Source organism: Protopterus annectens, chromosome 6.part1 (assembly GCF_019279795.1).
Source record: "Protopterus annectens isolate FY-2018-M chromosome 6.part1, PAN1.0, whole genome shotgun sequence".
NCBI classification, from domain to species: Eukaryota; Metazoa; Chordata; order Ceratodontiformes; family Protopteridae; genus Protopterus; species Protopterus annectens.
In genome coordinates, this window is record NC_056738.1 from 420,020,249 (window position 1) to 420,164,427 (window position 144,179).

Sequence of the window (144,179 nt, forward strand, 5' to 3'; positions counted from 1 at the left end):
ACTACCCTGATACTAACCAATGCCAAAAGTGGCCAAATTTTTATGTGTTCTACAGTCATAGCTCACTCTTGTATACCTGAGCCCTCTTCACCTACCATTGGCTGTGTATTATCATAACATTACAAACTGCTGAGGCTGAAACACAGAGTCACAGCTATTTTTCACTGTTCTAGTCTTACAGTGGAGCTCCAAGTCACAGTCCAGAGATAGGATATAGCATAACACATTAAAGACAGTCAGCAAAGCCTGTTCAGCTGAAACTGATAGACCAGCATTTTTTTATGCTGACCATAAAGCCTGACACCCCCTATGCACTGCTCTACACCTCCTGTACCCTCTAACTAACATAACATATACCAAAGTCATCATAATTTGGATTAATTTATAATACATTTTCCAAGTTACCCACTTGTTCTGCCATTCTTCAGTGAACAGGTTACACCAATAAAACACACATGTACTGTAGATGTGCCTTTACCATGCATGCACTGCAAAGGAAATGGGGAAATTATATGATTCACTACATATGAGATTATAGATGGAGAACGGGGTAAATCTGGATGAATGGGTGGCAATTTGAAGGAGTGACAGCTAATGCTGGTATCAGGAAATATTGCTTCCACTGAGAGGGTGGTAGAATCCTGGAATGCTGAAGACATGAAGCTCAAATATGCTGATAAGTTTAGGAGTCATTTGGGTAGGTGGTAAAGTATGGGGAAGAGGCAGAAAAGCTGCACAGAACTTACAGTGTTTTTTTAAACAATATGTATATGTATATGTTTATGTAGTCTATGATAGTCAGATCCTTGTAGACTGCATTGTAACAACATAGCTTGTCTTTATTGTTTGTATTGCACACCATAAGTACTTTAATTTTATACCCACTAGAGTGTTCTCCTTGGCATCCTTTGTAAATGTACTCTCCCCACCTTAGGTTTATAGGTATTGGTCAACAAACTTCATAAATGAACATAAATAAAAACAAATAATGGCAACACGTGGGTGGACTTGATGGATCAGTTTTTTATTTGCTTTCTTTGTCTACATTTTTCCCATGGTACTTCTGTACAGCAAAGTTCAAAGCACATTCTAACACCTTATCAGTAAGCATCCACTGATTGTGCATGGAAGCTTACAGGCAAAGCATTGCATCTATAACGAATAAACTAATAAAGAATTCTGACTATGGATTTCTTGCTGTTCATATGTTGTACTTATGCAACCGCTGTACAGTAAATGTTTACACAAAATTGTATTCAGCTTGTTGTTGTACTTCATTAATACATTTTCATAGTTTGAGTGCAGCTGGTTCTACTGAAATGTTCATACAGGACCATAGCTAACATTTTAAATTACTTCCTCAGCGTTTTTTCTTTGCCTGGCAGTGTCATTCTGTATGCTCTGCCGTTTTATTTTCCATAACATTTAAAAAGATGAACAGTTTGTAAAATAAATCAACCCTCAGTATAATTTTAAGTGTAAGTGAAGCCTTGCTAATGTTTTATGAGTCCTAGAGTTCCCTTTGCATGCTGTTTGAATGAAGATGACGGTTATTTTCATTTTATTTATTCACTGATGTTTGAAAGATTGGACTGGCGTTTATGGAATCTGCTCAGCACTGAAACAGGAAGTTAGTCTAAAACAAGCTTACTCAGTATCTAACAAAGGAAACCAACGGTCAGTTACTAAATAACAAGTTATAGTTATTCCAAAACATTTAAAATAAACTTTCTAGCCAAATAGTTCACAGTAATTGAAGCCAGAGATGTATAAATGGTTGAATATAGGAACTGTCAGCAAGAACCAACCTGATACATTAGAACGGAATTTGCAACTCCTGAGTCACGAAAAAGCTTTCACACTAAAATATACTGAAAGGACATTGTCAATGAAAGTAGCTCGTTCACACTGAGATTACTGCAACAGCCAAATTATTTAACTTTCTGAAAAGTGGTGTGATTATTGGAAGCTGTCATTAAAATAAGTGAGATGGTGGGGAGTGCAGCCCTGTACAGACATTTTGATCCAAGCACGTATTTAATACAGGTTTTAGTAATGATCAAGTATTTTTTCTATACTTTCATAAATGCTAACTGTGGTTGCTAATGTTTCCGTGACTCCGCAGATTTTCATTCTATCTTGCAGACATTGTCACTGATGTTGAAATGTTGAAGCTGTTGTGTTAGAAGCCCTTCCTTTTTCATTATCTCAGTTTGTTTGTGTGTGTCTTGTACTTCAGGATCTTGTCATTTGAATGAACCTTGCTCCAGTCAGCTGATGTTTACTAGGCGGTGTATAAAGAGAGAGACGCTGAAATTCCCCACTGGTTTGAGCTTGCAGCTTGTTAGTCAGCAGAAGAAACTGAAACAACATGCAAAAGCTCACTGTTCTTGCCGTTTGCTGTTCCTTGCTCTTTGTGATTCATGGGCAAAAACCCAGACCATGTGGTAAGAAGTTATACATTTTCAGGTTGCAATGGAAACTCTAGTGTTGAATAATTTGCTGTTATTTGTAGTTACTCCACCAGCAGTAACTGTTTGACTTCACTTGCTTGCCTTTGTATTTTAAGTGATATTATGTGTTTCAATTTTGGAGGTTTCTGTATTACTCATGAAATGGTTTTGTTTGACAATGATATGTCTCTGTGTACCAGCTGTGATGCAATGCAATATGTTATAACATGCTTACAGGACAGCATTGCATGTCAGAGAAGGAGGGTGAGTATTCGGCATCCTTCACCATAATCCCCAGAATCCCACCTTAAAATGGTATGGAGCAGGTGAGGGCTGTTCATAAACAAATTGTAGATTAGTTTAAGGCTTAAATATGGAAGCACTATGAGGACATACTAACTGTTCTCAACACGTATAATCTACGGAGCAGCATTACTATGATCTAACTCCAGGAAATGGCTGTAGCACACTGTGGGATGGGTTGTTCTTCCAAATAATGAAGAGCGTCTGAACTTGGAAACTTACAGTAAACATAAAAATGAATGTCAGAAAGAATATGAGAGAATACTGTATCACAAAAGGAACTGCATGGGTACAGAATGTGGTGTAGGGTCCAGGGCAGTGGCCAGTTTCTATCGTACATAGAAGAGAGGTTGAATTCCTTCCTATGGCAGCAGTGGTAAGGACTTGGGTATGGCTGCATGGCTTACTGAAGGATACATTAGGACCAGAAAGGACTCAACAGCCAATGGCTGCTTTTCTTCCTTGAGAGGACTGGGGAGGCTGATGGAGGCCAATTACTTTCTAACATGCCAACACCACTAATGTCATTGGATGCAGGCTGAACCTCACTGGCCATCCACTGCCATCATTAGAGACACACACATACACTCAGCTCTGGACTGTTGGAAGAGTGGGTGAAAGTAACTATTTGCACCTATTGACTGGGTGAAGGGGGTCTTGGCTGAACATGGCTGTATATCACCATGAAAAAGCAAGTGAAAAATCCACAGAATCATCAGAAAGCATATGGCAATAGTAGAAGGACCCAAGAGATCCATTTTAACTAATTCTGGGACCTTGTTTGTGATTGATTTTGTCCTTATACAAATCATATTTCTTTGGAAACCATCCCGTAGCTGTGAAAAAAATGGTGGAATGCCTAATTTAGATACATTTTGTGGAATGAATGGCGTGTGCTGTGCATTAATGCCCAGATAACGTAGTATCATGTGATATTTATAGGATAACTAACCAGAGAGCAGGGACTAAATCCCTTCATTTTCTTTTTGTTGAAGTCACATCTTACATTTATATCCGAAGTCGAAGCCTAGTTGGACAAAAATCACACGGTCGGAAAAGCATCTATAATGGTACAAGATTTGTCACTAATTATATATCAGGAAAGGGAGGACTAAGTATAACTTTATAGCCGCAGAAAAAGAAAATTAGGTCAACTGATTCTTTGTTCTCCAGTTCAGTTCCCTGCTTGGGTATTTCATGTGTGGAGTCTTCCTTGTGTCTGCATGACATTTCATTTGGTGCTCCCATTTCTTTGCACAATACAAGAAAAAAAATTACACATAGTATGTGAGAGAGTGTATGCATGTACACACACGTGTGTGTGTGTGTGTGGGGGGGGTATGTGTGAGAGTGTGTGCATGTGTATACATCCTGTGATAGAGGGGTGTCTCATCCATGATTATTTCAGTACCTCACTTCTACTGGGTAACAGAATAGGATATGTCTCCCCCTCCCCCAAGACCCTAGACAGTAAATACAGGATATTGGGATATTAATTTATTAAATAAACTAAGGGCAGCATTACATTCTAGATATTAACAACAGGGGGGACCTCAAGGGGGTTTCTGTTAAATAACAGAATGTCAAGGCATGTTGTTTGACTTTCTATGGAGTTTGAGTAAGTATCCTTTGTATTTCTTATTATTTAAAGGTATAACTGTATTTGTACTTAACATTTGTTTATTTATTTGCATTTGTTGATTGGAGTAGAAAACAGATCCCAGTGGACCATTTTATGAAATTTTCAGACTGAAAATAATACATAGCAATCACAATATAATGCTATAATTATCAGACATAATATACATTTATAAACTAGTACAATTACACATACACATTACTCATAATATATGTGTAGAATTGTCAGGCAAAATATATTATTTTTAAGCAGTTACAGTTTAATATACAACTTATGCTGAGAAGAGGATATTTTTGGGTGGATTTATATAACTCCACAGTTCAGAAAGCACTTACATTTTGTTTGAATAAGAAAAACTTAGTTCTGAGTGAAATTTAGGAAAAGGTACAATAGATTTTATATGTGGAGGGATTGCAGCTCAGACTTTAGAGGCAAGAGTGGAGTGAAAGTGTCATGAGTGGAGTGGAGTAGAGCGATGAATGAGGGGCCTGAAGGGTAGAGGTATGTGATGGGAGGATCTAAGGTTGTAGAGGGTGTTTTTGTCATGTAGTTTGTGCTTCTTGAAGGGAATGAACAAAGGTTAATGAGTTTGAAGACCAGACCTATAAGAAGTAGGGTATTTCTGAGCTCTAAAGGTAACCATTTGACTTAACCAAGGATTAGGCCAATGCTCCTCCTTTAAGTGAAAGGACGTAACGTATTTTATTGGATCAGAATAGCAGAGTGTTTACCTCAGCCTTAGTGTTTTGTACATTTTTTTGTAGTTTAACAGCAAAGTCTAGTCAGACACTGAGGTATTTAAAATGAAGAACTGTTTCTATTGCCACATGACTGGAGTGAGAAAAGACCCTGTTGCTGGGTACCTTAGCTAGCTTTTTGGGGGTTCCAAAGAGCATGGCTTTGGCTTTCTTTTTGTCTAGAATTAGTCTGTATGTGCATAGTCAGTCAGATAAGTTCATAGGTTTGTTTCCAGCTGATTTTGATCATTGTGAGTGAGATGGACAGGATCTGTATATCACCATACTATCTGCATATAGTAATACTAGCATATGCAGAATGTCTGTGAAATATTCACTGGCAAAGCGTGAGAAGAACATCGGTAAGAGAACTGATCATTGTGGTATTCCAATGAGGAATGCTGCAAGGGGACAGTGTACTTTAAATAGCTGGCTGGAAAGGAAAGATTCAGACCATTTTATTGCTGAATGGTTATTTCCTGCAGAGAGTTTATTAGCAAGGTGTGGTGCAGTGTGTCAAATGCTTTAAATATGTCTAGAAAGAGGGATCCTATTAGTTTACCTTTGTTCATACTGGAAGCCATACTGGTAATTATGTCATTTATAGAGGTGTACAGACCAGTCATAGTACTTCAACCAGACTAGACTTGAATCCATACTATAGAAAGGAAAGGATTCCACATGTCTGTAGATACTGTGTGAACTGGCAACAGATCAGCTTTTCAAATGTTTTGCCAAAGGTGAAGAGGGTGGAGCTTGGGTAGAAATCATTTGCCTGAGATGTTGTGGCTCATTTTGTAAATGGCTTGATAATGGGTGTTTTTGACTGGTGTAGGGTGATAAAGTTGGTTAAACAGATGATAAAGAAATGGGTGAAAGGGTGGATGAGGTACTCTTCGTAGAGAGATGAACTAGGGATGGAGGCCTTCACCACTAGCTGTGGCATTGGATGGATTCTGTCTAACAGGGTGGTTATGTTTATGGTTTTGTGTCTGATTTATTATTTTTTTTTGCTGTTTATAAAAATTCACTTGAAAAAAAGTATTCTCGCATATGGCTCCAGTACGATTTGGGTGGTTCTGCTGTGTAAATTTCCCCAAGAGAAAGAAACCAACATGTATCCCAGAATGCAATGGCTGCTAAATACACTGCTGGAGAGTCTGCTGGTGGGCAGTATCTCTACCTTTCTGTCACTAAAAGCAGTATGCACAAGTACATTATATGCACTTACCCTAGCAAAGAAAAGTTCACTGTACTGCCTTGAGATTCTTGTAAATTTGTCTTTTTCATTATACTCCAGTCTTGCATAAGTTAAGTTTAAATCCTGTCCGGAGCAATGGAGAATGGTCTAGCTCTCCCAAAGGGGTCAGCCTTGACTGGGATACATACCAGCTTATAGCACAGAATGCAGCCTTTCAAGCTACAAAGGATAATCATCTTCAAATTACACTGACGGTTTCAACAACAATGAACCCAAGAGATGAAAGTAGATGTAAAAAGATGCACTCCTATTTTCTCTGTGAAATGGTTAGGGAGTATTAGTGCTGGCAAAAGACTATTTCCATTGCCAATGGACAATTGGATACATGGGACTTGTAGTCAGCAGTGGACACACCACTTTTTCTGCTACCATTAGTGTTTTCTACCATTACTAGAACTGCTACACTAACATCAGGCTACTCTAACTGTAAAAATAAGAAGGGTGTGGGGCATCAAAAACTACTGTAACAAAAATGTATATATATATATATATATATATATATATATATATATATATATATATATATATATATGTATACAGCTTAAAAATTTAAATAGCAACGACTAATAGGAATCAGAAGCAACATTACCCAGAAAAACAATGACTACATGAAGACACTGGAAAATTACTTTAAGTGGAGATTTACTAGTTGGGTCACCTACTGATATCTTGTTAAACAAATTCTACATTTTTTCTAGTTAGTTGGAGAGTAGTAGCAAGAGGTTCTCCAGTTTGATTCTCAGCTGGGGTGCCTTCTGTGTGGAGTCTGCATGTCCTTCCTGTGTTTGCTCGGGTTTCCTCAGGGTGCTCCTGTTTCCTCCCACATTCGAAAGACATGATGCAGGTGCATTGGACACTCTAAATTGGCCCTAGTGTGTGTGTGTGTGTGTGTGTGTGTGTGTGTGTGTGTGTGTGTGTGTGTGTGTGTGCTTGTTTGCCTTCTGAGGAAGGTTGGGTGCTGGGTTGGCAACTCAACACTGTAAAACTCTACTGCCACTCATTCTGCGGACCAATGATCTGCTGTGGCGACCCCTAACGGAAACAGCCAAAAGAAGAAGAAGAAGTTGGAGATTCTCTAAGAAGGTTGGCTTTGTGTCATCTGGTAGCTGTTTTTGGTGAGCAAAATGCATCCTATATTCTGGGGCTGCATTTCAACATTTCCATGCTTTGTTTACAAGCCTATATAGAGCTTGCAGTTCTTTGGTTAGCCATTGATTTAGCCACGGTTAAAGAAGTCTGGAGATAACTGGAAACTGTTTATTTTGGAGATGTAGTTTGAGATGGTCAAGAAGATGGCAGGAGTGTTGGGTTCTTGTTTGGTCAGGTATGGGGAACAGATGGTTTGTGTGATGTCATTTCTGAGGCTATTAATGCTGTTAGTTTTAAGGTATAACATGTGATTTTATTATATTAAATTTCTGAGAGGGTGTGTTGGCTTGCTTAAAATTATATTTGTGGCCATAATTTTAATTTATGAGGTTTAAGGTATAACATGACTTGTGGCTCTTTGATGGATTTGTTGATAGGAGCCGCATTTTAGTTAGTTTCAAGTCTTCCTCATTAAAACCCACCTTTATCTGTTTTTTCTTTATGTTTTCTTTAAGGAAGCAACACCTAACCCTCATGTGGGGCCCTGATGTACTTTATTTACTTATTCCCCTCAGAAGCAAGTGCATCATCTGGTTTCGGGAAGGTCGGTAGACACCAAAGCACCGCTATACCAACAATGAGACTTGCATTTTTTTATGATACTAAGACAAGATATTTACCTGACAAGCAATTTGTCAAGTCAGACTAGATTCCTGGTACTCATGCTGTATAAAACATACTGTTGTGACCATAAACAGCATGAAAATTTCTGCTTGGCCTGCTCACATTAAGCAATTTCAGCATTAATTCACTGCCTTTTCTTTTCAGTGGACCCAAAGAAAACCCGCAAACAAGACAAAAAATGCTTTTGCAGACAACCCCTGCTACTCATATATATATATATATATATATATATATATATATATATATATATATATATATATATATATATATATATATATAGGTCTACTTCACAAGATCGAAGACCCATATAATCGACTTTCATAAGAACGAGACCATGTCAGTGAAACTCCAGATAACTGAAAACTTACAACCACGAAATCCGGAACATCAAATTCTACAACTGAGCAGAAGTCCAGTCATTACTTACAGGCACAGCTCTGCAATGAAACACTGCCTACAGCAAACAACTATCACCGGTTTGAATTGGAGATCGCTGTACAGTAAGGATTGGGAAATTTACCCTTTTCTCACTGTAGTGCAATCTCGGAGTTGGTATATATAATTTAAGGGGGGTGTGAGGGTGCAGCCCCCCACATGGGGGTTGTAGGGCAATGCTGGTGCTAGTTATTTGCTGTTGGTGGTGTTTCACTGTAGAACTGTGCCTTTACTTGACGACTGGAAGTCTGCTCATTGTAGAGTTCAGTGTTCTGGGATTCTTGGTTGTAAGCTTTCATTTATCTGGAGTTTCAATTATGTGGTCTCGTTCTTATGAAAGTTGATTATATGGGTCTTTGATCTTGTGAAGTAGCCCTATATATATATATATATATATAAAATGTATAATATATAAAATGGGTCTACTTCCAATTAACAAAATGCCACTTACCCAAATTTTAAATTATCGAGACGATAACACCAAACTTGCATTTGAACAAAAACCTGCAACACTGATATTTTCACCAGGGAAAGGAGGAAGTCGGCCAACATTCAGGAGTTTGCCCATTTCCCTACTATAGTGCGATCTCAGAGTTGGTATATTTAGTTGGGGAGTGTGTGGGTCTCCACACTTAGGTGGGTTTGATATGCTTCCATTTGTTTTTTGTCCATTTTGGCCAATTGCCTCCTTTCCCTGGTAAAAATATTGGTATTGTGGGTTTTGTTTTACTGCAGGTTCGGTGTTATTATCTCAACCATTTAAAATTTGGGTAAGTGGCATTTTGTTCATTTGAAGAAGACCCATATAAAATATATATACCAGCTAAGAGATCACACTACAGTGGGGAAAAGGGCAAATTTCCTGATCCTACTGTACTGCGATCTCACTCAGAACAGTTCAATGGACTGAATTATCGACCATATGGGTTCTGACAATTTGGCCTTTCGACATTTCGACATAGATCCAATAAAAATATCCCGTCTACATTCCACAAAATACCAGCTGGTAGCTGAAAAGCAATAGAGAAAAATCACATCACACAATCCATCTGATACATAAGCAAAAATGCAGCTTGTGGTATGTTCAGTATCTTTTTTGCCCCTACAAGTTATCTAAATTTTTCTATAACATAGAGAAATCAATGTACTTAAGTAGATATAGCAGGAGATGAACACTGAGCAAAGAAACATAAATACAGATTAACTGAGTAGTAATGAAGGAATTACAAATGGTTCAGTGTTGTGCATGTAGGTTTATGACTATCTCATTTAAAATTGTCTCACAAAGACTACAATAATGCATTGTATTTTTTTTACTTCCAGTTGCACCACCCCTTTTCGAAGGCAGACTTATAACAGTAAGTGACATTTTAAATTCTGTTCATTGTGTAGGAAATAAACCCCAGCAGTGTGGTCCTATTACTGAGATTAGTTCTGTTGGTTTTAATGGAACAAGGGAGGGATAACTTTCAAATTTTATTTCTCTGAGATTATAGTAAACAAGGAAGAAAAATCGATTGAATATGCTCTGCGTATTAACTGTGGATGTCACTAAGGGGTATAAGGATAATGCTGGCAAACTTTAAACTTGCATTAAGTGATGTAAGATTGACAAGATAACAAATGTTTGCTTTTTCAACTTACAGTATAAAGAAAAATAGCTGTACCCCTTTGCTATTACCAAGAATATACTTTCTGCTGAAACTGCAACAAATTCTTAAGGAAAGCAAAATGAGATGCATTTACAAGGTTTGGCAGAGGAGTTTGATTATAGCTGTATGACACAGCAGAATTATGAGACACTGAGTGGTAGTAATATCATAGCCCCTACAGCAGAGTTATAACACCTGACAAGTAATCGAGATAATTTTACATAATACTTCCAGATTATAGCACCTACTGTAAATATTGCTGAAGATTAGAACTGCCGATTCTGACAAAATTATAGAAATTGCTGCTATCTTAAGTCAGCATGCTGCTTGTCAGTGACTGAGAGGGGTGATGCCAAGTGAGAGACTTCGATATTACATCTTGGTGACATGAGAAACACAACAAATAGCTCTTTCTTAAGCAGATAGGACTAATTACATTGAAATAAACCTTTGCAGTTGGCCAAAGGCCTATAACAGAACTCAACAGAGGGTTTTAAAAAAAGAGCTTATACAGTATAGCCAGCCACATTACACTGATTTGTAAGTAGATGTCATTGTTTCACGTGGAAATAATCCATCCTAAATTACTTCATTTGTCTAGTATCTTGCAGGATATTATTAGTTGAAAGTATCACATTGTATTTCATTATGGGGCTGGACATTATATAATTTGAATAATTCTAATAGACAAGGAAAAAATGGAAGTAGACTGTAGGACATTAGACCCTGTATGTGACTTTGTTATAGTCTAGCCAAAGGTAAAAGTTATGCGAGTTCTCATTTTATGAGTCCTTTGTATGCCTTGATTCCAGTGTCTATATAAATCTTGCAAAATATATATATATATATATATATATATATATATATATATATATATATATATGCTTTAGTCACATTATTGTTTTAACTGGTTGTAGATGAAGGAAGATTGGTCTTGTTACTCACTCTGTTTACCTTACATAAATAAAAGACACAGTAATATGCCATGGCTTTATAGGTTATGGCACAGTGTTTGACACTGCAGGAATGGCGAGTATATCCTGAGCAGCAGAGTGAAAGCTTCATTGTCCAAATTCATACTGGGGCCATTTCTGATTAGGTCATTTTATACATTTTTAGTTAGTACATGAGTTTTATTAATGGAGTCTGTTACCCTGAATCAATCTCAAGCTGCCTACATTTTTTTCTGTTTTAAAGCAATTGCATTAAAAATAACAAAAACTAGTGTGAGAATTTGGGGACATTATAGTAAAGGGGTTAAGTATCCAGGGATGCACAATCAACAGAGTTGATCACTTTCCTGGAAAATGAAAGCATTTACCCTTTTGCATTACTTTGTGCTTGATAATGTAACTCGTTTTAGTATTATTGAACTTATATCTTAAAAAGAATTGTTATGGACACTATAGGTTCATAGGTGTATACTAGGTAAATGACCACCAGGGCCTTTATAAGCCTAGCCATGTAGCCAAACACAGTTTTGTCTCCATGTGTCATTGGTGTTTATTTGGAGTGGGTATGTTAGGACATTTCCAAAGGTTATGGGTGTGTGTTAGTTTGGGCATAGTTACTGTCTGTCTGTGTCTATCAGTGATATGAGGCCAGACCCAGGTTGAATTTCTGATTTCCTATCCATTGCTCAAGGTTATGCTTAAATAGGGTTAGTGATGGACTCTGCTTCACATGGATGGGGAGCCTGTTCCAGAGCATGGGAATCCTCTGAGACACATATTTGTCTAGTGAAGATTTCATATTTATGTCACAAGCAAAATTTAATTCTTTGGATCTAGTGGTTCTGATGCTATTGATTTTGCAGATATGCAAAAGGTTCATCAGAGCTGGATCTCAGGATGTCATGTATGCCAGGCATAGATCACCTGTCAGTAACCTGCAGGAGACCAAGTACAGTGTTAGGGCTTTAAAGCGATCCATATAGGGCAATGTGTTTATACCCTGGATTCTTCTGGTAAGGGACCTTTGTGCTGCTTATGTCTGGTCGGGTGCATACTGAAAGGGGCACTGTACTCATTGATGGGTCTGATAAGACTGACTAAAGTAGCACTAGGGTTTCTTTGGACCTGGATGCCATGCTCCTACTTATATGTTGTGTGACATAGAATGATTTTCTAAGTAAGCCAGGGATGGCTAGCCCCTTGTGCTTTTGTAGCCACGTGTCATATCTGAGAGTAAAGTGAGAGCCACATCGTAATTTGTAAGAGAAGATTGAGACATAATAAATTATAACCTATAACATTCTAATTTTAACATATTTTTATGGAAGTTCTGAAACATTAGCTTTGTTTGCAGATTTATTAAAACATAATACCTGACAGTAACAGCACTCTTCAGTCACTTCCTTTTGACTGCTAACAAATTGAAACGGATTGCTTTTGACACATGACTGAAAGTCCTACTGAAATTCAACTTTTACCGGTTTAAAAACATTTCTGTAAATTCTGCTGTTCTGTTGCAGAAAGGGAAGTAGCTGTGTGATGTCACTGTTCATGTTAAGTGGTGAAAATAAAGAACTATATCAGATGCATAACTTTCCACTGTCCCTGAAGCTGATGAATGTCTCTGATTTTGTCCTATTCTTTATAACATTTTGATTTTCTAGTAAATTATAAGGGTTACAGTAAGCCATGTATAACATTAGATTTTCATACTTGCATGTTGATACAAATTCTGTTTTTCTATTAACTAAGTGAACAAAAGTAATATTTAACAATTGCCCCTGATTTGGGGCCTTTGCCCTCATTATTCTGGCTTTCTTCCCAATTCTTGAGCAAAGAAGTTGAGAGCTAGGGTCAGATGCTTGCTTCATGGTGGCAATATCATTGTAAAGTTTTACTTAACAGCTTGGTTTTATACAATAGTAGCATTTGTATAATGTACAGCAGTTAGCTACAGTAATTACAATAGCAGTTCACAGCAAGGGAAGGGATTATATTTTTCACTACCTGAAAGCCAAGTTCTTAGTAAAAGCCTGTGCTAACATTTAGCATGTAAAAGTGAGATTGTCACTGTTCTGGGTACAAAAGAATAATTGATATCTCAAACCCACTGATCTCTTGACATCAAGCATGTAACAGCTAAAGGTTTCCCTACAGTGCAATAGATAGTATATTTTTCTACATTGCCTTGCCTTGGCAATACAGTGGATGTAGGTTTTCAAAACCACACCTTGGGTTTAGTATACAGAATGCACTAACAATCAGTAGCACGTTTCTAATTACTACTCTTCTGAAAAAACAATGATTCAGTAGGCAAGAAAACATACTGCCAGATTCAATAAAGCCTGCACTAAGTGTACACTGTTCTGAACAACAGACAACACAAACAACTCACACCTTCTTCCTGATAATTTTAGTTTTCCTACTGATATTCCTGCATCTTTAAATATTGACAGGAATTCATAAAGGTTACCACAAAATGAAGATCCCCTTCTTTTATCAGACATCACCAAAACATACCTTGTGATGAACTAGAGGTAATACCTGGGTCTTCAACACATCCTGCAATGTCATGAACAAAGTAATGAACTCTTTCTAGATAAATGTCTTCAGTAAGATAGCCTGCTTATCTTCTTAAGTCTAGCATCTGTTATGCTAAATGCAGACCATATTAGTAAAGCAGAAATATTCACATTTATTTTACATAGAAATTGAGATCTGGTGCTAGGCTCTAGAATGGTCTAGAATGATTAATCTTCCATCCTTAATTTTTCCAAATGCCGTAACTGCACATTCAGCAGACCACAGGCCAGGTCAGCTAATGCATTTGTTTGCATTGCCTGCTTTTCTTCCTTCTGCCTGGATAACTAGGGCCCTTGGGCAAGCCTATCCAACCAGTTGACAAGCAAACAATTAAATAAATAAATTACATTTCACCACTTCTCTAACAATGTACAGCAATGTTTATTACAGTACTCGACTTTCCCTACAGTTTACACCAAGAAACCAATTTTCACTTGCTGTACATTAATGACTGCTCTAGTATTAAATAGTATCATTCAGTGATCTATTGACTTTGTGATTACTTGATTGACCCACTGAAATTTAAACGCTGAAAAAGACTACTTGTTTTATTTCCATGATGCTCTTAGTGACATCCGGACTCGACGACATTTTATTTAAATGTTATGGGTGCTGTTATGATATTGCCATTCATCTGGCCAGGCTGTCAACCACTGCATAATAGCCACTGAAGAGCTGAAAAATACATGTACTTTAGTGTCTTTTGTTCACAGGCTGCAAGAATGAACAAACACCGCTGTGCAGTTATGTTACTGCAACAGCTATATTCCATTACACTACACCAGAGACATTTAGTACAGTAATGAATAAATAGTAAACTGTTGAAAAATGGTGTTTCGCAAGTATAAAGTAGTCATTTGGCACTGTCTTGTACAAAATCATACTGTTTTATTAAACTGACTCACATCTGACTGAATTATTAGTTATTAGGGAAGTTCGCCTATGTCTTATGATCAAACACTGAGTCAAGATCAGTTTCTCATTTTTACGGAAAGACAGATACCACAACAGAAGTGAAAGAGCAGTGATTAGTGTTGAGACACGCCAGAGCAAGCTACCAGTTCCTCAATTATTTTATTATGTATTCTTTTGTCAGCAAGAGTAACTGTTCCAATGGGAAGTAATTATGACTAGCTAGTTATTTTTAAAGTATATTTAATCCACATGTATACCCAGTCTGTCATATTTACCGGAACCTTCTATTTCAATTACAAATTTCCAGTTTCCTTAACTTGCTCAACTTATTCATATTTCACTGCAGAACCACTTCCTCTCTATTTCTCCCAAACCTTTCCAGGTAAGAGTTTGGACATTTATCCCATCATGAATACCTGAGGCCTGCAACTGCTTTCATAATACATTGCACATTCCAAAAAGACTGCTACTCGCATCAGCTAGAATTTTATCAGTCATATGTCTTCTTCACAACTTCATTACATCCCATTATTTTTGAGTGCCATCTCCAATAAAAATACTCCTTTCTGTAACAAATTTAACACAGGAAGTAAGGTGGATAAATGATAAATCACAGAATCTCATGCTGTATGTGGATTAGTATTAAAGGGATTCTAAATTGGTTTGTCAGTTATGTTCCGAGAAGTGACAGTCATTTAAATATGCAAAAGTTGAACACAACCATATTGAGGTGCATCCTCAGTACTTAGAAAACTACTTTATTAAACCTTAAATGTAATTTTTCAGAGCTGCTGTGAATGGTCAATATAAAACTATATTATTATGGGCTGTACACCACTGTGACTCATTCATTATTAAGAAATTTAGATGTGGCACTGACCTCACTCAGAAAGTTGAGATGTGAGTGGAAAGGGCCACAAAGATAAATATGAGTCAATAATATGCAAACTCACTAAGCATTTTGTGTCAAAAGAAATACAGTTTGTGAAAGGACATGTTTCCACACGTGTACAAACAAAGGGTGAATGTGCTGAAGTGGTTGTAAGGCAACAGTATGAACTGGTGGAGAATTGTTGGTTTAATGACACAAAATATGAACAAATAAGAGATATAACTGTGATTGAAATGACAGTTGTAGGAGTGTCTCAAATGTTACAACCTGAAGTTACTCTTTAGAAATAGCAATTCAAATTGCTTGAGAGACAGAACTGATTAAAGGGCAAAATGTTATTTTGAACATAGGAAATAATGCATTTGAAGTAAAAGACAAAGTTAATGGCAAGTTTCGTCAGAGGCATAATTCTGGTGAAACTAAAAGAATGTTTGAGAAGCAGAATATGAATAAGTCTAGCAAATGCATGAGGTATGACTGTTACCATAACGTGGCAGAAGGTTTAAGAGATGAAAATGTCTGTAACATTTTGCTGTTGCTTGTAAAGCAAAGCTAATTAAAGAGATTGCTTCCAAGAATGAAATTAAAAATAATGCGCAGAAAGCATTTTTCTTTGTCTCAGTCACTACTGTGTCTAATGCTGAAGCAGAGTGGCAAGTTATAATTCCTATTTGTGGCCTCTGTAAGAGTTTAAGGACTAATACAAGGGTTGATGTTACTGTGAAGTCACATGCTACACGTGCAAGTTTCTTACAGCATCTGCAGTAGCAGAGGTGTAAACTCATATCCCTGCAGGCAAACTCCATGCATTGATAGATTTCTAGCCACAACTGTGTAGAAGGGGCACAAGTTAGAGTTTTGGGTTTATGTGGTAGATGATAATTAAAAATTCTGTTTTAAAGTTAAACCAAGACAAATGATTTCATATTATAACAGTGCTATAGAACTCTGGGCACCACATAAGTACTCATGGTAGTCAGACTAGATATATGTAAGGTCAGAACAATAGCCAAGTTCCAGGAGCCATCTTGTGTTACTGAGTTAAAACAAGTCCAAGGCATGATTAACTATTTGGGCAGGTTTTTACCAGATCCTTTGACAATGTTTTGGCCATTAACAGACTTGATAAAGAAAGAGACTGCCCATGGTCTGGAATAGACTTCCCATACATGTCAAGCAGAGCACCTCACTGGCCCTCTTCAAGAGAAATCTTGATGAGTGGATGGGAAATAGAAAGTTCACCCCAGGGATCACTCCAGTGGCTCTGCTTGATAGAGACACTGGGAACTAACATTGGGTGGCACGATGCCAGGGCACTTCTATGGGCTAGGCTTGTAAAGGTTCCAGGCCATTAACCTACTACACACCTATGAACCTATGAAAACTGTACCATGGTCATGAGGAAATGCTCAGGCCCGAGCATTCGGCAAAGTAAAAGAAACGCTGACAACAGATGATGTGTTGGCATACTATGACAACTGTGAATGCAAATGCTGGTAGCTATGGTCTAGGTGCAGTGGTACTCCAAATGTATGAACAACGGTATCCAAAAAGAATACTTTGCAAGTATGTGGGCATGTAAGAAGTTCTCCAGATGATCAAGAGTTTCCAACTTCAGACTGACCACATTCCATTAGTACCAGTAATCAATTATTATTACTTAAACACAGTGTAACTGCAAAGGATATTAAAGAAACTAAGAAGTTTCAATTCCAGAGCAAGTCATGTGTCTGGAAATCAACTCTTTGTTGCAGATATGTCATCCAGAGATCCTATATATGATCAGACTTTATACTGAGGAAGATGCTGCAGCTTGTGTGCAGGTCATAATGATGACTAGACCTGTAACTACTAAAAGAATAGAGAAGCATAAACAGAAATGATCTAATGATCCAGAGCAGTAAGCTGTTATCAAAGTTATGCAACATAGGTGGTCAGATTGTGGGAAACAAACCAAACAACTCAGGGATAATTACTATAAAGTCTGAGCCCAATTATCAGAGCATGATGGCATCTTGTTAAAACAAGACAGAATCATAATACTGTTATCTCAATGAACAGAAGTACTACAGCAAATACATGAAGGTCATTAAGGTTGTCTCAAATGCCAAAAAAGAGACAAAATGTCAGTGTGATGGTCAAACAGCGACCAAAACATTATCAGCCAAGTGTCTAAGCAGTAGTTTTGCATTATGCATCAACCATTGCAAAACCATGAGCAGTAAAGGTCAACCATGGCCCCCACAAGGGGGGGGGGCTGACAGGGCCATAGTCTGGGGGACCGGGATAAGGGGGAACTGGTGTGATTGGGCAAAAGATAAAAATATTTAAAACCTCTTTTTTGAAATTTCTTGATCGCTGAAAATGTATACTTTAATTCATACAACAATTGAATCGTGAATTTCAAAAAGGGCCCAGATCCATATTTTTTTATTGTGGAGATGGGCCCTTTTCAAAATTCACGATTCGGTTCATTATTATTATCAATGCAGCAGAGCGGGTGGTGTGAGCCTACCTCTATAACAGCTGTCCTTGTTACAGCACTGATATCACCACCAGGTCTTCTGAACTGTTGGTCTCCTGCATACTCTCATCTCTCTCCCTCAGAAGAGGCAAGGCTAATTCCACCCGGCCATCTCCATTAGGTACTCAAGTCACTAATCAAACTCAGTTTGCCAGAGTCACAGGCAGATCTTTATTCCTCTATGTGAGGAGTGCTGGGCAAATTTTGCAAAACTCAATACACATTAATGGCTTCAGTTTTATTAATAACAGTGTGCTGTTCTGCAGACAGAAACATATACTTGGGTTACAGTGTTTATTAACTGATAAATTAAAATGGTAAACTCATTAAACCAGCTTTAATGTGGTCTGCTGGTGATCTGATAGTGTTACCAGAGGTTACAAAATGTCTTACTATAGTAGTTATCACAGTGCAGCCTTTTTCTCTTTATATTAACTGGTTTCCCCAGGTTTCTGCATTACTGAATGCATTTATACTGTTTCATACATTGATTGTATGTTCTGAAATATGTTATGCTTCACTGAATGATAGATCATAGTGTCTCTGTATGGCTTTTCCCATATGCATTCACCTGTTTTATATTCTCTGATATTGTTAGATGTTTTGTGAAGTAGGTTCACACAGCACATCTACAGATGCCTCATGCCTCAGTACTGGCATCAGAGTACAGGACCTAATGCCACAGTTCCTTTAAATCAGATATGATAAAATAATGCTGTATGCCTCAGTCTTCCTGAAACATTAATTCTGAGAATCATACTAATACAATGACAATAAGTATAGGGAATGATAATGTCCAGATGTAAGACTTTGAATACCCTCCAAGTATCTCTTAAAGCTTAAAAAATGCATTCAAATGCTCTGTGACCTTATAGTATAATGATCATGTTTCTAACAGTTTTCTCATTTCATAACACATAAAATAATATGGCACACAAAACAGACTACAAAGAAAAAATAATTCAAACGAGATTGAGGTCCAAATCATAGGGTGCCACGATTCCCGAGTGGCACCCCTTAATTTCTGAATTCCCCAGATTTTTTTTTAAATTTTTTTCCTGGCTTTTTTTTTTCAAACTGACATCATCATGGAGAGGCATGCACAGTGACGTCAGCTTCGTGAGCAGCCTGCCAACATATCGGAATTTGGCTCAAGACTGCTCTGGGCTGAGTTTACTTTGCAAGCCTGCAGTAGAGTAGAGAATATGATAGGGTCTAAAGAGAGAGGGACAGGACAGACGAGTCAGAAGCATGAGCACTGAGCAGCTGACAGCACTGCGAAGCACATTATTGGATTTAAGAGGTAAGAAAAAAATGTACACACCTCAATGTAGTCAGTACTAGAGAGTATCGTTTATTTCATAGTAGGGATAAATCAGTGAATTGTGCCTCCACTGAAATTAGGCACTTGTTATATTTATGTTGATGAAGCAATATGACTTTTTTATCTTTGTCTGCCTCTGTACTGTTTTATTCTAATGGCCAGTAGGATATATATATATATATATATATATATATATATATATATATATATATATATATGATAAAATATGTTATCTTCGTGCTGGAAGTTTGATTTAACTGAGCTGTATTATCATGTTATTCTTTTTTTGGAAGTTTACCTGTTATTTTTGTATCAAAACAAATAACTTTTTTTTTAACCCGAGTACCCGACTGTTAAGTACATGAATAACAGCTACTTTGAGTAATGGCTATTACTAGCTTAGGGATAATGGATTACTTATTTTGAAGGCATGTGTTGCAAGAACCCATGACTCTTCTTTTGTAACTGTTAGTGTGAAAAAATAAATAGCCATGCCATGCTTTGAATTTCTAGTCTTTGGATGTGTCGATTCTTGTGTAAGATATGGCTGTCTGCGGCTGCGCACTTGTCGGGTTATGGCAGCAGCTATTTTATTTAAGCATTAGTGTGTGTGTGTGTGTGTGTGTGTGTGTGTGTGTGTGTGTGTGTGTGTGTGTGTGTGTGTGTGCGTGCGTGAAGCTGCAGCTTTCTAATTCAAATGTTACACTCGGTAAGCAGAGTGGTTATGACAGCAGCATACCTCTCAACCTCTTAGAGTAAGAAATCTGGACAAAACCATAAATAATGGGGAGGGGGCAAAGGCCCAAAGATAGGGACAATTTTTGAATATTGTACTTACAAACTTAGAAAGTAGATAGAGCAACAGGATGTGCTTTAATATTAATTTTCTGAAGGATATGAAGTCTGAAACTCAAATGTCTGATATTATTTTCTGACTTAAATCTTCAGTGATTTGCCAATGATTTGCTATAAAACCACGATTTTATGAAAAATGGACCAAAAATATTAGGCAGAAATCTGGACATTCTGCAAAAATCTGTACAGTTGAGAGGTATGCGATCAGCTGTATTATTTAAGCATGCAACTCACACGGTTTGTGTAGTTCATTATTGGCAGCAGCTCCGCAGCTTTCTAATTCAAATGTTACACTCAGTAAGCAGAGTGGTTATAGCAGCAGCTATTTTATTTAAGCATTAGTATCTGGGTTTCAATGAATGTGCATTTCAGGGACAGAGACGTTTTAATGCTAAGTCTATTTTCATTCTGAGACTGTATTGCTTTGTTTAGCAGATGTCTATTAGTGTTTATACTATAAAATGTAAAATAAGTTTTAAATGAAATCCAAATAATCATTGTAGAAGTAAAGTAGTATGCACATTCCAGTGTTTATGGTAAATGGAGTGAAATAGCCAAGTAATGGGACATTGGAATGGCTGCAGTGGGACTCTGGGGCCATATTTTGGTTGTCTGTTCTTCAGTTTGCATTTGGAATTTGGTTTCTCACAATTCTATTGGAATGGGTGGGGTTACATAATTAGGTATGCAGATTTTATGTTAATTAGTGTACAGATTTGTACCTATTTTTCGTGGGCATTTGTCCAGATTTTTGATGTTTTCAGGTTGAGAGGTATGTTCATAATCGTAAGTAAATATTTTTGCTTTGCACTCATCCTGTTCTTTATGGATATGTTGATTTTGAAAAAGTTATATAAATATTTTTGGCTTTTATTTTTTTTTTATAGAAATTAGCAAGTAAAAGTAATGCCATGTCTGCTTCAAATTATAAACACAAGTCTGGCGCTTAGAAAGGGAAACTTAAATACGAAAAAGAAGCAAAAGCATCAAGCGGTCGTCAATCGATAACAAAATTCTTTAAATATGGTGACAAAAAGAATTTAGGGCATAGTACTAATCATGAAGATAGCAATTATGGGAATTCAAAAATTCAAAAATCAGTCGAAGAGGAAGCGACTGCCACTGTTTCAACTGTCGTAGAACAAGGAAATGAGAAACCTTAAAAAGAACTAGCTGTGAAAGAACATGATACAGTCGATACTTCAGTTATACATCATTTCGAAAATCCTGATATAAAATACGATGATCCTTGTACACGGCCTTGAGTAATTTCATATAAATTGCGACAAGAAATAGTACAACTGACCACCTTTCAAGAATTCCAAAAGATATATAAGAAATTGCCAAAAGATGTTAATAGTAGAGAATTTCAAAAGTTGCTTTTATATAAAAAAATGAAAGATAATAGAACAAGTGAACATTTTCCATGAGAATGGCTAACATGGAGTGCATCAAAAGAAATTCTTTACTGCCTACCATGTCGACTTTTATGTGATCCACTTAACAAAAATTTAAGCTGTTTAGCTCAAGAAGGATTTTCTCCTAAAAATAAACCTTGGATAAAGTTATATGATATTTTGCCATCTCATGAAAATAGTGCTGAACAATGGAAACAATATGTAGCTTGGAAATGTCTTTTGGATTCATTAAAAGGACATGGAATTGATAAAGCCTTCCAACTAGAAATTCAGTCTGAGACAACCAAGTGGAAAGCTATTCTGCAACGAATTTTAGACGTAACACTTTTTTTGGCATCTAGAGGTTTAGCGTTTCAAGGAGAGAACACAACAATTGGAAATGTCCACAGTGGAAATGTTTTAGGGCTTTTGGAACTAATTGCAAAATATGATGAAGTAACATGACAACACCTTGCTAAAGTTCAACAAAATCAGATAGAAGAAGGAAGAAATATGAAAGGATATGTCCATTATTTGTCGTGGTATTCTCAAAATGAGTTTATAGGCCTTTGTCTAGACATTCTGGATCAAAGAAGGGACTCAATTTTTTATGGTATAATTGTTGATGCAACACAAGATATCTCGCAAAATGTCCTGATTCTCAGATATGTATTTCAAAACAAAGATTTAAATGAATTTGAAGTAAATGAACATTTCATCGAATTCATAAATTTTACTGGGAAAACTGGACAGAAAATAACTGAAGAAATACTTGTTACTCTTGAAAAGCACAATATACCTCTTCAAGACTGACGTTCACAAGGGTACGATAATGGCGCCAATATGCGTGGTAAAGTAATTGGCATTCAAACCCGCATCCTAGAAAAGAACAAATTTGCAGTGTTCTCCCCCTGTGGTGCACATTCATTAAATCATGTAGGAGTGAATGCTGCAAAAATCAATCCAGATGTTATAACATTTTTCGGAAATATAGAGAGCTTGTACACTTTATTTCGCTCATAGTCCTGCACGCAGGGAGGTACTTAGAAAACACATACCATTATCTCTTCAAAGTGTGTCAGAAACAAGATGGAGTGAAAGAATACAAGCTGTGCATCCAATCGTCAAACATTACCCCAGTGTACTTGCTGTGATAGATGACATTCTTAGTGAGATGGCTACATGATTAACTCCTTCAGCACTAAATACACTTAAAGGTTTGAAGAAATATTTCACTTCTTATAAAGGTCTGTTGATGACAATATTCTGGCATAAAATACTAGCCAGTATTGATAATAAGAATATTGTCATACAAAGCAAAGGATTATCTCTTGATATAGAGACCGCCTTGGTAAAATACTTAGTGGAAGAAATTCAGACGTTGCGCAATTTGTGGGAAAATATTGTTCATGAAGCTAAAGCAGTTGCTGCGGCAATAGAAATCCAACACCAATTTCCCGAAAAGCGCACAAATTCTGAAAACTGTGAAGGAGACTTCTGAAATTCTGTCGTGTACCAAGTGTTGGATTTTATTATCAACGATATAAAAACAAGATTTGAAGCAGCGAATAATGTTTGCAAATTCTTCTCTCCAATTTTAAATTTTCAGGATTTGGACAAAGATCAGCTAACCACAAAAGTAGCAATACTTGTAAAAGCTTACGAAAGAGATTTGTCGGATGATTTAATAAATGAAGTACTTCACCTTAAAACAATCCACAAGACCATTTTTGGTTTGGAAAGGTCACCAATTAAACTTCTTAATTTAATATATGAAAAAAATCTACAAGAAATATTTGGCAATATTTGCCTTGCATTGAAATTGCTTTGTACTATTCCAGTAACTGTCTCATCAGCTGAGAGATTGTTCAGTAAATTGGCAAACTCATTAAAAACGTGGCAAAGAAATTCCACTAGCCAAGAACAGCTTAATCATTTGGCAATTTTATGTATAGAAAATGATTTTGCTACAAAAAGTCAATTACTCAAAAATAATTGAAAAATTTGCTGTAATGAAAGCCAGAAAGTACACTTTCCAATAATTTTCTTGTTTTTTTTATAAATATAATTATGGGGTCCACAAAAAAATCTAGCCTTGGGGCCCACTTCAGCATATGGGGGCCATTGAGTCAACACCATTAACATGAGATCCTCGGCATAAGATAATCATCGACTTATTATGTCTTTAAATGAAAAACTACCTTATTATTCTTGTTTACTTCACTTGTGACTTTGTTCTTAAGGTATGGTCTTCCTATAGAATTGGTTTCAAACAATGGCACACAGTTTATGTCCTGTGAATTCTAAGTTAACAGCTATTTTCCATTCAAGTCCTTAGAATGCACAATCAAATGTTGAAGCTGAGAGATCAATACAGACAGCTAAAAAGATACTAAAACAGGCATATCCTCACAAGCATCTCATGGCATATTGGGCTACTCTACACAATGCTACGGGACTATGTCCTTCTCAGCTAATTCTTGGAAGATGAATATGAGCTAAGACTTGAACCATGAGTTATTCTGTACCATGCAGTTAAATGCAATGACCAAAAAAACTAAAGCTTCATACAAAAAATTATATGATTGATAACACTATGTGCAACCATTACCAGTGTCCTAAAACCAAGTCAAGTTAAAGTTTGAGGGGATAAAAAAGTGGACATGGCAAGTATTACAGTAGAGAAAACCACAAAAGTATGTCCTAAATGGTGCAATCTAGAAGTGATACCATAGTTCCTAATAGGCCACATACCCAACTGGTTCCTGATGAGTGTAAACCAGAATGCAGCATTCCAGAGAATCAGACAACCAATCTGAGCTGAGAATTACCAGATCAATGTTTGACAAATCTATTATTGTACCAATCAGAGAGCTACCTTAACTAAATATCTGAGGTAAGGATGAAAGTTCAAGTTTGACCAATCAAGCAGACTGTGTGCTATCCAACCAGCTCAAAAGAGTGTTCCTTTTCCTGATCCAGTTGACTTTGTTTTGAGCAGTGACTGTAAAAGTTCCAAGGAATAGTATAACACTATGATTCAAGGTTTATTTTTTGTGAGTTCTCAGCATAATTCCAGTTTCACTTCAAACAGAACTCAGTTTTCTAGGAGCAGGAGAGTTGCTTGTATTCCTCACAGATATCAATTGTGTGGCAGAGTCACTGAGACAGTTAAGTAAATGTTAAACTATACATTTCATAAAGCTTTGCATTTTTCTGTGTTGTCTGCATTTGGTGCTTTTATGCCTTCATAGGACTGGTCCACTATTTTGAAAGCACAATGCAAATATTGCACATTTTCACACTTTGCAATTGCTTGTGGAAGGGAGGCATGTAATCATAGGTGGTTTAAAGCTACAGAATGCCTTTATATATTGTGCATAACTAAGCTTTCATCAAAGGTGTGAGAACACTTTCTTTGTGTTTTGAATAGCTTTGCATCACTTTATTTATTTACATTTGATTACCAGGAAAGTCTGACTTGGTAAAAGCCCATTTTCAGCAGAGGCCTGGGGAGAAAACTAATTTATTGCAAAACATTTTAAGAACAATAATTTTACATTCTTCAAAAATAAAACAAAAATATTTGCGGTTTAAATAATTATAAAAATAATTATAAGAAATTAGACATAATTTATACAGTGGATATCAAAAGTTTACACACCCCTGTTAAACTGCCAGGTTTCAAAATTGTAAATTCAAGGAATCCCAACAATAGCCAAAACTGAAGCACAAAAATGATTCCAAGAAGCAGGGTGTCACGTTCCAGTTGGTTAAAAACTAGTTTAATGTACAACACTAAAATACAGGTTGAGCACTTTCTTCTACTAGCTGTAGATTTCATCAGAACACTCATCTTTAATCTCAATTTCTTATATACATGTTAAATTCCCTTAACAAAACAATTAAACAATTAAACAATTAAAATATTGCTTAAAAAACCTGCCAGGTTTGTCTGATATAAAAAAAATGAGACCACAATAAATCATTTTAAAACTTTTCCCACCTTTAATGTGACCAATAACCTGTACAATTCATCTGAAAAACAAATAAATTTGTTAGGGGAAAAATATAAATATAAAATATAAAAAATAACAAGCGTACAATATGCTGGTTGCATAAGTGTGCACACCCTTAAACTAATACTTTGTTGTGTGTAAACACCCTTAAACTAATACTTTGTCAAAGCACCTTTTGATTTAATTAAAGCATTAGGTCTTCTTGGTTAGAAGTCTATCAGCATGGCACATCTTGACTTGACAATATTTGCCCAATCTTCCTTGCAAAAGCACTCCAAATCTGTCAGATTGTGAGGACATCTCTTGCGCATAGTCCTGATCAGGTCACCCCACAGATTTTCTATTGGCTTTAGGTCTGGGCTCTGGCTGGACCACTTCAAAACTTTAATTTTATTCTGGTGAAGCCATTCTTTTGTTGATTTGGATGCATGCTTGGGGTCATTGTTGTGTTGAAAGGTGAAATTCCTCTTTGTCTTCAGCTTTCTAGCAGACACCTGAAAGTTTTGGGCCAAAAGTGATTGGTATTTGGAACTGTTTATAATTCCCTCCACCTTGACTAAAGTCCTAGTTCCAGCTGAAGTAAAGCAACCCCAAAGCATGATTCTGCCAACACCATGTTTCACCATGGAGATGGCGTTCTTTTGGTGATGCGAAGTGTTGTTTTTGTACCAAACATACCTTTTGGAATTGTGACCAAAAAGTTCAACCTTGGTCTCATCAGACCATAACACATTTTCCTACATGCTTTTGGGAGACTTGATGTATTGTTTTGCAAATTTTAGCTGGTCCTGGATGTTTTCCTGTGCACAAAAAGGCTTCCGTCTTGCAACCCTACCCCATAGCCCAGACATATGGAGAATACAGGCAATTGTTGTCACATGTAGTACACAACCAGTACTTGCCAGAAATTTGTGCAGCTCCTTCAGTGTTTCTGTAGGTCTCTTGGCAGCCTCGTTGACCAGTTTTTGCCTTGTCTTTTCATCAATTTTGGAGGGACTCCCAGTTCTTTTCATCACTGTTGTCTCATATTTTCTCCACTTTTTGATGGCTGTCTTCACTGTGTTCCACGGTATATCCAATGCTGTGGAAATGTTTTTGTACCCTTCTCCTGACTGATACCTTTCAACAATGAGATCCCTTTGATGTTTTGCAAGCTCTCTGCGAACTATGGCTTTTGCTGTAGCAGGCAACTGAGTAAACATCAGGAAAATCCTACTAGGACAACTGAGCTTTATTTGGGGTTAATCAGGGTCTCTTTAATTGAGGGCAGGTGTGTACCCAAGAAGACCGAATGCAGTAATTAAATGAAAAGGTGCTTCAATAAAGTATTAGTTTAAGGGTGTGCACACACATCAAAGTATTAGTTTAAGGGTGTGCACACTTATGCAACCAGCGTATTGTAGGTTTTTTTATTTTTTATATTTTTCCCCCTAACAGATTTGTTTGTTTTTCAACTGAATTGTACAGGTTATAGGTCACATTAAAGGTGGGAAAACTTTTGAAATTATTTATTGATGTCTCATTTTTTATATCACAAAAACCTGGCATTTTAACTGCGGTATGTAAACTTTTTATATCCACTGTAAACATTAGTTAAGAATCGATACAAGTTATATTGCAATTATTTAATGTTATAGAAATTTTAGACAGCTTGTAGAGAAATTAAACACAGGTTATTCTAATACAAATAGGAACTACAATATGAAGTGAAGGAAAAACAGGCTTATAGTATATTTACAGAGAAAGTCAGGGAAGAGAATTTGATAGAAGTAAGGAAGTAAGTGAAGAAGGGAGAGTAAGGAGGTATAAGGAATGAAAAGGTACTTGTTCACATTTAGGAAAATAGTTTATCCTGGGACTGAACAAGAACAGAGCCAGATTTTAGCTAGGAAGTTTTTCAGTGTGGTTTTGAAAGATGGGAGGGAGGGTATTGTCCTGATGGATTCAGGTAAGGAGTTCCAGCCTTAGCAACCTTGTATGAATACAGACAATGCCCAGCAGATTTGATAAGTTTGTAGTCAGACAGGAGTTTTTGGTCACTGGATCACAATGACTGACTGGGAACAGTTATGTAGAATAATTTTTAGTGCTGAACAGGCAGATGGATGCTGGATAATTTTATAGGTGGTAAGAAGCTATGTATATGTTAGATGATGAGGCAGTTCTAACCAACTTAGGCTTTTTAGTTTTATACAGTGATGGGTTCTGACAGGGGTATTTGCTGCAAATTTATGACTTTGTTATAGCATTGCTCAAGTTTTAATTTTTGTGAAACATGGAGGTTAGTAAGGATGGGTGCACCACAAAAAGTGTGGATAGCAGAAAGGTAATGGCAAGTGTAGTTTGAGGTGAGTTGATGAGAAAGTTTTTGGCTCTGTAAAGCATCCCTAATTTTTGATGAGTTTTTCTTATGCAATTTTGTATATGCAGGTTGAATGTAAGTTATCATCCACTATCACCCCTAATAGTTTACTATGAGAGGTGACTTCAATGGTTGTATTATCAAGAGAAAGGCAGTTACATTTTTGTGTATTCATGAGAGAGGGATTTGGGGGAAAAATAGTAGTTTGATCTTTTTTGGGTTGAGGATGAGTCATAAGTTATGAAGCAATGTTTCAGTGGCTGTTAAAGATTCATGAGTAATTTACTGGAGGTGTACTCTGTTGTCAGATGTGCAAATGACAGTGAAATCATCTGCGTAGTGTATTAGGGTGGCCTGTTGTGTGGATGTGTAGCGGGTGTTGGTGAAAATGTTAAACAAGAGGGGACCAAGGATAGAGCCGTGTGGTATACTGGTGGTGTCTTGGAGGTGAAGAAAGAGCATGGAGTGCCATTTTACTATACCTATTGGACAGGTAACATTTGAACCACATTAGGGTGGGCTGAGAGAGCCTAGTCAGAACATTTGAAGTAGAAGTCTGATGTGACAAATTGTGTCAAAGGGTTTAGACATGTCTACAATAAGGAAGATACTAATTTACCATTGTATCTAGCTTTATTAACAGTATCTGTATAGGTCTGAAGGGCAGCGCTAGTACTATTTGAAGGATGGAAGCCATGTTGTGTAGGGGATAAGAATTCTTCCTGTAAGAGATAGTCTAGCAATTATTTTTGAATACATTTTTCAAGTATTTTGATGAGGGGAGATAAGATTGCTATAGGTTTAAATTATTAATGCCTGTTGAATTTCATCCTCTGGACAGAGGGATAATGCGTGACGTTTTCCAGACAGAGGGAATGTGGGATTCCTGGACTGACCTATTTATAAGGATTGAGGCAGGCTAGGAAATGTTATTGGCTGCTTTTTTAGATACTTACTTAGAAGGTCATCAGCTGAAGAAGAGCATGGTTTAGGTTTGTTCAAGAATAGTTATATATAGGATGTGGACATAGGTTTGGATGTGAAAGTGGATCTGGTAACATGTGACTTTTGGGCAGGGTTGGGATTAGATGTTGAGGAATCCTTGGTTAGAGATGCTATACTACCTATAAAATAAGAGTTGGAACTGTGTTGCAGTTTCGAGTGGTGACTTATTGGGAGAGGGGTTTGGGTTGAATTTTTGGCCAGGATATAAGATTTCTTTAATAGATGTCAACAATTTTTTAGGGTTGTGTTCAGTATTATTCTGAAAGTTATTATAGTATAGTTTTTTGTCGTCATTTATTTGCGTTTTTAGTATGATTGTGTAACATTCTGTAGTTTTAAAGGTATTGAGGTGTTTTATATTTCTGCCATTCTTTCCAATCTTTTTCTCTATTCTGCATTATCATTCTACTCTGTTTAATCGTGGTAGTGTGGTAATGAATATTTCTGGGTTAAACTTGGAAAGATTGTGTATTCTTTTATAAATATCCTGTTTAACTGGATGTGTGAGATTTCTGGTCATATAGATTGGGAGATGATCACTGAAAAAGTCTGACACAGTACCTGTGGTGGTGTATTTGCTAGGGTCTGATACCAGGATCCAGTCTAATAGGGAATTTGATGTGTAACTATAATATGCAGGGCTATTAATTAGTTGTGTCGAACTATATAAGTTCATGATACACATTGGGGAGTTCGAGTTTATGTCCAACCAACTGACATTCACATCACCTAGTAGCATTTTGTCTTGTGGAAATGTTATGAATATCTTCCAGTATAGCTGTATTGTCGCCAGGAGGGATGTAAAGGACAGTAATACATCTTTGTTTATAATTGTTTATTTTAAGGAAAGCAGTAAGAAGCTCTGCTGAACTGAATTCTGGAATCCTTTTGCTGTAAGGGGAAATGTAGTAGGTGTTGGGAAATATTAAAGCAATATCACCACCTTTCCTCTTTATATGGTCATTACAGATGATATTATCGTTAGGTGGTATAACTTTGCAGTTCTTTATGCGGGGTTTAAGCTAAGCTTCAGTTGCAGCAAGAATGTCAAGCTTATGTTGGGTAATGCAGGCATGTAGTTCAGCAGTTTTATTTCTTAAGCTCTAACATTTATTGCAGCAAAAATTAGATCACCAGGGTTGGGGACTGGATGTTGTTGGGTTAGAAATGTGTGTGGGAGAGAATTATCTTTGTGTTCATTGTCATAGGTGGGGTCAGGATTAGGGTATACATCTCCTCCTAGAAGGATTTTAGTATGTATTGGGAAATTACACATACTTTTTTGAAGTGGATTCTTGCACTTAGCCTTGTTTTGGTTTGAGTTGAAGTGCAGTTAATCATTCTATATTTGGACTAAAGGTGAGGAGAAAATTAAATAGGTTCAATGCAATGTGTGGAGAGTGTAAAGAAACTGTGTGTGTCCATTAGAGATATAGGTGCCAAACCAGGGATGAGTTTCTGATTTCCCACCCAATTATCCGTTGCACTTGAATTGGGTTAGGGAGGAACTCTGCTTCACATGGATGGGTAGTCTGTTCCATAGATGAGATAATCTCTAGGATACAAACTTTATCTCTCCAGCAGGTCCTATTTATATCACAGGCAAGATTTAAGTCCTTAGAATGGGTAATTCTGGTGCTGTTTGTTTTGTGGATATGCATCATCACAACCATCTGTATCATGTCCCTACGAACATGCTGCCATCCAATTCCTTGCTTTCAATCCAGTCTCCCACACTTTGCCATTTTCCCCATCAGCTGACTGTGTGAGATTGAGTTAAAATAAAGTCCAATCAGATCATGTTTACTGGTGGTTCTCACCAGCTGAGTCCTCCTGTACCTGCAATCCAGTCATAAAGATAACTCTAGTTTGACTGAGTATTGTCTCACCACAAACTCTTGTTAGCTGTTCTCATGGAGAGTGTTACCCCTGGGAAACTAACCATGCTTTCTATCAAGACTTTCTATGGCACCACTGTTAGTCTAATTGGCTTACATTTCCTGCTCATTGCCTTGTACAAGTATACAACTCTTTCTGTATTTCAGTTCTCAGGTACATCTGTGTTCACCAGTGATCTGAAGATCCCCAAGAGGAAATCTGCCCACTCAGTCTATCTGGTACTTGTTTCTTATCCTCCTCTAGTTTCCCCTGCCTATCTTGTCCTGTTCTGTCTTTCCCACAGCACAATACCATGCTCTTCCCTTCCCTTCCTTTATGATCAGAGAGGTGAAATATTCATTCAGTGCCTGTGTGTGTTCCTTATCTTACATGACTTATCTTCTGTTCTTACTCACTCTGATCAGGACTACTCCCATCCTCCTTTCTGCGTTATGCCTAAAATGCTTTTGTTTTCCTATAGGATCATAGTATCATAGAAAGTTACTAGGCTATTGGCCCTGAGGCCCTTACAAGCCTAGCCAAGAATTTAGCCCATATTCCAACAAGTCAGTGCCCTATGCCACTGTCCATCAGGGACATAGGTGGAATCCCAGGGGTGTATTTTCTGTTTCCCATTCAGTTATCCAGGTTGCAGTTAAAAAGGGTTATGAGGTACATTGTTTGACATGGAAAGGGAATCTATTCCACAAAAGGGGGAGTCTCTGGGATTCCTATTGATGTCACAGACCAAGTTGAAGTCGCGTGTGCAGGTTACTCGAGTGGAGCTTGATTTGTGAATATGCAGCAGTCCCATCAGGGTGGGGTCTGAGATTGCTTTGTATGCCAGACAGAGGTCACCTCTGAGAAATCCGTAGGAGACTGAATAGAGGGTAGATGTTTAAGGCCCTGGATTCTCCTGGTGAGGAACTCTGTGGTCTCTCCAGCTGCTGCATGTGCTTTGTGAGGTACATGCCAAAAGGGGCACTGTACTCAGTAATGGGTCTTATAAGGGAAGAGTACAGGGATGTTATGACCACCTTGTCCCTGGATGAGATACCCTTACTAATGAAGTGGGCCATGAAAAGCTTTCCATACAATGGAGGGAATATGGTGGTCAAAAGTCAGTTTGCTATCAATCTGGGAGCCCAAGTCCCTCATGACTGATTGCGTACTTAGGACCTTATTATCAATGTGATAATTTGTGGGGATGTCACTCTTCCCAAAGGGGATGATGATGCATTTTTTGGTATTCAGTTTGAGGCCATGTTTCTGGCACCAGTCATTAGTTTGGGTGAGACTCTCTTGGAGGATGTCCACATCACTACGGTAATTGATGACAGCACCCAGCTTGCAGTCATCTGCAAACTTGGTCAGCCATATACCACTGGTTTTGGCCTGCACCTCAAAATGTATATCCCAAACAGCAGAGGTCCCAAGACCGATCCCTGGAGCACACCACTTGTTATGGGTCTATTGCTTGAGGTGGCTTCCCTATTTTGACTAGGTGGGTTCTATCAGTGAGCTAGTTTACTACCCATCTGGTAACATATAGACTGATGCTTAGTTGAGAGAGTTTGTCTACTATACCTGAGTGGGGAATAGTACTGAAGGCTTTGGCCAGGTCAAGGTAGTTAGTGTGCACCATCTTCCCCTCATCCATGGCTTTCGTGACTGTCTCAAAGAAGTCAACCAAATTTAACAGGCATGACCTCCCCTTGACGAAACCAAACTGTGTGGGATTGAGTGTCTGGAAGTTGCCAATGACCTTGTTAAGGAGGTCTATGATAATCTGCTCCATGGCTTTGCAGATCAGGCTAGTTAGGCTGATGCATCTATATTTTCCTGGATCGGTGGACACTCCATCTTTGTGCGAAGGGATGACAGTGGCTGTCCTCCACTTGGCTGGGATGAAGCTGGTACTCAGGCTTTGGTTGAATAGGGTGCCTAATGGTGCTGCAAGTTCCTGCCTGAGATCATGTTGGATGCAGCCTGTGATGTTATTGGGTCCCATAGAGGCTGTATATTTTGCCTTTGAGAGGGGAGTGATGACTTGCTCCTTAGAGATAAGAGGAGGGGGCAGGAACTGGGGATGTCCTGTTTTACTGATGGGGGGACAGAAGGGTGAAGTTTTCACTGAATCTGTTTGCCAGCAGGTTGCCTGTATCTACAGCATTTGTGTATGTGGTGTCCTTGACCACCAGTTCTAGGTCTAGATGCTTCCCTTGAGACTGCGGACATATGTGGAGAAGACCTTATGATTGCCTTTAGTAGATGTGGCCAGTTTGAACTCAAAGTTTGCTTTGGAGGATTTAACTAGTGCTCTTATTTTCTTGTTCAGGCTAGGGAGAGATTGCTTCCAATTAGGCACTTGCTCCTTCTTGGTCCTGGACAGCATTGTTTTCCTTTTATTATAGAGTTTATTTATTGCAGATGTCCACCAGAAAACTTTACTCTTCCATGAGGAGGAGGATTTGGTCCTGTCAGGTATTCCTGATTCCTTGAGCTATATAAATGCTCATACAGTATTTTGGTGTAGGTTTGGACATATGTACCAGTTCCTATGGAGGGGAGGGGCTGTGAAGCTGTTTATATCTTCCCTCAGGAGGTTGTAATCAGCTTTCTGTTTGCTTGACCCTAGCTGGGGGTGGGGGGTGGGGTGGGGTGGTGACTTTGAAAGTGACCACTTTGTGGTCAGATCTTACCAGGGATGATAACACTGTAGGGATGCTGCAGTGGTTACTCATGTTGGTTAATACCAAGTCCAAGATATTTTCCACCATTTGTGGGGGTGTCGACCAACTGGCCCAAGGCATTTGCATTGACGAGATCAAGGAATCTCTGGGCTTTTATGTTTTGGCATGAGTATTTCTTCCAGTCTATGGTTGGATAGTTAAAGTCACCCAGGATCAGGGTAAAGGGTTGAATCTTGGTAGATTCGAAGAGGTCCAGATAAGTGGAGTGGGCATCATGAATCAAAGTTGGAGGCCTATAGCTAGCTATGATTTGAATAGGGGTCTTGTCAATTGTTAACTGCACCTGGAGTGTTTCATGTGTGATATACTGTTTGACCAGCATGGAGGTGTGTATGTCTTTTATATATATTGCAACTACACCTCCTTTTGATTTGCTGCCCATGGTTTGGCGTCTGAATTATGATAGGATGAGTAACCTGGTATGGCTGAGGTGCTGTCCACAGCTTTGAACCAGGTTTCTGTAACTGCACCAATGTCAGCATCTTCCAGGATTAAGAATTCTTGCAATGAGTGCAGTTTCATGTTTAGACTCCTAGTGTTTAGCAGCATGACCTTTAATTTACATTTTGATGAAATTTTGATGTTGGTAGTTTTGACCTCATGGCATTGCTTAAAACAAGCACTGTGGGGTAGGCAACAGCCTTTGCCAGGAGCCTGAAGCCCAAGGGAGACAGATGCAGGCCGTCTCTGGCAAAGCATCTTGGTTTGTCAATGATGTCATCCCAGGCTGTCAGGTACTGGATCCCCTTGGAGCAACACCAGAAACTAAGGCAATTGTTAAAGTTAGTCATTTTCTGTTTGTATTGAAGCATCATTCTGGGTGACAGTAGAATGCTGCTTAAGGCTAGGGACATACCTGCCTGGGACACATATTCAGTGAGCTCAATCATGTCTCTCTTCATATAGTCCAGGGAGGTACATCTGAAGTCATTCACACCAACATGGACTATGACAGAGTCATAACAGTTCAAAGAAAACTGCAGACTTGTCTCACACTTTGTGTAACTTTGGTAAAATAAAAAGAAAACTACTAGTGATAATGGAGCACTGTATCACACAAAATTAACTTTAATCCACTGGTTTAGCGCTTTCAGCCTAAGAATTAGGCCTTCATCAGAACAAAGTGTTAAAAAGCTGTCTCATTTTTATACCATCATCAATACACATCACACCAATCAAATCTCATTTTACTTAAACTTGATATAAAAAAATGTTTAAAATGCGTTTAAATAAAAATGCATTTTAAATAAAGCATACATTTCAAACAAACATATAAACTATTTACATTTGTTATAAGCTTTTCTTTTCAACACAGCTTTATAGTTGACACCATTGTTAAGCCCTGGTGCTCTGCATGCATCTAATAAAACCTGCCATTTAAACTCTCTAAAATCTAATTCCCCATCTCTGTCTCCATTAAAGCCCAATGGAACATGATCTATAACTGTAAAAAGAAACTTAACACTGTTATTGCTACTCACACAGTTTAAAGTGTGCTTCTAAAGAGCATTATCTACATTTTTCTTTTTGATGGCATAAGAGTGTTCATACATTCTGTTTTTAAGTTACCTATTGGTTTTCCCAATATAGAATGAAGAACAAGTGGAGCATTTTGCCATGCATACCACAAATGTAGATTTACAAATAAAAATGTCAGGAACATGCCACATCTTGCTCTGAGTTGCAACATTAAAATCTGCTCCCTCTGAAATGTATTTACAAAAATTGCAACTTTTGCATTTAAAAGTACCTATGTTGCCTTGAGGCTTTTTTCCTTGTCCACTTTCTAACATTTCTTTAAAATTCCTTCCTCTTGTGTTAACAAAAATGGGGGCTTCTCCTACTACCACCTGAAAATCACTATTTGAAACTAATATTCTCCAGTTGTTGGACACTATGTTTTTAATTTCTTTACTGTCTAAGGTAAAAGTTAACAACATGGATGTTACCCAATCCTTCTTGTTTTGTGTGTTTCCACTAACCCCCTCCCTTTCACTTGTGCTAATAATGTCTTGGACTATTTTAGAAGGGTACCCTCTGTTTTTGAATCTAGAATGCAATTCCTGCACTAACAAATCTAACTGTGCTTCATCGCTTGTAAGTCTCTTATGTCTTACTAACTGCCCCTTTATAATGTTATATTTCATATAAGTGGGATGCATACTAGAGTAACTCAAAAGACCATTGCTTGCCACATTCTTATAACTGATGCAGGACCCCCCAAAAATCTTTACCTTCCTCTTTAATAACTTCTAAATCTAAAAAATATATCTTACAATTGTTCCAGCTACCAGTAAAATGCAAAAAAGAGGTGCTATTGTTCATGTCTTCAATGAACTGTAAGAGCTCAGTTTGTGTGCCTCTCCAAATAAAAAACAAATAATAACTCACAATTTTCTGTCTGTTGGTAAACTTGGACATAATGTTGTTTTCCCAGTAAGCCAGAACTAAGTTGGCATAATTGGGAGCCATCCTGGCACCCATTGCCACCCCCTTGGTTTGCAAAAAATGTTCGTTGTCAAACATGAAGTAATTGTATGAAAGAATATTATCCATACATTCCAACATGAACCTGCACTTTTCTAATTCATATTCTCCACTGTTGATTAACAAATTTACAACCCACTCTAACCCCACGTCATGAGGAATGCAGGTATATAAAGATGCCACATCAACTGTCACCAGCAAATCACCAGCTTCAACCTTTAATTTTATTGATTTTACTTAAAAAATAAAAAGAATCCCTAATAAAGGAGTCTGTCTTCTGCACTATCTCAAGCAAAGTTATATCCATAAACTTGGAACATGGCTCTAACTTCGATGCTGGTGAAGAAACTATGGGCCTATAAGGGGGACAGTGCCCATCCTTATGTATCTTTGGAATTCCAAAGAGGTGCCCTTTCCTGGGTTTGTCTACTACAAAAAACTCATACATATTCCTAGAAATCAAACCTTCTAATAAGGCTTCAAAAAGCCAAATATAATGGTGTTTCAAACCTACAGAAGCTGCGTAGTACATTTCAGTGGTAGAGCTGATATTGGTGCAAAAGCTTTAGACAGAAAAAGTCTGGGAAACAGCTCAGTCAACATCATGTAGGGGCCTAGAGATGAAAGGTTACAAATACATTTCATATAAGACAGAGAGAGTGAGAATTCACAGGCATGCCAAAAAATATCATACAGAGTAAACAATACTTTCACCATAAGGAGGGGAAGATAGTAGGAAGTTATGCAACACAACATTAAGATGAGAGATGGAAAGATGCTGAGACTAGATAAAAGAGCACAGTAGGCTAATGTACTCTGTGATGATCAGTCTCTTTTCAGGGGCCAAGAGGTGCTTAAGGTAATTGCAGCTGTTCGGATTCTGACTTATCTTTTGCCATAGACAAAACTTGAATAGACCTGCTGGAATGGAAAACTGACCAGCTTGCACCTGGTGTGTCGAAGAGAACAGCGACATTGTATTTTTGATTGTTGATAATCTTTTATTTCTGCAAAACATTCACAACATCATGAGGTATCTTTAAGTGCAGTTAGAGGTAGCTCTGAAGGGTTTATATTATTCAGAAACAGGGCATGGCCATGTGTGTGTGTGTGTGTGTGTGTGTGTGTGCATGCGTGTGTGTGTGTGTGTGTGTGTGTGTGTGTGTGTGTGTGTGTGTGTGTGTGTGCAATTTCGTGCACCCTAACCATTGCTGGGAGGGTATGTCCCAAACATGGACCCTTGTAGCACTGCACAATGTATGTAAGATTATTCAAGGACCAACAGTGAATTTGACTGAACAACTCCTCATATATTCTATTGTACCTGTAGAAAAGCTTTAAAATTGTTGAAGCAAAATCAGTGATGTGCTAAGTCAAAACACAACAAATAAATCACATTATACTGAGTACAGGGTCTCATCAAATACTCCTGCAACTGTAGTGTTCTGTATCATGCACGCTAGTATCTTGTAATGTCCTTACTGAATTTTCACATTGTTTGTATACACCAAAGTCACTTGGTACATAACTACCACATTCCCCTTCCTATTATTACTTTTAGGAGTACTCCTGCCATTTTTGTGTATACATTTCATGTGATTTCCACAGTTCTCAGAATGTGAATTTCAGTCTCTGTAGGATTTATGAGTTTATCTTTTTAGAACATTTTTGTTTGCATGATTTGTGTAGGAATGAAAGGACAGTGCTTTAAACCAGTCAGATAAGGTGTTTCCCCATTGATAAGAAATCCTCAAAGAAACTAAATACTAGCTCTAAACTATAAATAATTTTTCTATGGCAGTGGCACTACCATAACCTACAGCTTCTGAGAAGGAGTGCTATTAAGAAGGGTGATTTCATCTAATGGTTTGTTTTACATGTTTAGATCTACTCACATGATAGGTTTAGGAACCATCTTGTTATAACTGACCTAGGGTGTTTTGGTTTGCTGACCATGTTCTAATGTTAATAGATCTGTGTGGCTGGCAATATTTGCTTTATGCAATCGTCAGCAGAATCAGATATCAGTAGGTAAACCAAATACAGTATCACTATCAGTCATGATGATGTCATATGATTATCACAACTCGTTTCTATTTCAGCATGTGCCGCTTTCATATGGTGAGTACTTAAACTTACTAGTTCTTAACTTTTTCGTGGTACATGGAATGTCTCAATTATGCTCTGAAATCATGAAAAAAATTGGCCAAGAATGTCTGTAGCTCAAGACCTGAACCTAACAGAGCTTAGGGTTGCTTCACAAAAGCTTGTTAAAGACACCCAAGTGCTGTTAAGATTGGGACTAACAGCAGACAGTGCCGACTGGCAAAGAACAATGGCAGAATGTAAAACAGCTTTTGAAAACTGATAGAACTTTATTCTGACACACCTACAAACAAAAAGTATGACAAAACAAAGTGTTTAACAAGTTAATTATAGAGAGGAGCACTTTCTTTCTTTCTGACAGTGGCAAGCATTTTTTTGACTTTTAAAGACTTTTGAAAGCCATTAAAACACTTTGAACTGCTGCACGTTTTTCTTCAACTAGTAGTGTATGGAGCAAATAAAGCTACACACCCTACAAAGAATTATGACTGGGTCTTTGTTTATAGCCAGCCTTATTCGTTCTTGATAGCGATGCCAAGATTTAATATGAGAGCAAATTTCTTAGTATCCATGTCTTAAACACATAATAAGCTGGTTATTATTGGAGACCTAATCAGAATTCTCTATGATTTACAATAGTAACTGGTACTGTGATATTAAGATGGCAATCTATAGTTAAGAACTAATAATTACACTTAGTGTTCACCACTTGGGTGCTGCTTTTAATAATCTGAATCATTTTCAAACCCATTACTTTTTAATGTACTCCATTATCCCATGTATATAAAATACATAAGATAAAACTATTGAGCTCTATACTGTCGATGATGATGATGATGCAATGTTTCATGGCTGGTCAATGGGAGGGCAAGACATAGAACTAACTTTTTGACCTCTGTTTTTCTATTGCAGATGGATCCAAGCAAACATTTTGAGTTTGTTGCAAGGTTCTCTTATGATGCTTTTTTGAAGAGAGAAAGAATTATAGGTAAAGTTTTTACTGCTGAAAATAAGACGGAAATACTGGACACAATTCTTCTCTATAGAAAGGTTTGTATTTCAACAGTGCTGGTTCTGATAAGTGTTTTTTATGCATAGCCTGCAATCTACCAGTTACAGGATATATGTTCAGATAGTGACTAAAACTAGAACAAAGACACTGTTGTGTTTGAATCCATCCATCTATCCATGCATCCGCAACTCCTTTTTCCCATGTTTGCACATGGGGTCAGAGTGTCACTTCAACAGTGACAATCATCTAGAGCCAAGGTTTACACCACTTGGTGGCAAGCCCTGCCCTGCTAGTTCTTCCATACCACACACACACACATACACTTACTCCTATGGCCAATTTAGAGTGTCCAGTCCACCTACTGTATGTGTTTGGGATATGGAAGGAAACCTATACAAACACAAAGAGGGAATGCACACAGAAGGCACCCAGCCAAGAATTGAACTGGGGAACCTCTTGCTGTGAGACAATAACACTATCCGCTGCTTCAATGTGCCACCCTGTTGTGTTTGAAATTACAGTAATAATGAAAGTCTGAGTAACAGCGTTATTTTACGCTGACTTAAACATTTAGCAAGAGAGGAGGCAGATTAACAGTGACATTGTTCTCCACAATGTAGGAGTTGAGATAATACAATGTATCACCTGTATATTTTAGGTAATAAATCAGTATCCTGGAAATACCATCTTATGTGCCTTCAGTTGTCCTAAAATCTGCTAACAGACTTTGAAGGTATTCGCATACCTCTCAACTGTCCAGATTTTTACCTCATATTTTTGATCTGCTCCCCATAAAATTCATGTCTTTCTGTCAAATACTGAGAACTGAAGTCACTAAGTAATGGCACACATTTGAGTTTAAGAGTTTATAACCTTCCAAAAATGCTTGCTAACACAAAACCTATTATTCTAGCAATGTTCTAAGTTTATAGGAGCAATATTTAAAATCTGTCCCTATCTTTTTTTTTCTTTTTTAAATATGTCCCTATTTTTGAGCCTTTGTCCCCTCTTTATTTTAGGCTTTGTCCAGATTTCCTGTGCTAAGAGGTTGGGAGGTATGGATTCAGGTTCTTCACTGTTTAGAATTTTATGTCAGTAATTACCTTTGATTGAATTAAAGCTCTGAGTGGGTAAGGAACTGCTTTCTGTGTGCATGGTACAAAGTCTGATTTTTGTCCTCCAGACAGTGCTCCTGAAAATTGGCACTTCAGTCCAGTGTACTTACCCAGTCAACAAACAGATAAAATTAAGAAAAATAAAATAAATAATCTGTTGCACAACCTGACTGTTGTTCACCTCAAAAACAATATTTCTCTTGCTCCTTGCACCCATATTGTCTGTATTCATGACTTTCTAGATTTCTATCATTTCTGCACATTATTAGTTTTATTTCCAATGATCAAGTCTACCACTAGGGTATGGTTTAAAAACTACTTCTATGTCTTTCTTCTTTCTTGGAAAGTCAGCTGGTAGATGCGAATTGCAATCCTTGATAACATCACAGCAGGAATAAAACTGTGTGTGTGTGTGTGTGTGTGTGTGTGTGTGTGTGTGTGTGTGTGTGTGTGTGTGTGTGTGTGTGTCTCCACTCATGCCACCAAACATGGTTAAATGACAAGTGAATTTGGGAGTGTAGCTGTGATGCTACTGTCTGGAATTAAAATACTCCTAGTGTGTCATTTGACACCTCATCTTCTAAAGATGCAGCTCTTTAGACAGCAGTAGACATAGTGCTCTGATAAAGCATTTGCAGACAGAAGCAGCAGGTAGAATGTGAATTTGTTGCTCCTGTTAATCTTTGGAGCTGTTGGTTGCATCTCTCTTGGCCTGGACTCAGTTGCTCCTCTGCGTTTTTACCCTCAGGGTGTACTAAAGGGCTGAGACTCATCACTGCCATGCTATTTCTCAATGAACTTCTAAACTGATAATCTCAAACTGTTTATTATTTGCTCTATCTATGCAGATTTCTTGTGTCACTATTCTTTATTGATATAGTGCTTTAATCTTGTAAACTTTTCCATCTGTGTTTTTCTTTTCCTGCAGTTGTCTAGACTAAGATAAATCAGTCATAAACACAATGAGGGAAATGGTTCAAAATCACATCCTGAACATATGCTGGCAACTGAAAATTAAGTAGACACCATGAGTTTCCAGAAATTGTCTTTCCTACCTGACCACCAAATTCACTGTATGTTAGTCTAAAAATGATTTCATTGCTGTGCTTAGTAGTAGATCTGTGTACAGTTAGAACTGACTGCCCAGCCTCACATACCTTAACAGTAATAGCTGGCTTCCCTACTATAGTGAATTAAAGTGAAAGCATTTTGTGCTATATAATACAATAATAAGATATGGTACCCATAGAATTCCCCACTCCTGCTACTCTTCTAGTGCCTTCCTCAGCTGAAGCAGCAAGCAGGTACATTTACAGGTAGATTTGTCAAACTGATTATTCTCTTAGGTCTTAGACTGCCAGCAGGGCTAGCCTCCTCCTTTTGCCCTCACCAAAGTCTATTTCACTTCACTCCCCTATCCTACCCCCAATTTCCACCCACCGCCACTTCATCTATGTTTATACTTCCCTTATCTCTACCCACCCTATACCAGCCAATCTCTATACAGTACAGCCTTTGCTAACTTTTCCCTCCACTTATCTATTAATCACTACATATTATGTTTTCACTCTAACATCCAGGCAGTTGTACTCTATAACACATTCTACCCTGAGACCTTCTCACCTGCCCTCTCCCAACCCACATCATACATGTTATTATTTCCCCTGTATCACATTTCCACCAATTTTCCTTATAAATGGTAATATAACACAGTCCATGCCACATACTTACACACACAAACTACCTATTATCAATTCTCATATATGCCAGCTGTCCCTACCCACATTGCAACTTTGTAGTGACATATACCCAGACCCTACAACTATAGCCACTCCCATAACCACTCAAAAATCAATATAAGGATAATACCCCATCCCAAAAAAGCAAGTAAAACTAGCCTAAAAGTCATTAACATTAATCTCATAAATATCTGTCATAAAGCCTGCCATCCTAGCAATAATTGAAACCAGACTAAAAGTGGAAATAATGTTGTGAAATACGTCTGTGCTATTTGTGCTATTTTAGACTTTGCCTGTGGTCTTTGTGGCTAATCCACTGCTCTATAGAATGTGTAACAAAATAGTTAGGATTTTTGAATCCAAAACTGGTTAACTAGTGTGACTGTGTGTACTGTCATGTACAATTGGCTCAGTGACAATGCTCCTTATGTAAAATTCCACTTAGGAGATGTATTTTCACTAGCAGAGGGCTGCCTATAAATTTCTATAAACTTCTCCTGTGGCACTTCTTTGTTCTATAGAATGTGTAACTAGACTGGTAGAGGGGTTGAATCCAGCATTGGTTAACTACTGTGACTGTGTGTACCCACCTCCACTAAGAGACTGGCCACCAGAAGAGTGCCTCAGGTCTCCGTTCTAGGACCGCTTTTATTTGAAATCTACTTCTTAGAGGTAAAAGCTAATATCAAGGGTCTTTGGCAGACTAAGATCTCAGATAACTCCAAATTGGGAGCTATTATAGATTCTCTCCATGATACAAACATGTTACAGGAGGGTCTAACACAGGCAGTTGACTGGTGCCAAAGTCACAGACTGAAACTCAATGCCTAGAAATGTATCATAGTGCCTTTTGGGAAAATTGCCACCCAGTGGGATCTGGACATACATGTATTTGGTAATCGGGCATTTAACCAACATGCAGCTAAGGTAGTAAGAAAAATCATTCTATGTTATCCAACTTATAAGTAAGGCATGGCATTCAGGAATCAAGGAAGGCATCACGGAAGTCATAGCGACATTTTATTCTGCCCTTATTAGACCCACCATTGAGTATATGCCCCCTTTAATGTGTACCTGACCAGACATATGCAACAGTTGGAATGTCCACAAAGATTCCTTATCAGGAGAATCCAGGGTATAAACACATTGCCTGTACAGCTTGCTTTAATGCCCTATCTCTATATTCAGTCTTCTACAGGTTACTGAGAGGTGATCTATGCCTGGCATACAAGGCATCCTCTGATCCAGATCTGATGGACCTTTTGCACATCCTCAAAATGAACAGCATTAGAACCAACAGATCCAAAGATTATTTGCTTGTGACATAAAACATGTTGGCAAGACAGATATGTGTTTCAGAGGATCCCCATGCTGTGGATTAAGCTAACCATCTATGTGAAGTATAGTCCATCCCTTAAGTGTAACACTGACCAGTAGATGGAAAATCAAAATTGTACCCTGGATCTGGCTGCCACATCTCTGACAGAGGCAGACAGTAATGTTCAGACTAACATATCCCAACACATAACCTCTATAAACTTCCTAATTAATATAACCCCTTCTAATAAATGCCCATGGTACATAGAGACCCTATTGGGTTGGGTTGCATGGCTAAACTTATAAAGGCATGGGTGGCCATTAGCCTAGTATATATCTATGAACATAAGAACCTATAAAAGACATATAAATCATCTTGTCACAATATTGCATCCTTTGGGCCAACCAAAATACAGAAAAGCAAGAGCTGTAGCCATTGCACACCCAAATAACATGAATATACCACTATCGAAAAAGCATCCTGTAGTCAGCAATGCAGAAATTCTCATTTCCCTACTCAAGTTCAATTCTTAAATGACCACATGTGCCATAGCTCTGTATATCTCACAGGCAATAATATTAGCACTAAAGAGGACATGCTATATTAGATATCGTTCAATATAACCCAAGAAACCATCATCCCCGGGGACCTGAATACTGACTGGCTTCCCACTGCTAGCATTTTACCTATATATATATATATATATATATATATATATATATATATATATATATATATATATATATTTTTTTTTTTTTTTTCACAACTTATTAATACTTCAACCAGATATAACAAATCGTCATCTAAGGCCTGTACTTTAAACTGCATGCTCTCCAACAAACTAAATAATATCTCTACCAATGACACTTTATCTGGTAACCTTAGTGAACTCTTGCCCAGCTGTGTTAATAGGCTCATAAACAGCCCAATAAAGCAACACCTGTACATGAATGTGCATTACGTATCCATCTTTAATACAGATATTTTCATCTCCATATTTAGGCAATTCAGCTCAAATACACTAAAATATCTCCCCCTTGACAAGGTCATCCTTGAATTTAACAAAATATTTACTAGTATACTAAATAAGCATGCCTCCTTCGGGGAAAAAAGGATTAAGTTTAATTAAGCACCATGGCTATTTAAAAATATCAAATAAATAATGGTGCTTGGAGACAATGCCTGGAAACATGGCCCACCAGTAAATCCCAGGAAATTATATTACAGTTCAGACAGATTAAAGAAAGAAAAGCAAATATAGTATGAGACAGCTACAACAAAATACTCCAAAATTATTCTGGTCATTTATCCAAAATTTACTAAACCCAGGACACAAACCACAACCCAATCTCTCTCCTGGCAACACTTGGGCAACTATTACAGATAACTTCAGAAAATACTTCATACAAGCCATTACCTCAATTATCAAAGACAACCACACCACCTATCTACAACCCCCACCCACACACCCACAATCAATTCCACTTCTCACCCAAGTCAGTCCCACCTCCACAATAAAAACAAATCTCTTAAACTAAAAACTAAAATTCCTTCCGCAAACAATCTCCCATCTGAATTCCTGAAAACTGCAGCAAAAGCCCTAGCATACCCCACATCACTATTAATAAATAGATCCATTCTTGACTCTCGTGTCCCTGCCATATGGAGAAAATCATGCGTTATCCCTTTCCATAAGGGAGGATCCTCTGCTGGTTTCTCTAACTTCAGACTGGTTACAATCCTGTCCCACTGTCTAAAATCCTAGAAAAGTAAACCCATGCCCAATTACTACAGTATCTACCACTAACAATCTTCTGCCTCTCCTAAAAAACATGGTTTTTATCCTAATCATAGTGCCCAAATGCACTTTGTGATAGCGTTAACAAAAACAGAAACATCTGTAACCTGGTATCTTCATTATTCCCAGACTTGGCAAAAGCATTTGATACCATCTCACACAACAAACTGCTATAAAAACTCTCCTTATTAGGTCCGTCTCCCCTAACTCTCTCTCTCTCTGTCTCTCTGTCTCAGGGTTTAATAGCTGCATAACAGATAGACTCCAAGCAGTCAAATGGAAGCATGAATGCTCATCATTCCTACCCATTACAGCAGGGGGTAACACAAGACTCCATACTTGGACCACTTCTATTTAACATATTTATACATTATCTGTGCACTGCTGCCAAGCATGCAACTCTTACATAATATGTAGATGATTCTATGCTCATCTGTACAGCCTCTAACTTACAACTACAAGAAATAACACAATAATCCTTGGCATCCATATAAATTTAGTTGAACAATTCACAATTCCTAATCAACTCCAGAAAACTAAATTACTTATTTTCTCCACAAACCACTCAACCCCACATCAAATTTCTTGCCAAAATCACCTCAAAAACACCAGTCAAACAGGTTTCCCACACAAAACTACATGACATTTGATCTATACTTCCAATCTGCCATAAAAAAAAAAAACACCAAAAGCTTGGACTTCACTGCAGAGCTAAACCTTTTCTAAGTAATAGAACTAGAGAAACTATGGCTAATGCCTACCTCCTGCCAACCCTATTATATACCTCCCCACTTTTCACTAAACTACAAACTATGGTACAAACAAATCTGAAACAATTCTATAATTCAGTGTTTCCCTTAATAGCTAATTACCCCTATAGAGCACATCCCTTTTACGCTCTTCATAGGATCATAGGATCATATGAGGTTACTAAGCTATTGGCCCTAAGGCCCGTATAAGCCTAGCCAACAGTTCAGCCCATGTTTAGACAAATCAGCACCCAAAGCCCCTGTCCAGCAGGGACACAGGTGGAATCCCAGGGGTGTATTTTCTGTTTCCCATCCAGTTATCCAGGGTGTGCTTAAAAAGGGATCATGAGGTACTCTGCTTGACATGGAGAGGGAGTCTATTCCACCAATGGGGGAGTCTCTGGGACACAAATCTGTCTCGCCAACAAGTCCTATTGACATCCACAGACCAAAGTGATGTCGCGCATACTGGCTGCTTGAGTTGAGCTTGACTTGTGGATATACAGCAGTCCCATCAAGGCAGGGTCTGAGATTGCTTTATATGCCAAACAGATGTCACCCCTGAGGAATCTGTATGAACCTGAGTAGAAGGATAGGGATTTTAGCCTATCTGTGTAGAGTAGATTTGTGAGGCCCTGGATTCTCCTGGTGAGGAACTTCTGTGGTCTTTCCAGCATCTGCATGTGCTTTGTGAGGTACATGCTGAAGGTGGCATTGCACTCAATAATCGACCTTATAAGGGAAGGATGTTATGACCTCTTTGTCCCTGGATGAGATACCCTTACATATGAGGTGGGCCATGTAGAAAGCTTTCAGTACAACAGAAGCAACATGGTGGTCAAAAGTCAGGTTGTTATCAACCTGGGTGCCCAAATCCCTCACTACTGATTGTGTACTTTGGCCATTGTTATTAATGTGATAATATGTGGGGATGTCATTCTCCCCAAAGGTGATGATGATAGATTTGTTGGCATTCAGCTTGAGGCCATGTTTCTGGCACCAGTCATTTGTTTGGGTGAGACCCTCTTGGAGGACATCCACATCACTTGGGGAATTGATGATTGCTCCCAGCTTGCAGTCATCTGCAAACTTGATCAGCCATAGTCCAGTGGTTTTGGCCTGCACCTCAGAGAAGTATATCCCAAATAACAAAGGCCCCAAGACCGATCCCTGGGGTATGCCACTCATTATGGGTCGACTGCTTGAGGTGGCTTCCCCTATTTTGATTAGGTGGGCTCTATCAGTGAGTCAGTTTGCTACCCATCTAGTAATATATGAATTGATGCCTAGTTGAGAGAGTTTATCTACTATGCCCAAGTGGGGAATAGTGTTGAAGGCTTTGACCAGGTCAAAGTAGGTGGTGTGCACTGTCTAATCCCTTATCCATGCCTTTGGTGACTGTCTCAAAGAAGTCAATCAGATTTAAAAGACATGACCTCCCCTTGACAAAGGCAAACTGTATGGGGTCGAGTATTTGGAGGTTGCAAATATCCCTATTAATGAGGTCCATGATAATCCATTCCTGGGCCTTGCAGATCAGGCTAGTTAGGCTGATGGGTCTATAATTTCCCAGATCGATGGATGCTCCATCTTTGTGTAAAGGGATGACAGTGGCTGTCCTCCACTCGGCTGGGACAAAGATGGTACTCAGGCTTTTGTTGAATAGGGTGCTTAATGGTGCTGCAGGTTCATGCCTGAGTTCATGTAGGATGCAGCCAGGGATGTTATCGAGTCCTATGGAGGCTGTATTTTTTGCCTTTGAGAGGGCAGTGACGACCTGTTCCTTAGAGATAAGGGGTGGGGACAGGTACTGGGAATGTCCTGATTTACTGATGGGACACAGAGGGGAGAAGTTTTTGCTGAATCTGTCAGTTAGTAGATTGGCCATATCTATGGCATTTGTGTATGTGGTGTCCTTGATCACCAGTTCTGAACAGATCTGGGTGCTTTCTTTGAGATTTTGGACATATGTGAAGAAGGCCTTATGATTGTCTCTAGTAGATGCGGCCAATTTGGACTTAAAGCTGGCTTTAGAGAATTTCACTAGTGCTCTTATTTGCTTGTTCAGGGTAAGGAGAGATTGCTTCCAATTGGGCACCTGCTCCTTCTTGGTCCTGGACAGTAATTTGTTTCTTTTTGTTATATAGTTTATTTATTGCAGATGTCCACCAGACAAGTTTACTCTTCCTTGCGGAGGATGATTTTGTCCTGTTGGGTATTCCTGATTCAATGCATCTATATAAATACTTGTATAGTACTTTGGTGTAGATTTGGACATTGGTGCCAGTTCCTACAGTGGAGGAGGGGGTTGTGAAGCTGTTTATACTATCCATCAGGAGGTTGTAATAGCTTTGGAGAAGTTTTTTTGTTTGACCCTAGCTAGGTCAGGGGAAATGGTGACTTCGAAAGTGACAGCTTTATGATCGGATCTTACCAGGAAGGATCATACTGTAGGGGTGCTGCAGTGGTTACTCATGTTGGTTAATACCAAGTGCAAGATATTATCACCTCTTGTGGAGGTATCAACTAGCTATTCCAAGGCATTTGCATTGATAAAATCGAGGAATCTCTGGGCATTGATGTTCTGGCATGAGTAGTTGTTCCAATATAAGGTTGGGTAAGTAAAGTCACCCAGGATCAGGGTAAAGGGTTGAATCTTGATAGATTTGAAGAGGTCCAGATAGGTGGAGTGGGCATACTGAGTCAAATTTGGGGGCCTCTAGCTAGTTATAATTTGAATAGGGGTCTTGTCAATGTTTAACTGCACCTGGAGTGTCTCCTGTGTGTCATACTGCTTGACCAGCCTGGAGGTGTGTGTGTGTGTGTGTGTGTGTGTGTGTGTGTGTGTGTGTGTGTGTGTGTGTGTGTGTGTGTGTGTGTGTGTGTGTGTGTGTGTGTGTGTGTGTGTGTGTGTGTGTGTGTGTGTGTGTGTGTGTGTGTGTGTGTGTGTGTGGGTGTGTGTGTTTGTGTGTGTGTGTCTTTAATATATATTGAAACTTCCTTTGGCTTTGCTGCCCACAGTTTGGCGTGTGAATGTGTGATAGGATGAGGAACCAGGTAATGCTGGGGTGCTCAATGCTGCTTTGAACCAGGTTTCTGTGAATGCACAAATGTCAGCATCTTCCATGGTTAAGAATGCTTGCAATGAGAGCAGTTTCATGTTTAGAGTCTTAGCGTTTAGCAGCATGACCTTTAATTTGTGTTTTGTTGACATTTTTATGTTGGTAGTATTGACCTCATGACTTTTCCTAAAAACAGCAGTATGGGGGAGGCAAGGGTCTTTGCCAGATGTCTGAAGCCCAAGTGAGACAGATGCAGGCCATCTCTAGCAAAGTATCATGGTCTGCTGATAATATCTTCCCAGGCTGTCAGGTACTGGATCCCCCTGGAATGACACCAGAAACTAAGCCAATTGTTAAAGTCAATCATTTTCTGTTTGTATTGAGGCATCATTCTGGGTGATGGTAGAATGCTGCTTAAGGCTAGGGACATACCTGCCTGGGTCACATATTCAGTGAGCTCAATCATGTCTCTTTTCATATAGTCCAAGGAGGTACACCTCAAGTCATTCACACCAACATGGACTATGACAGAGTCATAACAGTACCTGCTGTTGAGAGACTTGAGTGTGTGACATGGTGGATTCTGGCACCTGACAAACAACTAACAGTGACTTTCTACTCATCTAGCCTGGTGAGAGGCACATCTGTGTGTCTCACAATGGAGTCAGCTATGACTAATATGTTGGGTTTATGGTTAAGCCTTAGTGGTTGCGAGACACTGGTGTGTGGACTATGCATGGCATGCGGTGTGGAGGTTTGTGTAGTTCTTATGTGTTTTTGCCTCTGAGGTCTCCTTTGTTTGGGTTTGTTTTTGTTGAAGACCTCCGCATATCTGGGTGTGTGTTGTGTAGTTGTGGGTGGTGTTTGAGGTGTAGTGATTGTGTTGACAACCTTCTCAGTGCCAGATGCATTAGTTTGTGAGGGAGAGAACATCGACTCTAGCTTCTTTATGTAATTGCATCTCTCACAAATTGTATTCCTAGGTGGTAGTAGTAGATGGTTGTCCATGTACATGAGACAATTGCTACACTGTCTCAGGATGCCCATATTGACCAGGCTGGCAGGAGAAATTGTAGGAAACTGTCCATCCATATTTGTCAGAATCTGAGGAAGAGAAGTCAGAGAGATCTAAGGGGGAGGCCTAAAGCCCAAGTGCTTAAACCAAAACTAAGAGGCTTAGAATAACACTTAAAATTTAAACAGGCAAAAAACAGCAGTAATAAATGCAGCAGAGAAGATGCAATTGAACACTTTAGAGAACAAGTAGTAGAAAAAACAATATGAAGTAACAGAGTTGGAGGAGGAAACACAAATATTGTAAAAGCAGCAAGCAGCCGTATAAATTGTTATTTATTTTTTTGTTAAGTAAAGTAGAAAGAGAGAAAGGAGGAACAGAAGATAATTTAAGGTTAAGAAACTAAGGGGAATGGCCTTCTCAAATGTTCTCTGTATTAGGTAGAATGAGCTAATGACACTAGAAAAAGAAGGAGTATCCCAGATCAAACTTACAGTAGGCGCGGGCAACTGCAAAGCCACCAAGTATAAGAACAAGACACCAGTAGGTAAGAAGGGTGGGAAACTATGCTACAGATACTAGCTACACTATTTTAGGCAGAAAATACTACATAAATGTTTATCATAGCAGAAAAACAGCAGTGAGACACTAAATAAAAGTTTTAAACAGATAAAGGAGCAAGGAGCTTCAAGAAAATGCTTTTAACAGCAAATAAATCAGTTGTATGATACACTCCTTGGTTGGAAATCAGAACAAACAAACATGCTTAACAAATGAAGAAAATTTCCAGTTAACACCTTTCACACAGTGAAACTAGCTAAAAAAGCTTTACAAACAATGTGAAAGTAACAAACGTGATTTAACAGGCCCTGTAAGGCAGACAATCTTAAACAACTCATCTGGCCCAAACTCTCCTCATCACCTCCACTATAGTCAACTAGTACTAGTTCATTGTCTAATATATTACCCTAACAAATATACCACACTAAAAGGCATGATCCAGCACTATCATCCAACAAAGTTCGTTGTTCTAAACATCAACGCCACCGTTCTGTCACTAAAGCCCAAAATGCAGCAGGAGTCTCATTATATTCACACTCACTAACGGATCTCTGCAATGCCCTTTCACTAGTTCTCAAGCACCTTGATAATCAGCAAGCATTCAAAACCAATCTAAGAGAACACCTCACAACATCCTGGTCATGTAGTTCTGCATCTCCAGATTAAACAAGGTACTACTGCATTCATCCTCTTATTTATTGCTCTTTCTCAGCTTTCCTCTGTTTTGCTATCCTTTTACTTACCTTCCTAACATCATCTCTCCAAGCTTTCTTATACCTTTTCATTTAAACTTTTCCTTCATATCTTTTCAAACAGATTTCTAAGTAGTATTATAAACGTCTGTCTACTGTCTATTTTAGTTTATCAACTATATCCATGTCCGAATAGCTCAAAAATTTTATTGTAGAAGCCTTTACTGCTGTTTGATTAATATGATACTAAAATGTCTGGACAGTGTATAAAATGTCTGGAAAGTGTATAAACTATTGTTAGAAGCCTCCATTAGTGTTTGTCACACATCGCTCTACTTGTCATTTGTAAATAATTGTAAATTCTATATTTATTGTTCTACTGCAGCTGTATATCTATATTTACTGTTTGTACTGAAGCTTTTGTTGAAAAGCCCCTGTTGAAAAGGGGCCTTTGTGCTCAGATGGACTTCCCCTGTCACAAATGTAAAATAAATAAATAATCACTGGATAGAAACAACTCTGGTAGTTTCTGAATCAGTAACAAGAAGTTTATGTAATCATGTGGTGAATAAGTTCAGAGGACTGACTGAAGTCCCATGCGGTGCATGACAAAGTACGCATGTATTTTCAAATATAACAGCAGGTAAGATGGACTTGTAGCATATTAGTTTTACTTAACTAATAAAAGCAAATTAATGTCTGGCACATAGAAACATAGATTATCAGCTAACTCAGAGGATTAAGGCTATGAGTTTGTAATGACCTGCTTTCTTGTAGTCTAGGGACTGATTCAATTGTCCTCTTTTTGCCTACTATTTGACTTTGAGCAAGTTACTTAACCAGACAATGCTCTCAAACTGCTGATAGTGTGATGTGTTCAAATGATATCTTCCATTCTCTTGTTCTAGTATATACTTACCAAGTTGTCTCAGGCTTTCCTTAGAAACCCCTCCCTCTGCATTACACCTCAGTTTTTATGTGGTTGCTTTTTGCTTTGTGATACCCACAGCTTTTAACTATTAATTATGTCTCTGTTCTGCTTTGAAATACTTGCTGTTCATCTGCAACTTTTGTTACTGAGATTTACATTACAAGACAATTTACTGTCCACCAGGACATAATAAAATTGTGCCACAGTCTTTCCCTTTATAGTTTCATTCTCTGCACATAGGTTAGCTTGCAAGTAATAATATAGTTAAATGTGGTTTGATACATTTTATATGCATATATTTGGCAGTGGTTGCCCTATCAGTATGTAGACCAATAAGACAGAGGGGTAGGAGCCCCCGACATCATTTACTACAGAACTATACTCTAACAGATCCTCGGTGTACATGCTCTGTTGTGTAAAGTGAGAATGCTTATCACTAATAGGAAGTTGACAGTTCCCAGGGCAGCACTTTGTCTGAAATGGTGTTTACTTTATTATGACTTTTGTGTTATTCTGACTACAGATGTAACTGAAACCAATTTGTCAGATTTCCACTGGCATTGTGCAAGTTAAGAATGCATTTATGATGTGACCCTGCTGATGTCAGGATGTAACAGATGTGTAGATTATTGCTAATTTGGGTCAGGCAAGACGATTTATGAAGTGCATTTAGCTCCTGTATGTGTAGCAGTAAGTCTTATGTCTCCATGTTGCAAGTGCTGTGCTTATTTTATAAGATAATATGCTTTGTGTGACTTGGATCCATATCAAGTCTTTATGAGTTCAGTGCTATAATTTTTCTCCTATTTCTAGAGATCAATGTACAGCATATTCTATCACAACAAAACATGCATCAAAAGTCCCTTGACCATACCATTCAGGAGGGCAGAAATTCCCCATGATGCCACCTTTATCGCACAGTTTGTTATTGGAAGTTCTTCATTGCCAGGGGAGGGACTGCTGGCTAATTCCTGGACTGGTGAGGATAAAACTCAGGGAGGTAAGAGACTTTGAGTGAAAGAGAGATTAAAGTTATTAATATCACTATGCTTTAAAATCAAATATGTGATTTTGAAATTAATTTTCCACATTCTTTTTGTGCATGTAGAACAGAAGACTGTAAATTAATATGACAGAGGAGTCACATGAGATGTAAAACAACAGAAATCTAGGATAACAGAAAACACTTAGAGGCATTTTTTTAAATCTTGTAAGTGATGTTCTAGAACAGTACTTCCATGGGTGCACAGTAGCAAGTCCTGCCTAAATCTTGCCCACCACCCAACACCCCCCTGATGTGTTCAAATAAGGAATGGTAAAAAAAACAGCAGTATAACTCCAAGTACATATTTTTCATTTTTGCCGGGGGGCAAGCCCCCTGTACCCTCTTATGTGGGGGCTGCATTCCTACACCAAATTAAATATACCAACTCCGAGATCAAACTACATTGAAGAAAAGGGTAAATTCCTCGTTCTGCTTTGTACTTTGGCCAATGTATATATGATGTGACTATCAAATCTGCATGTCAGTCAATCATGCATCATTTGCATACGACATCACAGACATTTGGCATGTCAATCAAAGCATGTCCACTTCTGTGCAGACTGACAGGGGAGATACTGTTCTACAACAATACCATCTTATGTGCCATTAAATTGTCAGTGTCAGAGGCTCAGTTGTAGCATTCATACCTTTGATGCTGGAAGATTAGAAGATTGTGGCTTCTTTTCCCACACCCATTTCTTTAATAGTGACACTACAGTGCAATGTGTGTGTGTGTGTGTGTGTGTGTGTGTGTGTGTGTGTGTGTGTGTGTGTGTGTGTGTCTGTGTGTGTGGTGGTGGAGGGTTGTACTCCTGAAGCATGATGGCTCAGATGAGATGTTAAACCAGGGTCCCACCTGTCCAAGTTGGTGGAAGCCAAGATGAATGGAAAATATAACATGGCAGTTATCTAGAGGAGCAGGGGTGCTTTATTTATTTCTTCTCAAAAAGTTTTACCTGCAGTTTAAACTTCAGTTATCATTTTGTACTTATCATATATGTGTGCATAGGGTGTATGTCAATGTAACTGAAAAGCACTATATACTGAATGTACAATGGTGAAACGTGAAAATGTTGAAATAAAACTATCTACTCCCCTACGTGTGTAGAGAAGTGGACTTGCCCCCCCTCTCCACAGGACTCATGTTAGCACTCGTTTCTGAGTTTCACTAACAGGTGATTGATATTGTTTCTAGACTGGCTGAGTATTGGCAGTGTATGTCTGTAGTGCATGTATGCTATTAGAAGGTATGTAGGGTTGAACATTGTAATGTTTCAGCATTTTAACATTTTTTACATTTTTGCATTTAGAATTATGTATTTCAGTATACTACTATTGAATAAGTAGTCCTGTATCCAAACACACATATATAACTAAATACATGTCTATATCTATATCTATCTATCCATATATATATATATATATATATATATATATATATATATATATATATATATATATATATATATATATATATATATATATATGTGTATGTGTGTGTGTATATATATATATATATATATATATATATATATATATATATATATATATATATATCTATATATATCTATATATATATATATATATATATATATATATGTCATCGTTAACCCCTTTTTTCTAATTTTCTGCATAAGGTCAAGGTGTTGCAACAGCTGTCATTACATCTCTCGATTCAATTCCATATTCCTACCTTCTTTAATAGTCATTCCTGACTGTTTCAGGCATTCTCTCATGCATTCTATTCATCTCTTTGATGGAAGTTCTCATTTCCTCTTGTTTTCTTTCAGTCATCAGAATACAGAATTGTTTACATATTTCAAAACTATAATGTAGTTATCATTTTTTGCCTTTTTGTTTTACCACGTAAGCATTTGAACTTCCCCAAGTACTTGAAGAATTTACTTTACTCAGTATAAATATCAATTGGGCCTTCTTTGAAAATAAGCCACAAATTAATGGAACAACCTGGTTGACGAAACATAAATAGATACAAAGATAAATTACTATATAAATAAGTAAATAGAATTATTCTTATCACTTCTGTTATGAAACCTTATGTGAAAAAGCTGTAATATTTGCTCCTCTGTTAAATTTTATATATATATATATATATATATATATATATATATATATATATATATATATTTTTTTTTTTCTTTTACATGAACCAATAATCTGAAATTCTGCCCATTGCATTTTTAATGCAGAATTTGAGCATTATGTGATACATCAATAACTTGTTATTAATGTTTTTGGGCAAGCAATCGGCCTGCATTACCAGCTTTAAACTATGCATATCACAATGACAACTATTCACAATGTGACATACAGTAAGAAAATAGGCCTGCTTTCGGATAGAGGGTTGTTGTTGTGTCTTTCGGCTTTTCCCGGTTAGGGGTCACCACAGCGGAACTCCGGTCCACTAATGATTGGCAGTTGATTTTTACATGCCAAGTTGCCAGCCCTGATGCACAACCTTCAACGAAGGTACGCCCATTCACGCATGTATCCACACAGAAGGCACTCTAGCTGAAAGTCGAACCGGTCAGCATCTTACTGTGAGGCGACAACACTACCACAGCACCACCACCGCAAGTGCTTTTGGATAGAGGGTAATATCATATATTGCTGTGGCCTTTATGTTGGTAATACATAAAAAAATCACATCATCACTTGAATGAATCACCACCGCGGGTGCTTTCGGATAGTGGGTAATATCATATATTGCTGTGTCCTGTATGCTGGCAATACATAAAAATCACATCATCACTTGAATGAATCATTTCCCTCCATAGTTTTTTTTATACACTTATGTATATATTTTACATATGCATATTTCTGATAAGTGAGGAATACAGTTACTAAATAATGCAAGAAATTGCAGTTAATACAAACTCTGTTTTTTCTGTTTAGTTTATAATACCAACCTTTATAGACTTCTGTAATGCTTGCTGTTAGCTTTTCTATTTAATTATTTAAAAATGTTGTTCCTGATTACTAAGGTCTGTGTTCTCAGTCAGTATAATGACAGGAAAATCAGATACAGGGGGGAAGCAATAGGTTATACCTGTAGTATGAACTAATATAGTAATAACCCACACCTGGGTGTGGGTAATGCTGGATTTACCCACAGTTGCTGTGGTTTGTTCACAAGGGAGAAGCCCGAGTGGTCAAACAAAGCCAACCATGGGTAAATCCAGCATTACCCACACCCAGAAGTGGGTTATTGCTATTATACAATGACATTATTTAAGAAAAAAATGATTACTTATCTTAAATAATGGCATTGTATAATGCCTCCTTGCTGCCCTTCCGCAGCTGTCTGGTATTCTGCGGCAGTTCTGATGTACTGCGCATGCGTATGCCTACGCAGTATATCAGAGCTGTGGGCAAAAGCAACGGAGAAAGCAAGATCTCCGTTGCTTTTTAAAAACTGTTTCGTTATGTTAAATGGGTTTAACATAGCGAGACAGCTTTATATAAAGCAACGGAGATTCTCCATTGCTTTTTTTAAAGCTGTCTCGCTATGTTAAACTCGTTTAACATAGTGAGACAGTGTGAAGCAATGGAGATCTTGCATTCTCCATTGCTGTAAAAAAAAAGAGTTATAGTAATGGAAAAAGTCCGGGCGACCGGACCTTTTTCCATTAATATAACTCTGATTTACAACGTGCACGCTGACCAATCAGCGTGCGCGTTTTTGAATATTAATGGGGGGGCTATTGTATAATATGATATGATGCATAATTGGTGTATTATATGAAGTCATACATTTAATTTGTTAGCCAACAATGAAAACTTCTTAGCATGTAAGATGATTTTTACATTTAGTTATTTATTTTGTATTGCCTTGGTTATTAATGTTGGCTGGTTTATTATGTTGGGAAAGTTCACCTAGTATTTTGAATATTTAATGTTAGTTGATACATTTGATTATTCACACGTCCCTTAAAATTCATCCTCCCTTCTCCCGGATCCACCACAGATTTTCCTCTTGCACTGCTTTAGTTTCTATTGGAGTATGTACCCTAAAAATGTGGTTACACTGGGAATCACAAATAAAGAGGATGTGGCAGTCATCGAAAGAATACACAGAATATGGAGAAACATGGGGGGTGAGTAGGGAGGGGATTTTGAGTGAAGGTGGGCAAATGGATGGAGAACAGTAAGAGATGAAAACCAGGGAAGAGATGGGCTGAGATAAAATGCATAGATGAATGGCACGTGAAAAAATGGTCAAGACAAAGACAATAGGTATTACTGTAAAGAAGGAAAATGACCTACACTGATTTAACATGCACTCCCTTCCGAGGGGATGGAGAAGATGGGCAAGTACAGAACAGCACTGTTGGGGGGAAGATATGACATATATCAGTGGGAACCAGAATAAATAAAGGCGGCAGATAGCAAAGTAGAGGCACTATAAACAAGTCTTCTATGAGGAGGTACACATCTCCCTGGACTGAAAAGTAAAATAACTGGACAAGAAGAGAGAGAGAGCATCTTAAGGGAGGCATTGGGGAACCACAAGCAACATGCTCATGCCACTTACACAGTGAAAGCTTTTAAATAAATTAATTTTATGACAGACACATACAGCTGTACAATAATTTAATTATGAGTTTTTTCACTTGCTGTATAAAAGAATAATTACCTATCGTCATGAAAACATTACAGCAAAGTTCATAACTCAAGCAAAATTAGAATTAATTGAAAAACTACGTAAAATTAGTTGTAAAAGGGAATATTGTGGAATGTACTGCTTTTCCTACGTAAGAGCTGAGTGAATAATATCACCATACTTTCACAATACTGCTGTACTGTTTCTGCTATTACAGGCTAGTTAATGTAGCAATGTAGAACATCTTCCACAAAAAAATGCTTGTTACTATAGTGGCTTTAATAAGACACTTTTGATAGAAGTAGGCTTCAGCAGGATCATAGGATCATAGTAGGTTACTAGGCTAATGGCCATGGGACCCTTACAAGCCTAGCCAAGAGTTTATCCCCAAAAAAGAAACCTCTGTCAGCATCTATCACCCCTGTCAGTCAGGGACACAGGTTGAACCCCTGGGACAAATTTGTGATTTCCCATCCACTCATCAAGGTTGAGTTTAAAGAGGGTCAGTGGGGTACGCTGTTTGACGTGCATGGGAAATCTATTCCAGAGATGGGGCAGCCTCTGGGAGGCAAACATATCTCTCCAGCAGGTTTTGTTTATGTCACATATTAGATTCAGGCCTTTTGAGCAAGAGGTGCGCGAGGAGTTAGACTTATGGATATGTAGCATCTCTGGCAGGGCAGGGTCTGAGAATAGCCTTGTAGGTGAGACACAGATCACCTCTGAGCAATCTGTACAATACAGAGTAGAGTGATAGTGATTTGAGCCTGTCCACATATGACAGGTGTTGGAGGCCATGGATTCTCTTTGTGAGATATTTCTGTGGCCTTTTCAGTTGGTGCAGATGTTTGGAGAGATGCATACCAAACAGGTCATTATACTCAATTATTGGTCTAATGATGGAGGAGTATAGAGAAGTAATAACCTACTTTTTTCTGGATGCAATCCCTTTACATATGAGATGAACCAAGTAAAAGGCTTTTGTGACCACTGCCACTACGTGATGGAAGAATGTGAGATTGTTGTCAACCTGAATACCCAGGTCTATCACCACAGGTTGTGTCCTAAGGAGGCTGCTGTTGATGTGGTAATCAGTAGGGGCCGTGTGTTTGTAGAATGGTATGATGATACATTTTTTTTAATTTAACTTGGGGCCATGACTTTGGCACCAGTCGTTTGTTGCTGTGAGACCATTTTGCAGTATGTTAACATCATTTGAGGAGTCAATGACAGCACCCAACTTACAGTCATCTGCAGACTTGGTCAGCCACAGGCCTTTTGTCTTTGCCTCGACCTCTGAGAAGTAGATGCCAAATAGTAGGGGTCCCAGGACAGATCCCTGGGGAACACCACTAGTGACAGGTCTGCTATTAGAGGTGGAGGCAACTATTTTGACCTTGTGGGCCCTGTCAGTGAGCCAGTTGGCCACCCACCTGATGAGATTGGGATTTACACCAAGTTGCTTTTCAGTGATGCCCGAGTGGGGGATTGTGTCGAAAGCCTTGGCCAAGTCTATGTACTGACTTTCTTCATCCAGGACCTTGGTGACAGATTTAAAGAAGTCAACCAGGTTCAACAGGCATGATCTGCCCATGACAAATCCTAACTGAGTGGGGTCAAGTGCTTGGAGACTGCCAATGTTCTTGTTTATGAGATCCATAATAATACGGTCCATGGCGTTACAAATCAGACTTGTCAAGCTAATGGACCGATAGTTTCCAGGGTCAGTAGTGGCACCACCTTTGTGCAAAGGGATGACAATGGCAGTTCTCCACTCTGCTGGAATAAAGTCTGTACTTAGGCTGTGGTTGAATATGGTTCTCAATGGCGAAGCTAGTTCTTGCTGGAGATGGTGCATAATACAGCCTGGATACTCTCAGGTCCCATGGAAGCTGTGTTCTTTGCCTTGGGTGGGGCCTTTAACACTTGATCTATGGAAATGTGAGGTGTGGGACAAGTATCGGGGATGTCGACAGGGCCTTGGGGGGATAGGGGGGTGAAGTTTGTGCTGAACCTATCTGCTAGCAGGTTGGCTCAGTCAACAAGATAAGTGTAAGTGGTATCATTAAGTACTAATTCAGAACAAACCTGACCTTTGCCATGGAGGTTCCTGATGTAACTGAAGAAGGCTTTGTGGTTCCCCTTTGTTTCAGAGGCTAGTTTCAATTCATAATTGGCTTTGGAGGTTTACACTAGTGATCTAATTTGCTTGTTGAGGCTAAAGAAGGAGTTTTTCCAGTTTGGAATTTGTTCCTTTTTACCCTTGGACAACAGTTTCTTCCTTTTGCTGTAAAGCCTGTTGATAGAGGATGTCCACCAAACAGGTTTGTGGTTCCTTGAGGACAGGTTTTAATTCTGTTGGGTATGGCTGAGTTCATGCGCTTGTACAGGTGCTTTTATACTGCACTGGCGTACTGTTCAGCATAGTTGTCTGCATCCTCTGAGGGTGGGGTGGTGGTGTGAAGCTACTGATTCCCTCCCTTAGGAGGTTATAGTCAGCTTTTGAGAAGTTTTTTAGCCTGATTACAGCTGGGGGGATGTTGGGTGGTATAGAAACTCTGAATATGACAGATTAATGATCTGATCTCACCAGAGAAGAACATACTATTGCAGTGGTGCAGCAGTCACTCATGTTGGTGAGAACCAAGTCCAGAATGCTATGTCACCTTGTGGGGGATGAGACGAGCTGGTCTAGTGTGTTAGAATTGATGAAGTCAAGGAATCATCGAGAGAGTGCGTTAGTGCAGGAATAAGTCACCCACTCTATGGTGGGGTAGTTGAAGTCACCAAGGATCAGGGTGTTAGGAGGTACCTTGATGGAGTCAAGTAGATCCAGTTAGGAGGAGTGGGTGTCCTGAGTCATGGAGGGGGTCTATAGCTGGCTATAACTTGGATGGGTGTCTTGCCAACTGTCAGTTGTACCTTGAGTAGTTCCAGTGCATTGCACTGGCAAACCAGTCTGGAGAGGTGCCTGTCCTTAATGAATATACAGACTCCACCACCCTTAGTCTTCCCGACCTCATTTTGGGGTTGGAATGTGTGGAATGAGTTGTAACCTGGTAAGGCAGGGGTGCTGTCCCCAGCCCTGAACCAAGTTTCCATGACCGCACAGATGTTGGCATCTTCCAGTGTGAGGAGATCCTCCATTGAGTGCATTTTCAGGTTAAGGCTCCTAGCACTGAGCAGCATGACCTTTAATTTGCTTTTTGACAGATTGTTTATGTTGGAAATTTGTCTTTGGGACATTGCCTAAAAAAGGCACAATGGGGGAGGCAAGAGCCTTGGCCAGGATCCGAAATCCCAGGGGTGACAGATGGAGGACATCTCTGGCAAAGCATCGAGGCCTGTCAACCATATCATCCTAGGCAGACAGATACTGGATCCCCTTGGAATGACACCAGAAGCTAAGCCAATTGTTGAAGTCAATTATTTTTTGCTGGTGTTGTGGTATCATTCTTGGTGAAGGTAGGATGCTGCTTAGGGCTTGGGTCATACCTGCTTGGGACACATACTCTGAGAGCTCAATCATGTCTCTCTTCATATAGTCCACGGAGGTGTATCTCAAGTCATTCACACCAACATGGACAATGACAGTGTCATACTTGTACTTGTTGAGAGACTTAAGTGCGTGCGTGATGTGGCAGATTCTGGCACCAGACAAACAACTGAACGTGACCCTCTCCTTTTCAAGCCTGGTGTGAGGGACATTGGTGTGTCTCACAACTGAGTCACCAATGACTAGTATGTTTGGCTTATTGTTATGCCTTGTGGGCTGTGTTGGTTTATTGTTTTACCTTATGGGTTGTGTTTGTGGGACACTGGTGTGTTGTCTGCTGTGTATGATGTGTTTGGTGTTGTGTGTGGAATGTTTGTAAGTGTGTTTTGGAGGTCTCTGCTGTTTAGTTAAGTTTTTGTTGAGGACCTCTGCATAGGTGGGTGTGTGTTGTGCTTGGCTATGTGATTTGAGTGGTGTGGTGTTTGTGCTGGCAGACTTCTCTTTGTCAGGAGTACTGAGTGTGGCATGAAAGAGCATGGATTTCAGCTTACTGATGTAGATGCATTTCTTGCAAGTAGAAGAATTATGTGCTAGGAGAAGAGGGCTGCCAGTAAACATGAGGCAGTTCCTACACTGTCTCAGTATGCCCATGTTGACCAGGCTAGCAGGAGAAACTGCTGGGAATTGTCCAGATATACTATTCTGAATACTTGGGCAGACTTATGAAGAGAGAGTTTTGATAAGGGTTTGTCCACAAGAGTGTAGACCACAAAAACCTTCTTAAATGTAAAGTAACTTGCCTGAAGCCCAAGTGGTAAAACAAAACTTAGATGCTTAGAATAGCAGATAAATTTAATCAGGCTACTAACAAGCAGTAATAAATGATACAGAAAGCCAGTAAAGCCATTATTTTAATAAAATGGCATGGATCTATGTAAATGCATCTCTTTTTTTTATTTTTCAAATACATACATTTTTTTTTGTTCTGGAGAAATAAAGACAGTTAACAAACAAAAAGTGTTTAACAATAATAAAAGAGGCAGAAGTGGGTAAGGGAGGCAGGGCAATTAGCTTTAAAAACTAAATCACAATATATCAAGAATCCTTCATGAATATTGGAGTGGGAAGTTTATGATCACAGAAACTGTATGAAAGGGGACAGAGAATTAATTAATGAAGACATGAGGGACTCAGGGATAATATATAAGAAAATGACAGAGTCTACAGGGAGGGGGAAGAAAAGCTGAAGGAAGACAGTATAGAAAATGAAAAGAAGGGAAGAGGAAGAACTATGAGGAAGACTTACAACTGTGCAAAGTGATTAACAGATTTGGAGCCATATTTGGATGATAAAATGAGAATAATCCACAGATTATTGTGGACATTAAATAAATTAAAGAAGGAAGAGAGGAACAAGACACAAACTGTTGGAGATGTAGAGAACAAAAAGTAGGAACAGTGAATATGTTCTAGAAATATAAGTAGCCATTGTTTATGAGAAACTGACTCAGGAATGGAGGTTGGTGTTGGGTGTTTTAAAAAGGAGATGAGAAATACGTGGCATCATGTATACTGAGGTTATTGTGTGAAGAGCAGCAAAGAAGGCATGATACTACTGGATGTAGCCCTTTTTAGATGAGTACAAAGTTATATAGCTTGGAAAATGAGAGAGATAAAAGATGACTGGAAAATGCAAATAGAGAAAAAATAGTACTCTAGCTGGGAGCAAGGGTAGATGGAGGATAACAGAAAATGAAAAAAGTGAAGGAAGGTTTTAGAGGACTTTATGACACACTGTGTCAACATAAACAAATCACATGGACAAAACAGTATTAACTAAAGACTGGGGGAATTAAAACAAATTGAAATGGGAGACAAAATAACAGAAGTATGGATGCGAAAAGAATAGGAATGAAGCAAACTCATAGCACAGAAAATAATTAAAATGCTAAGAGCAAAGAGCAAATTAAAAGAGAAATTCAAAGATAAAATACTTGTAATTATAGCATGCATAATGAAAACGTTCATGAAGGACTGTAAATTCAGCAGTCTGTGAACTCCATATAAATGTGTAAACACTACATAGGAAATAAACAATATTAATGTGAGACTCTTCTATTTAACTTACAGTGTTTGCACTGTTTGCATGTATTTTTCTCCTAGGTTTGTAAACTAGGCAAAGAAATGTCAAATGTCTACAAAATAATTATCAGAAATTCCGTTTGATTAGAAGTGAAAAAAATATTTGTGTAGGGAGCAAAGCCTCTCTTCTAATAACAATTTGCATTGTTTGTAACTACTGAATTCAGGATCATTATATCCTAAATGAGGATAAATAGTATTACAGTTCTTTGACACTTTTAAAACAGATTTGTCTCCTCATTTTTAGGCCGTTATATCATGACAGCCACAGAGTTTGGATGCATACCAGTCAGTCTTCTTTATAACAGCAATGCAACTGGTTGGAGTGTCACTTCGTAAGTGAAAATTTTCTACTTGCATTTAAAAGTAGCACATGATAACTTTTATTTTTCACTCAGTTTGCTCGCACATTTCAGGTCTTCAGCTAACTTACGTATTTGCTCTCTTAGTACATAATGTATGTATGTAATGTTATAAAACAAAGTGCAACAAACATGAGGGTTGGGAGTTTCTGTTTGTTTACTAGTTTAGAAGACTTTTACATGTTGCAAAAGATTATTTTTTTATAAATGACGTGCATGAACATGAAGAATAACAAATTATATTAAGATCTCTTGGTAGCTGCATGTTGGTTGTGGAATTATATTACCACTTTTTGTCTTGTCATGACATTCGTTATATAACATAGTGCATGTAACTAAAATGAGTAATTGTTGTACTCAAAGCATTACTGCATACATAATAATGCTTTTAAATACAAAAAGAACAGAACAATAGTACTAATTTCTACATTCCTGATATTTTATTGGGAAGAGAACTTCAGTTTGGCTGTGGAGGTAGTGCATGTATTCCCAGAAGTGGTGAGAGCAGCTGCAGTATAAAGGTTCAGGAGTACATATGTCAGACACAGAGCCATCCGGACTTCCATAAGGACGTGGTTACAGTTACACATTTAGAACTTTGGAATTACCAGCTGATAGGAAATGGGCCAGATGTAATCTAGTGGTCCTAATCTATCATAGTATTCATTTTTGCTTATCAGCAGTTATGATCAAGTTTCAAACAATAAATGCTTATCAATGCAAGGAAAATGAAACAAAACAGAAATCAGAGAAATCTATATTTCTTTATGAATTTGTCCCCAAATTTTCTCAATTTATTACTGTATGTAAGCCTCCAGTGGACTACATAAATACTATAGTGCATTTTGTCAAATGTCTAAAAAGTAATTATCAAAAATTATTAAATTCCACCTGAGAGCATAAGGCTCCTAATACATAACCCATCCCAAATACTTTTATATGTTTGCTTAAGAGTCTACACATTCTAGTAATGTTTTCCTTTTTTGAGCCCTCTGGCATCTTGTCATTATTACAGACCACATTCTAATCTCTTCCTGTAAGTAGGATGCCTTGCTAAAAACTTTTGATTTTTCCTAACATTGCCAGTTGTAATACTGCAGTCTTGTGCAGGTAGTTCTGTTTTCAAACCAGTAACCAGTCACTGACATAAACCTTCCAGTCCATCCTTTTTTCTTCCTGTTTTGAAGTGTACTTGCCATTTTGATGTGCAGTGGATCAACTTTTTGGATGTCGATATCCAAAGGACAAGTCACGGTTGTTTAAAAACCTGGGTATACAAGAAGAATATCTATAGCAATTCATTTTTGTCCTTCACAAGTTGCCATTCTTTCCACCAAAGGAAAGGAACTGTGAAAAGTCAATTTATCAGACTTTCAAGATTGACTTCTAATGATGACACTTGTCTAAATTAATTCTCAGTCCTTAAGAACATGCTTTTAGACTGAGAATACCCCATCTCTCTTTTGTACAGTGTTCAAACTGTGGTATGGGAAGAGGGAACTGAGAGGTATGCAGCTATCATAAAGGGTGGCTGGGTGAATTCTACTGGGTTTAACCAGAAGGACATTAATAAATTAACTGATCAAAACTGCATGATCCTTCAATATTCCCTGGATGTTAAGAATATTGAGCAGATTATTTGCAAGAACTAGCATGTTCATTCCTGTGATGAAGGGACCTGGCATTTGATTAATACCAGCCCACATTTATATATAAAAGGAGGCCCAACATCAAATATTTATTAGAGTTTATTGGAGAGACCTTGTCTTGACCTTCTTTCCAGACTATCAATGTCTCTGAAATGTAGGAAATGCACTAAGTGTTGTTACATTGAGAAAAATTATACAGGTCCCTTAGTGGACATTATCATGAAACATGCAAAAGGAGGCAAGTTTTATTGCTATTCTAAAAAGGTGGTATACATTGTGATTTGTATCCAACGCTAAGTGTTTTATGTAGGCAAAACCAACAATGCCCTCAACAAAAGAATATATTAGCATGTTTATAGTATACAGAAGGTTGACAGCAAGACTAGCCTTTCTAGGCTTTCTTTATCCTGTCTGTCTAGGTTTTAAAAGATTTAAGTTTTTTATTTTGGAACACGTGCAAGCAGCTGCCTACATAAGGGACTAGAAGAACAAATTAGTGCACTGTGAAATGTGGCAACTTAGATTAAATGTCACACATTTGCCAGGGAATACTGATGGCATTTCTATTATCAGTCAACTTAAAATGAGAGCATCCAAGTTGTAAATAGTGTTATTTATTCTGCATTTACTGTCTCTTTAAGATTTTCCTGGGCTTTAGTGGTCCCTGTCGCCTGATTGAGTGTTTTTGGGGGGCTGTCTTCATGAAATTTTTTTTAAACAGTTTTACTTCCTGTTTCATGGTTCTAATATTGTCTTTTATACAAGACAAACGCGCTAAACCATGAATGTTTTTATCTCCAAGTTTTTTGTTTTGTTATTAAAGTTCTGAGTTTGTTAGACTGCTGGTGTTCAGTTCATAGGTTCATAGGTTCATAGGTTGGTACTAGGCTATCAGCCCTAGGGCCTATACAAGCCTAGCCATAACAATTCCCTGGCTATTTCTTCCCACATTATTTACTTTCCTGGACCCCTGTCTAGCAGGGCGACTGACGTGATCCCTGGGGTGAATTTCCTTTCTCCCATCCAATCGTCAAGGTTCCTCTTGAAGAGGTCCAAAGAGGCACTCTGCTTGACATGTATGGGCAATCTATTCCAGAGTCTGGAGAGTCTCTGGGTCAGGAACCTATCCCTCCAGCATGTTTTGTTTATTGTGTTGACAAGGTTTAGATCCCTGGAGTGTGTAGCTCTGAGGGATTGGGATTTCTTTAAGTGTAGCATGTCCAACAGCTCTGGGTTTGAAATGGCCTTGTATGTTAAGCAGAGATCGCCTCTGAGTAGACGATATGCGACAGAGTATAGCTGGAGTTTTTTAAGGCGGTCAGCGTAGGGCATCTGCTTTAGGCCTGTGATTCTTTTAGTGAGGTATTTCTGAGGCCTTTCCAGTTGTTGCAGATGTCTTGAGAGGTACATACCAAATGGGTCGTTGTATTCTATAATGGGTCTAATGAGGGATGAGTACAGTGGGACAATGACCTCCTTTTTTCTGGATGAAAAGCCCTTTGTGATGAGGTGTGCCACATAGAAGGATTTCCTGACTTTTGTGGTGATGTGGTTATCGAAGGTGAGACCACTGTCCACCTGTGTCCCTAAGTCTCTTATCACACTTTCTGTGTTTAGTGTACTGCCACCTATATGGTAATTCATGGATACATGTTTTTTCCCAAAGGGGATAACAATACATTTCTTGGCATTGAGCTTGAGCCCATGGCTCTGGCACCAAGCATCTGTTTCTGTAAGGCCCTTTTGTAGAGTATCCACATCATTTGGAGATTCAGTAATGGCTCCCAGTTTGCAGTTATCTGCAAACTTTGTTAGCCAGAGTCCCTTAGTGTTGACCTGTACTTCAGAGAAGTAGATGCCAAACAAGAGCGGCCCCAGGACTGAACCCTGAGGTACTCCACTTGTCACTTGTCTGGAGCTGGATTTGGAGTCGGCTACTTTTACAGTGTGGGTTCTATCAGTAAGCCATTTAGCAACCCATTGGGTGACATAGGGATTAATGCCCAACTTAGTAAGTTTATCTATGATTCCAGAGTGGGGGATGGTGTCAAAGGCCTTGGCAAGGTCTAGATAGTCTGTGTGGACCACCTTACCCTTGTCCATGGCTCTGGAGACTGATTCAAAGAAGTCAATCAGGTTCAGGAGACAAGATCGACCCTTCACAAACCCAAACTGGGTGGGGTCCAGTGTTTGAAGGTTGCCAATGTCTTTGTTTATAAGTTCCATGATAATACGCTCCATGGCCTTGCAGATAAGGCTTGTCAGACTGATGGGACGGTAGTTTCTGGGATCCAAGGTGGATCCCCCTTGTGGATTGGGATAACTGTAGCTCTGTGCCACTCAGTGGGCATGAAACCTGAGGTGAGGCTATGATTAAACATGACACCTAGGTGAGGTGCCAGTTCATATTGTAGTTCATGTAGTACACAGCCCGGGATGTCATCTGGTCCCATGGATGCTGTATTCTTGGCTTTAGAGAGTGCGTTTTGTTCCTGTGTGGCTGTTATTACTGGAATTTGGCAATCTTCCGGTATTGAGATTGGCCATTTAGGGGGTGAGAGGGGGGTGAAGTTGGCACTGAATCGATCTGCCAGGATATTGGCAATATCCTTCGGATCAGTATATTTAATGCCATTCTGTTTTAGCTCAGAGCAGATCTGAGCATTGCCATTTAGATTCTTGACATAGTTATAGAATGCTTTGTGGTTGTCTTTGGAATCTTTGGCAATTTTATTTTCGTAACTAGCTTTGGAGGATTTTATGAGGCATCTCAGTTTCTTACTGAGGCTAGTAAGGAGTTTTGCATCCTGGGATTTTCCTCTTTTCTGCAAAAGTTTCTTCCTTTTGTTGTAAAGTTTGTTTATGGCAGGGGACCACCAGATTGGCTTCCTTTTTGGATGAGAGCATTTTGGTCCTATTTGGGATGGCACGATTAGTGCATGAGTGGATGTGCTCATACAGTGCCTTAGTGTAGGGTTCTGCAGTTGAACTTTCAGTTCCCGTCTGCATGGGTGTCATGAAATTTGTCACATCTGACTTGAGTAGCATGAAGTTGGCTTTGGAGAAGTTTTTTATGGTGGTTTCTTTACTGGGGGTGGGGGTGGGATGTGGATGTTAAGGGTGATTAGCTTATGGTCAGACCTGACTAACGAGGGGGTGACCATAGGTTTGGAGCATTGATTTCCCATGTTGGTAATGACCAGGTCTAGGATATTGGAGCCCCTGGTGGGACTATGGATTAGTTGATCCAGGGCATTGGAATTTATGAATTCCAAGAACCGTTCATAAAGGTGTTGGGACATGAGTAGTTTTCCCAGTTAATGCAGGGTAGTTAAAATCACCCAGTATTAGGGTGTTTGGTTCTATCTTAATATTTTCCAGTATGTTTAGAAAGGTGTAGTGAGAATCTTGGGGTATGGTGGGGGATCTGTAGCAAGCTACAATTTGGATTGCAGTCTTACCTAGTGTTAGTTGCACTTGGAGAATTTCAGACACATTGTGTTGGCCAACTAGCCTGGTGGTGTGAATATCCTTGGTGAATATTGGCACTCCTCCACCTTTAGTGTTTCGGTCCTGGTTTGGTGGCCGAAAAGTGTGGTAAGAGTTGTAGCCTGGTATTGCAGGGGTTCTCTCTGGAGCCTTGAACCAGGTCTCAGTTACTGCACCGATATCGATGTTCTCCATTTTTAGGAGTGCCTCGAGAGAGTGCATTTTGAGGTTTAGACTTCTAGCATTGAGTAGCATTACCTTCAGATTTTGCATGCTTGTACCTGTTACGGTGGTGGTTTTGTCCTTTGAAGTTTGCCTAAAAAAGGCACTATAGGGGTGGCAAGAGCCTTAGCCAGTAACCTGAATCCCAGGGGTGACAGGTGCAGACCATTTCTGGCAAAGCATCGTGGTCTGTCAATCATGTCATCCCAGGCAGACAGATACTGGATCCCCTTTGAATGACACCATAAGCTGAGCCAATTGTTGAAGTGATTCATTTTATCCTTATATTGTGGTATCATTCTGGGCAAAGGCAGGATGCTACTCAGGGCTAGGGTCATACCTGCCTGGGCCACATGATCCGAGAGCTCTTCCATGTCTCTTTTCATGTAGTCCAGGGAGGTACGTCTCAAGTCATTCACTCCAACATGGACAATGACAGAGTCATATTTGTACTTGTTGTGGAGTGACTTGAGTGCATGCGTTATGTGGCGGATCCTGGCACCCGACAGGCAGCTGACTGTATTTCTCCTTATTCAACCTGGTGAGAGGGACATCAGTGTGCCGGACTATAGAGTCACCTATGACTAAAGTGTTAGGTACATTGTCTTGCCTTAGGGGCTGTTGCTGGGTGGCACACTGGTGTTGTGAACTATGTGACACATTGGTTGTGATTGGTGTTTGTTTGCGTTTCAGCGTCAGAGGTCTTTGTTGCTTGGGCAGGTTACAGTTAAGGGCCTCTGCATATGTGGATTTAGTGTTGCTATATGTGGGTGTTGGTGGTGCGGGTTTAGAAGGGCTATGTGTTGCTTGAGGTGTAGTGTGGGTGTTAACCTTCTCCTCTTGACTGTTTAGCACAATCTTGGGTGGAGAGGGCTTTGCTTCCAGTTTGGCTATGTAAGTGCATCTCTCACAGGTTGTAGTGTTGGGTGGTAGGAGGAGAGGGTTGTCTGTGTACATGAGGCAATTGCTGCATTGCCCCAGTATGCCCAGATTCACCAGGTGGACAGGAGAAATCACCGGAAGCTGAACCTTGGACATGCCTGGTTTGGGGCTTTTTTTTTCTTTGTAAAGTATAGGAGCTGTTTCCTTAGCAAGGTACTTTGCAATTATAGGCTGTTTAGTGCCTACTATTAATTTCTCCTTGTTAACAAGGAGAGTTCAGTGTTTGTATGAGTTTAAGGCTTCCTAGTGCTTTCCAGCAGGTATTAGAGAAAGTGCTAGTCACAGGGATGCTTAAAGGTAAGATTGAAAAGAATGCACTCTGCAGTGTGCACTAGAGAAGTTAGATGTGAAAGTAGGTAACTTGAGTTTTACCTGTTTAAAAAGTTAAGGTTTAGTGGAGAGTTACTATTTTTAAAACAGCAAGATGGATTGAAAGGGGTGGTCACTTTTGTATTTTGGTACTATGAAATACTGTAGGATGGCCAATAAATTTAAATAATTGAAGGGGTGAGATTTCAAAAATGATGATTTTGTGATTACTCACATAAGCCAGTGAAAGTAGAGAGAAATGAGATATATGGTCAGATTAACATAAGAGGCGGGCAACTAGAAAGACAGTGGTTCTGCCTGACTCAGAACAGAGAGCTGTGGTCTCTTTTGAAGTTTTAATATGCTGTTAAAACAGAATGCAAGCAAAACACAAGGTAAAGAAAACAAACTACAGTATTCAAAATATAGAAAGGCAATACAGTAATACAAAAAATAAAAGCAAACTAACCTTTCCTTCACAGCAAAATGTAGCAGAGTCTGGATGAGCCTTTCTGGTAAAGTTCTTTTCTTTTTTTTCTTCCTTTATTACTAAAGGAACTCATTACCCTAATAATATCATCACTCCCCCTCCCTCTGTCCCTGGCACTCAACAAACTCTCTTTTGAATTTCTTTTTTAACAAGTTCACATGTTCAGCCCTATCTAAATTCATACCATGCAGCATTACTATCTGTAGTGAACTCTTTAGGTTTATAGTCTAGTACTAGGCTAACTGCCCTTATGGGCCATTTTAAGCATAGCCAATTACCTCATGTGAGAATCAAACCCTGCACCTAATGTCTTTAAAGTAAGCACCTTACCATTACGCCAGCTTCCCACCATGCAAGATAATATTTTTTGCCATTTCTCCATACCTACATAGCCATTCACATTCCAGGTTAATGTAACAAATGTGGCTGTTTCACATTAAATTCACTGTACCTTTCTTAATGGGTGACTTTTTTGATGCAGAAACCTTTCCACAATTGCATTGCTATCCTATTTGCTGAATGGCATTTCACTGCCCCATGCAGAAATACTGCACCATATTTGACTGCACACATATTACACATTGTAATAACTTTCCTAACACTGTGTCCCTCCAACAACAACCCCATCACATACAAGAAACATTATGTACATATAGTTTTAGAAAAAAAATCAACATGGTAAATGACCAAGTTAGAGCCCTACCACAATAGGCATTAACTAACCTAAATATTAGGTTTGTTCTGATAATTTGTATACTATTGCCAGCTTTTCATATAGCAGAAACAAAATTGCTATCTAAATCTATTCAAACTCTATCCATCTCTAGACTAGACACCAACCTGCACATTTGCCATTAATCTCCCTACCTTTCCACTCACCCCTTTGCTTTTCATTATTCTGTTCCACTCACCCCTTTACTTTTCATTATCCTGTTCCACTCACCCTTTACTTTTCATTATCCTGTTCCACTCACCCTTTACTTTCCATTATCCTGTTCCACTCACCCTTTACTTTTCATTATCCTGTTCCACTCACCCTTTACTTTTCATTATCCTGTTCCACTCACCCCTTTACTTTCCATTATCCTGTTCCACTCACCCCTTTACTTTCCATTATCCTGTTCCACTCACCCCTTTACTTTCCATTATCCTGTTCCACTCACCCTTTACTTTCCATTATCCTGTTCCACTCACCCTTTACTTTTCATTATCCTGTTCCACTCACCCCTTTACTTTCCATTATCCTGTTCCACTCACCCCTTTACTTTTCATTATCCTGTTCCACTCACCCCTTTACTTTCCATTATCCTGTTCCACTCACCCCTTTACTTTCCATTATCCTGTTCCACTCACCCCTTTACTTTCCATTATCCTGTTCCACTCACCCTTTACTTTTCATTATCCTGTTCCACTCACCCTTTACTTTTCATTATCCTGTTCCACTCACCCTTTACTTTTCATTATCCTGTTCCACTCACCCTTTACTTTCCATTATCCTGTTCCACTCACCCCTTTACTTTCCATTATCCTGTTCCACTCACCCCTTTACTTTTCATTATCCTGACAATCTTTACATTATTCAACTTTTTTCTCTTATCTGGGTTTTATGCATCGCTGTTGCAGCTGTTCAAATGGATAACCAATGGAGATGTTGGGATCTGCTAGAGTGAGTCCTACTGAGAGGTGTGTGTGTGGGGGGGGTTTGTTCCCTGCCAAAAAGAAATTAAAAGAGAAGAGTGATGTTCCACATTCACTCTTGTCCTGGATTTTTGAGTTTTAGAAGTGCCAGCATTTCAAAAGGGAGTTGTTCAAATGGTTGACATTACCTCCTTCCATGTTTTTTAATACACTGACCCTTTAAGACTTACTTCAGTCCTTTTGTCATGTTCTACTCACTAAGTTCACCAAGAAGGTAGTCTAGGTAACCTTTAATAAATAACTTCTCTTCCTGGATCTGGTGTCTGGCTGTCACTTAGCTATCTGCACCAGCAACTGAAAAGAACAAACTGATAAGTTTATAGGTATCATCAAGACCTTAGTTTTACTTCAGATTAGCTTTTAATAGTAGAAAAAATCCCTGTATTAAAAAAGAACAGTTCTTTATCCTAAGCAACAGTTTGCAAATGGTTTAATCAGTTTTCTTCATTTTTTGTGTCACTACATTCTTTTCCTTTCTATTATATATGGCTTTCATACCTCTGAACTGTATAGATTTTTGCGTCAGATTTTTGGTCTGTTCCTCATAAAATTTGTGATTTTCTGACAAATCATTGACAATTGAAGTCCCTAAATAATACTAAATAATGACAAACATTTGAGTTTCAGACTTTATATCCTTCATAAAATACATAATGATGGAAAACCTGTTATTCTAGAAACTTTCCAAGTTTAGAGGAACAATATTCAAACTCTGTCCCTATTTTTTTACCTTTGTCCCCCCACTCTTTCTGGCTTTGTTCAGATTTCTTGCACTGAGAAGTTGAGAGGTATTTCGACTTTAGTACTACTTTTTAAATCTACCCACTCAACAGCATACCTCTCAACTTCTTACAGCAAGAAGTCTGGAAAAAGCATTAATAAAAATGGGACAATAGCCCAAAAATAGGGACAATGTTTTTAATATTGCACTTACAAACTTAGAAAGGTGATAGAATAACAAGTTTTGCTTTAGCATGAATTTTCTGAAGGGCTAAAGGGTATGAAGTCTGAAACTCAAATTCCTGTCATTATTTTCTAACTTCAGTCTTTAATGCTTTGCCACTAACTTGCTAGAAAATTTTAAGAAAAATGGATAAAAAATATGAGGCAAAAATCTGGACATTCTGTGAAAATATGTACAGTTGACAGGTATGCCCAACAGCTACAACTGGACATGTCATGTAAACTGTATTGTGGTACACAGTGAAGCTGATTTTTTTATTCTGCTTCTCTTCAATTGCAAAAAGTTGGTTTTAGCTCAACACCTTTAATTACAACCCTTAGCAATTGGAATTCTTAACATATATCTAATATATTTATTCCCTTTCCCTGCAGAAATATTGCTTTTATGTAGCCCAGGAACAGAATATATATATTTTTTTATTTATTTTATTTTTACATTTGTTTACCGGGAATGTCCGACTGGACACATGTCCTTTTTCAGCGGAGACCCAGGGAGAAAGGCTGCAGTTAATACATACACATACAGATATGAATAGCATCCAAATGTGAAGACAAGACATATCAAAGTACAATTGACAGCATTTGCATTATATAATTTAAATGTGAGTTATATACATAAGTAAAGGACGAGAAAACAGTTTGTAGTACATTGGTATTCAGTGAGCTATGTTCACAAGACTCATACAATCCAATAGTACATTAGAGTAATTTATGCAGGCATGGGAAGGTATAGATAGTAAGAAGGTGAAGGTGAAAAGATTGCAGTAATAGTAAGATCACAAGGTGAATAAGTGTAGCATTTAGGCAATGGTGAATAAAAGTAGGCTATTAGAAGGATGGATATGTTATGATGTTAAAAGATATAGTTACTGTTTCTTTAATTAGCTACGAAGATTTGTAGAGGAGACAGTAGAGAGTGAGATGCTATCTGTCAACTGATGGTGGAACATGAGCAGAGGGATTTGGTAAGGAAGTGTTGTTTTGGGGTACTTTTGAATAGAGATAAGGATGTAATGGAGGTAATGTTAACTGGCAGTTCATTCTAGATTTTACCTATGTAACTGGCAAATAGGGAATCACCTGCTTGGTTTCTGGATAAGTAGGTTTTTATTTGTTGTTTGTTGGAGGAACGTAGTGGTCTATTGGTAACATAGGGTTGAAGAAGGGTTTGTAAGGATGGCATTTTGTCTGGTTCTGAGCAGAGTTTATGGGCCATTGTCAAATGTATTCATTACTCATGCTAAATACAAAAAACAGCTGATGTATATCTGTATACATTAATAAATAATTGCAGTTAGATTTCTATTTGCCATACTGAGCTTCTCCTTCCATGCCACAGTAATCCAAAATAATGACAGCCACGGTGGTGCAGTGGTTAGCATTGCTGCCTCACAGCAAGAGGTTCTCCGGTTCGATCCTCGGCTGGAGTGCCTTCTGTCTTGAGTCTGCATGTCCTCCTGTGGTCGTGGGTTTCCTCCGGTGCTCCGGTTCTCCCACATCCCAAAGACATGCTGCAGGTGGATTGGACACTCTAAATTGGCCCTAGGTGTGCGTGTGAGTGTGCCTTCTGTGGAAGGTTGGGCGCCGGGCTGGCAACTCGATACCGTAAAACTCCACTGCCATTCAATGTGCGGACAAGGTGATCCGCTGTGGCGACCCCTAACCGGGAAAAGCCGAAAGAAGAAGAAGACTATTATATCCCCTTCCTCTCACAACAAGCTGTAGTTGAGCATGCAGTGTTATTCAGAATAACATATTTTACTTCAGCCCCCATTCCACAAATGGGGTTACTTCATTGCGGTTTTCCCTCTTAATTTACAATTATACTTCTGCTTCAGTCCTACTCTGACAGTTTAGCTTTAATCTCCGAGACCACCTGGCTTGACTTCAATTCTCTGCCTCTCCTGGTCTGTTCTTGTGCTACCCTTTGTTTCTCCACCATCTTCTTTTGGAACAAAGTGAAGGATTTTACTGGCATCCTCTCTCTAAGACTATCATTGAATGCAGACAGGTTTGCAACTGGACCCATCTCCATGCATCTTCTATTGTTACTGGTTAAAATGTATAATTCCTTCCTTCCATCACCTGGTCAGACTCCCTAAATATTTTGAGCCTCCAGGAAATATACTCTGAATACTAAAGGATATTGCATTTTTAAGCTTATTCCAACTGATACTCTCTCATGACTGCTATAGATTTGCTGCATTTCTGTCTAGTGTAAGCAGAATAGTGACTTTCTGCAAATATTCTGGTGTCTCCAACTTTCAGCACCTTTTCCAAAGCCACATTTTTGTTAACAACACTTATTTTGTTTGTGTGCTTGTATCTTCACACCTACTGGTTTTGGCTGCCTTCTTAAAAGACTTCATGGGACATAAGCACAATGTTCCCTCTCTATTAATATCTCATGCTGTGAAACACTAGTCTGTTTGCTATTCATAAAGATTGTGTCTTCTGTTCGTTTTAGATTGTCATACATGGCTGTAAAAAAATGTATTCTTCTTAAAAGGATTATAATAATCATCATTAGCCCTCTTTTTTTCAATTTTCTACACGGGGTTGAGGTGCCATGTAAACTGTCACCATCTCTCTTGATTAAATGCTACTCTCCTACCTTCTTCAACACTCATGCCTGACTGTTGCAGGTCTTTTCTCACACAATCCATCCATCTCTTTGCTGGACCCCCTAGTTTCCTCTTTACTTCTTCCTGTATGTTTCAAATCTTCTTCACAAGACTATCTTTTGCTTTTCTGCACATGTGCCCAAACCACCATAATGTGTTCTCTTTGACATTCTCTGATATTGGATCTGCCCTGGCTTCTGCTTTGACATTGTCATCTCTTAGTCTATCCCACAGTTTGCATCCTACCATTTGTCTCAGGCACTTTATCTCCATCACCTCTAGCCTCCTCAACTGCTCTGCCTTCGCTGCCCAGGTTTCTGTACCATATAGCAGTACTGGTCACGGCACTGTTTTGTACACCTTACATTTCAACTTGTTTGGCATTATGTCATACACTAACCCTGACACTCTGCGCCAGTTGGTTGCAGCCCCTCTAATTCTAGAAGGTGCCCTATAGTGGAAGAGTTGTACATACTAACTCTGATTATATCTTTGACCTCCTCATTCAGACTTCCCTTCTCCTCAAGCACCCCACCAAGATACTTGAAGCTGTTATCCTGTTCCGCTATTTTCCCTTTTATCTCAACTCCCAGCTTCTCCTGATTTTCCTCATTTTCTGCCATTATAACTGTCTTATCTGTACTCATTTTCATCTCATGCACCTTCAGTTTTGAATTCCGTTCTTCTATCCTTCACTCAAGTTCTTGGCCACAGTCTGCCTGTACTGCCGCATCATCTACATAGAGCAACTTTGCTGATCTGTCCCCTCCAGCCTGTTTCCTAATGTGGTCCATTACCATTATGAACAGCAGCGGGCTCAGATTTGAACCCTTGTGCACACCCACTTCCCCTGGAAACACTTCTGTGATATATATAATATATATGTGAGTGTGTGTATGTTGATAGATTGATAGATAGACAGACAGATAGATATGTTTGTGTGTATGGGTTTGTGTGTGTGTGTGTGTGTGTGTGTGTGTGTGTGTGTGTGTGTGTGTGTGTGTGTGTGCATGCATATAATATCTATCTGTGTGTGTGTGTGTGTGTGTGTGTGTGTGTGTGTGTGTGTGTGTGTGTGTGTGTGTGTGTGTGTGTGTGTGTGTGTGTGTGTGTGTGTCTGGGTGTATATGTATGACCACTTGGCATAATGGTTAAAGTCTTCACCTCCCATGCACAATGTAGAAGGTTTGATCTTGACTTCTGGACAGTGTCTATTTGGAGTTTGCATGTTCTCCCTGTGTCTCTGTGGGGATCCTCCCACTTCTAAAAAAAACTTACTAAGTGTATCCATCTCAAACTCACTAAATGCTTTCTTTTAATTGCGTTTTTCAGATTTCGCAAATTAATATAGATGTGCATCTTTTATTTCTTCAGAACGATAGCAGTAGTATTAATATTCCCATAATATTATCTCCTTCTGTTGTTTGCTTTCTTTCTTAGTGAAACATAATCCCCCAGATTCTTGAAAGCTTGCCTGACGTGCAAGATTGGTGCAGGAGCTCAAGCAGGCAATATGTCTGCCGTGTGATCCAGGAACAGCCTGCAGGGGTGTGCACGAACGCTCCTGCATTAATCCTGCACAGACTAAGCCTTTGTTTGCAAATCACCCCATTTGCAGGAGAAATTCATGCAAATGAGGTGATTTTGCAATCCAGGAAGCTTGCAACAGTCTTTGCAGGACTAATGCTGTCTGCAGAAATGTACTCGGTTAGTAATCGAGTACATTTCTGCAAAATCCAAAATGGAGCTGTGACAGTTCCAAATAAAGGCTGCATATCATGTAGTAAGCATGATAATGGGCAAGTATAAGGCCATTGGCATTGCAAATATAAAAAAAAATTTTAAAAATCAACTTTTATTTTTTTTTAGCCGATCTCGGCTGTTTAAGCTTAGGACAGTGGCGCCCAAACGGGATCGAGGGGAAATAACAAAATGAACCTAAATTAAGCATTCTAACTAAAATCAGTATTCTGCCATGCAAGTCAATGTCAGACAGAAGACAACATGGCCAGGGAGTAGTGGTTGCTAAGGGGGGAGGCTCAGTGTGAGACATGTAACTATGCATTAGCAGGCAATCCTATGCAAATGAAGGGAAGGATAGTGAATCAAAGTTTTCCCCAGCATGTGAGTCAGGTCCCAACTGTGTAAGAGGAAGAACAGCTTGGTGCAAGCCTTAGGAGTTAGCTGACATCATGGGGGGTGTGTCAGGCATACTGTAAGTGGATTGTAGCCCTGTGGCTCAGGTTTGCTCCTAGCTTAGCACAGTTAATCTAGGGGGTGGGCCTAAACTTGCCTAGCACTCTTTACAAAGTCTAAGCAGGTGTGCGCGCTGCACACTGGGTTTTACAGGGCGAAAAAAGAAGTTAGACCAGGAAATAGCAGCAGTGTACACATTTGAGCACTCTGTTTGTGCGGCGCGCCCCTGAGCTTAAACAGGAAGGCAATGGGAAGGGAAAACAGCAGTAGGAAGGTAATCAAGGAGAACTAGCTTAGCTGGCAGGTGAAATGTATCAGAATCAGCCAAATACACAGGCAGCAGACCAGCCCAGCCCAGAACACTACTATAAACTATGCAAACACCTTTCCCTCTGGTTTTGCCCACACTCTACACCACCGGTGTAAACAAGCAGGGAAATTTTAACACTCGCAACAGCAAAATGATAGGGGCTGCAATAGCTATCATATAACAACTTATGGAAGAGGCTGAGGGTGGTGAGGATGTGAATAAGGTCTACCAACCCACAGTGAGGAGACAGAGATGAGTGTACAGACCCAGGGTAACCTACCAGGGGCTACATGAGCTGGAGATAGTGGAGCACTATTGGGTGGACAGGGACATCCTACAGAAAATTGTTGAGATATGCCGGCCATGCCTGACACACAGAACAAACAGAGGGGAACCCATCCCAGTGGATACCAAGGTATGTGTAGGCCTAAGAATACTAGCTACAGGTACCTTCCAAAGGCAAAATGGGGATATGATGGGGATTTCACAGGCGTCAGCATCAGCATCCAGGGTACTCCACCAGTTCCTGGATGCCATGTCAGCACATGTCGGTGAGCACGTATATTTCCCCAACACCCGTGAGGCGTTGGCCAGCAATTTGCAACTGTTCCACCAAATAGCAGAATACCCTGAGGTAGTGGGTGCTATAGACTGCATGCACATATGCATCAAAGCACCACCCGATGAGCGGGGTGGGGTCTACATCAACTACAAGGGCTTCCCCTCCATCAACTGCCAGGTTGTGTGCAATGCCCAGGGCATATTAATGAATGTGTATGCTGGCTGTCCTGGAAGCTATCACGATTCCCACATCTGGCATCTGACGCAGCTGTACCAGAGATTTGCCAATGGGGACATCCCTGACGGTCACCTAGTGGGGGGTGCTGGATACACACTGGAGCTGTGGCTGATGACACCCATCAGAAATGCACACACACCCGAACAAGAACTCCATAATTTATTTATTTATTTATTTGTTTATTTTATTTTATTTTATTTTACATTTGTTGACCGGGCTAACTGGATATATGTCCATTTTCAGTAGAGGCCCAGGGAGATAAGCTCCAAGACAGAAACAAGAAAAACAACAAAAAATGAATAATAGCAACAGTCTTATATACAATGCATATTCCAGGTAAACAGAAAATTCAGCAGGACAAAAAAATCCTAACAGTGCAAGAATGCATGTACAATACAACATACAGGTACAATACATAAAAAAGAAGAAATAAAAACAAAGAAGACAGGTTAATTGTATTAAAATAAAGAAATTCCCTCAGTAAAAAGTATCCACAGCGGTTGGACATAGTGTAACTTTAGAGGGAGGATGTATTTATAGTCAGTAAGGAATGTATAACAGTTCATGAGTAGTATGGGATTGGCAGAGCTAAGTTTGAGCAGATAGATAGATGCCTAGTCAGGTTTAGTACAGGGGCATAACCAGTGTGTTCTAAGGAAAAGTTTCAGTCTGTTTTTGAAGAGTGATAAAGAGGGAAGTGAGGAAAGGTCACTGGGGAGAAGATTCCAGGTTTCTCTGACAGCATTGGAAACGAGAGAATCCCCAGCCTTGTTGTTAGGTTTAGAGGTGTGTACAAGAAGTTTGTGTGAAGACCGTAAGGACTTTAGATTTGTATATGGGGTGATGAGGGTAGATAGAATAGGAGTACTGAAAGGTTTATCAAGAGTTTTATGGGCAATGGGTAGTTGGTGGAATTTAATCAGGTTTTGTAGTTGCAGCCATCCTAGCTGCTTTATATCAATGCAATGGTGGGTTCTAAAAGGGTTGCCTGTGGCAAATCTGGCAATGTTATTGTAGGACATTTCCAATTTGCTGAGGTTATTTTTAGATAGCTTAGTAAAAATGGGCGAGGCATAGAGGAGTGTAGAGATTAGATGAGTTTGAGCTATAGTTGTTCTGGCTGTAGGTGAAAGGAAGGGTTTAATCCTATAGAGAGAGACAAGTTTTTTGTTGACAGTTTTTATAGTATTGTTGATATGGATTGTTGTCAATGGTGATACCCAGTAGTTTGGTTGTGAGTCTGGTGATATAATGGTACCATTGGTGGATGTAACCGAGAAATCAAAAGGAGAGGACTTGTGAGTAGGATTGAAGAGGAGGAGTTTAGTTTTTTTGGGATTCAAAAGAAGGCAACGCTGTGTGAACCATTGTTCAACTGTGTTAAATACCTTCTGGGTAAGAGAGTGAAGTTCAGAAGTGGATTTGGCTGAGCATATAAGTGTGGAGTCATCAACATATTGTATGTATGTGGCTTGGGGGATGGCTAGATGAAGGTCATTAATAAATATGGAGAAGAGGAGAGGTCCTAGTATGGACCCTTGAGGGACACCTAGGGTAATGGGTTGGAGGGTAGATAGAGTCTTATGCCAAAGTACAGCCTGTTGTCTTTTATCTAGGTAGGACTGGAACCATTTTATGGAAGGTGCATCTAATGACAGGGATTTGAGTATGTTGATGAGAATCTGGTGATTTACCATGTCAAATGCTTTAGACAGGTCAATAAATAGTGCAGAGGAGGAATAATGAGGCACATGCACAGACCAGAATTATAGTAGAGCATGTGTTTGGGATGCTCAAGTCACGGTTCCGGTGCCTGGACACATCTGGTGGAGCTTTGCAGTACTCACCAGCTACATGTACCCAAATTGTCCTTATTATGTGCCATGCTACATAATATGATCCTGCGGAAACAGCTGCAGCAGGAACAGCATGGGGCAGAGCCACATGTTCTTAGAAAGAGGGTACCCTGAGACAATGTTCGAGGAGATATGTCATGTAGTTTGTCAGGGTAGGACAGACAGATTTGCCCCAATTTTGGGCAAACCACCACAGGAGGTTTCTGTCCCCAGTGCCAATGTTACTACAAACAGTGAATTTTGTGCAGGCATTTCCACTATTTATGATGGTCAGGCTGGTCTTGTCAGGAAAATTATTGACAAAGAGTGGAAAAATTTTGCGAAGGTCTCCGACTTAAGTAACATTTTTGATCAAGAAATTAAATATATTTACAAGAAAGGTAAGACCATTAAATGTCTGTTGGAAAGAGGTTCTAACAACAAGTTTTCTGAGAAAAATAAGAAAAAGAAGCATGGAGTTTTTAAATGTGGGGCTTGCAATTATTGTAGATATTTAAAAACAGGAGAATCAATTTATTTGAAGGCCAGGAATAAAACTTTGACAGTAAAATCTTTTGTGAACTGTAATACTAACGGCATTATTTACATTGCTTTATGTACAAAATGTGACGGATTCTACATTGGGAAAAGTGAGAGGAAGATTAAACAGAGAATTTATGAACATTTTTATGACATAAAATCTTCCAGAGAAACTAACTCACTTTTCAAACACACACAAACCTGTAAGGAAGCTACTTTTGAGTTTTTTGTACTAGAAGTGGTGCCCACTGATCCTAGAGGTGGAATGTGGGAAACTTTAGTTGAATACAGAGAACTATATTGGCAGATAGTACTTGAAGCCAATAAAAACCCAGGCATTAATGACCTGATTTCCCTCAAACCAGTTTTGAAACTTAGGTCGGCTAAATTATAAAACATTCTAGCTTGTATTGGGCAGTTGAATTTTAAATATTTATCACATATTTTTAAACTTACATTATTTATATTGTCAATGTTTTACTTTATATGTCCTTGTCCTATTATGTCTAGTACTTTTTGTAAAGCTCAATTTTACTAACATGATGTTATTGTACCTGTTCTTTTAAACCTTTTAGCCTTCATGTATTAACAATATTTATGGAATTTGTGTGTACATCACCCTATAAGTTTACCTTCATTGGGTATATGACCAGTATTTTAATTATTTATTTAGTTTAACACAGGGATGACTATGATGATTCTATTTACATGTTAGATTACATTTTATTCTGAGTGATTTTGTAGCTGCTATTGGTGTAGGAAGTGATGTGAACAGTTTTTAATGTATTCAAGGATGTTAGTTTGTATTGGTCTACCTGAACCAGGTGTTTTGTATTTAAAATGCTGTTTTGTAATTTCACACTGTTTTTATGCTGAGGAAGTTACTGACGAAACGTGGATTAACTTGGTGGACTACGTATTAGATTGTCACTGCTGCCTTTCTGTCTTGCTGTTCAATTAAACGCTTTCACTGACGCTGGGTACTTGGTACTTTCTTTCGTTTATAAGTGTGGAGTCATCAACATATTGTATGTATGTGGCTTGGGGGATGGCTAGATGAAGGTCATTAATAAATATGGAGAAGAGGAGAGGTCCTAGTATGGACCCTTGAGGGACACCTAGGGTAATGGGTTGGAGGGTAGATAGAGTCTTATGCCAAAGTACAGCCTGTTGTCTTTTATCTAGGTAGGACTGGAACCATTTTATGGAAGGTGCATCTAATGACAGGGATTTGAGTATGTTGATGAGAATCTGGTGATTTACCATGTCAAATGCTTTAGACAGGTCAATAAATAGTGCAGAGGAGGAATAATGAGGCACATGCACAGACCAGAATTATAGTAGAGCATGTGTTTGGGATGCTCAAGTCACGGTTCCGGTGCCTGGACACATCTGGTGGAGCTCTGCAGTACTCACCAGCTACATGTACCCAAATTGTCCTTATTATGTGCCATGCTACATAATATGATCCTGCGGAAACAGCTGCAGCAGGAACAGCACGGGGCAGGGCCACACAGCCCCCCACCATTGCCAAGGCTTGCACAAGCACAGAGTGACTCGGAGGAGGAACAACCTGAGCCTGCCCCAGTAGGCAGAAGGAGGTGTGCCCAGTATGCCCTGGCCTTGGCAAAGAACATAGCACATACACATATACTGACTCAGGAGGGACTCAGGGGATAACACCTCTCTCTGACTCTCACATATAGTAAAAGGGATGCCAAACATTCCACTACCTGTGTCTAACCATGTCTAGGGAGTGTACTATGTGCATCTGACATAGGCAGCCCTGCAGCACCACCCTCAATACTGGGACACCCACAATGTAAGTGACTCACACATGCCAGTTGGAGGGGGGGGTCACATACCCAGCAACAGTCACAGCCAGCAGGACAGGTGTAGACAAACACAAACAAAGGGTGTGCTATGGCCTCTGAATGAGGCCTATGGGAAACCCCCCAAGCCTACAGAGACAGACTACAGCAGGTCAGGCAGTGGGATGTCAGTTCTGAAGGGCAGGAAGTCAGAAACTAATATGTAGGTAATTAAAAGCTAAGATCTGTAGTACACTGGTATGCGTCTAGTCAGCACGATAGGTAAGACCACAGACTGAAATGGAATACCGACATACCAGTACAGTCCTAGCAAATGTGTACAAGTGTCAGGTTTTCCCCCCCATCCGACGTAGAAATATAGTTACATTCAGGTGTGGCCCCCCAATCCTGTGTAGAAATGTAGAAATAGTCAGGTGTGCCCCCCATCCTACATAGAAATGTAGTAACAGTCAGGTGTGCCCCCCAATCCTGTGTAGAAATGTAGAAATAGGTGTGCCCCCCATCCTACATAGAAATGTAGTAACAGTCAGGTGTGCCCCCCAATCCTGTGTAGAAATGTAGAAATAGTCAGGTGTGCCCCCCATCCTACAAAGAAATGTAGTAACAGTCAGGTATGCCCCCCATTCCTGTGTAGAAATGTAGAAATAGTCAGATGTACCCCCCCATCCTGCGTAGAAATGTAGTAACAGTCAGGTGTGCCCCCCATCCTATGCAGAAATATAGTAACAGTCCATGCCAAATGATCGACGGATACCCTGCAGAGACAGCATGCTACCTGTAGGTGTACAACACAAAGGTCAGCACTGCAGTACAAACTACCTGGACTTGATCCACACATTCAATATAGATGGCCATACTGGGCATGCCCACACACTTAGAGAAATGAAGGCAATGTCAGTCAACAACATACTGAAAGGTCATACTGGACATGCTCACACACTTGAACACATGAAGGCCATGTCTGCAAACACCAGTGGACCAGACATATCTGGCAGCCACAGATGTTAGTGCAGACACTCCTCAGTATGCACCACTCATGCTTTTCACACACAGTGGATAGGAATACAGGCATATATGTAAGGACAACACACTATAATAAGCCAAAGGTAGACATACATAGATGTGTGGAAGAGGGTGACTGTGACAAGGAGCCATCCAGGCCTGTCCCACCCAGCACACAGCCAAAGGGCCACAACCACACGAAGGTCAGATGTCAGTCACTGCAGATACTAGACACCGGTATCTGTCAGCATTACAGAGTATGTAGTGCATGTGCCAGCTGTGCAACATGACTGTTCAAGGAAGTAGTCATCTAGCAGCTGTATACACTTACCTGTGAAATATGACCCAGGTTGTGCCCACATGTGGCATGTCAACCCCTAGATGAATGGGTTATGGCCCATGCACACACACTGCCCTCCCCATAGCCCCACTATGGCAAGCCTGGTGAGGTCATCCACTGTGAAATACACCTTTAGGAGAGTTGTATCCCAGTAATCTCCTTGGCATGTCCCATAACTGAGTACTGCTGTAGTGTGATAAACTAGTTAGGTAGGAGTTGTAACCCCAGCCTTGGCAACTGTGTGTGTGTGTGTGTGTGTGTGTGTGTGTGTGTGTGTGTGTGTGTGTGTGTGTGTGTGTGTGTGTGTGTGTGTGTGTGTGTGTGTGTGTGTGTGTGTGTCTGTCTATCTCTGTCTGTGTAGAGAGCAATGCTTTTTAGGGTGGTCACACTCCCTACAATTGAAATGCTCTACTTTGGTAAGGCTGCTGATGTCATTCACCTAGAATTGCATCCCTGGGAAGGTTGTATCCCAGTAATCTCCATGGTGTATCCCATAACTGTGTACTGCTGTAGTGTGATAAACTAGTTAGGTAGGAGGTCTAACTCCAGCCTTGGCAACTGTGTGTGTGTGTCAGTCTGTCCCTGTCTGTGTAGAAAGCAATGCATTTTAGGTAGTCACACCCCTTACAATTGAAATGCTCTACTTTGGTAAGGCTGCTGATGTCATCCAGAAATACATCTCTAGGGAGGTTTTAGCCCAGTCATCTCTGTAGCATATCCTATAACTGTGTACTGCTGTAATATAATAAATTAGTTAGGTAGGAGTTCTAACCCCAGCCTTGGCAACTGAGTATGTGTGTGTGTGTGTGTGTGTGTGTGTGTGTGTGTGTGTGTGTGTGTGTGTGTGTGTGTGTGTGTGTGTGTGTGTGTGTGTGTGTGTGTCAGTCTGTCCCTGTCTGTGTAGAAAGCAATGCATTTTAGGGTAGTCACACCCCCTACAATTTAAATGCACTACTTTGGTAAGGCTACTGATGTCATCCACCTAGAAATACACCTCTGGGGAGGTTTTAGCCCAGTAATCTCCGTAGCGCATCCTATAACTGTATACTGCTGTAGTATGATAAATTAGGTAGGTGTTCTAATCCCAGACTTGGGAAGTGTGTCTGTGTTTGTGTGTGTGTCTGTCTAACCCTGTCTGTGTAGAGAGCAATGCTTTTTAGGGTAGTCACACTCCATACAATTTGTATGTTCTACTTTGGCAAGGCTGCTGATGTCATCCACCTAGAAATACACCTCTAGGAAGGATGTAGCCCAGTAATCTTCCTAGCGCATGCCATACCTGCGTACTGCTGTAGTGTGATATAGAGCTCTGTTAGGGGTTCTATACCCACACATGTTGGTTGTGGATGTTTTGTGTGTGTTTCAATGTCTGTGTAGGGAGCAATGCATTTTAGGCTAGTCACACTCAGTACATTTCAAATGGCCTACTTTGGCAATCCTGCTGATGTCATCCAATGTGCTATACACCTTTGGGGAAGGAGTACTCCAGTAATCTCTGTGGTGCATACTATAACTGCATTGTGCTGTAATGTAATAAACTAGTTAGGTAGGGGTTCTACTCCCAGACATGATAGGTGTGTGTGTGTGTGTGTGTGTGTGTGTGTGTGTGTGTGTGTGTGTGTGTGTGTGTGTGTATGTGTGTGTGTGTATGTGTTATTAACTCGTATCCTGTGTCGAGGTGGGTGTGAGTGTGTGACACCTGGGCCCAATGTGGAGTGGATTTTGCAAATTTCTTATATGGTGGCCCTAGTATACATCACAATGTCCACCATACAGGGATAACAGATGTGAAATAGCTGAGAGGCTGGGGTGCAAATCCATACCCATAAGTGACATAAAGGCCAGGCAATCACAGTCAGCAACCCCAGTATTACCCCAAGCACACTCTCAACCCATGTCTCATACACAGACACACTTGCCTAGGAAACAGCCAATATGTGGGTATTACACTACATATTGGCCACTGATAGTAACTATGGACTGATTGCAGAGGGCATGGCACCCTGTCCATCTGTCCAATAGGCACATACATGCAGACAGTGCACCTTCCCCATTTTCCCCACTGGACACCTGCAACACCTGTGGTGCCACAAATGACATACCATGCCTGAAAATATGCCCTGTATGGACAGATGCCACTGATACCAGGGAATGCCATTAGCATGCTATCAATGTAAATGCAGGGTAAACCTGCTGTCTATTACCAGTTCCCACCACAGGTGGCCAAGACTGGCACATCTGATGATAATCTGTGTACACAACATGGGCAAGACACCTCAGGTTCAGTTCCACATGTCACTGTACATGCATGTGGAAGGTGTGCACATCCCAGACACTGTCCATGCCATGGACTAAGGAACATATACATGGCAAGCAATGCACAGCATTGGCCACACACAATAGTCACCCAGGTGACTGGATGGAGGATACAATACCCACCTGTGTGGGCAAATACAGAAACTACAGCCCTGAGCCACAATGCTGACCATTGTCATGTGGCCTGATGCCAAGGTATACCCATCACCTAGTCTTGTATAGCCATCTGGAACAGCCGACCACCACACACCCGTGCAGAAATGCACCCATGCATGTCAGTACTGGTACCCTGTGTGTTTGTGTGTGTGTTGTATGATGTGTATGATCACATCCACACTCACTACAACCCCCATTGGCATACTGAAGCATGCTGTCAGATGTCAGGCACCTCCCCATACCCTTTGCCCATATCACCTCTGTATGACCCCTGTGGTGCATGTGATACCTGCACAGTAATGTGTTGTGGCAATCTCACTAGTGATGGGTTGTATTCCTGGCTCTGCCAAGTGTGTCAATGTGTGTGTGCCCCAGTGAGAATGTGGCTGTGTTGTCACTGGCACCTGTTTTTGCGGATAGGCATGTGTACTACACCTACCATATAGCTTCCATATCCCTGTTGCAGATGTCACTTTCTACCACATATACGTTCTGAGGGCTCCACAACATGTAACCTATGTGGCACATCCAATAACTGCATAGAAATGTAATAGCACTACATAGTCAACAGGGGTTCGATACCCTATGCTGGTAGGTGGGTGGCACAAACATGCTTAAGTTTTACTCTTCCACCCCTCCCTGACTTGTCTTTGCCTCTGTCTGCCTCTCTCACTCCCTCTCTGGTGGATGTGGAGACCTACACCTGCTTTGCTTAGGCAGCAGCATGTGTATTTTAAATGATGTTCATGATCAGCTGATGGCCTCTACACGAATTGCAACCCTCCCCTAGCTGAGTGCATGTGGAACAACTGTGGTAACATTCCCATAGCCAATTGCATGGAAACACACTCCAGTAGCTAAGAACATAATGTTGGTGTTGGCCTTTTTCATTCACTGAGAGCAGGAACTAGATCTGTTGTTTGGCAAACAGCATCTCAGATGGAGTGGGGATTTACCTCTAACAACATACACTGTGGAAACAGGGCAACGCACAGGAGGGGGATATGCCTGACCTGACTACAGACTGTATGTGCTGCTATACTGCATTTGGAGTAATATTGGTTTAACAGTGTGCGCGTGGATATGGCTGTCCTACATGTTTTAATACCTACCATGTCGGTTCTATGTTTATGAGGAATCCCCATCTGTAGGGTCATCTTCTGCAGACTGGGCAGTGTGTTGTGCCTTTTGTTTCATGTGTTACCCACAGAGCATCTATCTGTGAACTGCAGAAGGTAGTGTGAGGATTGCAGTCTGTAGATGGTGAAAGCCGTGACAGTTACTGACCTCATATCCCTCATAGGACATATGTTGCAACAAACCCTGTTACAACAGTAAATGTATGAGGTTATCACAGCAACATGTCAATATTGGCCCTGTGTATGTGCTTCCAGCCACAACTCTGTCAACCTGTGTACGTATGTCGTGCATTAAGAGGTGCATATGTGCTGTACACCATCATTAGTGTCATCATATCTAATAACAAGCCAGTGAGATATCAGACTGCTACACATGTTATGTACAGTGGGGTTATATTTGATGACATAACCTGGACATTCTGTGGTTGTTTGTACAGTACTGAGGTTGGTGTACTTATGGTAAATGCCGACAGTGTGTGCATTGTTAATATGTACCCTGGCCTCTGTACAGACTGTGGTAGATGTCATTGTCCTAGGTCCCATCCTATCTGATGTTACATGCTGCTCCACTGTATGTTACCATACTGGCTTACATGTTTGTAGGGCCATACACACACATGTCCCATACCACAGACAGGCATCAGACCACACTGTGTAATGGCCCAGTATATGTAGGGTTAGTGCGCGAGTGGCACATATGAGGATGGTGTTGAACAGATAGTCCATATACTGTAATATTATGCTAGCTTACCATATCTGGCATTGTTCACATTGGTTGTGGTAATGCACTTTCGCAGAGGTGTATCTTAACCTGTGCTGTGACATGCCTGCAGAGCCTACTATATGTGCAGGTACATGTGCATTCCTCCAAAGGACCTGTAGGCCAGTGTTGAGCCAGTCTGCCTGTAGCCTGCACAGTGCTTTGTTACATGCCTAGCAGCTTAGTGTACTTACCCACTGAGGTGTCATGTCCAGATACTTTCCAGATGTACTGCTGCCATGCCTCCCCTAACAGTCATGTATGTCAGGCAGAGTGGTGGGATGCTGTACAGATGTATGTCAATACCTAGTGGGTAGTATGTGGCCATGGCTCCTCTGTACCAGCAGTTATTATGTGTCAGGACAGACAGAGATGTGTGAATGCATAGCCTATGAGGGCGAATTTATTCCAGTCGTTATGTGTTATACCCATCTACATGGCTGTTAATATCCGTATTGTCAGGCTTGGTCCACATGTTCTGCACTAAGAGGTTCTATGTGTACCTCAATACCTCTGGACTGTACAGAATGTGTCAGAATGTCCACATCTATTGGCCAATATATCTGCTGTAGTCCACAGGAGCATTACGTGCTTGCAGCGGTGCTGTACTATGATGTCCTTAGGATGTCTGTCAGTAGCCAATGGTGTACATGCATACCTCTCAACCTCTTAGAGCAAAAAATCTGGAAAAACCCTAAAATGATGGGGGGACAAATAGGGACAGATTTTAAATATTGCTCTTATAAACTTAGAAAGTTGATATAATAGATTTTGCATTAGCATGAATTTTCTGGAGGATGTGGAGTCTTAAACTCAAATATTTGTCATTATTTAATTACTTCAATTCTCAACTATTTGCCAGGAAATTACAGATTTTAGGAGGAACACACCACAAATATGAGGCAAAAATCTAGACATTCTGCAAAAATCTGTACAGTTGAGCAGTATGCGCACATTTGAAAAGCAGATGTGACCTCCCACACACACCATGTCTGTGAAGACAATCCCTATTACAGTAGCAATAGTTTGCTAATATACCTGCTATACATGCCTGACATCCCCTTGCACTACGGAGGTGGGACTATAGGGGCTGAGGTAGGGCTACACCACATGTTCAGGACATTTGGTGAATATAAATGTACATATGATTATCCGGATATCTATATAGATAATTACCCATGTACATATCGACATATATAGATGGGTGTGTATATGTACATAGATATGCATATACACACCCAGATATATACATATACAGGGCAGTATATGTCTACACCTTTACAGATAGAGATACATATGCACATATACATATACCACACATACGGTGGGGCTGGGGCCATATATATTTGGGCTTCACCTACACAATACATGTGTGCCCATATGCACTCCAGAGGCCAGTGTATGTAACAGTGGTATATCGCCCTTTATTATTATGTCGGGGGGGGATGCACCATACATAACCTAGGCTGTTACAAAATGTGAGGGTATCAGGGGTGAGCTGCCTTAAGGTGTCTGGATGTACAGTACCATACATGTCACCTATCTTGACATTACTTACATAAAGTGGGTTACTGCAGGCCCACTGCCTCCTACCATACAGACTGTTCTGTTTGCCAGTGTACCTGCGATGGTGTCAGTTATGCCTTGTTATGTAACAGTTACATCCCATTTGGTCAACTGAAGTCTTTACCACCTAGTAATTATGTACAGAGTGTAGATAGAGGCTGATGGACTATACACCTGCATCACATACTGTTGATTGTGTGGTATCCTGTGGCCCAGTCTGTCTTTACTATTGTACGATTTGAAGGGCTTGGCCTGGACAGCAACAGTTATGGACCTTTCCAGACTACTGTATTAGTATAACTGTTTCATAGTTGCATTACTCTCTTGATATGGATGTCAATGTCTGAACAGCTATATGACATGGCATATAAATCTGTAATAGTACACAAATAAAGGTATTCCATTTCTGCAAACCTGTGTGTGGTGTTTATCCTATGACCTCTCGCTGGGTATTTTTTGCAGACAACAAATGTCATTTGTATGGGTGGCTCATCCAGTGTCCAGTTGTTAGGGTGTTAACTGTAGGCATAGTGGCTGTACCATATTGTGTGGGCCTACTAGATAAGTATCTTACTGTACATATCTCTGCGTATGTATGTGTAGTCACATGTATATCTATATATATGTATGTATATATATATATATATATATATATATATATATATATATATATATATATATATGTGTGTGTGTGTGTGTGTGTGTGTATCAGTATCTGTATATATGTGTCTGTGTATATGTATTCTGGGGATGTTGATAGCATCTACATTTTACATTTCTTATGTGAGCCAGACTGTTCTGCATGATATGTTATCAATACCAGCCTGACATCATACAGGTGGGATGTAGTACTGTTAACATCATGTGCCCATGTTGTGTCAGGTCCTGGTTATGGGATCTGCAACACTTGGTAGTGTATTGTAGGGCAGACGTGTTTGGCTGTGGGAGGGGTATGACAATCCGTACAAGACGTATATTGTTTGGGGCCTGTCAACCCCATTAACGGTGCATGTGGACATATATGTTTCTGTTAATCTACCATTGCTATCTACAGATGTATGGCCATATATACCTATATATATATATATATATATATATATATATATATATATATATATATATATATATCTGCTTACGTATATATAACTATGTCCGTATGTACCTACAGAGATATATATCTGCGTACATATATGTAACTTGCTGTGTATATGTAGACATATAGGTGTAGACATATATATATATATATATATATATATATATATATATATATATATATATGTCGATGTAGGTATTTGCATGTATATATATGTTCATATATATTCATATATATGTATATATTTATATATGTATCTTCTTCTTCTTCTTCCGACTTTTCCCAGTTAGGGGTTGTCACAGTGGATCACCTGTTCGCTCATGATTGGCAGTGGAGTTTTACGGTGTCGAGTTGCCAGCCCGGTGCCCAGCCTTCCACAGAAGGCACATACATGCACGCTAAGTAAAAAATAATAAAGAGTGCACCATATAAGGCCAAGCTGGACAAAACTCCAAGACTCTTCAGATAAAATCAATGATCCACGTTTATTGGAAAACAGACACAAAAACTGCAGTGGTATAAGCGCTTTCGCGTTGCTTCTCAACGCTTCTTCAGATATAAATGCAATAAAAAAAAAACCTCCCTTTGTACAAAAAACATGATGACATCACAACATTCATTAGAGCAATTAAACAATTAAAGCAATATAACTTAGTAAAAAATAATAAAATAATAATAAATAAAAATGTAGATGATTATTATTAATGCTTAAGGGACCTGGATGTTAAAAAAGGCTTAATGGATAACCTTTCATTAAGCCCAAATCTATGGGTTTGTAATTTCATTATCCACTTGCCCTCCCTTTCCTCTGTTCTATTTTTTACATTACCCAACCTTTTCCCTGTGTTGACTAATTCCAACACTTGCAAACTAAAACTATGTGTGCTTCCTAGTTCTACTATGTGTTTCGCGAGAGCATTTGTAATATTGCTTTTGCTAATAGCATAAGCATGCTCTCTTATACGCTCTCGTAACGACCTAGTTGTCATACCCACATAGAACTTCATGCAAACTTTGCACGTTGCTACGTATACTAAATTCATAGATTTGCAAGTGGCGTGATGTTTAAATAGATATCTCTTGTTAGTTATGGGATGTGTAAAGGTGTCAGAAGTAGATACATATTTGCATTGGTTACAGGTGTAGCAAGGAAAAGTGCCTATTTTATGACTCTGGGGTGTATTAAAATGACCTCGGTCATAACATAACAACCTGTTTAATGAGGGCATATTCCTGTACGCCACTCTAGGTCTTATGTCAACTAAGGAACTGATCGTGTCATCAGCCTAGGGCCAATTTAGAGTGTCCAATCCACCTACAGCATGTCTTTGGGATGTGGGAGGAAACCAGAGCACCCGGAGGAAACCCACGCGACCACAGGGAGGACATGAAGACTCCACACAGAAGGCATCCCAGCCAAGAATCGAACCGAAGAACTTCTTTCTGTGAGACGGCAACGCTAATCACTGTACCACCGTGGCCACCCATATATAGCTATTAATATATGTACACACACACATACATCTACATGTTAGTATACATTCTCTGTACTGTTGCATGACTGGGCTATATGATATGTTTCTGAAAACATCAGATTTATGTATATCTGCATGGCTTAGTGGTAAATCACTTTGTCTGTGGTGTGCAGGGTCCTGGGTTTGATCCTTGCTGAGGTTGTTTATTTTGTTGCTGGGCAGAACACGGGCCATTGGATACAGAGTGATTAAGGCACTTTAAAGCAGTTGTAAGCGGGTTAGCACGGGTTTGCATGGTGGTAAGCACTGCTAACTACTGGTTACAGTTTTTTACACTCAGTTAGCTTCTAAATTGCTTAACATGTGTAGGCATTGCTTACCCCTGCACAAACAGGCTTAAACCCGCTTACTGCTGCTTAAAAGTGCTTAATCCTGCTTACTGCCGCACTTCTTCTTCTTCTTTAGGCTGCTCCCGTTACGGGTTGCCACAGCGGATCATCTGTTTCCATTTCTATCTGTCCTTTACATCTTGCTCTGTCACACCAATCACCTGCATGTCCTCTCTCACCGCATCCATAAACCTTATCTTAGGCCTTCCTGTTTTCCTGTTACCTGACAACTTCATCCTTAGCATCTTTTTCCCAATATACTCTGCATCCCTCCTGTTGCATTTAGCATTTTTATCTTAAATGAAGACAAGACACTTTTTCCTCTCTTTCAGTGATATTTATTACACACATGTGGGAGCCTCATGGAAAGTACCAGGGAGATTCCCCGAACAAAGGAATGCATAAGCTTATATACTGGTGATACTGTTGACAGTACAAAAATATAAACTAGACCAATTAAATTAATAGACAAGACAATTAACCAGTCAATGGTTAACCCATAGGCTTAAAGCAGTTCACATTACTACATCTCTAAGCAGAGAAAGAAAAGTGGATACACTTCCATATAAGGAACATTTCCTGCTTTCAAGCAGGCTCCTTTTTTCAGTGCTTTCCACTATTCACAGTTTACTCAGAGTTCACAGTACAAAGTTCATCTCAATGCATACAGATTGTCATATACTCACATACTTTGGTCATTCATATTCTACAATCCCCCATTTGATGCTGTGTAAGCATCACCATTAAGTCAATCATACATTTGCCCTAAATCTAACATAACCATGTGGCTGGTCCCTTCAACATTGTCACACATTTTTATTTCATCATCCATATTCATAACTGCAGGCATATAAAACTTTGGCACCTTTTTAGTAGTCTTAAAAGACATTAATTTCAAAATCAATGCTTTGATTAAGAACACAACAAGAAAAGCAATAAGAGCTAATACTGCAATTAATAAAATTAACTTCAATAGTCCACCTCCCCAACCTGAGAACAGGTTGGTTAACCATGCCCATGTGGAGTTATCAGCCTCCTTGGCCTTAGAGAGTTCAGAGACTCTCTGAATGAGTTTGAGATGGCTTTCAATTTTGTGCTGATTGTCAGGAATAAACGTACAACATTCCTCCTGAATTAAAGTGCAAGTTCCGTCTTTCGCCGCTAGGGTGAAATCGAGAGCCATATGGTTTTGAAGGACTACAGCTCTCATGGCAGTCAGTTCATCAGTCACTAGTTCTAAAGCAGAAAATGTGGCATTGCTTAATACTTCAAGCAAATTAGACAGTTTTCTCAATTTCCAAATTGATTTTACTGCTCCATATGCTGGAATTATACCAGCCCATGATATGACATCATCACCCAAGTCCATATGAGATAGTCCTTTGGTGCCAACATGAGCTAAGTCATGATGATAAATCCATGAAGCGTCAATTTGGCCTACCGGATTGGCAGGCTTTTTAACTTCTCAAACATTCCGAATTTTTCCTTGAGGTAAAGCAGATGTATGTCGAATGGCTGGGACTAAATAACCTAAGAAACAGCTACCAGACCAGTTTCCTGGTAGCCATTTATAGGCTCTTCTACCACACTCAAAGTAACAATCTTCCACCTTAGTTGTGATATTACTATTTATATAACCTTGTTCAGAATGAAACACCTTCTTATCGATCAATCCTAGCTGTTGGTATAGAATGGAATTATTTCTTACCTCTTCGTATGTTTTATGCACCAGTTCACAAAGTGAACCATAGGTAGTGTTACAGTACGAGAAGTTATTGTTACACCTGTAGGGTACTGTTACATTACAAAAACTCCATCCTACCTTAACTTTACCAAATTTCTGAAAACACACAGTTCCATTTCGACGGTTAAACAGATGTAATGCTATCCTGTCTTTTGAAGTGACATTTGAAGTGCCATAGATCAGATTCATCCAGTTTCATTAGCCCCTAAGGGACCGTACTTAGCATCAATTCCCCCATGAACAATAGGTAAAGCAGTACACATCCAACAGTCAGAGACATTGAGGGTTGATGCATAGGCAAATTTAATAGCTTGGTAGGTGTTGAAAGGTGGATGCCAAATAGCTCGCTTGGTGTGATGCGTCAATGGAGCAGGAAATATAAATGGCCACATGAAAAATAACAGTACAAGAATGATCATCAAAATGGCTGTGCAATATTTTTGTGGAAATGGTTGTTGAGTCTGCGGAGTGTCAGTAGTTTGGAGTTTTCCAAAACGGTAAATGTTAGGTACTGGAACGGTTCTACTTCGAGTACGAATAGCAATGGGAGGAAAATCTGGAGATGAAAAAGGTAAAGGTTGTTAATCTTCAAATGGCACAACTTTTTTGACGTGTGAAATATGGATCCAAGTTGGAGATCCTTGCAGTCGCACAGCAGATGACGTTGTCAGAAGAACCAGGAAGGGCCCCTTCCAGCACGGCTGGAGTGCTGTTTTTCTAGAGAAGGACTTAATGTAGACCCAATACCCTGGTTGTAGAGTGGATGCCAGAAAAGGATCAGGATGATGTTGAGCGACTGCTACTTGTCGATGGTGAAACTGTAGGAAAGAAACAAGAGATTTGCAGTACAAAAGAATATCATTATCAAATGCATCATATTCAGAAATGGGTGGTGGTGGTGTCAGGGGCATATGCAAAGGGCGACCCATGAGAATTCCATGTGGAGAAAGACCCTTAGTAGGATGCGGTTGTAACTACATAGAAAGTAAGGCTAGTGGTAAGGCCTGCACCCAAGTTAGGCCTGTTTCTAAAGTGACTTTAGCAAGTCTAGTTTTCAAAGTCTGGTTCATGCATTCAGTAATACCTGATGCCTGTGGTCTATATGGACAATGAAATTTCAAAGTAATGCCTAGTATTGTACACAATGATTCAACTAACTTATCAGTAAAATGTGTTCCACGGTCAGAGTATATTTGACAAGGAACACCAAAACGAGGTATTAATTCATAACACAATTTTTTTGCAACTGAAATAGCATCATTTTTAGCACATGGCTAGGCTTTTAACCACCCCGAAAAAATATCAACAATAGTCAAAACATATTTAAAACAAGTACAAGGTGAGAGTTCAATAAAGTCCCACTGTAAAGCACAAAATGGTCCCATTAGTTTTGGCACCGATTGAGTGGGAGCCAGAGTGCCCTTTGAAATGTTATGCTGTAAACAAATGGAGCACGTGCTCAAGAAATGTTGCACAGAAGCAGAAAGGAATGGGGCAAACCAATCCTTCTGGATTTGTTTGATTAATGCTTGTACCCCGACATGAGCTGGCAAATGATATGCTTTTATAAGAGAATTTAACATAGATATAGGGCAAATTAATCTGCCATCAGGATGTTGCCAAATTGAATCAGAGCATTGGAAACAACTGTGGGCCAGCCATGTTTTTCTTTCTGATTCCCATGCTTCACTTTTTAAAGCTTTCCAAACAGTATTGTCAAAAGTAACCGTTTGTAAGATAGGCTGCAGAAATTGTCCCTGAACAGTATGTGAAAGAGCAGCCTGCTTGGTAGCCCAGTCAGCCAAATTGTTTCCCTTAGCTACTAGGGAGTCATTAGACTGGTGAGCTGCACACTTGACAACAGCAATGTTGGAAGGTAGTAATAAATCCTGTAAGAGATGATCAATATACAGGTAATTTTTAATTGGTGCCCCAGAGGATGTCAAAACCCCCCTTTCCTTCCATAAGGTTTCAAAATCATGAACAACACCATGGGCGTAAAGTGAATCAGTATAAATAGTAACGGATCTGTCTTTGGCCATTTTACATGCATGCAAAAGTGCTACTAATTCCGAAGCTTGTGCAGACGTGCCAGGTGGTAATTGTCCAGTTTGTAAAACTGCAGATGGCGAGCAGACTGACCATGTAGCCTGGAGTTCGCCAAGATTATTTCATAAACAGGATCCATCTACAAAAAGAACTAAATCAGGATTAAGCAAAGGAACATCTTGTAAATCCAACCTAGGAGAAAGAACAGTGTTAACTGCAAGCACGCAGTCATGTGGATTGCCCTCATCACTGGTTGGAATTAATGAAGCAGGGTTTAGTGGTGGGCAACGTGTAATTTGAACAGTGGGATTAGTTAATAAACTTAACTCATATTTAGTGAGGCGAGCATTGGAAAGATACTGCGTTTTTGTTTTTAAAAGTAACGCTTGCACCGCATGAGGTACTGCTAGTATAGTGTCATGTCTTAATGTCAGTGGTGCTGCCATATCGATCAAAACAGCAGCGGCTGCCACTGCTTGTAAACAGGGTAGATAGCCAGAAGCAACAGGGTCTAGCTGAGTGCTGTAATATGCTATAGGTCGAAAGCCTTCTGTGCGCTCTTGCACCAACAGGCCTAGGGCAGTTTTATTTCTTTCACAATCGAAGAAAACAAAGGGTTTAGAATAATCTGGGAGCCCCAGAGCAGGTGGGTTTACTAGTGCCGTTTTAATAGCCTGAAAGGCATTTTCATGTTCAGGGGACCAAGGCAGAGGGTCTGTGACCTCCTTTTTTAGAAGCTGTAACAGAGGGGCCAAAATTTCTGAAAAATTGGGCACCCACTGTCTACAATAACCTGCTAGGCCGAGGAATCCCCTCAGTTGTCTCTGAGTTACAGGGCGGGGGGCAGTCTGAATGGAGGTATTTCTACTTGGAAGTATTTGATGTGAATCCATAGAAATAATGTGTCCCAGGTATTGTACCTTTTCTTGACAGAACTGCAGTTTAGATTTATTTACCTTAAAACCTCATTCAGCTAAAAACTTTAAAACTAAAAGTGAGTCCTCAGTGCAAGACTTGGTATCTTGCGAAGCTATAAGAATATCATCTACATATTGGACCAATACAGAACGTGGTGGTAACTGTAAATCCTGCAGTTGTCTGTGCATTTCTCTAGAGAATAGGGTTGGAGATTCTACATATCCTTGGGGTAGTCAGTTCCAAGTATACTGTTGGCCTTTATAAGTGAATGCAAACAAATACTGACTATCTGGATATACTGGGAATAGAGAAAAAAGCTGGTGAGATATCTATATCTGTAAAACGATGTGCTGTAGAAGGAATGCAGCTTAAAATCGTAGCTTGGTTTGGTACAATTGGAAAAACAGGCAAGACAGCCTTATTGACTTCCCGCAAGTCTTGCACAAATCTGTAAGCTTGTTTACCAGGTTTCTTTACCAGTAAAATTGGAGTATTACATGGACTTGTTGTAGGTACTATAATTCCTTGTTGTACTAAAGCAGAAATGACGGGGGCAATACCAGATGTGGCCTCTACCATCAAAGAATACTGTGGTACCTGAGGTAACTTTGCTCTGGGTTTTAAAGTTATTTTGACAGGAGTGGCTGAAATCAGAAATCCAATGTCATTATCATGAGTGGTCCAGAGATGAGAGGGTAATGAATTTAGGTGCTTATTCTTATCGAGGTCAGACTGCATGCACATTGTCTGCAGAGTGACATTTTCATCTAAAGTCACCAAAATACTATCTTGTTTGTCTGAAGGTACTTGTAAATATACTCCTTCAGCTGTGCAAAAGATGATTGCTCCCATCTTACAGAGCAAATCTCTTCCCAATAAATTTAAAGGTGCTGAGGGTCCTACTAAAAATGCATGATTGTCTTGTAAAGGTCCCAAATTTACCGGGACTGGGACGGTTTCAGAATATTCAATAGGAATGTCAGAGACACATACCCCTCTAGTTATGTTATTAGAGAGGGGGACATTTATTGCTGCTTCGCCAGCTAACATAGATTTGGATGCCCCAGTGTCAATCAAAAATGGGTACGGTTTATTTTTGACAAGTAACATAACATGTGGCCCATCTAGATCCACAGGGATGAAGGGGCACAACTGCTGTTGTCTGTGTTCAGGGAACCTTCATTGTGATGGCTGCCTATTGGATGGAGTCCAATTAGAATTCCACTGAGGTGACGTATCAGTGGGTGGGGCAGGTTGCTCAGCCAGATACAGACATTTATTTCTCCGATGGCCTACTTGGCCACAATTGAAACACTCCATCTGATTATTATAGCTTTGGGGGGTGTGACTGAATGATTTTCCTGACAGTTTTGTCTATTTTGGTTTCCAGCCTCTTGGCATCCACCTCTCCCTCTTCCCCGTCCTCCCTGTCCACACTGCCCAAAGGCAGTACACATCTGAATCTGTGCTTTGATCAATTTTTCCTGTAAATCCTTTTTTTCCTGTGCTAAGTGGTCGGAGAGGTATTGTACTTGCATGACTAATTCATGCAATCCAAGACTAGGCCAGTTTAAACATACTTCTTTTAGCTTATCCCGTACTTGTGGGAGTAACCCATCTATGAAAGCAGCTGACAATCCGCTCTGTGCCAGCCCTTGAGTGGGTTCTGGGTATCCAGAGTAAGCCTCAAAGGCTTCAGTGAGATGATTTAAATACTTGTCCACAGGTTCGTCTTCTTTTTGAAGAACTGACTTAATTTTGGACCAGTTGGGTGTGGGTGGAACTATCACTGTAATAGCATCTATTATTCGCTGTCTTACCGCTTCAAACCCATTTTCTCCTTGTGCATCATGTTTTGGAATCGGAGTAGGGACATTAGCATGGTCCCAAATCCGTTTCATCAGATCAGCCAGTAGGGCGTACTGAAGAACTGCCCTGACTTCTTCTGTTGTAGGATTTTGCAAACAAATATGTCCTGCCAGCACATGCTGGAACTTAGCTGGATTAGTACGAATGGGCGGTAACGATTTGTTAATGGCTTGAAAATCAACCGCCAACCACGCCCTAAGTACTGCAATGGTCAGTGGTTCCTGTGCACTTCTAGCATGGGCTGGGTTAGGTACCTCTCTCAAAGGTAACAATCTGTCATTGTCTGACGACTCCAATCCTGAATCTGGATTAAATTTATCTGGCCCAAAATACCCATCCCCACTGTCAATTATAGCGGGGAACTGGCCAAAATGCCTTTGTCGGTGTAAATGTCGCTTCCCTTTTCCTTTGTAGTAATGTTTAGCTATAAAATACATTACTGCTTTTGCTTCTTTATGAGTCTTACTACGAGTTTTTGGTCCCTTTTTTCAATCGCTTGTGTCTGGATCAGATTCACTAGAATGACTGTCCACAGCTTATTCTCTTTCTCTAGGGGTGGAATCTTTAGTGGCAGAATCTGGCTGCTGTACTTCCGCTCCTTGTTGAGCGAGGGGGGTCTGATACTGTGGGGGTGCAATCGGTGGTGCAGTCGGTGATGGGGGGAGCCAGGCATTATCGTCTTCTGATGATTCAATTATCTGCAATTTAGCTAATTCCTTTACAGGATAAAGCCCCTTAAAGGGTGGATTCTTCAAGCATTTACCGTTTACTACATCTAAATCACTAGCAGTTTGTTGTAATTCCCTCAATTGCTCTTTTAATTTCTGCTGATTATCTTTTAAACTACTAATAACCAAATCCTTTCTCTTTCTTTTGCCTCTGCCATCCAATCTTTAAATGCTGCCCAGCACAACCCTGGTATTCAATCCCTTTTTTCTTTAACTTTCCTTGGAGATTAAGCAAAATATGTTTATTGAAACTTACATTTTCTGGAAAGGCAAGTTTACCATCACCCTCAGTGAGAATGACCCACTGGCTTATAAACATACAACTGTCCTGGGACACATGAAAATAGATATAACCAGCTGGTGTACCTCTTTCTGGCTCTTTTATGGTTCCCACACTCGCTCCCATTTTCACGCAATAAGCTATACTGTATTTTACAGATGTAGCTGTGACATTTTGTAAACGTCGTTTTTCCCACTCTTGTATCTCCTTTCACTCTTATGTCGCCAGTTTTTCGTTTTAACCCACTCTCATACTGCACAATCAATAGCAGAGAAAAAATTGCATGCCACTTACCTCAAAACAACTGAATGAGAGGAATTATTACATTTCTATAAAATTATATAGTCCAAATTTTAAAGCAGGCAAGTATAGGAAATGAAAGAAACACTGCCAGAACAGAAAATTCTGTCATGGGCCGTTTTACTAGCAGTACTTTGTTCAATCCCCAACTACCGCAGCTGTTGTCAACTCAGATTCGAGTAAACGACACCAATTGTTGCATTTAACATTTTTATCTTAAATGAAGACAAGACACAAGACAATTAACCAATCAATGGTTTACCTGTAGGCTTAAAGAAGTTCACATTACTACATCTCTAGGCAGAGAAAGAAAATCGGATAAACTTCCATATAAGGCACATTTCCTGCTTTCAAGCAGGCTCCTGTTTTTCAGTGATTTCCACTATTCACAGTTTACTCAGAGTCCACAGTACAAAGTTCATCTCAATGCATGCAAATTGTCACATACTCAATTTCCTTAAACACATACTTTGGTTATACATATTCTACACTCCTCAGCACATGTCCAAACCAATGTAATCTTGCCTCTCTGGCTTTTTCTCCAAACCTTCCAACCTGGGCTGACCCTCTAATATACTTATTCCTAATCCTGTCCACCCTTGTCACACCCAGTGCAAATCTTAACATCTTTAGCTCTGCCACGTCCAGCTCTGACTCCTGCCTTTTTGTCAATGCCACTGTCTCCAACCCATATAACATAGCTGGTCTCACTACCCTCTTGTAGACCTTCCCTTTCACTCTTACTGGTACTCGTCTGTCACAAATCACTCCTGACACTCTTCTCCGCCCACTCCATCTTGCCTGTACTCTCTTCTTCACCTCTCTTCCACACACACCATTACTCTGAACTGATGATCCCAAGTATTTAAACTTATCCATCTTCGCCACCTCTACTTCTTGCATCCTCACCATTCCTCTATCCTCCCTCTCATTCACACACATATATTCTGTCTTAGTCCTGCTGACCTTCATTCCTCTTCTCTTTAGAGCATATCTCCACCTCTCCAGGGTCTCCTCCACCTGTTCCCTACTCTCACTACAGATCACAATGTCATCTGCAAACATCATAGTCCACGGGGACTCCTGTCTGATCTCATCTGTCAACCTGTCCATCACCATTGCAAATAAGAAAGGGCTCAGAGCTAATCCTTGATGTAATCCCACCTCCACCTTAAATGCATCCATCACTCCCACCACAGACCTCACCGCTGTTAGACTACCCTCATACATATCCTGTACCACTCTTACATACTTCTCTGACACTCTCGACTTCGTCATACAATACCACAACTCCTCTCTAGGCACCCTGCCATATGCTTTTTCTAAGTCCACAAAGACACAATGCAACTCCTTCTGACCTTCTCTGTACTTCTCCATTAACACTCTCAGAGCAAACATTGCATCTGTAGTGCTCTTTCCTGGCATGAAACCATACTGCTGATCACTAATCATCACGTCTCTTCTTAACCTAGCTTCCACTACTCTTTCCCATAACTTCATGCTGTGACTGATCAATTTAATCCCTCTGTAGTCACTACAGCACTGCACATCACCCTTATTCTTAAAAATTGGTGCCAGAACACTTTTTCTCCATTCCTCAGGCATCCTCTCACCTTCCAAGATTTCATTAAACAATCTAGTTAAATACTCCACTGCCATTTCACCTAAACACCTCCATGCTTCCACATGTATGTCATCTGGACCAACAGCCTTTTCCATTCTTCATCCTCTTCATAGCTATCCTTACTTCCTCCTTGTTAATCCACTGCACTTCATGATTCACTATCTGCACATCATCCGTCTCACTCTCTTCATTCATCAGCCCCTCAAAGTACTCTTTCCATCTGCTCAACACACTCTCCTCGCTTGTGAGTATGTTTCCCTCATTATCCTTTATCACCCTTACCTGCTGCATATCTTTACTAGCTCAGTCCCTCTGTCTAGCCAATTTTCTCCCTCCTTAGTGTCCAACCTTTCATACAACTCTTCATACAGGTTATCCTTAGCTTTTGCCACTTCTCTCTTTGCCATGCACTTCATCTCCTTATACTCCTGTCTGCTTTCTTCTTCTCTCTGACAATCCCACTTCTTCTTCACCAACCTCTTTCTATTTCTTTAAAAGAAAAGAAAAAGGGGTTGATAGGAAAGTGGTGAAAAAAGGGGCACAAAGAGGGAAAGACAGTAGAGAAAATAGCCAGGGATGTGCAGGAAGGGTGTAGGGAAGGTCCATAGCTGCCCATTTCTTCTACAGCAACAGCTGTGCATATACACTGAATTTGGAGGTAGATTTGGACACAAACCCCTGGGTAGGGGTGAGGACAACAATAATTTGTTGTGATGCCAATTAGACCAGATTACATGTGTCCAGTGGACACGCGTGTGAAATGGACAGCTATATGTATGGGGCGAGATTTTTTTGTGGGAACAGATTGCCCTTTTTCTTTTTTTTTCACATGAGAGTGGGATGTTGGGGAGGGGTAGTAGGTATATTTGGGGAGGTAGGTTGGGTAGGTTAACAGACAAGACAAACAAGATGCATACAGGGGCGGTATATGGCACATGTGGGGGGTAAACACCTTGGACGAGGATGGGTGTTTGGAAGTAGCAAGCCCATGAACCCCCAAATAGAAACAGTGGGACTGAGGTCCCCACCCATGAGCAGTCACCACTGCACCTTCATGGCCCCAAAGGTGGCTGTGCTGGGGCTGGGTAGGAGGGGCAGGCTAATCTTCTAATTGCACCATGCGGCCCTTAGGCTGGCGTAGCTGGTCTTGAATCTCCTTGTCGAGCTCGCTACACACCGTGGCCTGGACCTCACAGCGGGTGACAGGTACCTCTCCACCCCCTCTCCCGGGGGGGGGGTTGAGCCCCAAGGTGGTACAGGGCCAACAGAGGAGGAGGTCCCAGGCTGGGCCCCATATGTGCTGATGCCCGGTGTCATGGCTAGCTGAAGTGGGACAGGTGGGTCTGCTGGGACCAGCCTTTCCATACACGCTATGGTGTTGCAGTTTTAAGAAAGATATCAGTTAGTAATAGTCAACAGCATTCAGGATTACTTATAACAGCATGCATAGGTATTCCCATTAACCCAAGACACCAGATTTACAACAGTTGCAGATCGAGCAGAACACATGCATATATGGGACAACATTGGCCATTACAACAGCATGCAGGTTTCATTAATGGTAACAGGCCACCAATATGGGAGTATTTTAACATGGCACATACATAGAACCAAATGTGAATATTTATAAACTAATAGGACATATGTCCCAACAAAAGTTTGGAGTATACACATACCCATTGAGGTATGTAATTAGATTATTGTTGCACATATGGTGGGGGTGAGACAGGGAGGTCAATTAACAACTAATGTAGCCCTGTAGTTTTCACAACTTTCTTAGTCACTGCAGTGATCTGTCCCTTACATGTATTATTACACTACCCAATGGCCTTACTTTGTACAATGGTATGTTTGTAGATTAGTATATACGTAGACAGTGTCTTACGTATAGTCTACACCTCTTACCTGTTGTAGCTGTGGAGAAAAATCTTTGTTAACATTACCTGACAATTTCTACACATACTCCCAGATTCCATGCTTGTAGACAAGTATATAAGTGAACTGTGTTGTACCTACAGTCTGCACCGCTTACCTGGTATAGCTGTTGAGAAAATCATTGTTAACACTACCTGACGTTTTCTGCACATACTCCCAGATTCCATGCTGATATTATACACATACCTAACAATCTGTTATTGCACACACTTTGGTCAAGGCTTGACAGGATGCAAGTGTTAATGTGACATATTTTGAGAATTTCTGTCATACACTTTGGGTGAGATGCTACAATGACAGGTTTGTTTTCATATACATTCTCTGACTATGTACAGGTCTGACTATCAGTTATATGTCAGTAAAAGCTGCCTACATTTCTTGGATCATCACACTGATTTGTCAGGGGAACAGGTTACTGGGCTGCAGATTTGGGCCATTTATCTGGACATGCTGGACAGATCAGAACAGTTGAGGGGTATGACTATGCATACAGCTTACTACCTGAACATTCTGCTACAGTCTGTAGAGTTGATGGTTATGATTATGCTTACAGCTTACTATCTGAACATTCTAGCAAAGTCTGTACAGTTGTTAGGTCTAATTATGCATACAGCTTTCTATCTGAACATTCTCACAAACTCAGTACAGTTGTGGGGTATGATTATGCATACAACTTACTACCACTCCTGGGATTCAAACCCTGCTGTGTGTGGTAAAAATATTACAGTTGACATCACAGTACACTGTGCTATCAGGGAATTGGTGTGAAGCATTCCAGTGTTTTCTGTCTAAGTCTCCCTCAGTTGTACAATACGACTGACCTCGTAGGACTTCCAACGTTGTTATAGTGAACTTCCTACACATTTTATCTGTGTTCAACAGTGTGGGTAACACTGCTTAATACAACAGTACTATTTATAGAATGCAACACTACAACAACATATGACAGCAGAATGTACACAAGCACCCCAGGGGTTATACTTTTATTCACAAGATATTACACCTTTATTTACACACAACCTATATGACAGTCTTCCTGCCATATTGTCTAGTTTATTCAGTACATCCCATACACAATACATTTTTATACTGGTACAACACTTTCTAGAACTGTTGTATTTATTTGTTATGACAAATACATGCAAGATTATTACTAACCTGCCTGGTGACTCAGCCTTTGCAACCTAGCAGCATGGGCTTGCTGGCTCGCAGCCTGCTCATCTGCAGCTGTCAGAGTAATACAGTGATATTTAGCCATTACCTATCCACAGTATACACAAGCTAGGCAATCATTATCTATGTAGTAAAATGAGTACTTAGTGCTGGGGCATCGGCCATCCACCTTGATTCTTGGATCCACTGCTCCAAGAGATCTGCCCTCCTCCACTTCAGGTCAGCATGGTGATGCCTGACCTGCTCACCAGTCTAGGGGATACCAGTGGAACTGGTGAGGTCACGGGTGAGACTGTCTCAGGCCTCCACTTTATACTGAGAGCACTGGTACTGACCCTGCAGTAGTGTCTGCTTATGGTGTATTACCAGGAGCCATACCATGAATCTGGACTCCTGGATGCCGCAGTGCTGCGCTCGGAATCGAGTGTCTTCCCCAACTCCAGCCATTCTGCCTACAGTAGGGAGCTGCAACCAGTTATGGGACGTATTCGTGTCTGTGGGGTTTAAATATGCCCAATTACTTGCACTTTTTTGTGATTGGACGGCTTTGAAAAGGCTAAGCTATGGGCACATCTGCTTACCTAATGTTGACATTGCTTAAAGGGGTATACCACTGGGCAGATTAAGTTAGCCAGCCTACACATTGCTTACACCAACCAACCTGAACTGTGCAATGCTTGGCATTGCTTAGTATTTAATTTGCATTATATTTTCCATTTGGCATTGATTTATTGTTTGTTATATGCTATATATGTGTCTGGTATCTGTGATTCATGTGTACGTACACTGTATGGGGTCCTGAGGACTTCAACACTTTATTACAATAGCACCTCACATCTGGCCTTACTGCAGTACTCCAGTTCACATATTTATGTTATGTAGAAGGTTATACAGCATCACACTGTATATAGATTCTTTTCATATGTTCAGTTTGATTTTCCTATGGTGAGGATTTGTTTGTTGAAACCCCAATCTTATGTACTGCTGTGATGGCTTAGTGGTTAACTACTTTGATTGTAATGTACAGAGTCCCGGGATTGAGTGTTGCAGAGGCTGTTTATTTTGTTGCTGGGCAGAACATGGCCGTTGGATACAGAGTGATTAAGGCACTTTAAAGCAGTCATAAGCGGTATGCACATCTTTGTGCAGAGGTAAGCACTGCTAACTTCTGGTTACAGTTTCTTATACTCAGTTAACTCCTACATTACCTCATCTGTGTAGGCAGTGCTTACCCTGTGCAAACACACTTAAGCACACTTACTAGTGCTTAAATATGCTTACCACTGCTTATTTGTGCTTAAACCTGCTTAACAGTGCCTTATTCATTATGACACTGACACTTTACATGTGCATTTTCTGCAATACTCCACTTCATAAATATATGTTATTTAGTGGGCTTTGCAGCACAAATATTGGTTATAATGTGCTTTGCCATGCAAAATAGACTGTGCTGCAGTGGGACTCGAACTGGAAATGCCTGATCATTAGGTGAATGCTCTGCCCACTACACTATTGCTGTGCTGCTTCATTTGCATATATCTTCCTCGTTATCCTCTTCAGCCTTTTAAGCTGCTTTAACTGTAGCTAAGTGTTGGGCACACTCACGCACCTACGGTTAGCTTCACTCAGATTTAAAAAAAAACAAAATAAAAGGATTGCTTTGTTTTATGTATATGTACTGTTGCTGTTGTACACATGGGGACTGTTGGTGGGGATATGAGGACACCTATGAGCAGTCTCGCTCATTTTTTACCCCTTTCTGCTGTTCGACATTGTGAGGGTGTGTTTATTCTGAGAGCTCTGCTCTCAGACACACCCCCTGCACTCTTACACGCTCTGTGTAAGCCTAGTAGCTCAGGCAGTGTGCCTTATTAATATGCATGGTGCGTTGCCGTCCTGCTCCTAAACAGCCACTTCCATGCAGGACTAAGCTAGTCCTGCATGGAAGATTAGTAAATCTGGGAGAATGTCTGCATTTACTTTTGTTCCTAATCCAGTTCTGGCAGATACCTAGATTTTTCCTGCAAACCTCTCAACTCTCCAGATTTTCACAGAAAGTACAGATTTTTGATCTGTTCCTCATAAAATTTGTGGTTTTCTATCAAATTACTGAAGATTGAAGTCAGTATACAATGATATATAAAATTTTGTTTCAGACTTCATATACTTCAGGAAATGCATTTCCATGTAAATCCTATTATTCTAGCAACCTTCTAAGATTATAAGCACAATATTTAAAATCTATCCCTATTTCTGGGCCTTCATCCCACCATTATTTTAGGCTTTGTTCATTTTCTTGTGCTTAGAGATTGAATGTTATGTTAGGTATACTTGGGAGCATATATCACTAACATAACATCAGGTTTTGTTTATATGTGAAGTTTCCCTGGCAAACTTCCTAAGCCTTTTAATAAATCAACACAATTATAGGGGATATAGTTGCTATGACTCTAGACAGTATATTATTTCTTTTGGTGACTATGTGACTGACTTTGTGCAGCTACAGTGGTTTTACTCAATGAATTTGCTTTATCATTACTAGCTTTTCACAAGCTAACAGACCCAAAATGTCAGGTAAATGCATTTGCTTAAATGTCATTATCTGGAAAAATGGGTCTATTCAACTCTGTGGCATGGTAAAATGGAATCCTGACTGTTGCCAAGACATCTTGAACTCAACAGGTGGCTTTGCTGCAAGGAAGGCTATGCAGTGAATGAGGAGTGAGTGGCCTATGTTGGACTGCATGTCCTAGGGGAGGGATGGATGAAAGGAGCTCATCTAGTCTTCTGTAATACTGACTCCCACACAGACCAGTGGGAGAATAATGTACAACATTTAGATCAGGGATGTATGCTTGGCTCCTTCCAAGCTGTGTAAAGCTGAGTTCCCTGAGGTAGTGTACATGCTCTGGGAGGGCATGCACAGATGAGTGCATATCCTCCCACTAGAAACAGGGCCCTTGTGTCAATGAACATGTATGTCAGCCACCAGGGTCAGGTCAAAGACTAATAAAAAAACATAATGACTGCGTAAATGGCAGCCTCTCTTGGCAGGCTCTCACTTCCAAGACAGTGGTAACAAATGGATTTAATAGGCTACTAGAGGACTGATGGTTGGCAGGCAGAAGGGGATAAATAATCAATGAAAAAACACAATTAATATTTTTATTTTCACATCCGCATTCTTTGTCCTAAGTGTGCCACCCAGTGGCCAAAACAGCATAACTGTGTGCATATTTCTGGCTAAAGTACTTTTTAATCCAAATGTTTTAAAGGTATTATCTGGTAAAATGTCATTCCATATGGCCGTGCTTAATTTAAATTCTATATTCTGTCCATTAGTTCTCAGTATTTCTTTCCGCCTGTCTGGCACGCATTCTTGCATCTCTTCCTCTGATGTATTTTCAGACTTCACTATAGTAGTATCAATTTTTTTCACTTCATGATTACCAGTAAACAGTTCATTTTCATACTTCTTTTCAACAGCATGCATATAATTTTCAACACTTGTTTTTCCATATATCAGAGAAATGTTTGCTTGTACAGATTCAGCAAGATTAATTACATGCAGTTCAAGTCTTCCTCTCATATTTGTAGTGACATCTCTAGTCATCCAAGCCCACAAGTAGTTATAACTGCATATCTCTCAACCGTACAGATTTTCGCAGACTGTCCAGATTTTTGCCTCATATTTTTGAGTATTTCGCATAAAATTGTGGTTTTCTGGCAAATCATTGAGGGTTAAAGTCAGAAAATAATGACAGACATATGCAAAACTTTATATCAAACTTTCTAAGTTTGTTAAGAGCAATATTTAAAAAGTAACGCTATTTTTGGGTCTTCGTCCCCCCATTATTTATGGCTTTGAAGCAAAAAGATTATTTCCCACTGCCTAGGGGTAGCTAGTAAATACACAAAGTAAAACGAAAAAGAAGCTACACCTCCACGACTGTAGCACTCAGAAGCTTAGTAAAATAAAAGATTTAATCAAAGTTTTAAAATGCTACTGCTGAAATACAAAGTCCCTTGAATTTCACAAATGATAAGCGCTTTCGATAATTCTTCATCAGATCGCTAATGATTTGGGATTGTAAATGTCTTTTAATACCCAGGATTCGAAGCGGTCTTTCTTTCTTCCTTAACAATAGACCAATCATAATTGTCTAACATAGAACGCACCTTCATTTCAACCAATAGTTGGTCTTCTTAGCTTTCAGTATTGGTCTTAATGGAATCACCAATCATATTTGTCTAACATAGAACACACCTTTATTTCAATCAATAGTTGGCTTTCTAGCTTTTAACATTGGTCTTAATGGAATCACCGCATTTAGGCCAGGAAATTGATCTACTCTTAAATTGATTATCCATCTAATCTCTCTCATTTCTTTTTTATTATTAACATCACCTTGTTTCATTCCCACAAAAATTCGTTCTATTGCTTTAAACATAAAATAATGCGTGGGAAAAGTATTCACATGTGCGGAAAGCGAATTATGTGAATCACTTGTACGGATGTCTCTCAAATGTCCCAGAATGCGATTTTTAAAAGCTTGATTTGTTTTGCCTACGTAGTAAGCCGGACATGACATACAGGTCGCCAGATACACAAAATTTGGAGTACTACATGTAGCTTTCAAATTAAATACATATTCCTTTCCAGAATTTGGTTGGCAAAACGAATTACTACAATCAATATGTTCACAAGCTAGGCAGTTTCCACATCGAAATATCCCTTTGGGACCTAAGATCTGAGGTTTGGGAAAACCGTCTTTTGTACATAATAACCTTTTAATATTCTTCCTACTCTTGTACCCAAAGCTTGGTGTTTCCCCTACTATCTCCTTCAATTTGGGGTCTTCGGTTAAGATGGGTCAAAATTGGTATATTACTTTCTGAATCTGTGCATTGTCTGTACTATAGGTCATCATCACCCTTAGTCTGTTGTCCTTCTGCTCATTTCTACCTTGCTGTTTCCTACATATTCCAAAAGTAGTTTTTCTGTGATCTATTTCTCTGTTTAACTCTTCCATGGGAATATACATATCCTTTTCACTATAGCCCCGTACTTTTAAATTCTTTTGTAAATTCTGAATCTCTTTCTGTATAACTGCACCTTGAGTGCATCTCTTCAAACTTCTTGTAGTTTCATTCCGCATGATGTTTTTTGTAATGTGCCTGGGATGCATGCTGCTTTTATGCAGATAATGGTTTCTCCATGTGCTGAGCAACCACAAGCAAGGGTGAATGGCTCTGATTCGTTAGGCCCTGGTGAAATTAATACTCTTATACCCAATTTACCACCAGAAGGCACTAGTAGTTCAAATCAAATAGGAGCTGTACCAGAGAGGAGCAGCACATATACCGGTTAATCATAATCTACCGTTTTTTTAAACAGACTCAGTACAGAAATCAACGAACTCAGAGTCAGGATTGGAAAAGGAAAAAAACTATGAGCTAGCTGATTTATCACTAGTTGTGAATATCTTTAATTATGTGTTAACCCCTGCTGAACATGCAGTTTTAGATAAAGGACTTATATTCATTCCTTCCCTAAGATCAGACTTGAGTGAGTTTGTTATAGATCGGAAATGTTTTGGATGGAACGTCACTTTAAAGAACATTTGTGGTAATCATGCCTCTGGTACAAAGGCTGTTAAGAAACCCAGCACCTTTGTTCCCCTTAATCATCCAATGGTTGAACTTTTTACATGCCTGTGTAGTAATGAGGTCGAAAAAATAAGGTTAGAAGCAGGTACTAAGCATTTTCATAATATCACCTATGAGGAGAGACAGGCCTTATCTGATCTGCAGTGGAATGATGATATCGTGCTTAAACCCGCAAATAAAGGAGGTACCGTAGTGGTACTTGAGGCAGATTGGTATAGGCATAAAATGTTAGAGATGTTAAAAGATAAGAGGACATAAACTGAAGTGACACCTATTTCTTTTAAGAATGCTATGCAAAATGTTGCAGCACAATTGAATGATATGTTATCGGAAGGAGTTATTGATTTAGATTTATTTAACTTCTTTCATGCAACACATCTGACTACGCCTTCGATAAGTGGATTACCAAAAATTCACAAGGATTTGTATGGCCCTCCGCTGCAACCTATAGTTTCTGGGCAAGGTTGGGTCACAGAAACTATGCCTCTGTTTGTAGAGAAAGAACTCAGAAGAGTTTTGGCTGACATTGAGACAGTCTTGCAAGACACGGATGACTTTCTTATGAAGTTCCATAGAGCTATGGATATAAATAGAAGTTGTTGTAACCTCTTGCTAACTTCCATGGATGTAAACAATCTTTTTACCTCCATACCCAATGATTTTGGGTTTGAGACCATAAGGGGAATTCTAATACGTAGCCTCAATGGAATAGAGGCTGATAAACTATGTACGTTGTTGACGATAATTCTTGAGAATAATTATTTTGTGTATGGACAATCTATTTACTGGCAGCGCTGGGGGGGTTGCCATGGACACCCCCTGCACGAACAGTTATTCAAATCTTGTATTGGCAGAATGGGAGCATGCTCATATACTTAATTCTATCAATCCCTGGCACAAGAACATTTTATTCTATGGCCGCTTTGTGGATGATCTCTTTGTGCTTTGTGATGTAAATGAGAATCAGTTTCTTTCATTTTTAGAGTATATAAATGGAACCACTACTTTTTTGAAATTAACAGCAGAATGGTCTTGACTGTCTGTCAACTTCCTGGACATTAACATAATATTGGAAGAAGGGAATAAAATCAGTACAGCATTGCATAGAAAAAGCACATGGAGAAACCATTATCTGCATAAAAGCAGCATGCATCCCAGGCACATTACAAAAAACATCATGCGGAATGAAACTGCAAGAAGTTTGAAGAGATGCACTCAAGGTGCAGTTATACAGAAAGAGATTCAGAATTTACAAAAGAATTTAAAAGTACGGGGCTATAGTGAAAAGGATATGTATATTCCCATGGAAGAGTTAAACAGAGAAATAGATCACAGAAAAACTACTTTTGGAATATGTAGGAAACAGCAAGGTAGAAATGAGCAGAAGGACAACAGACTAAGGGTGATGATGACCTATAGTACAGACAATGCACAGATTCAGAAAGTAATATACCAATTTTGACCCATCTTAACCGAAGACCCCAAATTGAAGGAGATAGTAGGGGAAACACCAAGCTTTGGGTACAAGAGTAGGAAGAATATTAAAAGGTTATTATGTACAAAAGACGGTTTTCCCAAACCTCAGATCTTAGGTCCCAAAGGGATATTTCGATGTGGAAACTGCCTAGCTTGTGAAAATATTGATTGTAGTAATTCGTTTTGCCAACCAAATTCTGGAAAGGAATATGTATTTAATTTGAAAGCTACATGTAGTACTCCAAATTTTGTGTATCTGGCAACCTGTATGTCATGTCCGGCTTACTACGTAGGCAAAACAAATCAAGCCTTTAAAAATCGCATTCTGGGACATTTGAGAGACATCCGTACAAGGGATTCACATAATTCACTCGCCACACATGTGAATACTTTTCCCACACATTCTTTTATGTTTAAAGCAATAGAACAAATTTTTGTAGGAACAAAACAAGGTGATGTTAATAATAAAACAGAAATGAAAGAGATTAGATGGATATTCAATTTAAGAGCAGATCAATTTTCTGGCCTAAATGTGGTGATTCCATTAAGGCCAATGCTGAAAGCTAGAAGACCAACTATTGGTTGAAATAAAGGTGTGTTCTATGTTAGACAAATGTGATTGGTGATTCCATTAAGACCAATACTGAAAGCTAAGAAGACCAACTATTGGTTGAAATGAAGGTGTGTTCTGTGTTAGACAATTATGATTGGTCTATTGTTAAGGAAGAAAGAAAGACCGCTTCAAATCCTGGGTATTAAAAGACATTCACAATCCCAAATCATTAGCGATATGATGAAGAATTATTGAAAGCACTTATTGTTTGTGAAATTCAAGGGACTTTGTATTTCAGCAGTAGTGTTTTAAAACTTTGATTAAATCTTTTATTTTACTAAGCTTCTGAGTTCTACAGTCATGGAGGTGTAGCTTGTTTTTCATATTATTTATGGCTTTGTCAGATTTCTTGCTCTAAAAGGTTGAGAGGTATGCAACTGCTAAAATGACTCCATGAGCAGCCTCAGCCATTTGTGGAGTTTACTAGGTAGGGTGGGAAGGGGAGATTGAACTGGTGACAGAGGTAGATTGCCAGGCCTTTCTTCTGCATCACACCACACTTGCACCCAGAGAGAGTTTAGAGTTGTCAGTTAACCTGCTGTATATCTTTGGAGGAAGCTAGAGTACCCAGAGAAAACCCACACAAACACAAGGAGAACAAGCAGCCTCCACACAGAAGGAGCCTCAGCTAAGAACTGAACCAGATAACTTCTTGCTGTGAAGTAACAGTGTTAACCACTGCGCCATTCTGTGGCCCAGCTACAGTTATTTTTTATTTAATTGAAATTGTGTGAGAATTAGTCTGACCTCCAGTTTGGACTCTCACACGTCTCCCTTCTTCATACCCATTTTCTTTAGAAGCACATGCTGATTCTTATTTTAACTTAGCTCTTTATTCATGCTTTTCTTTTATTTTGCACACATCCCATTTGCCAGTTAATTATTTTAAACTTGCACTCATAATTTCACTTACTTTGCACATGCCAACAGATTTTAATAATTTTAGATTTCCCCAGTCCCTTCTTATACCACATATTACTGTGTCACTTATGACTCATGCACCTCACCTTGTTAATATATCCATCTATGGCTGCTGTTGGACATTGTCCACTTATAAAGAAAAAATACCTAACGATTGATGAATTTTTTTTCTGGGGTTATAATAAGGAGCTGCTTCCTGAAGTTCAGGATACAGAGTTTAATTCCTCCCACCTTCATTGGCTTACTGAGCAACTCTGAACAAGTCACTTATTCAGAAATTGCTCTGGGTCATCCCTGGCAAACAATACTTGTGTCCAGACAGATTGCTTGATCAACAAATTAATAATAAAAAAATCCTTAATTTCTAAGTGCTGCTATTTTACCTCTTTCTCTCTTCATGAAAAATTAAAGTCAAATACTTTGAACACTTTTCCCAAGTGACATACAGAAATTGAGTGCACTAAACCTTTAAAAGATTTTCACCTAATCTATTTATAATGAGGAATAAATCAAATTTATGGGTCCAAAGTTTATAGTTTTCTGCCATTTTCCTTGCAGTAACATAATTACAAGGGTTGATAATAATACATATTTTCATTCAGAATTATAATTCTGTAGTTCTAAACACAAATATTGAAGAGAAAAAATATACACACACACACACACACACACATATATATATATATAAATGTGTGTGTGTGTCTGTGTGTGTGATGTATATGTATCTGTTGAGATATATATATATATATATATATATATATATATATATATATACATATATAGATATATATATAGATATAGATATATAGATGGACATATAGATATATACACACACGCATATATTCCAGCTGTGTTTATTTAGTCCTGGCAAGTATTTCTTCACTTCCAACAGCACATTGTATTCAAATGAGGCACAGCACATGTAGCCTTGCCTCAGTGAGTTGTATATTCAGGATGAAAAATCTAGAAGTTAGGGTGTACAGCATGGCACACAGATTACGTTTGCTACCTTGTTACCATTATAGCTATTTACCTCATGTATGTAATTGTTGCACTGACCATTTGAATGTGTGCCATGCATGTCACAGTGTCTGTGTTCTCCTATGTTTGTTTCCTGTGTTTCCTCCAGTAGCGCTCTGTGCCAGAGGGTTCAAATGCTTAGTGTTGCACTGCCCTGTCTAATTTATAAGCTACTTCAATCATGTTCCTCAGTGACTTATTATGTCAATGAGACCTTTAATGGAGAGAAAGGGGTATCAGGTGACACCCTAGAAATGTAGAAAATATATGCACTGATCCACAAACATCCAGCACAACTGAGGAGGAGGCTTTCTGAAATTAATTATTACAAAGACTGTCATTTTATTTTTATAAAGTTAGAGTGCAACTGATTGTGAAATACATGTCCTATATGAAATGCATGGCATTTAAAAAAGTTAAATCCACCATATATAGTTCTAAGCTTTTTTTTTTTTCTTGCAGGTACTTTGACATAATTAACGGCATAAAGGACCCTGAGGTGTTTATTCCTCCAGAATTTTGCAATTAATCAAGGTTAAAGAGTTAAGAAAAGAAAATATAACAGTGACCTTGGCATTAAACACAAACTATGAATGTGAAATGTGCTTATATCTATACTTTCAATAAAAGTTTTGTTAGTCTTTGATATCATATTTTATGTAAGTCAAGTGTGATTAACTCCTATATAGCATGTCAAAGCATCTGTAATGTTCCCTTTTGTGTGTTTTTCTCTTTTTTTTACAAAAATGATTCTGTATTGATTTTTAATAAAATCCGATTTAAAGTTACACTATCAATTATATTAATTCTTTAGTTATTATACCAAATATTTGTGAATCCGTATTTGCTTATTTCATAATTTGACATGGGACTTAATATAGCTGGGCGTCTGTATTTAGTATATCACAGTTTAAAATAATGCTTTAGCTTTAAGCTGTTATGGTAACCATTTAACCTTTTCACATACTTCAGCCTGGTATTTCCCAGAAAACCACAACTTCACCTGATACCAGAGGCTTTCAATGGCAGACCATGTACCATCTAAAACAAACCAAAAACAGTTTGCAGAGATACAGAAAAGAACTCAGATATAGAGTGCAACCTGACTGTAATTAGATACTAGGCCAAATTCATTAAACTTGGTGCATTATGCTAAGACAGTTTGTGTGAAAAGCGAACATGGGCAGGGTGTGTGTGATTCAGGAAAACAAACAACACAACGTGGCCAGCCAGTCATCTCATAAGTTAATAACAACATAATGAAGTGGCATGTATGATAGTGAGGCAAAAACACATGGCAAAGTGATTCAGAAATGTTTAAATACTATGTAGTAACACGGTGACTACCATAGAGTTGTACAAGGACAGATGCTCATGTTCAGGCAGTGTAAGGTACTCAACAGCAATAGGGGTTACCACAACCATTATAAACCACTGCATCTGATGGAGTGTGATATTGTCCCCAGAGGCATGTGTATTTCAATCACACTTAACATCCATGACTCTGACATAGTGGATTGATATTGTGCAGACAGGAACACCATGCAGCAATTAATGGACATATGTTAGCCTCATCTGCAGACTCATGGGAGCCAGGGAGCACCCATCCCAGGGTATACAAAAGCATGTGTGGCTTTAAATTTATTAGCTACAGGGATCTTTCAGTGACTGACTGGTGAAACAGTGGGGTTATCTCAGGCATCAGGCTCGAGAATACTCCATAGGTTTCTTGATGCCATACTTCAGCATGGAGAGTGGATCAAATTTATTTTAATTTTATTTATTTTATATTTGTTTACCAGGAAAAGTCCGATGGACAAAATGTCATTTTTCAGCAGAGGCCCGGGGAGAAAAGCTCCACATTTATAAATGACAGTATGATACATATACTATGTGCATATACAATGTACAGATATAGGCATAAGGGGTTCCCAGGTACAGCAGAGGACAGAACAAATAGCATGCAGGATTTATGTGCTATAGCCTGCTTCCCTGAAGCACTGGGGACCAAAAACTGTACCCATATTGAAATAAAGTCCCCACCTGTTGAATTGGGAAGGAGGTACATGAACCATAATGGTTATCATTCTATCAACTGTGCATTGCACAGGCTATCATCTACAGTATGTGTGTGTGTGTGTGTGTGTGTGTGTGTGTGTGTGTGTGTGTGTGTGTGTGTGTGTGTGTGTGTGTGTGTGTGTGTGTGTGTGTGTGTGTGTGCAGGCCACTCAGGCAGTTTCCATGTTTCCACATATGGCACACGTGACCAATGTCAACACTTTGCTAAAGGTGACTTACGATCTTGAGAGTGACGCTGGAAATCCTTGGAATTCTGGCTAATGATGCCAATAGAACTCCTCATAACTAAACCGAACAGGATTACAATCATGCCTTATCATAAACCAGAAACATCATAAAATGTGCTTGAGCTGCTGAAGTCACAGTTCTGCTGCCCTGAAACATCTGGTGATGCTGTGCAGTGTGATTTGACCACGTGTGCAAAAATACTGAGTTACACAGTATTATTGTTATAAAGCAGTTTAAGCAGAGTAGCCTATAGCAATGATCACAGTTCCCAGCACCACAGGCAGTGGCAGCTGAGACAGACAAGGAGTTAGAAGAGGAATCAGCAGCAGGGGATGACCTTGCCAGAAGGAGGCAGGTACAGTATGCCATGGCACTAGCAATGAGACAGCAGATTGCACACAGCTTTAAAACATAACTGTTGAAAAGCAAAGCAGATGCATACAGTAAAAAGTATGCCTAAAAAAACATCAGACTGGGCTATCCATGCACAGGCATGCATGCTGTGCCACCAGCCTTAGGCAGCTCAAGTAGTAATGTACAAAGGGCAGGGCACATTTATCATCATTTGCACAGCTGGAGAAGAAAGTAAAGGAGTAGATGTCTTTCACAAGAAAGTGTGTGAGTGTGAGTCCTGAGGCATAGCAAAATAAAAAGTGCTTCTAAGTGTATGCTGAGAACTTGTTTGGGAGGGTGGGTTCTAACATGTTGAAGTGCTAGATTCAGTGGGTGTAGGGGATGGTTGGAGGCTGTGGTGGTATATATGTATGAGTGTGTCTGTCAGCAGGGACATAGCCTCAGCCCTTGCTGAAGCACTGTGCCATGGCCTACTGGACAGGTTCAGGGCATGCTGGACAGAAATTTCAGTGTCTTGTACTCATCCCCACCCACAAGAGCCAGCTCTGCCAACAGTTGCACCAGCTATCTCATAACCTCTGTTAGATGCTGGTGTGTTATCTGACAATAAATGACCTCTGCTGGAAGATGTGCCAGCTTGATGATGACTTTGACCATGGGAATGACTTCTTCTGGGTGTAGATATATCCAGAAGTGATGATTCAGTGGAAGTGCTTCCACTGAGGTAGTGGGACCTTACATGTCTACAGCCAGGTTGACTAACATCCAAGGACATCGTAGATGACTAGCTCCGAGGATGGCCTATTGCTCTTGATATATTACCTACAGTAGATACTGCCTTTTCCAATGTGTAATTCATTGTATCCAATAAATCACATGTACAGATTATGCACTTGTATGTCTGCATGTACAGCCTGGATCACCCTCACAAACTCTGCCGAGGCTCTGGTGGAACTTGCCTATGCAACAGCCCTGTACATAAGTTGGTTGGCCACTACTGTCACATCAGCCTTAAAAGGTGGCTGATAGCCATAGCTCTGATGAGCTCTTGTACCAACTCCCCATGTGGAACCTCTCACTCATGAATGTTGTGGGCAGATTCAGATATGTCTCGTCTGGGGGACACTACACCTTCATATGTGCAGGCATAGGGATTATATCCATAGTCTGAAAAGGGGATGTAGTGGTCGCACTCCCTGCATCCAACACACACTCTACATCTCTTTATTTTGATGTCTCATACCCACCATCATCACCAGAGGCTAAAGGTCCCCCAGTCTCAGACAGTGGTATTTCCATCCTCCTGGAGCCAGTCAAAGTTTCACCCATGACTACACTAAAATAAAACATTTCCAATGTAAATATAACCCAGCACCACAACTACACATGCAAATCATATTACAGCTATAAAAATATGATATCAATTTATAACCCTGCATGTACATTGTGCAGATGGATGTTGCATCGGGATACCAGATGTACCAGTATACCAGAAGGTGTTCCTAACTGTAAAGTGATTAATAAGTAAAAATTAGGGAATATTGCAATAGCAGGAGTACATATCTGGGGCATTATCATTTGAAATTCTCTGGAGCCTATCCATTTTTGCAGCGACATCCAGCACTGCTCTATGGAACTCTGAGGAAGTGGTACTGGTATTAAGTGAGGCCAAGAAATTCCTCCATCTCTGTAAGGGGTATCTCAGCAGACAGCCTACCACCAATTGCTCTACATTCTTATGTCATGGCCTCTGCTGGGTGGGTGGCAACACAGATCCTATCTGTCGCTCACTAGTGGATCATGATATAATTTTTATCCTGACCACTGACAACATGACATTGGTGACATGATCGCAGAGAGGATGGTCAGCAGAGGTGGAAGCATGGAGACAGGGCCTCTAGTACCACCTCATTTTCACCCTCTGTAAATTTGGGCTTGCTGGTGAATGTGGCCCAATGTGCTGCTTTATTTTTGGCATTTCTCTGCTGTTGTGGAAAACACTGAGATTACCAGCTGAGGCCTCACATGGGATTTCCAAATCCTAACATACATACTATAATAAACAAGTTGCTGCACTTTAATAAGGTCTGACGGTAAAACACATGTAACAACAAAACAATATTTACCTGAATGTCAGGCATTATTGTGTGCTAAGCACAATCCAACCAACCCAAAACTACTAGCATATGAGTGCATGTTAACAAGCATGCCACATAAGAAGCATAGTGATCATATGCCACAACCTATGGACACTTTCTTAGAGCGTAATCACATATGTCTGAGGTACACAGTACTGCAGTGCAATTTGTTTGACTGTAAATCTCATAAAGGCTTTAGTAAAGTGACTACATTCTATGATGACCAGCGCATTTCCAAGTTACTCCTTCACAGACCTTTGCACAATACATGTAGATACACATAAAAACTGAACCACACTTGTTGGCCTTACAGTAAACAGCAAACAAAAATGTATGCTTGTAAAAAAGAAAGAGGTTGTAAAAAGAGCAACATATCTTTTATGTAAGCAGATAATGGTACTATATATCAACTAGAGATTACAATAGGAGCTGTTTGCATTTAAACAAAGTCTGTTTTCCATAGCCCAGTGCTAACCTGTGGCTCTAGTCATGTAGATTACTCCCTCTGGTCATGATGAGTGAGTATACTAATTAAGGCACGTCCCATTCAATTTTCTTGATGTTAAACCTGATAAACATTGAGTTGAGTTCTATACCATGCCATGCACTCAACTGGGCACCTGTGGTTAACTCTACTCATGTGCAGGAAGTGTAGCTATGAGGGCCTGAGAAATTGTCATGCTCGTGTTAAACCTGATAAACATTGAGCTGAGTTCTACACCATGCCATGCACTCAACTGGGCACCTTTGGTTAGCTCTACTCATGTACAGGAAGTGTAGATATGAGGGCCTGAGAAGTTGTCATGCTCGTACCTCGTGTGTGTTTCCCAGTATCAGTAATGTTCTTCAGTTTAAGTTTTAAACAGCCATGACCCTTGCATTTCCACATTGAAAAGTCTGTCCCACATTTATGTGTTAGCAATTTTTAACTAATATTCATGTTAAAGTCCAAAGAATAATATGAATGTATTAAAATAAATTACTGTAAGTCTACCATGACACATTTTAACCATGATGTGAAATTCCTATGTGTAGCTGTTGGTAAGCTCTTACTAAGTGTTCCTTATGTTGCCCATTTATTCAACATTATGAGGGGTGGGTGTTCCACAGTCTATAGCTGGAAGGCTAAGACCAATGGTCATACTATATTTAACTGTCTGAACACAGAGTCACATTCAAGATTTAATCTTAGCAGCAAACAGGAGGATGGAGGACTACCATGTTCCACACATTAAAGTGCCATTGGGCCATTATTAATACAATCTTTATCATTTTGCCATCTATCGCAGAACTGAGGTGCTCTTCAGTGCCCATCATTGCATGAAGATGGAAGCACATTATAATTAATTTGAGAACAAATTCCCTGATAGAAACATCCAGAGGCATGCAGCACATCTGGGTTCCAGAACGACAGAGCTGCCGCAACACCTTCTGCCCTACCTGTATTACTTGTGTCAGGTAGCCCTGTGCAGGAGGCTGGCAAATTGGTTCTTGCCAGCAACAGTGCAAGTGAAAGTGACAGGTTTCTCACCTGTCAAGAGCTGGCAGAGCTTGTGGTGGAGATACTGTACAGGAGGTTTGATTGCCTGCATGTTCCAGCAGCTTGTTGAGTTGTGTCCCTACGCAGTGCTGCCTGCAGGTCCTGAGGCCGGACCCAGTGGTGATGGCTCACAGGTGAAGACTAATCTTCCATTGTATCAAAGGTGGCAGAAACTGCATCTCTGAATACCAAATCTTATCTCCAGACCTTGTATTCTGTCCCTTCTACCCTGTAGGTTATACAGTCCTCACCTTACAGTTGTCATCCCTCTGTTTGTCTGATATCTCCTTCACCATTGTGTCCCTTCTCCATCAGTGGGTTGCCTCACACCCTGTCAGTCATGAATGCCTCCACCCTGAGATATATCCTATCCCTCTTACCCACCTTACTTCCCTGAATTCCTACCCTAGATTTCCTTCCCAATAGAAAACACTTGTCCTACAATATATATATATACACACACACACACACACACACACACACACACATATATATATATATATATATATATATATATATATATATATATATATATATATATATATATATATATATATATATATATATATATATATATATATATATATATATATATATATAGTCTTAGTCATACCCCGCAGTTTCACAGACCTTTAATTAATGTATAAATAACTGGATCCATTAGTTCAGCAAAATCTTGCAGTATTATTTAACTAAGAAGTTGAGAGGTATGATCCTATCCATCCTCCATTCTGCTCATTCCTTATTTGCCCACCTTGCGTTCTACCCTCTTCTTGCTTCTCTCTTTCACCTCTGTCCTATAATCCCATATCCAACCTTTAATCTTGTCAAAAATAAATAAATACACCACACACACGCATGTCAAAAATGACTTATATATGAACATCATCTTTCTGTGGTCATCTAGCAATGTTGCTGGTCATATATAACCACAGGGATATGATAGATTCTGTCCTATTGGAAAATGTTGAAAAATCCTTTGAACAAGCTAATGCCATCAGTCGCACATCCATGTCACCAAGCAATGTTGAAATACAGTAAAGTTAGTTGTTCAATGGATCAATATATTCATGATGCGATATGTCTGCTCTTAGTTTACTAGGTGCAGGGTTCTAATCCCCTGAAAGCATGATGGTATTTTACAATATTACATTTTCATCATACACATGTATGCCATCACCATGTAATGTTTTCTCTTCTGTTGCTTTTTAATGGATTTCCTCTGAGTGCTTCATTGGCATACCCTACTACTACTCAGGGGATATGAGTGATGTAAGCTTGCATTTGATTATATCCCCCTGTATTTCTATTGTATTGCCATCCTACTTTCCATTGCCCTCATAAGTGTTTTATCAATACTATCCCTAATTATGATTGTTTAGCATACCTGGTTAATGCTGTCTTGTGGAGAATGTGAGTGACATGCGAAATGCTTTAAAAGCCATGCACGTGTAATCATCTTATCTTGCTAATGATGCCCTTTCCCCTGAAATGAAACACTCATCATTAGTGTGTGCATTCTGTCATGCCTGTCATGTCACTTATGCCCAGCGGTGCTTGCCAGCCAAGACAGCAAACATATAAGGAAAGTATTACTCATTATAACTTTGAGAATCAGGAAAACCTTGATAGATTTGGAGTGGGCAGTGACATTATAACAGTCTTTGCAGGTATGTTTGACCAACACAGGGGCACTAGAGAATGTGTGGATTTCATATCCCTCTGGATACCAAGGTATGTAAGCCCTCACTATAATTGCTAAGAGCACCTTCCAGAGACAGAATGGGGACACTTTGTGCACCTCTTGGGCTTCTGCCTTGAGGATATTGCAGCACTTCCTGGATGAACTCTTGGCATGTGTAGATCAGTATATCTATATCTATTTCCTGGTGTCATCTCAGAACCAAGCCAGGATTATGTGTGCCTTTTGTTGGCTGGCACATTTCCCTGAGGTACTTGGTGCAATAGATTGCATCCATATTGCAATTAGGGCCCTTCCTGGTTCACAGGGTGAGCAGTACTGCAATAGGAAGGGCTACCATTCCATCAACTGCCAGGTAGTGTGTGATGCATGGGGGTGCATCACTAAAATCTCTGGCCAGCATTCTGGCAGTGCATATGATTCCTGTATCTGGCACATAATCTATCTCTTCCACTTCCTCCTGCATGGTATGATGCCCAGTGGTAATCTTGTTGGTAATTGTAAAATATTTTTATTTTTATGTCATATTTAAATAGTTATTTACATTGAAATGTATTGCTGAATACTATTTTTTTATCTCTCCTCCCATTCTTTCTCTTTTTTTATTTTTTTCCAGTTGATTTTGGATATCCACTGGAGCCATGGCTCATGATACTAGTGAAAAATCTAAGTAGAGCTGCAGGGGAGACTTGTAAGACATCCCTGTTCCAGACCCATATTGTCACAGCAAGGGTCTCTGGCCTCTTGAAAGGCTGTTTCAGGTGCCTAGAGGAATCTGGCGGGTGCCCTTCAGTATGACCCAGCTACTGTGTGCTGGATATTTACTGCATGTTGCATTCTGCATAACATGATCACCGGTCTGGTGATAAAGTGACCCATGCTGTCACTGCAGCTTCCAGTCCCAATCCTACTATCACTAATGATGGCCAGCCAGCAGCAGTAGTAAGGGACCCCATGCAGTAGGCTTGTGCATGGCATTTGGCTGCATAGGTGAACAGGTGGTGTCTAGCCCACAACTGTGAACCATGACATTCAAGCTAGTGTTTCCGTTATCGTAAGAAATACATAGAGTATAATTGGTGCATGTAGTGATATCTATTGGCTGTGCTGCGTCCTGCATAGTCTACTGTCACTGTTTATCTGACATTCTCTTTCATCTTAATATATATATATATTGTTATTATATTTTAGAAAAGTTTACTCATGTTATTGTTGCTTAAGTCATTCCTGAGTGCTCACTGTTTCCTGTTGAGTGATGTTGTAAAGCATCATATAAAAGTTAATTCACATTTCTGTCTGCTATGATGAATAAGTTATGCTTTACTGATTAGTTAATTATACAAAAGTAATGAATATTGCCAACAGTAAAATACTTTCTGAGTTAATGCATTGCAAATTTAAAGAAAATGAATTATACTGTTTTTATATAATACAATCTCTTCAATTATTCTGTGGTACTGTACATCATATTAGTTTTATGTTTTCATACACAAAACATAGAAACATAAAAATCTATCAATATCATTTGTGCAGTGGGAGGGTGAAGTGGCAGCAGTGTTAGTTTACATGGAAGAATACTCATTGTAATGTATCCTTTGCTTATGGTATGTTGTTGTTGTGTCTTTCGGCTTTTCCCGGTTAGGGGTCGCCACAGTGGAACTCCGATCCGCTAATGATTGGCAGTAGATTTTTATGTGCCGAGTTGCCAGCCCTGATGCACAACCTTCAATGAAGGTACGCCCATTCATGCATGTCTCCCACACAGAAGACGCTCTAGCTGAGAATCGAATGGGACAACGTCTTGCTGTGAGGCGATACCGCAGCACCACCACCGGTATATTTCTTCTAAATATTTTTGTGCATTACTACTTTTATCTTATAGGTAACTGACGTGTTGGAATGGTAATCCATGTAGCATTGCTTTTCTTTCTACATTTCATCAATGGTCTACATACTAGTTTTATAGGGATGAAATGCATACATTTACAAACTTGTCCCCCCAACCCTATTCCAGTTTACCAGACAGCTGTTTCTTTGAAGCTGATTCACAGTAGTTCAAGCTCAAATGAGTCATACACATCTTCTATAGATAGGCTTGGTGATGGTGCAAGTGATTTTGAGGATGAGCTAGCATGAGAAATGTAAGGTGAGTTGTTTCAATGTTGTGACCTTCTTGATGTAGGTGATCCTGCTGTCAGTGGCCTGACAATGCTGCGTAACTGTGATCATGACCTCAAATGTGAGGTTCTGCTAGGTGTAGATGAATGCTGGTATGGTCTTTATGAAATGTATTGTGCTTGCCCACTTTGACTACTGACATTACTGTCCTGAGAAACAATGTTGGTATCATGTGATCTCCTCGAACAGGTCTGGACAGTACCCTGTCTTCTGCCCCTTGCTAGCCTGACTTCAGCTTGACTTTCATATGTCCTAACTACTGTATGAATGGAGGCAGCCACTGATGCTTGGTGTGCCACAATACTATGCATGTGTGATTGTGGCATTATTTCTACTCTCTGCCATTTCCAAGTAGTGCTGAAAATCATCACTCATATCCTGGAGGACTCTAACTATTTCCAGCTGACTCTATGTAGCAGTGCTCTGATCTCTAACAATGTCACATCACATTTCCTGTTGGGCAGTCAATGATTTACATATTTTCTGTGGCAGCTCTAAGAAATTCTTATGCCTGGCTCCCCTTTCTAAAGGTGTCATTGTGGACACTGTTACCTCTGAATGCCTGTCATCATCCCCAAAGTATATATAAAAACAAAGTTGCCAGTTTGTATTTGATTTTGTGATGCACTATCACTTTCTGCAGAGTTACTAACATGTTGTGGGGTGAGAGATCCTGCCATTAAACTTGGGGATGACCTACTACTTTCCTCAGGCTGCCTCCTAAATATAACTATGTTATCAGCAACAGCAGCAGCAACTGCACCCATTCTGCTGATATCAACCAAATGCATTGGTATAGCTGAACTGTTTGTTTTTGATGCTGACCCTGTAAATAAAACTTGAAAACATTAACAATAGAATAGCATACTATGATGTATGCTTAGAAGGGGGTGAGTTGGACACTGACCATGCAAACTGCCTTCATTTCCATTCTTTGCTGATGTAGAAGGTCTCCCTAATAATAATTGTGACATGTTTAATGACATCATTCCTTGTTGGCATTCAATTCTCTCCATGTAAAAGTGTGTTACTGATTTTAAACCAACCTTCATGAGCAGATGAGTGTTGCTGCTGCAGACGTTGATAAGATGCAGCAGAGTCCACATCACCTGTAATTATTCCTGATCCTCCATCTTCTGTGTCATAGCTATTCCCATGAATGGATAAAAGGTATTCCTCATCTGGTGTTGAATGAGATCCCCCCCCCCCCGGATTGATATTGAAATTGCATTCTGCCCTGCCTTCTTCTAGCATGTTCTGCCATATCATTTGCCCTTTTCTTGAACTGTGCCAATGCTCGATTTCTGTGAGCCTCTCGGCTTGTCTGGGCCCCCCTTTATCAAAAATAAGTTTTCAATATGTCCTAAGTGCTGCCATGAGGACACAATTTTCCTCATTTCTGAAGTTATCCTTTCTCTGCTTTGATTGCTTATTTTGCATTATTATTACATGTGCAAAAAAAAAGGGGGGGGCACAGTCAGAAAGTGTAATCAGCTTTTAAAGTAAAAAAATGCTGGCCAAGTCTTCCTGCCACCCACAATAAATAAAAATGTTATTTAACACAAACCATATACTTACATACAGAAATTTTAATACAGTCACTGAAATTTGTAATATATTACTTACCAGTGCATTCAGGCAATGAATGCAATCACTTTTGTCACAAAAACATCCTCGGCCTACCATCTGCCATTGCCATTTTTTAATCATCACTGTCCCGCCAAAAAACTTCAAGTCATCGCACATTGCCCGTTGATATCCTTAACACTGCAGAACTTCAATAGTAAATTATTGCATTTATGCCCATGCATACACAATCAGTAAATCATACCATAGTAAGGATTATTTTCTGTCATCAGTAATCATTTCCACTGCTGCTGTCATGAAATCCAACTTCCAAATGACACAGATCTAGCAAACTGTTGTCATAACATGCACATCATATATGCAAATTCATTAAATATGACATGTAATTCAATAATTAAATAATACTTTGAAGTGCTTGTTATCAAATTCTAATATTTTTTAAAATATATCCTTACTACAATAAGGCTACTGTATCCGAATGCACTTGCCATCTACCTTGTCTATTGGTAAATTAATATGGCTATGTTCAACTTATTGCCAAATATTCAGGGCTATTTACACATGTTATATACCAATTAGGTTAATTTATATTCATGTTTATGAATAACAGTAGTAGTCAAACGTGTCCCGAGATGTATCAATGAATTTCAGGTTTTTGCCAATCATGAACATATAGCCAAAGAAACACGAATACACATCAGACTGACATGGATGCACTGTGGGCAGCTCTGCAGTGCACAGCACTCTGCAGCTGTCCCAAGCTTACCGAAGAATGCACAAATGGCCTAGACTCACCGAAATCAGAATGTAATTGAAAACAAAACACAAAATGGAGTCATCTGAATGTCGTTTACAGCAATTTGAAGTGTAATCCCTGCCCAGCACTTCATACAAATCATAATTTCATAACACTTAAAAACAACATACATAGTGACACTGATTTCCATCCATCCCAAAACGGTAAAACTTAAAAGAAAAATTATGCTGTGCTAAGTGGCATGCTAATGCTTTACCTTGCAAATAATTCTCTGAGAAAAGATCGAGGATTGTACACATCATAGAACTTAGAAAAAAATGATATCTGGCAGGAGTTGGGTGGCCACCTGTCAACCCTGACAGGTATAACCTGCTCCTGCCAGCAGTGCTGTCACCAGTTTGAGGACTTGCAAAAGTGCAGAGCTGACCAGCTGGCCAAGTGGGTTGACCAGATAGTGGTGAGAAGGCCGGAGGTCTATAGTAAGTTAAATAAAATGTTTCTTTAATGTTTGCTATTATATTTAATCATGCTAAGGATAAAAAAGTTTAACAGGTTTGCATAACTACAGGTATTTTTTAATAAAGATATGTTTACCTGAATGTATTACTTGCAATGCTATTATGAAGTACAGAGGAAATCATGAACATGTTTGTACTAATACATGCATATTTTTAAAAAGATGGATATGAGTAATGTGTTAACAGATTTTAATAATATATAAAAATATGACATGATTATTAAAACATTAATATATACATATAGCTCTGTAAATCATGTACTGAGTTACAAGAAGTATTTGTTAATGGATTTATAAATAATGAAAATAAAACTAAAATTGCACATTAAAATGTATTTTTATTACTATTGCATAAAATGACTGAATAGTTATATTACATGAAGCCAGTTTTGTGAAGGCCATACAAATATAAGTAATACAATTGTTTAACAGAGCTGTCTGTTCAAAAGTATTTCTACCTGCACGTATAGTATGGCTAAATTCTAAGATAAAACACCCTAGATCGAGTAGAGTTTTGGGAAGGGGTGAGGTTTGCTGTGCCAAGTGAATGACCAGCACAAACTTAACTGAGAAATGCTGCTTTACTTCTACATTACCTATCAAATCCGACAAATTTGTACAGCAAAGGAAAAGCCAGCTTCCATGAATTGCTATATGTCTGTGTTTGTGACTTAGTAATAACTGAACACAGTACTACATTCACAACATCGTATTTTGAAAACAACATTCCAAACACATTTCATACTTATTTTTCTCTTGCATGTTAGGTAATATTGGCAGAGTATTGTACAAATTCATACAGTTATGCATATGTAAGAAAAAATAAAAAATAAAACAAAAAGGAGTTATTACTCAGACAGGAATACATACATATATGCATTTAACAAGTGCAAATACAGGTGAACAATAATTGCCTCCTCTCTTTTAACTACAGCTGAGAAAGAAATAGAATACAATCACCAGCAACAACAAAGAAGAGTTGAAAGGCTTATTGAATCTTCTGGTAAGTATAACTGAAGTCCAAGAGAATTCTGTCAAACTAGTTTGTAATATGTATAAGAAACATAAAAAAGGCTTTTCAAATTATTATATTACTGTAAGAAAGAGAAATTATTATTTTAACTGATTACTTCTAATAATTACAAATGCTTGTTTAGTATTGTATTAAAATGTACTGTATGTGCATAACTTGAGATAAACACTCTCCTTCAAAAAGTCAAAAGTACTTGCCATATGAATTCATCTGAAGTATGCTTAACGACTCTTCATATAATTCTTCCCAAATACTCAAGCACTTCCCAAATGATTACTCCCATTGTATGTATAAGCATTTCCCTTCCACAAATTTTACTTCAATAAAGATTTTACTGTGATATTTCAATAGTGTATGAAATGGCTATAAATAATATGTATGGATTTATTGTGCATTTTCTCTTTTGTCTCTCCCCGCCCTCTTTTTTCTACGTTTTTCTTATTTTGATTATGCATTTATTTTTCCTTTATCTTCTGGTTTCTTTCCCATTTATTTTCCCTTTCCTATAGGTTCAAATTCCTCACGAGCAAGTTTGGCATGTAGCTCCCAGGCTAAGGAGTGATTATCCTCTGCTGATCCAGGGATGTCCTTGCAGGGTTGGGGTGGAGGCACTGGTTCTGCAGGCACCCCAGCATGTGGCAGCCTGCCAAGCATCACTGAAAGGGGATTTGGTGCTTGGTAGAGGATGTACTGGTGAGGTACTGGACAACAGAATTCAACCAGTCAAAGTCTCTCTTCAGCATGTGGAAGACACACTCTCCCAGATGGTGCTTACCACTGCACCAACACAGGCATCTACCCCCCCTCAACATCAGGGTCCTCCACTGCAACACCATCTGTCAGTTGGCATATTTAAGGCTCTGTGGACAGGGACTCCACTGGCACTTACTAAGCCCTTCTTCCCCTACCCTTTCTCATACACCCTCTTACCTATTTCCCACCCACACTACCCTCTCATGTAAAGAAATTTGAAAAGATAGGGGGTCTATCCCCTGACAAAAATATAGTGCCCCATTTTCTCCCACCTCCACCAGTACAAATCTCCTTGATGTTTTCCTTGTGGGTCCCCCTCTTCGTTTGTCTCCCCTTTTTTAATTTTTCCTATCTCCCCTTTTTATCCCTTAATGAAACCATCAGGGTGGCCAGAAAAGTATACCCTTATATAAAACATTATAAACCCATTTTCTTCCTAAAAAACATCAGTTTTAAGCACTGTGCAGTCCACACCTTTCCTTAAATGTTTTAAACATGACTGCACTTAGCCATTCTCGCCCGAGATATTAAAAAGAAATAGAAAAAAAAAATGTAAAACAAACCCTCAGGCTTTGTCAAAGTAATTGTCAACTTCATAATGCCGAACTTTACACAATTTAGCCCTTTTGCGAGAAGTGAGTGGGCAGGATTCAGGAAGCCTCCGTGTAAGAGTTATAACTCTTACACGGAGGCTGCAGTTAAACGGTGTGATGTCAGCATGTCATGCATATGCATGAGGTGCATGAGGCATGCTGAATCACACCTAACTCTTACACGGTCCATGTAAGACAGTAGGGGGCGTGTCCGTAGGTTAAGCCCTGCAAGCGGACATGCCCCCACAAGGCTACAATGGCAGAAAGTAAACACCCACGAGAGAGGCCAATGAAATGTGAAGAAACACACTACACAACACATGCCCCCACAGACCAGCAATGTAAAATCTAAAAATGTGAACAGATGTTATGAAATGTAAAATGAAAACTTTTTTTAAATTTTTTTTAAACCCCGTAGATGTTTACTAATGAGTGCGCTCGTGTGCGCGGGCGTGCCTCTAGCGCAACTGCAGTTAGCAATCAGTGGAAAAGGATATAAGAACTAAATATGCAAAGCAAGCCAAGAAGTAATAGCATAGCGGTAGAGAGTTCGGCTTAAGAGCAGGCAGGCAAGGTTCGAGCCCACACAACATCCTTTTTTTTTTTTTTTTTTGTAAATAACCACAAAAAAGGCCCCTGACATTATTGGACACATGTAAAAGTAGTTTTTTTTTGTAAAATGGAATGAAATGGGCCATATATTTTTAAGTAATACAAGAAGAAAATTAATTAGAAATGTACTCATAGCTAAGCTGCTGTCAAACAAGGTGAGACAGAGTGCCCGTAGCTGAGTAGTGGTTCAAAGGCTGCAAAATGCTTGCCCGTAGCTAAGCACTGGTTTAACACACTCAAACTGTGTGCAACTAGTTGTGCTCAGCTTAACATGTGTGCTAATAGCCAATTAAGGTTTAACCCAGCGCACACCGTTTGCGCGGAGCTACGCACCGCACCCACAAGCTAACCGCTGGGCAACGTTGAGCAAGCTGTATCAAAAGTGCCTTTACACAGACACACCCCTCACCCTGTCTAGACAGTCATCAAAAATAAAAATCAGTGGTCAGATTTGAACCCAGGATACCATGCACTAGAGTCAAGGTACTAAACCACTAAGCCATGACAGCAGTACGTAGAAATGCAGAAATAGCATATATATAGGATTTAATCCAAAATGGAGCATGATAAAGCAGTTTCTGTGAAGTTGATACAATTCCAAAACGGCCAATCATAGAAATGTGCGGGAAAATTGGCATATATAAGCCCCATAGGCGGGAATACACAGCATAAACGATTGTAGAACAGACCTGCAGGCAGAATGAGTGGAGTAGGGGAGGGACGTTGCTTTCGAGCACAGCGGTGGGGTGTTGAGGAGTCCAGATACATGGTCTGGCTCCTAGTCCATCATCATGAGGCCCAACTCATGCAGGGCCAGGTCTCATGGGGAGCATACAGGGTGGAGGCATGGGACCAGTTGGCTCATGATCTCACCAGTGCTACTGGAATTCCACGTACTGGTGAGCAGGTCTGTCACCACCATGCGGACCTGAAGCGATGCAAACAAGACCAGTTGAACCAATGGATCCAGGAGGCCCGGGATATGCCCAACGCCCCACTACTGAGTAAGTTACATTTTACTATGTATGTAAGGAATTCAACTAGCTGATACCATGGAGATGTGTATTCCAATATTACTTGTTTTGTATTACAGCTGCAGGTGTCCGCTCTGTGAATCGCAGGGCCTATGACAGCAGGCTGGTGCAGCTGCGCCACCATGCAGGTCAGTAACCCCACCTAGTACTTGTAAATAAATATTATAGTGTAGAAGTTAGCAGAACAGTGCAGTGTATTCATTAAAAGTAATTGAATGTGCAAGCAACAAGTGAAAGTGTGCAGGTATGGGTGCATCAAATACTGTTTATCAGTATGTAAGTGAAACTGGAAATATAATTGACAGACATAAACAGTCTGTAATACAGATGTCCCACCATTAATTAAATTTAGTATAACCTGCAGTAGTCTCAAGAGTACAGCTTCAGAAGCTGAGTTAATCACATGTGAGATATATCCCCTGTTGAAATGCTGAATCATGACAGAAGTGAGGCTGCTGGAAAGTGTTTGAATCACCACAGGTCTAATATGTTAACAAAGCCTAGAAGTACCAACCTGAACTGTGAAATAGCAGGATGTGTGAGAGTGAGAAAAAGGGGCATGTATCAATAAATAAAGTAGTAATAACTCTGGAATAAAGAAGCTGCAGTGTGGTTCTACAGAACTAAACGCATGTGGGAATTAAAACTGAACATCCCAACCTGATTTCAGTGTGTCTGAATCTTGAATGTTTAAGGCAAAATCTGTATATGGTGATCACAGTCAACAAATATCAGATAGTATGAATGATTGTCTGACATACTAAACATCCACAGTTGTCCCCTGCCCTGTCATCAAAATGTAGCAGGATGATGTATCTGATCAAATTCAAAATAACTAGGATAGTGATGTATCTGTAACAGTTCTAGCATGACAGTCAATTAAAAATCATTTTAAAATCATCACCCACAACTTAATTGTGTTTCTATTACAAATGTATTACAAATGTATTTGTTATGAATGTGTCAACATTTTCTTTCTCCACCTCACCCTATAATTGCAACGGAAAAAATTAACTATAAATTGGTATGTGAAAATTTCATTAACCATGGAAATTTGTCCTATTGTTTCAAAAATATATGCATGTCCGTTGTTGCATGTGCCCTGTTCATACCTGCAAACCTGATGGACTGTTGCCATTAATCAACCCTGCATGTTGTTTGACTGTGTATTGCTGTTCAAATAATGCATGTGATATGCCTGCTGTTCAATGGTGTTAATATCTGGGTGTTTGTTTAATGGGAATACCAATGCATGCTGTTACAACTAATTTGAATGGAATGATATGCTACTAACCCAAACTAACATAACATACTCACAAACCTAGAACGCTTGGGAAGGCAGGTCCCAGTGGACCCACCTCTCCCACCTCATCTGGCGATTGCACCTGGCACTAGTGCCCAGGCTGGACCCTCCTCCGGTGGCCCTGCGCCACCTTCGGGTGGAAGCTCTGCAGGGGATGGGGCCCATCCCCCCCTCTGCAAGCGTGGCCGGAGGAGCCCGTCCACTCACCCTCCAAGGTGTCCGGTCTGTGGTGCGAAGGGAGATTCAAGACTCTGTTCTTGGGCCCCTACACCAGCTTGAGGCCCAGGTGGCACAGCTTACGGGCATGCCCATTGTCCCACCTAAACAGTCTCCAGCACAGCCCCATCCTGGGCTGTGAAAGAACAGTGGCAACTGCCTATGGGTGGGGATATCAGTTCCACTGTTGCCATCTGTGGGCTTATGGGCTCTGGATATCCCAACCTCCGTCCCCGTCAATTGTGTAACCCCCCCCACACGTGTCATACACCGCCCCTGTATGCGTCTTGTCTGTCTTGTCAGTTAACCTACCCAACCTACCTCCCCAGCTATACCGACTACCTTCACCTGACATACCACTCTCACCTGAAAAAAAAAAGGGCACTCTGTACCCACAAAAAAATTACACCCCATACATAACTGTCCATGTCACACACATGTCCGCTGGACATTGAAACTGTTAATTACAATTGGCTGTACAACAGGTATTAATGTTGTCCTGACACCTCTCTCATGGGTGGAAGGTTTCAAAAGTCACACCAAATTACATACAAATGCACAGCTGTTGCTGATAAAGACATGGGCAGCTATGGGCCTTACCTACATCCCTCCTGCAAATACCAAGCTTGTTTCCCTACTGTCTTACCCTCTTTGTGACCCCTTTTTCACCACTTTCCTGTCACCCCTTTTTCTTTTCTTTCAAAGAAAATAGCTGGTGTGCATCGTGTGTTAGCGGAGCTCACCGCCAGTGCACATGCGTGAGTCTCACAAGCAAACAAGCGCAGACCTGGTTTTAAGTGCTTAAAAGTGCCTTTAGCACTTTGATTGACAGGTCCTGTACTCATTTCAAAAGTAAAATAAAATCCCACTGTCAGTCTCGAACCCAGGACCTTGGTAACACTAGTCTGTATGACCTACCACTAAGCCATGACTTTCATACAGGAATATAGTGCTAAAATAAATATAACATGTAATAGTAGGAATGAATATAAAGCCAATATAGGATGTGTACTACCCAAAGCATGTCAGGTAGACTTTTACTTTCATAATTACTGGATTCCCATAATAGTTTAGTGTTAACAGAAACAGCCCTGCTAATTGTTAGCTTGTACTTAATAATGTAAGCTAATGTACATATATGAAAGTATGTATATGTACATATATATATATATATATATATATATATATATATATATATATATATTAATACATATGGAAATATACTTGTAGGTGTCAGTATGCATACACACTCACTACAGGAAACAGGGAAGAGAAATGCAGCAACCTGAATCTACAACACAGCCTGACTCCTGTGAGACTTACTAACCCTTTTAACTGCTTAAAAGTGCCTTTAGCACTTTGATTGACACGCCCTGTACTCAATTTGAAAGCAAAATAAAAGCCTACTATTAGGCCCTACCCCAGGACGTTTGCAACACTGGTCTGTATGACCTACCACTAAGCCATGACTTTCAGACAGGAATATAGTGCTAAAATAAATATAACATGTAATAGTAGGAATGAATATAAAGGCAATATAGGATGTGCACTACCCAAAGCATGTCAGGTAGACGTTTACTGTCATAATTACTGGATTCCCATAATAGTTTAGTGTTAACAGAAACAGCCCTGCTAATTGTTAGCTTGTACTTAATAATGTCAGCTAATGTACATATATGAAAGTATGTATATGTACACACACACACACACACACATATATATATATATATATATATATATATATATATATATATATATATTAATACATATGGAAATATACTTGTAGGTGTCAGTATGCATACACACTCACTACAGGGAACAGGGAAGAGAAATGCAGCAACCTGAATCTACAACACAGCCTGACTCCTGTGAGACTTACTAAACCTTTTAACTGCTTAAAAGTGCCTTTAGCACTTTGATTGACAGGCCCTGTACTCATTTTGAAAGCAAAATATAAGCCTACTATTAGTCCCTACCCCAGGACTTTGGTAACACTACTCTGTATGACCTACCACTAAGCCATGACTCTCATACAAGAACATAGTGCTAAAATAAGTATGACATGTAATAGCATGAATGAATATAAAGGCAATATAGGATGTGTACTACCCAAAGCATGTCAGGTAGACTTTTACTGTCATAATTACTGGATTCCCATAATAGTTTAGTGTTAACAGATGCAGCCCTGCTAATTGTTAGCTTGTAGTTGAGAATGTAAGCCAATGTACATATATGAAACTATATATATGTACATACACACACACATATATATATATATATATATATATATATATATATATATATATATATATATATATATATATATATATATATATATATATATATAAATACATTTGCGAATATACTTGTAGGTGTCAGTATGCATACACACTCACTACAGGGAACAGGTGAGAGAAATGCAGCAACCTGAATTTACAACACAGCATGAATCATGAGAGACTTACTAACCTTCACACTCACAGAACACTGTCGACAGCATACCAGCATGGTCCACGCCCTTACAATCTGAAAGGGCAATGCCTATGTCACATACCCTTGTATAGCACTGTCCTGAAATCACAGTGAAACATGCAATCAGTACACAACTGGATGCATGCAATTATCAAATGCTGGCTTACAATTGGTGCAGAGGCCATCACATGGACCTATGCAGATACCTACAAAACCATCCAGTACTAACACTCCACACATGCAATACATTCATTGCATCAAACTGACAGAGAAAGAGAGAGAGAGAGAGAGAGAGAGAGAGAAAGAAAGAAAGAAAGAAAGAAAGAAAGAAAGAAAGAAAGAAAGAAAGGCAGTGATAAAAAAAAATTAACTGTATCTTCACAGCAACAAAATCAGCAGCAGCAGCAGCAGCAGCAAACATCAATCAGCAAGCATCAGCAGCAGTGACACAGCAACAGCTGACACAAACACAGGTAATGCAAAGTAGCAGGTTAATACTGTGTTTACTGTGAAACCTCCAAATGTATAGTTCAGTATCTATAGGTATGTCCATGAGATAGGTTGTGTGTACATAGTCCAGATATATATACATATGTAATATTGCTGTACATGTCTTCCATACTTAAAATTTCCATAGCTTAGAACACCAGGCCAGTTATACATATGATGCAGTAGTTCCCAGGGTCAGTAGAGGTTCCTCCTCAGTGGTGTGGGACCACTGTGTATGTATGGCACTGTTCAGGTACATATCCTGTAGTATGGCCAGGGTTTAATATCAGTCTGTAATGTGGTGCTATGTCCTCTAGGGGTGAACGTATCACACATCCAGGGATACCATTTTGTAACACTGATGCTGTGTGCTCTGCAATGTCAAGGGTGGCCCTCACCTGGACATGTGAGATGATTGGGAGGTTACATTCATCTGCGATAACTAATTCCACTTGTGTGGGAGAATGGGGGGGGGGGATACCTGCACCTAAACTGTCTGCAACAATGTTGCCAATATCTGCGCATTTGGTGAATGTGAAGCATCTTACCACTGCTGACCACAGATGCCTTCCCTTCATGTGAATCTGCTCTGTGCTGCAGTAGCCTCCTGCTATTGTTATACAATGTGCCTGTATCTGTAGTCCACTGGACAGGATAAATAACTGGTGTGCATATGGTCTGGGTTAGATATGTGTGTGCACATTCCATGCACTCTGTGGGATGTCTGTGGTAAGCTTTTGCAAAGGGGCCAGCAGTGTGTGTTGTGGCTTCCACTGGCCCAGTGGGCTGCATGGATAGCATCACAGTCCTAACTAGTGAATAACTGTCTAATTACATACATACATAGCAAGGTACTGTACTGTGCTTGTGGTGTTGTTGGGATATGTATATCCAGGCTGAGTAATGTGTGTCCACATCGCAGTGTTGGATGGCAACACACATACAGTATGTTGGGATGAACACCCAGAGTGTTTCAGAAGTGTTGCCTGTGCAGAAATATCTGGTCATTACCTGCGCATCCCGCACAACACACACACATGCAACATATGGGAGAAGTAGTATAGCAGTACACATAGGTTCATAGGTTCATACTATGCTATCTGCCCTAGGGCATTGATAAGCCTAGCCAGAATGTGTTTGTCTTTTGCCACCCATTTAGAATTTATTTTGCTATGCCCTTTTTCGAGGTTACTATACTGTGCCTCTGTCTAACAGTGACATAGAAGTGATACCCAGGGTACAACTATGATCTCCCATCCACTCATCCAGATTCCTATGGAAGAGAGTCAATGAGGGACTCTGCCTAACCTGTACTGTGAGTTCATTCCAGAGTGAAGGGAGCCTCTGGGTTATGAATCTGTCCCTCCAGCATGTCCTATTTATATCAGTGCTGAGGTTCAAGTCTCTTGAGCGCATGGCTGGATGGGATTTGGATTTTCTGAAGTGCAGCATGTCCATTAATTCTGGGTTGGACATGGCTTTATACGTCAGGCACAGATTGCCTCTGAACAGGCAGTATGCCACTGAGTACAGCTGGATTTTCTTTAACCGGGCAGCATATGGTATCTGTTTGAGCCCTTTGATCCTCTTGCTGAGGTACTGTTAGGTTTTTTCCAGTTGCTGTAGGTGTCTGGTTAGGTACATCCCAAAAGGGGCATTGTACTCAATTATAGGCCCAATGAGGGATGAGTAAAGAGGCACGATGACCTCCCCTGATGTAGATGTGAATCCCTTCATGATTAGGTGGGCTATATGACATGTTTTTCTATCCACTTTGGCCACGTGGTTATCAAATTACAGATTGCTATCAAGTTTGGTCCCCAGGTCCCTAATTACTTCTTCTGTACTTAATGGCTTAACACCTATGTGGTACTTTGCCACCAATGTGGAGGTGTGGGTATCTTTGATGAATATTGATACTCCCCCTCCTTTTGTGGTTTGGTCCAAGTGTTGGGGCCGAAAAGAATGGTACCAGGTATAACCTGGTAGTGCTGGTGTGCTCTCGGGAAACCTGAACCAGGTTTCTGTTCCTGCACAGATATCGATGTCCATAATGCTAAGTAGAGTTTTGAGTGCGTGTATCTTGAGGTTTAGACTTCTGGTGTTGAGTAGCATTACTCTTAGTTTCTCATCCCTTGTGATACCTATGGATGTGGGTTTGTCTTATGAGCCTTGCCTAATAAAGGCACTATGGGTGTATCAAGAGCCTTTGCCAAAATCCAAAAGCCCAGGGGTGACAGGTGCAAGCTGTCCCTAGCAAAGCATTGTGGCTTGTACAGCATATCATCCCAAGCTGACAGGCATTGGATCACCTTTGAATGACACCAGTACTTCAGCCAATTGTTGAAATTGATCATCTTGCCTTGATATTGTGGCATCATTCTTGGTGAGGGTAAGATGCTACTCAAGGTCAGGGTCATACCGGCTTGGGCTACATGCTCAGAGAGCTCCTTTCTGTCTCTTTTCATGTACTCCAGGGAGGTATGTCTCAGGTAATTCACACCAGCATGGACAATGAGTGAGTCATATTTGTACTTGCCTTGGAGTGACTTGAGTGCTTGTGTTATGTGGCGGATCCTAGTGCCCGACAGGCTGCTCACTGTGACCCTCTCCTTGTTCAGCCTGGTGAGCATGACGTCAGATGCCTGATGATAGAGTCACCTATTACAAGTGTATCAGGTGTGTTGTTTAGTCTTAAGGGCTGTGAGTGTTCAGCACACTGGCTTTGTGAGATATGTGTTGCACGTGTTTTGTTTTGGGGTAGCGGTTGCTTGGGTGTCTGCTTTGGAGGTCTCTGCTGCTTAGGCAGATCTTTATTTTGAGCCTCCGAGTATGTTTTTGTGTGATTATGTGTTTGGTTTGCTGTCGTGGTAGGTCTATGTGAGACTGGAAATGTAGTGAGTGTGGTTTTCTTCTCCACCTGACTGGTTATGGCAGTATTGAGTAGAGAGAGCCTAGCCTCCAGTTTGGTATATGGTTGCATCACTCACATGTGTTTGAATTTGTTGGGAGGAGGAGGGGGTTGTCTGTGTACATGAGGCTGTTATAACATTGCCTCTGGATTACCACACTCACCAGCTGGACTGGAGAGGAGATTGACAACTGACCTTTGGACATGCTAGAATACTATTGTGAATTCCGTAATAATTGAAAACAAGGGCCAGTGGGGAGTGAGGGTGTACTGATTTTAATTTTTACTGCTGACTTATATAATTGCTTTAGTGAGCAAGTGCCAGGTAACTTAAGTGCAATGTGTTACAATTAACTAAATGCAAAAACGACAAACAGTCACTTTCTTTCAAGTGTAACAAGGAAATAAGTACAGTAAGCAATGCAGATATCACTAGTGATCTACAGAAGTGCTGAGAAGCCATGTATTAGGTGGAATTAGCGTACCAGTGAAATAACAAGCTAACAAACAACAAGCATATAAACAAAGCTAGATTCAGCAGGCTTGGATGTAGTGTATGCTACAGCAAACAAGGTGTACCAATGTCAGTAAGATACAGTTCAAATATTCAGGCACTATAAACCTTAAACCAGAAGTTCCCAGCTCAGAATGGCAGAGTCCAGCCTATTCTTACACAAGAGTGCAGACCACAAACCTTCTTAATGTTAAATAACAGGCCTGAAGCCGAACTGCTTATACCAGAAGTAATACACTTGCACACTGGGCTCTCAATCAGCAGTTCCTAACTTAGTAGGATGAAAGCTACCTGTCCTGCCACCACAGTGCTTGCCACAAACCTTCCTAATGTAAAACAACTTGTGTGAAGGCCAAGTGCTTAATCCAAAAGACTTAGAATGATAACTACACTTCAATCAAGTTACAACCAAGCAGTAATAACTACAATTTAATACTTCATGTATAGACTGTGTACCATATATTGCTGACATACTCTGCTGATATCCTGTTTGTGTACTTTTCCAGGGAGATATGGCTCCAAAAAGGAACCCTGCATACTCTGCTGTTGAGGACGAAGTGATCCACCAGAGCCTGGTGCATGACTATGCCATCCTGTTTTCACGCACCACCCAGAATCAGCAGGAGAGGTCTGCACTGTGGCAAAACCTTGTCAGCAGGATAAATGATATTGGCATGCATGATAGGACATATGAGCAGGTGAGACATCACTGCAGTGATTTGATTAGAAATGTCCGCCAGTGTGCTGCAGATATCCGCAGGCAACAGGTTGCCACAGGTGGGGGGGTGGCCACACATCCCCTCCTCACCAGATAGGAGGGGCTACTGCTAAGTGTTGTGGATCCAGCCCCAGAACAACAACAGCATCAGACTTGTATCATGATGGAGGTTGGATCCACACAGCAGCAAGACACTGAGCGTGCAGGTAAGATGCCATATGTACACATGACTGTTCTGCACACTGTTACTTCATGCATGCATAATGTGTGTCCGTGGTATGTATCTGTCATCATGATATGTAATTGTGCATGTGTGATGCTGGCATTATGAGCAGCTGATGTGTATAAGGCAACTGGTGTACTACTGTACTGTATCATATGCAAAAACAATGGCACACTTGTGCCCACTGACATTACTTTCTTCATATTTCCAGGTCCGTCCCATCTCCCACCAAGGCAGGCCATACATGCTGGTGAGTGTGTTTATCAATACCTGAAAAACTATTTATAATACTAGTAAGAGTAGTGTAACTCAGTAGTATACATGCTGGTGAGTGTGTTTAATAATACCTGCAATAGTCATGTTAATACTAGTAAGAGTAGTGTAACTCAGTACTGATCTGTGTGTGTACTGTGGGGTGTGCTTGTGTGCAAATGTGCCTGTGCCCATGTGTGCATGTGTGTGTGTCCATGAGTGCATGTGTCCAGTTCTGAATGTGTGCATTTGTATTGAAGTGCATCACTGTAAAATATGTCTTGAGACTGTAATCTGTGTTTCCTGTTTTCCTCCCGCAGGTTCTGGTGCTGCTCTGGTGACCTGCAGCAGGGAACCTGAATCTTGTGCCCCAGGTACTGATGATGAGGAAATTTCTGTAATGGTGCAGGAAGGTGTGTCTGGGTCCGCCACTGGTCAGCCAATTGACAGTACACAGCTGTCAACCCCTTCAATGCGCACAGTCATCCTGCCGGTACATCCTTTGTCACCATTGTCCCTAGGTGATGGACAGTATGCATTGGGCATAGATCAGGGTAATGTGGTACCTGTGGTACATGCATCCCCACAAAGCAGCCATGAGCAGGGTCCTCCAATGGTACCACGCAGACAGTCGCCCATGGGTTCTCGTGGGGGCATCCATGGCCGTACTGCCTCTGGCCGACGTGCCCAAGGAGGTATGTCAACCTCCGCTATGTTTTGGACTATTATGCAGGCACAGGCACATATGGAAAGGTACACCAGACAGGGTCTGAGGGAGCTGACAGCATGTCGCACAGCCATGACAGACTGAATAGCGAATGCTATTCGTAATTTCACTGATGTCGTTGACAGACGTTGTGGGGACATACAACAGCTGCTCCACAACCAGATGTCCATGGGCCAGGGCGATGGTGTGCATTTGCGGCATCGACGTGGCCATATGCCGGCAACAGCACCAGCTGGCAGTCGCCGCAGATGACAACAGGCCTGCTCACGCACCTCAAGTGCCAGCAGCAGCCCCAGCAATGCTGGGTCAGTGCTGTCATCAGGACACCCCAGGAGACCACGTGCACGTGGTTCTGGACGGTCCCAACAGGGAACTGTGTCCAGTCAACACACACCCACTTCCGATGACAGTACCCAGTCTGGATTAGTACCGGGTAAGGTCCGTAGCACCCCTGCCAGGCACAGGTACCGTGTTTGTGCCCACAGACACTGATCTGGATGACTTGACAGGTGCAGTCTGTGGCTGTCCACAAAACCCTGTACATGGCAGCCATTATGTGGAACTGTGTGCGTGCTTACACACATGCAGAAATTTAACACCTAGGGCAAACACATACACACACACACTGCACCAACACTGGTCCACCCTGTACTGCTGCCCCTCACAAACACACATACACACACATGTCAAATGGTGGTACCAGTGGCTGGCTTGGGCATACCTAACCCACACCCTGTGCATATGATGACACTGTGCCACCTCCTGCATACTACAACATCAGTGCAGGAAAAGGTAAACACGCTGCTGATGCACAGGGTGACTACATAG

At 39.8% G+C, this 144,179-nt stretch overlaps 1 protein-coding gene across 2 annotated transcripts; it reads left to right on the plus strand.

Moving 5' to 3' along the window:
• Nucleotides 1-2,283: 2,283 nt before the first annotated feature.
• Nucleotides 2,284-117,209, plus strand: LOC122805608 (ependymin-like). Of its 2 annotated transcripts, XM_044075849.1 has the most exons (6): nt 2,284-2,447; nt 9,925-9,959; nt 39,219-39,356; nt 53,112-53,298; nt 63,853-63,940; nt 116,884-117,209. In XM_044075849.1, exons 1-6 carry the CDS (start codon nt 2,372-2,374, stop codon nt 116,948-116,950), a joined length of 591 nt encoding a protein of 196 aa, XP_043931784.1. In that variant the 5' UTR covers nt 2,284-2,371; the 3' UTR covers nt 116,951-117,209. The 2 variants fall into 2 exon arrangements, with proteins under 2 accessions (XP_043931784.1, XP_043931785.1); XM_044075850.1 differs by lacking the exon at nt 9,925-9,959 and having other exon boundaries at nt 2,308-2,447.
• The last annotated feature ends 26,970 nt before the right edge of the window (nt 117,210-144,179 follow it).

Bases quoted from the DNA above. Each gene is read 5' to 3' on its own strand.
- LOC122805608 (XM_044075849.1), top strand. From the start codon at position 2,372: ATGCAAAAGCTCACTGTTCTTGCCGTTTGCTGTTCCTTGCTCTTTGTG. The intron at 39,357-53,111 runs GTTTGTATTTCA...TCCTATTTCTAG, and splicing joins CAATTCTTCTCTATAGAAAG to AGATCAATGTACAGCATATT. The intron at 63,941-116,883 runs GTAAGTGAAAAT...TTTTTCTTGCAG, and splicing joins ACTGGTTGGAGTGTCACTTC to GTACTTTGACATAATTAACG.